This window comes from Centropristis striata, chromosome 20 (assembly GCF_030273125.1).
Source record: "Centropristis striata isolate RG_2023a ecotype Rhode Island chromosome 20, C.striata_1.0, whole genome shotgun sequence".
In the NCBI taxonomy this organism is placed as follows: Eukaryota; Metazoa; Chordata; class Actinopteri; order Perciformes; family Serranidae; genus Centropristis; species Centropristis striata.
The window spans coordinates 27,332,281-27,476,459 of NC_081536.1; the positions used below are offsets into that span (position 1 = coordinate 27,332,281).

The window sequence follows — 144,179 nt, forward strand, 5'->3', positions numbered from 1 at the left end:
GAGAGGCAAGCAGACCAAGGAGCTGTGGCAGCGCATCTCCCTGGAGATGGCCACCTTCTCCCCCTGAGCAGCAGCTCACAGGGAGAGTGTTCTGGGTCTGGCCCTGGGAGGAGGAGTCCCATCCAGCGCCAGCTCAGCCTCCAGCATTGCTACTGCCACTGCACTGAGTGGGCTACATTCACGCTGTTTGGTTCTGTTAGGGACCTTGCTCTCTGCTAGGTGGACTCAAACAAACACAGCACACAGGCAGTACAATCAGCTCCCGTGCCCTCGACCCACAGACTTCCTTTTTTTTGTGTGTGTTCATCCAGCCAGAGGTCAGAGGAGGAGCCAGGTCTCCGCCATGCTCTCCTCTGTTCTTGACTGACTCCTCACTCCCGTTTCTTATGGTTCATGTTTGTGTAACTGTGGAATTAAAATGTACTCCTTCCTTTCTTCATCTTACTCGTCTCTTCCATTTCCCTAATCCCGAGGACATTTACGGAGATCTGTCAGCCTCCATCCTCGAGTATTTTGTAGTTTTGTTTTGTTTTGAACCACTCAGCGTGGGTTATTTCCATGCTGCAACATTCCTGTCCACAGTGGTAGGTGCTGTGAGGCATCATTCACCAAATGCTTGTCACTATGGATCTGAATCTTTGCAGTGTGGGAGAAGAGGAAGATTTGCAAGGAAAAAAAGGTTTAATATGAGAAATTATATTGTGAGTACAGGTGAGGATTTTTCAGTATTTTGTTCAATCTTTTTTGATACTTTGTATAGAATATAACATGTATGCAGAGAGGAATGGGAAGAGAATGAGAGAATGTTAAAGGTGCTGTTGTTGTTGTTGTGTGGGATCCATATTTACATTTCAGCCTGCCTGAGGAGTGACATGAAAACAGCTTCAGACCAAAACCAGAGGCACCTAACCACTGCTGGGCCCAGCTGTTAGAACATCTGGATCAGTCTGTTGTTAGGACTTATCAGTAGGGCTGGGTATCATCTTACTTTTATTGACTTTCTGGTTATTTAGACTTCCTTAAGGCCAGATTACTAATATTTTTTCAAATTTTATTTTTTTTCTAAACTCAAATCTGTTTTGTTTTTTAACAATTTATTATTTGATTATCATTAAAAAAAATTAAGAAAGGAGCATTAGAATATACACCAAGTGATCAAAGAGTTTCCATGAGAAGAAACAAAGCATCTGGTGTCACAAGATTTGATACTCAAATCAGTGTGTACTCAAAAAATATTGAGATTTCATACCCAGCCCCTCTCCTCAGCATCCAAATGACTGACCAGTTCAAATACAGTCCCAGATGCTTCCCATTGAACGGTAAAGGGAATCAGCTGTGCACTGATCTTTATTGAGGTTGTGCAGATCTGCAGTTGACAAACTAATCAGTTCATCCTCATCTTTCCAAGTTTTAATTCTTGTGAAACCCCCATTCACCAGAACCCCCATTCTGGTGAAACAAAGTTTAGCAAAGCCCCCACTACAGCTACGATTGGTCGTTTTGTCCCTCAACAGTCACAGGAGACAGTAAGACCATTCCAAAACAAGTCACACAAAGACGAGATGTATCCTAATTCCTAAGTGTTTCCAAATTGTCTTGTTTGGTTTACTTGAGGGAAAAGCGGCGTGAGATCTTAGTAGCTGGTTTGTACCTTGTACCTTTTCACTGGGAAGCCCCTGGTACTGCCACACACAGTGGATCAGTCGGTTCCATACAGGGCTAAAACAGGCTGTGTCTCATTTTTTTTGGCCACCTTTCTCAATTTCTGATTTTAAAACTGAATCTGCTAGTGAATTCAGTGCAGCTAAGAATTGCATCTGCTTAAATTGTAGAGACGATGGAGGTCTCAAGTATCCCAAGATTCACTTTGTGCCACTCACTCGTCTCTGTGATGTCACTACAATGTCTCCTGAACAGACTGTCTCACTCAGGGACAGGACAACTACAGCTCACTAGTCAATCCTTCAGAGGCTGTGACTTTAACACAGTGGCCTCTGAAATGAGACACAACAATGGTTAGCTGAGGTGTGTGAGTCCAAACGCTCACCCAGACCCGGTAGAGATCAGACACAACAGTGGTCCCTTTTTTTCAGTGTGGTAAGCTCATAGACATGGTGCTGTTACTTTTAGACATGTTGACGTTCCATCTCTGGCCAGGCAGCTGCTGTGTTTCTGAACCCGCCTCTCTGATTGGCTCTGGACCTCACATCTGAAGGTGACTTAGTAGAAAATGTACTGTGATATTTTTGTATTCCTCAAAAAGTGTAGCTTGATTGAAAAGTTCTATATGTGCTGATTGCAAAAGGTTCTAATTTAGAGTGAAAATAATAATAAAAAAAGATAAAAGCAATACTAAAAGTGTAGAGTTTACTAAATAAAGATAATTCAAAACACTAACTTGCTGTGACTGATGTATGGGATTCACTGGAAGTTCTCATTCATTTTGTCTACAGAGGTCAACAGGTCCTGAGGCTGCCTGCTCGCTGCCAGCAGACCACAAGAGGGAGCAGTAGAATCATTTATCACTACATCAGCGCTTTCCCAGCAGTACACACTTACTTACTTACTCTATGACTGTTCTACTCTATCAATCAATCAGACTTTATTTGTATAGCACTTTTCATACAAGAGAGCTGCAACACAAAGTGCTTTACATAAAAAAGGAGAAAGTAATAATAATAATAAAAAATAACGAAACAGAAATAACCAAACACCCTCCGCCCATCCCCAACCCTCCACCACACCCACCTTCATCCCACCCATCCTATTAAAAACTAAGCAGCACTAAGTGAAGAAACACTGGAGGCTGCTTAGAAATTAATTCGATAAAAAATAAAGTAAGGTAAGATAAAATAAGATTTTAAAAAAGTAAATACTAAACAATAGAAAGTTAAAAAAAAAAATCTTGATAAAAAAGATAAAAACAAATAATTAAGAAATAGAGCATGATAATATATGTACATGTATATATATATATGTGTGTGTATGTATGTATATATGTGTATACGTATATGTATGTATGTATATATATATATGTATATATATATATATATAGACTAATAAATAGCAAATAAAGAAATAAAAGAAGATGTTATAACACTAAGATGCATGAGCAGAAAAATCTCTAAAAATGGTTCAGGTAAAAGCCAAATTAAAGAGATAAGTCTTAAGTTCTTAAACAACTGCTAACAAAGCTGGCGATAAGAGAGACAATGAAAGTGCAAACCGTGCAAAAAATGTGCTTAACTGTGTTAAGCTAGCGTTTCTTTATTCCAACCTAGCTAGCAAGCTAATACAAATGAAACGTCTTCACAAAAAACGGCATTTAAAAAAAGATTGGGACTTCTTCTCCTCTTCCTTTTCTTCTCTTTCGATACTGCGCATCGGAGAGCTTTGACGGCCGTTTCATCTTGCAAGTTATATCAAAACATAACCTGTCACTTGACGTGACCTCTGTGACAGCGGTCTGACCGTCTAAGGGGGGGCAAGGCAATAACTACACGTCACGTTACTCAGCTCCACAAAATGTCATTGTTTATCTGTTTCTTTATTTTGTTAATATTTATTATTTTCAAGACAGAACACGAAAGGAGGGCGACAATGGGCATCAAAAAAAAAAAAAAATTCTCCCTCGAGGGTGACTGGCGGCACCCCTCCAGCAGATGGCGCTCTAGGCGATTGCCTATGTTGCCTATGCCTAGAGCCGGCCCTGCATATGCATCTGTGTGGTGGCTGCGGCTCAGTTGGTAGAGTGGTCGTCCAAATGGAATCGGAATGTCAGAGGTTCGATCCCTGTTATAAAAATGTGTATTAACCTGGGGTTTTTGTTGAGCGTCGCAACTTCATCCGCGTTGAACTCGGGAATGAATTAACGGAGGCAATAATGCTCTTCAGCCCCTTTTGGCATATTTATTGAGAGCACTCTTCTTCAGTCATGAAGGAAAAAAATATACAGTGAACAACTCTGAGTACAACTCTGAACCCGCTGGGCATAGCCCACAGACCTGTGCCTCCTTGTGGCACCTCAACAAAACAGCAACACCATCAAAAACACATCATTACTGAGTACACTCAATTAAAGAATGTCTTTTAACAGTTCTCCAACATTTTAATCATGTTAAGCAAATGTGTCTCTGCCAACTGCATGTTGAGATACAGACTTTGGTTGCATCAGACCACTGTTTCTGCTAAGGCTGGCAGGCTTAGCAGAAACTTTATGTATAGATAAGGGGAAGTACACATGACGAGTTGGAGACGGGCCAGACGTTTTTCTGCTGACCATGCCATAGATTGGGGAACTGGGAAAGACAGCATCTGTATCAGTCAGGTCATAGACATTGGAAACCGCCCACTGTAGGATGCATATAAGCCAACTGTCTTGACTGTCAAATTGAGCCTTTTCCTCTGTAACCTTACTGTTGCTGTGGTTAAAACGCTCCTCTTGTACAAGATTTAGTTGAATTCAACTTAAACTTTGATACTCTGAACCCAATTGTCTTTAACCCATTGAGGCCTAAAACGCCTGTAAAACCTCTGGGCGATTTTAAAATAAGCCCCTAAAACCTGAAGTTTTTCTGGAAATTCAACAGAAGTGTCAACGCTTCTACCAAATAATAGATTTTTCAGCCTCTGTAGCAGATAGAAATGAAATTCAAAAAGTATTTGAGAGCTTATACAAATACTACAAAAAGATGTTTCCGCTTTCCAGGCTTCGATGGGTTAATGAAGGGTCACTCTAAAAAGTCTTATAACACCCTGACCATGGCAGCCTACATGTTGAAGTATCATTGGATAAGATACTGAACCCCAAGTTGCTCCAGATGCTGCGTTCATCAGTGTGTTAATAAATTCCTATTGGTGGCAGGTGGCACCAGTGTGCCCTGGTAGCCTCTGCCACCAGTATGAATGTGTGTGTGAATGAGGGCAGTCTGTAGTGTGAAGAGCTTTGAGTGGTGACTAGATAAGTGCTATATAAGTGCAGGTCCATTTCTTTATGACTTGCCAAGCAGTTACAGAGATTACTGTGATTCCTGTAGAAATTGAATCTGCCACTGGAATATTGATTCTGACAATCCAACATAGAGCAACCAAACATTTTGAAACTCTTAATAGTTTAATTCATTGTTAAATAATGATTTCTTACCAGCCTGGATGTGTGCCCATGCATGTTTTTTATTATATGAAATATAAAAGGTTATGTATGCTTGAATTGATTTAGAAATGGTGTCCTCATCATATAGCTTTTCCAGCAGAGTACTGGAAAAATAAAACCACTCACCTACAGATGGCTGAAACGTGACAGTCAACAGGTAGGAATGTGTAGGAAGATTAGAGACGGTGATGTATTGACAGTGTGACACCTTGTATGTATAATGTTTAATAATCTCAAATAATCCTTGATAATAGTATTTCTTCAAGAAAGCAGCCTTCGCCGTACCTTTCATAATAATTAGATGAAGATGACTTTATCAATCCCACAACGGGGAAATTCAACCACCTTTAACCCATCCTGTTGACACACCATGCTGAGGAGCAGTGGGCAGCACATCTCAGCACCTGGGGAGATGTGAAGGGGGGTGAGGTGCCTTGCTCAAGGAGACCTCAATCCTTGACCTGTCAGTACTGGGAATGAAACTGGCAACCCTCCGTCACAAGCCCAATTCCCAACCTCTAGACCACGGACTGCCCAACCTTATCCACAAAGCAAATATCTATTTTTAATTCCAGCTAATCTATTGGCTGGCACATATCAGTGTGTGTGTGTGTGTGTGTGTGTTTGTTTGTCAGTGTATGTATGTGTGTGTGTCTCTGTCTGTCTGTGTTAGTGTGTTTCTGTCTCTCTCTGTGTGTGTGTGTGTGTGTGTGTGTGTGTGTGTGTGTTTGTCTTTTTCACATCTGTCAGGCTTAAACCACTCGCTTTGTTTCAGGGGTAGTAGTACATATATATATATATATATATATATATATATATACATATATTGCACCTTTAAAAACAGCGTTCACAAAGTGCTTTGACAGAACAAGCATGAATAAAACTGCAAAAATAAGAAACCAACAATGAAGAAATGAAGAAAGAAAAAGAAAGAAAAAAAAAATATATATATTTTAAAAATATATAATAATAATAATAGTATAATAAGTTAATTTTTTCCCCAAAAAAGTTTTGCTTCTGGATATGGTTTTGAATTGAAGGAAACAGGACTGAACTACTTTATTGATATGTTTTTCGTAGTTGAGGTTTGAGTCAAAAATGACTCCTAGATTACAGGCGGCGGCTACCCTGGTGGTTACCCTGTTGGCATAGGCACCAAGTGATGTTAGGATGGAGCTGGTGTGGATGGGAGGATTAAGCAATAGGACTTTAGATTTTAAGTTATTTAGTTTCAGGAGATTTTGTGCCATCCAGCAGTTCACATTGCTAAAACAGTCTAAAACAGCAGCTAGGCTTCTTGGATTAGCAGCTCAGGGGGAGGTATATCTGTGTGTCATCTGCATAACAATGGAAGGAAACACTGTGCGTTCGATGATCTGGCCAAGAGGGAGCATATAAATAGAGAATAAAATTGGACCTAAAATAGAACCCTGGCAGAGAAGGTTCTTTCTAAAAGATAAAAGTAAAACCAACCAGGTGCAGAGTCCTTGATGCCCACCCAGGTTTTGAGGTGGTTAATTAAAATAGAGTGATCTATCGTATGAAAAGCTGCACTGAGATCTAAAAGAATTAAAATTGCACTCTCGCCCCATCAGCTGCTAAAAGGAGATTGTTTGTGACTTTGAGGAGGGCATGTTTCAGTGCTATGGAGAGCTTTAAAACCTGATTGAAATTTCTCAAAGATGTTGTTGTGACTCATAAAAAATAAAAGTTGTGAGGAAACAACTTTCTCTAAAACCTTTGATAAAAATAGAAGTTTAGAAATTGGCCTAAATTGCTAAAAAAAATGGAAGTATCAACGTTGGTTTTCTTTAAAAGTGGCTGGACCACAGCATGTATATATCGTCACACTGTTAAAATAATCGGCTAAGTCATTTTTTGTCAAAATTGTTTTTTTGCCTAAATCATCTCCTCATGACGCCGGCCACCTATGGTAAAATCACCTACATCCTCAGTTGATCAGATCATGTGATTTTATCCCTTTAAGATCATCACTTCTTTGACAATTTGCCACATTCATAGGCATCAGATAAGAACCCAGTAAAGAAGAGCTAGAGGGAAATTGTTTAGTTATCAATTTAGTTTATCAGTGTTTTATTGATGACATTAATATTGGTAACACTTTACTCTAAGGTGTCTACATAAGAGTGACATGAGCGTGTCATAAACATGACATGGGATGTGTCATGAACATTAATGACACTTTGAAGTAACATTAATGCTCATGATACGTGTCATGTCATGTTTCTGACAGGCTTGTGTGACTCTTATGTAGACACCTTCAAAATAAAGTGTCACCATATCTTGCTTAACTCACAAAGGCATGTTCGAAAATTGCATTGCATTGCAAGTCATTTATTTCTCTTAAGTTACATAATTTACACACAGTGTTATTACTATGTCAATCCTTTGTTACATCCTTTTTGAGTGAAATGATCAATAAATGTCATATGTTACACTTTTGGTGAAGTTTTTTGTGTTTCCTGCAAAACTTGAAAAAGTGAGTTAGGCGATTATTTGAACAGGGTGACGATATAATAGTATTATGACCCTGGAAGAAACGTCTCATAACATAACCCCTGGCATTCCTTAAATCTTTCCAAGGTAGCAAGGAATACCCTGAGTCTAGTCTTTGGATTCAACCTTTCCATAAATACTGCGGGCTCAGGTTTTGAACCTCCCCCGCTGTGTTAGTTTTGGTTGAGTCCGGGTTCCAGCGGATCCAAGATGGCGGGCTGAGCAGCGCCGTGCTGAAGTTGACTCTAAACTCTCTGCTGAAGCTCGTTATGAAGCTTGTTCTGCTCCGTTTCTCGGCTCGGAGTGTTATCTGCGGAGTCCTGGTGAGTCTTAAATCACTGACATGTCTCATATTTGTGCCACTGTTTGAAAATGAAAGCCAGTTTAGTGAGCGGAGTCCAGTGAGTAGTTAGCTGTAGTTAGCTGTTAGCCTCAGTAGCTAGCTGGTCCCAGTTCTCCCAGTGCTTAGAGGACTGGGGTCTGGACTGGGAATCTCTCTTATCATACGTGTCTGGGCTAGAACAGGACGTGTAAAGCTGCAGACAGGAGTGTTACCCTGAGCCAGTGGAAGCTGCTGTTAGCTAACATCAGCCACAGTCTGGGGACACTGTTGCTTTACGGAGCTAGCTGTTAGCATGATGAGCTGCTGGCTGCAGAAATAATAAAGTTTGACCATCTGCTCAGTCTGATAATCTTCTTCATGTATTGACACTTTGATATGATGACACCTTGATGCAACCTCCGTGCAATAATTGATAATGACTGTGGTCCATTTTTTGTTCAGCACATCTTTTCATCCAGAATGTGAGCTAACGGCAGTGTTTTGATGTGTGACGTTCACAGAGCTGCAGGATGCTCCGATAGGGCTGGGCGACATATTCACATAAAAAATATATTTATCGATATATTAGGGCTGGCAAATATATCCATATAAAAATATATTTATCGATATATAAGGGCTGGGCGATATATCCATATAAAAAATATATTTATCGATATATTAGGGCTGGGCGATATATCCATATAAAGAATATATTTATCGATATATTAGGGCTGGGCGACATATCCATATAAAAAATATATATATCGATATATTAGGGCTGAGAAATATATCCATATAAAAAATATATATCGATATAGTAGGGCTGGGCGATACATCCATATAAAAATATATATGTTAGGGCTGGGAAATATATCCATATAATATGATATATATTTTCAAATGTGATATGGAATTGGACCATATCACATATATCCATATAGTTCAATTTTTTTTCATTCTTTATACATTTACATTGCATGTAGTCATTTAGGAGACGCTTTTATCCAAAGCGAATTACAGGAGAGAAAAAAAAGGGAAACTATCAAGGTACAGTGCAATAAGAGCCATTAGTGCAGCAATAAGGTCCAGTGAGGATTCGTTAAGGAGTAGAATTGTCGTGAAGTGCTAGGAAAGAAGATGCTCTCTGAAGAGCTGGGTCTTTAGGAGGTTTTTAAATCTAGAGAGGGACGCCCCTGCTCTGGTAGGAACTGGTAGTGGTTCCACCAACGGGGAACAAGAATTGCAAAGGGTCTGGATTGCCTTGGACGAACTGGGGGCAGAGCCACACATATTTGGCTTTCACTTTGACTGAACATTTGCTCTCACTTTGCCATAAAAATATTGGAATATTTATCGTATGTCAATATTCAGCCTAAAAATATCTGGATATGACTTTTGGTCCATATTGCCCAGCCCTAGTTCGAAGGCTTTCCACTGTAAGCTTTGCTATATTCTTACTCTGCCTGTTGGTCTGGCTACAGCCAGCGATTGATGCTGCGTGTGTGCTTGATCATAGTGTATTATATAGTATAGTGTATTATATAGTATAGTGTGTTGTATAGAATAGTGTATTGTATATTATAGTGTGGTGTATAGTGTATTTTTTAGTATTGTGTGGTGTATAGTGAGTTGAATGAGGCTTGGAGAAGCGGTGTGAAATCGATCAGACTAGTAAGGCAGATGATGACTGAAGTAAGATGCAGCTACATTACTGTTTCAAGAAAAACATCACTCTTTTCTGCAATAGTGAATATCCAGATAATGGTGTCGTAGGGTTTTGGTTGTGGATCCCACCGTGTACATTTCGTCCCTGCATGAGAATTGAGAAGGTCAAACTCTAAAAGTTGACACTGTGTGTGATTGGCCAGATCCTGTCATGTTTACCTAATCTTGAACTTTGAAGTGTTACGTGATTATGATGTTCCTTTTGTTTTATCCTGTATTCTAGTAAACAGCCTAAGGTAGGATAAGTCAGGTTCACACTATTGTTGTTTATTATCCTTGCCAAACAAACTGTTGATTCTGTTAGTGCTGCAGTACAAACTTGTTGTCTTTATTCTTCACAACCTGGACTGACTGCAGGTCAGTAGCTCCTGCCGTCACTATCGTAGATGGAAACCTAATATAGTGATATTGGCCCTCATTTTCGAAAAGATAGGACGGCAGAAAACAGTCATTCACACAGTCATTCCCGTTCAGGTCAGAGACAGTCCTGCCACCTACAGAGGTGTTTGATGACTTGGCAATAGTTGAATGTATCAGCAAGGGTGAGGAGAGTGAATACAGGGCTGCGGTGGACAACTCTGTCACTTTGTGTGAGCTGAACCATCTGCAGCTCAATGTGGATCTGAAGAGGAACAAAACCCCTGTGACTAGAGTTGTTCTGATACCAGTATCAGAAATGCCTCTGATACTCGTCGGTAAAACAGAGGAGTAATGTTCCGTTAGTTATACTATTTACATTGCAACACACATAGAAAGTCAGGCGGCTAATGGTGCGTTCAAGGTCTACACGACTGTCAGAATTTTCAACGTTGTTCCAAGCTCCAAGTTTCGACTTTCGACTTTCAAGTTCAAAATAAGATGCTTTAAATAAAACATAGAATAACTTGTTCTCCTTTACAATAATTATCTAAAATATGCAATGATTAAGATGGAATAGTGGCATTAGAATGTGCGAGAGGCACCAAATTTAGGCTTTTAGGGCAAAAATGTTCTCCAGGGGAGGATGCCCCCGGACCGCCAGATTTATTTTTTTAAGGTGCTGTTGCACTACTGTTTTGTATACTGTTTTATTTAAAAATAAATGTAAAAATAAATGGCTTGAATCTGCTCTATTTATTCATGTTTTACAAGGGGTTAAACCTGAGCCAGGTCTTACCACAATGATAATCATGTCATGCAGGTGTAGGCTGATATTATTTTTTCTAACATACTGGTTTCGGATCGGTACGCGGTATCGGCCGATACCCACAGCCCGAGTATCGGAATCGGTATTGTGAAGAAAAAAATGGTATCGGAACATCTCTACCTGTGACCCCTGTTTCCATCCGGGGGGTCTCAGTGGACATGGTGGAGGAGTATACTTGGGGGTGTACTTCTACCATAAACTGGACTGGAGCAGAAACACTGAGGCCATCTACTAGAAAGGCTGAAACTGTTTCGTTTCTTCTGAGAGACTGAGGTCTTTCAACATCCACCGGGTGATGCTGAGGATGTTTTGAGTCTGTTGTGGCCAGTGTGATCTTCTTTGCTGTCATGCTGGGGCAGCAGGCTGAGGGTCGCTGACTCTAACCATAGTCTAGTGTTTCCCCAACCATTATATTAGGGGGGTGCCCCGCTATAGAGCGCCAAATCACAACAGAAGTCATTTAAGGTTACATTTCCTATAGAACAGGTCTTTACCTTGTCCTTTTATTAAACAAACTAAATAGCCTTATTTATTCTGTGTGCGTGTGTGTACACGCAAGAAAGAGCGAGCGGGTAATTTGGGTGACAGTAAATGCAGCGAAGGTTCTCCATGTCCAGCTGTGGTGTTTGTTCCCTGCTGAGAAAATTGTGTGTGAAGGTTATGTTTTAAATGCACTATGCTTATTGGAAATGCTTCCATTTCAGGTGTAACCAGTGGTGGAAGAGACACTGACGCACCCCCGGTGGCCGAGCTGGATAACGGTAATATTTAATATTCATTTTGTTTGTATATATAATTATTAATTTCATTTTGTCACTATTTAAAAAAAGTTTTATGCGCTCCTGGCATGGTCTTCGAATGCCGATACAATAGTCTAATAACAGTTCTCCTACTCAGACGTGTGGACTTCACACTGACGAGCTGAGAGCAGACTGAGATCTGATCCTGACCTCCGGTCACGTCCAAATTGATAAATGCCGAGCCTTGTAGAAATGATCATACATCCACTTTTCTGTCGGACATTAATTTAATAAATGAGGCCCATTGCGTCTCAATACCATTTAATCTGTATTCTATAAACGGAACAAGTTGGCAGCAACAATCAAGTTTTATTGCCACATCAGGTCTATTCCACTTCAAAACTCATGACATATAAGTTTACCCCCACTACTGTCCTAGGTTGGGCTGCTGCTATGTAAGAAGCTACAAATTTATTTGACAACCCAAATAAAATCTCCTGCAACCCTGTGTGCTTCCTGACCTGTCCTCTGACAGCAAGTGCAGCATGCATCAAAAGCTTTTTTAGAACATTTTTTTACGACCTCTTAATCATAAACGGGTTACTCCTAACATGAACATAGTTATTCTAAAATTTACATGGCAATCTCAATACAATAGACATGATTTTAATCACAGTGGAAGCCTGTAAGAGTTGATATAAACCACTTTGCTCATTGATTTGTTACCCGGATTGTATTTCATCATCTCACTGCTACATGAAACATCCACACACCATATAATGTGCTTTGTTCCACCTTTTCAGAGCTCTGGGTTTCAATCAGCAAAGTAAAATATCCTGTCACAGGAAAGAAAGCAGAAACTATTTAAACTCTGATGTGCTCAGTGAATTCTATGACTGCGTCCATTAATTTGAATAGACCAATACGTTTGTCTTGGGGAAAATATAACTTGTGAGCTCCAGGATTTCCAAAATCATTGGGAATCATCCACTTGGATTGACTACATTAAGACATTTTGTGACTGTCAGGCCAATAGTTGTTGAGATAACACTGAGAGATGACAGTGATAGAGCTCCACCTTGAGCAGGGAGAAAAACCTTTTGAAATGAGCTAGTATTGTTGCAGGATGATCGTCTGCTGTGATTCCATGTTTAGGAAACATGATCATGACCACTTATCAGAATCTTGTGCCTAAGACATAACTAACTTACAGTAACATAACAATGAACACTTATTCATTCATCACCAGTCATTCTGTTTAATGTAAAAGCAGCCTAACTGTGTTATCAATGACATTTTTTTCACAATAATAATTGGTATCCTGGTAGGATTTAAATAAGTGAAACACTGACAATGAGGTTACTAAAAGCTCATTTTGCCTTTGTGTCAGTCCCCCTCTGACAGCTGACTTGTTCCTTTTTAAGATGAAACCCAATTAGTGCTGAGCTGAACTTCTATCCTGAGAGCGTATTACTGATGTCTGAGAGAACACTTGATAATGAAGAGAAAGGACCCTGGGGTGGTTTTCACAAAGACATGGTGTTTGTGATCACAAGCACTTCCCTGTGGTAACTGAGCACTTCCATTTCTCTGATAACACTATTACATTTTATGGATCTTAATCTCATACACATGGGGACTGAAACCTGCCACCCACAACAAGACTATGTCAAAACCTAGTATATGGCAGACCATGTTTGGTCAATGAAAGTTTGTGGGCAATGTGTTACATGAATAGTTCATGGTAGTGTCTATGATGTGAATTTTGGATATTATTGAATATTATTGTTATGCTTTTGTCCCAATAGAAACAAGCATTTTTTTATGTCTGTCTCTCGTCCGTCTCATGGATCAAATATGATTCCATTCAGTTAAATGTGTCAATTCTCACTGAGGGTGTGAGACTTTTGTCTCACGAAGACACCCCGCATGTTTATACACGTCATGTCTATTTTTGATATGTTTAGTGTTTGATGTGTTTAAGTGTTTTATGCATAGACAGTTGTTTGAATCCCACAAATATCTCCTGTATATGTTTTTTGAACTTAATAACCACATCCACATTGACTGATCGACGCTTTAGCAGGGCTGCACAATTAATCGAATTTTAACCACGATCACGATTTTGCCTTCTCACGATCAAATTCATGTGATCGAGTATAAAAGCTTTTTTCTTTTTCCTTTTTCCTTTTTTTTCAAAACAAATCTAGCGCTCTGTAATTTCTGTCTGATCACTCTGTCTTGGATGCAAGCAGTCACAGATGACAGAGTAACGTGGGGAAAATTTCAACTTTTCTCGTGGTAGGGCATGCCCCCGGACCCCCTACATGGTCATTTTTATTATTTGCTAATACTCAGGAGTCGAGAGTATTATTTTTAGTTTTATTTACTTGACCTTCAAGGTAATCCATATGTGCTGCAAAATTGCAAGTTGCGCAAAACGTAGTCTTCGAAAGTTCTCCAAGGCTCACAGTCCGTTATACAATACATTTTACAGATAGCATCTGTTGAATCCCATGATTAAAATTTTTTCAAAGAATTTTGATAATCTAAAATATGCTCAAGTTATAGAGGAACAACTTTCTCTAGGTTGCAGTGAAAACAGGAAGTGCTGCTGATTAACACAAAACTTGGCTCAGTATTTTCCAACACTTCACTTAGGCTCTGTGCAGAATGTGACATTCTTTTTTGTGTTTGTTTACTTCCTCCGGCTCGAGGCATGTCCTGTTGCATTTACACGCACACACACTGAAACCCCTCTTTGTTAGGGCTCTTATAGCAGAGACAGAGAGAGATTTATTGGCTGATTACTGAGCTTTGGCAAGTTTGGTTGGTGGCACTTCCACCACTGAAGTGGATCAGTATCCGTTAGTGTTATTTAGCGATATGCAACATGACGACCCTTTAGCGATATGCAACGGAACTGCATCTGTAATAGCTTTCCACCAGACCCCTTTGTTGTTATATGGAATACAATGCAAAAATGTTGAATTCCACTAATGTTGGCTGCTTTTTAGCGGGTGTTTGTGGGCTGCCGATGTCTTCTGCATCTTGCATCTAGTGAAAAACATTTCTCTCAATCGACTGCATGGCTCTGTTTGAGATGCTGAAATAAATTGGTTGTGCTGCTGCCTCTAACTTCAAGAGCCTTTAAACAAACTTTGCAGCAGACCCCAGTTTGTTTGAGGTCTGACGTTGAAAAACCGAATCAGTTGTATGCGTCTCTGTGGGAACTAAATGCAGGGGGGAGGGGGGGCTGAGCCCACTATGAACTACTGGAGCCCAAGGCGAGCGGCGGTTGTGGAAGTCAAAGAAAAATACTGATTTACATTAAAAAAACATTATTCTAAACCTAGGGGGTCTGGGGGCATGCCCCCCTGGGAGAAAAATGTGTACATTTTTAAGTAAAATGCAATAGTCTTGAATCTGTATTGTTATCCTACTGTGACATTTTTAATCGCTGTTAACATGCTTTCCACTCTGACATGGAGTAGCCAGCCAAGGGGGAAAAATAGCTGGTTAGGCGGGTCCATGGGCATGCCGTAAAAACGCCCAAATTTGGTAGCCTCTCACACATTCTAATGTCACTATTCCATCATATACACTGATCTTAATCATTGCCTATTTTAATGAATTATTGTAAAGGTGAATAAGGGTTCTTTTATGTTTTATGTGAGGCATCATATTTAGACAGTCTTCTGTGCTCTTATTTTGAAAGCCACTTGTGTTTAGCGACAAGAAGTTATTCAGACGGTTAGTAATGAATACTTACAGTGTACAGAGGTTAGCTTTTTGGAATTAACACAACTTTAATTGTTAGCTAATGTTAGCTTGCAGCTTGCGAATGGCGTATACAACAGTGTGTTTGGATCACCTCTTACACACACACACACACACACACACACACACACACACACACACACAGATGATATGGGGGCAGGACTGATGCAGACAGACGGGCATGTTTCTCTATCATGCCGACATTGTTTTGAAGCAGAGAAGTGAGATGTAAAATGTACACACTTGTAATCTTGAGTGAACTTATGGAAATGCATTGAGGAAATCTTTAAAATTAAATTGTCTGACTCCAACACAAAATCCACACCTATTTCTCTCTCTCACCTCTGGGTTCATTTACACTTCCCTGATTACACAAAAAGGCTGATGAGTTCATGAAGTCTGGACCCGTCTACTTTCCCTTGAACCCTTTTTTATATCCTGACAAAGTTTTACTAAGAATGTAGGTAGATCTCCTCCTGAAGGTGCCTCCCTCTCGATCTGTTGATTTGTCAGTTTAATCAATACGTGGACACGTCATGTCACCAAGCAGAGAAGACGGTTATCTTTCTGCTCAGCACACCATGTACCTGACCTGACCTGGAAAAAACTTTCAAAACACAAACTCCTGCTTTGGTATGATTTGAGAGATATTAGAGACACAGATTTTGCAATGTCCATATAAAATATAAAAAATAGAATCTTACTCTAGATAGGACAGAAAAAGTTTAAGCAGATGGAATACATGTATTTAGTTTGGATGTATTTAGAGTAATCACAGTTTTAAAACAATGTTAGCACATGATCATTGTATCAAAGCATCTCACATGATTAATCTATTAATGCACAGAGAGAGGTAACATACACAGTTAGTGAATTACGCATGCATAGATAGTGACCTGCGACAATCAGATAGTGACTCCCATTCACAGAGACAGACCGTTTGGTGTAACTTTAGATGCAGCTTGGTACATTCAGTGTATCTAAGAGTCTACTGATTGGTCCAACACAGTCTCTAATCGTTTCTTTTTTTAATGTAAGAATTGTTTTTTGGCCTTATGGCATAATTTTCCTTTGTGATTAACTGCTCTCTGTCAAATCACTTTGTAAGCTGCATCACTGAAATCTCATCCTACAATAGTATAATGTAATAATATAAGTGCAGCCAATCTCTATATGCAATTGTGCAGAAATACTTGGTTTAAACTAATTAATTATTAGACATATTACTGACATTGATACTTCATTTAAGAAATATTGGGAACGTTAAGGTTATACAAATGGACTGGAGTGAATGTGAACACTGTGTAGTTTGACAGTATATGGCTGTTAGTTAGTGTGTTTCTACAGAAACAGTTGTTCTTAGGGCATTATTGGGGGTTTCAGTGGAAAGCGTACCTGGAGGCAGAAGTGCGAGGGTGTGTTAGAACAAGCTGAGACTTGACAGGTAAGCTGTAATGAATAGTTTGTTCAGGAAGCTTCCCCATGATCACTGCCTTACAGGGACGTGCTTTGGGAAGGCGTTACACAGGTATACCTCAGTTTATGTTTGGAAGAATGTTTTCATTGCTGTCATGGAACTGATGCTGGAAGTTGTGATATGTTTGGTGCTAAAGCTGCAGTGATGTTGATTTGTTTTCATTGTAGTGGTTCCATAGGACCTGCTTGTGGAGATTCGATTGGGTCCCTGAGAATTCAATGGGTACCCAATGAAATGTTTATTTCTTGAGAAATTGTATTGTTTGACTCCTTTGATGTTGGTATGGTACAGTAATGGAGTAGACATCTTTTGCTGGGGCTATGTGTGTTTTCCTCCACTTTTATGTTTAAAGTACTGGACATGAAAGTTATTTTTCACTAGTCTGTTATCTAAGTTGAATGTCCTGATGAAGTTGGTGCTGAAAAAATGCCGAAAGCCATGGCCAAAAAGTATCATCCCACTCAACTGCTGCTAGCAACATGTGTGACAATTCAAACGCCCCTTCTCTGGTCGGAACTCGTAGTGTGTTCCACCAGCGGGGAACAAGAAAAGAGTCTGAATTGCCTTGGACCAACGGGGAGCAGAGCCAAGCTCCGTTCATTGGAAGAGCGCAATGGTCGTGAGGTAGCATATGCCTGAATCAGGGCAGTCAGGTGGGTAGGTGCTGTACTGGAGACAACTTTGTAGGCCAGCATTAGAGATTTGAATTTGATGCGGGCTGCAACAGGTAGCCAGTGGAGCTGGATGAGCAGCGGTGTGACATGTGACCTTTTTGGCTGGTTGGAGACCAGGCGCACCGCCACGTTCTGGATCATCTGAAGCTGTTTTACTGTGCAGGCTGGCAGGCCCGTCAGGAGGGCGTTACAATAGTCAAGTTTTGAGATGACGACAGCTTGTGTCAAGAGTTGAGTGGCATGTTGAGTTAGGTAAGGTCTGATTTTTCTGATGTTGTAAAGTGCAAAGGGGCATGACCAGGTTACTGAGGCGACATGACTGGAAAAGGTGAGTTGGTCATCAATCATCACACCTAAGTTTCTCACCACCCTGGTGGGGGCAAGACACAGGGAGTCAGTTTTGATGTTGATGTAGTGGTGTATTGTAGGTTTAGCAGGGAGGACCAGCAGTTCAGTTTTTAAAGGTTCAGCTGGAGGTGATGTGCCTTCATCCAAGTGGTTATGTCAGAGAGGCAGTCAGAGACCCGTGCAGAGACTGATGTGTCCTCAGGAGGAAATGACAGATAGAGTTGAGTGTCATTTGCATAGCAGTGATGGGAAAAGCCATGTGAGCGAATAACCTGACCCAGAGAGGTGGTGTAGATAGCGAATAGCAGGGGTTTTGGATCAAGAAGATTGTTCTGTAGGAGGAATTCTGAAAGTTGCTTAGCGACCGTCCGTTCAATAGTTTTGGATAAGAATGGAAGAAGAGAGACAGGACAATAGTTCCCGACTTCAGCAGGGTTGAGAGAGGGTTGGTTGAGAGAGGGTTTCTTGAGTAGAGGTGTTACCCTAGCTGCTTTGAATACAGTGGGAAAAGTGCCGGAGGACAGTGACACATTAATCACATGTGTGATAGCTGGCGTGATGGTTGGGCTAATGGACTGAAGAAGGTTTGTTGTTATAGGGTCCAACATGTAGTAGGACGGCTACATGTCAACAGTTTGGATACCTCACTCTCAGAGAGGGGTGTAAAGCCAGAAAAGGAGGTACTAGCAACTGATTCAGTGCTGCCCAGCTTAGATACAGAAAGACATGTAGTAGGACTTCTACTTGTCACAGTATTAGGAGTTGGGTGGGGAGTCAGCTGGTCAGAGAATTGGCTGCTGATTGCTGCAACTTTGCCTGTAATGAATGATGCACATGTGTCTACGATGAGGCAGGTAGGAGGTGGAGGAGGCGGAGGGTTGAGTAGTGATTTGTAGGTGGAAAAGAGTTTCCGGGTGTCAGTGACACTGTTGATACTGTTTTCTGTGGGGTGTGGTGAGGAACTACCTGGCTTCTGGTTTCTGGTGTAGTATATGCTTTAAATTTGCTTTTCTGCTTGCTGTGGTATTGCTGTATTTGTATTAGATTCTATTTAGTGGTTTTCACCTGACAGGCCTGAGTCACTTAAGCTGAAATTTGCCTGTTAAAAGGCTTTGTTTTTTTAGTTTCTGGGGGTGTGGTCTAGTGCCTTTATAACTATATTTTAAGCTGACAATCTCTCGTGCATTTTTAATTTTTGAGGAACTACCTGGCTTCTGGTTTCTGGTGTAGTATGCTTTAAATTTGCTTTTCTGCTGGGGCTGCTGGTGGCTTTGCTCTTGGTACCATCTTTCTACCTCTTCTCTTGACCATGAGGACTTACTCAATCCTGGTTAGAGTTTCAACTCGTAGATTCTTCAGTCCTCGCTCAGCCTATCGTACTTATTGCAACCTTGTGCAGCACGCTCGCTCAAAACACACTCAGCACCTCGTCAAGGGTGGACTCTGGAACTGCCAGTCTGCATGCCGTAAGACTGAGTTCATCTCTGGCTTTGCCGCTCAGCAGTCACTGGACTTCCTTGCCCTCACTGAGACGTGGATAACACCAACCAACTCTTCCACTCCTGCAGCTCTTTCTGCTGCCTTCTCCTTCACTCACACCCCTAGACCCACAGGTAGGGGTGGAGGAACAGGTCTTCTCATCAACCGCGATTGGAAGTTCTCCCTCCATCCACTGCCACAGTTTTCCCCACGGTTCTTTGAATACCATGCTGTCACCATAACTTCTCCCTCACCAGTAACCATTGTTGTTCTTTACCGCCCACCTGGTCCCTTTGGAGAATTTCACGAGGAGCTTGACATCCTACTTTCAAATTTCCCTGAAGGTGGTCCACCACTTGTCCTTCTCGGCGACTTCAACATCCAGCTCGAGAAGTCAGCAGACTTACCGCTTCTTCTCTCCTCCTTTGCTCTTCTGCTCACTCCCTCACCACCTACTCACAAATCTGGCAACCACCTTGATCTCATCTTCACCAGGAGTTGCTCTAGTACCAATCTCTCCGTAACCCCACTTCATGTCTCTGATCACTACTTCATCAATTTCTCCCTCCCACTCTCCCGATCGGACTGAAGACCTACCTCTTAACACGTAAAGATACCAAAAGGAGGCGCTGCTGTGTGGCTGTGATGCGCTGAGATCGCTGAGACGAGATTTGGATTAGACATGGCGGCGCCCTGCTGCTAGATCAGACTACAACTTTTTTCCTGCCTTCTCAACCTAAAATAACAAAAAACATACAAAAAACCCCCCAAAAAACTCACGATCATCAAGAAATAACATACAGGAAACTGCCACAGCGTGTTGGATAGCTACTATGTGGCCAGTTTAATAAAGTGCATGTCTGGTGGCATGTCGCCTATCAAGACTTTATAAAATGAAGAGGAACCAGTGCAGGTCTCGTCTGACCGATAAAGGTGCCCATCCCACCTTGTTGTAGGATGCAATAATGGGTGGAGTAACTGTCACTAGTGATGAATCAGAGTGCAGAGTGATAAACAGAGTCCACTGAGGTGAGAGTGGAGGCAGAAGCATGTCTATAGATAACATCAGCATAATTAAGAACTGATAAAAAGACAGCCTGAATGATCTGTTTCCTACAGAACAGGGGGAAGTTTTTTTGTTTTAATTTACTTAAGCAAAGTAAGTATGTCAATATGAAATTTGAATGTGAATGTTTTTGATCTAACCAGATGCCCAAATATTTGTATTGTGAAACCCTTTCAGTGCTGTGACCTGTTAAAGTGGTGATATGTAGACCATCTTCAGCAATATGTCTGTCTCTTGAGAATATAATGTATTTGGTTTTGAGAACTAATGTTAGATTGAGGAGAGAATGTTGTAGTTTGTCGAAGGCTTGCTGGAGAGATTCAATGGCTGAATGTGCAGTGTTTGAGATGCAATACAGAACTGTATCATCGGTGTAGAGATGGGCGTTACAGTTTGTTATAGTGGCTGTAATGTTGTTAATGAAAATGGTAAACAGGACAGGACCCAGTATTGAACCTTGTGGGACCCCCTTTGATAATGATAAAAATTCAGAGCGGTTGGATGCGAGGGTCACTTATTGCTGTCTGTGGGATAGGTAGTTTTGGAACCATTTACATGTACTAGAGTCAAAGTCAATCTTACTGAGTTTTTGTAGTAGCAGAGCATGGTCAACAGTATCAAATGCTTTTGATAAATTTACATAGAGGGTGGCACAATCATTTCCTTTGTCTATGGCACATATAATATTGTTTGTAACAGATGTAATAGCAGTAACTGTACTATGTTTTGATCTTAAACCAGATTGAAGGGGACTCAGCACATCATTTAGTGAGAGGAATGTTTTGAGCTGATTGTTGAGAGATTCAAGAACTTTAGCGAGACAGGGCTGTTTTGAAATTGGTTGATAATTGTTGAGGTTTGATTTATCACCACTCTTGCGTAGTGGGAAAACATGTGCTGATTTCCATATCTGAGGGATAACACCAGAAGAAATGGACAGATTAAACAGGTATGTAATTTGGTCTGCTATATAAGGAACACCAAGCTTTAAAAAATAAGGGTCTATTTTATCCTCACCTGTTGATTTTCTTGCAGTCTAAACCCTGAAGTGCTTTGATAACAGCATAAGACATAAAAGGTTGCGTGTAAACAGGGAGGTGTGGTTTGAACAGTGGCGGTTTGGAGACACATGAGGCAGCAGCTGACCAGTGAGACCAGGATATACTATATCAAATTGGTTTCCAGCAGTAACAAAATGTGCATTGAAAGCATCACAAATGTCAGATGGTTTATCTATTATACAGTCAGTGATGTGATAGGAGGAATAGATGTACATGATTTGTTTTTCTTTATATTACCTGCTTTCCAAAATTTTGATGGGTTTGTAAACGAGCTGGAGATTAAGTCAATGTGATAATTTGCTTTAGCTTTTCTTAAGGCGGAAGTGCATTTGTTCCTTAGTTTTTTAAATGTAAGCCAGTGAGCTGCCTCATCGGTGCGCCTTGCTGTGGTCCACTCTTTGTCTCTTTCTTTGAACATAAGTGCAAGTTCAGTGCTGAACCAGGGTCTTGTTCTATTTTTAACTCAATGTTTCGTATTTGGTGCGTGTTTATTGATAAGTGACAGAAAGTAATTTGTAAAATAATACAGAGCTGAGTATATATTTGGTATTTTATGCGTGTGATGAATATTGCTTGCAGAAAGGTATAAATGCTCTACAGAATGAATGGGCACAAATTCCCACAGAAACACTGAAATATTGTGGAAAGCCTTCCAAGAAGAATAGAAGCTGTTATAGGTGCAAAAGGGTATTTGACTACCATGTCATTGCAGTCCCTGTTGGTACAACGATCAGCGATCAACGATCCGAATACTTTTGTACAAATAGTATATATCTGGTGCAATATATGCAAACACTGAACACTATGCCAGCAGGAATTTAATACAGAACTACACACACACACACACACACACACACACACACACACACACACACACACACACACACACACACAGGGGTCTTTCACATTTGGATCAGGAGGTTTTTAGATCTTCAGTGTTTTCCAGGTGAGACTTGTGTTTTCTAACCTGCAGGTCATTTGATCTGAATCATTGGTATTTTTTCTTTTCACACAGAGAAAAACCTAAGTGAAACAAATTCCATCACTACAAACCACATGAATATGTTCACTCTGCTTATTAGTCAAATGCCAACAGAAAACTATATATAAGAACTGAATGCTGATTGAAAACTCTTGTCCTTATGTACTCCTTCACCTTGCCCTGCTCCCCTCTTCCTGCCTCTAATTATTTCTATCCTCATCTTCTAGGTGTCTTTTTTATGGGATGTCCGGGCTAGGTGGCCTGAGGGGGCTCAGCCCCAAATCACAGACCACCAGCACAGACAGTTCCACTGCTGAGAGACTACACAAGCTTCTACACATGGACACACCTGCACAACTGCTTGAAAGAGAGAACTGACCAAGAAGCAGAAGAAGGACCTGATATATTCAGGACCCAACTGGTTCTCATACCCATGCTGGTGTTTGATTTTATTCAGCCTCAATTTTAACAGCTCCCTCTTTAATCACCTGATATTTGACATTCCATCCATCAAATAATCATCCGTCCTTCTCTCTCTCTGTCTCAATTTGTCATCTGAGAGTGTATTTTTGTGCTGTAGAGCTAGAAGAGAGCAGGTAATGGATGATGCTGGCCATGGTGACCTAGTGTAAATGGCTATTCCTCAGCACAGCTCAGTGCCAGTATCAACTGCTCAATCTTCCTCCTTCACTCCCCCCTCCTCTCACCCTTACTCCACCTCTCTGCTGTCTTTCCCTGTTCACCACTGCTGCTTGCTGCCCAGCCCTGCCTCTCTCCTCCAACACCATGTTAGGTGCAGGCTTGGGTGTGTGGAAGCTAATGCGAGGTGTCCGCCAGCTGGAGCTTCACCGCCTCATTCTGGCACTTATCATCTTCTGCTTACTGTCCATGGCCTTCCTAGCTTACTACGTCTCCAACAGCCCCAAAATCAAAGAGGCCCCCCCATTACCCTTCAGTGACTGTGGTGGAGGAGGGGGTATGTCACCGGGAGCCAGTACTGGGGATGCAGGAGGAGTGCCAGGTGTTCAGAGGGCACCCCTTTTTCTTCCCCAGCGTCAGGGCCGACTACGACAAGTAAAGGCAGTAGACAATTCCAGGACAGAGCCTGTAGTCCTGGTGTTTGTAGAGAGCATCTACTCCCAGCTGGGCCAGGAGATTGTGGCCATATTGGAGTCTAGCCGCTTCCACTACCGGACAGAAATTGCTCCTGGTAAAGGAGACATGCCCACATTAACAGAGCATAACCGTGGACGCTATACACTGATTATCTATGAAAACGTTTTGAAATATGTCAATCTGGATGCGTGGAACCGTGACTTGCTGGACAAGTACTGTGCTGAGTATGGAGTAGGTGTCATTGGCTTTTTCAAAGCTAATGAAAACTCTCTTCTCAGTGCACAGCTCAAAGGTTTTCCCCTCTTCTTACACTCACACCTGGGACTCAGGGACTACCGCATCAACCCCAATGCTCCTCTACTCTACATCACCAAGCCCAACCAGATGGAGCAGGGCCCTTTACCAGGAGATGACTGGACCATTTTCCAGTCTAACCACTCTACCTATGAACCAGTGCTTTTGGCCAGCACCAAGTCCTCTGAGGCACTGGCACATTTTGGACCCAGCCCATTACGGGCCCTCCACGCCACAGTGGTCCAGGACTTGGGGCTCCATGATGGCATTCAAAGAGTTCTTTTTGGGAACAATCTCAACTATTGGCTTCACAAGCTGGTGTTTGTAGACTCCATTGCCTATCTGACAGGGAAGAGACTGTGTTTGTCCTTGGACCGCCACATCCTGGTTGATGTGGATGATATATTCGTTGGCAAGGAGGGAACCCGTATGAAGGTGTCAGACGTGGAGGTGGGTGAGCCATAGTCACAGAAGAGACCTCAAATGATCCGACATTAACTTTAGTTGCCTCTCACTTGGCGTAATGGCTGATCATGAGATTGTATGCTAAAAAAGATTCTTGCACACTGAAAGAGTAATTAAATGATCTCCTCTGTTTTTAGGAGTGCCAATGCACAATGACTATTGTTGAGCAATCAATTGGAATTAAGAAGGATAGCTGAGATACATAAAACAGCTGTAATCAGTATGTTTATAACAAAAAAACATGGGATTGTTGAGAAAAATTCAGATAATAATTTTTTGAGCTGGAATGAAGCAAGACCTTTTCTATGTGGATTATGCACCAATATTGCACTGAAATGTCAATGCAAAAAAAAATCATCCAAAGGCCAGAGGACAACCAGGTCAGATGATGGTAAACTTTACCACAGGTGTAATTATAAATGACAATGTGACCTGCCTGGCACTCATTGCATGCACATTTCGGTCTTGAATTTTTAATTAAACCATGGTTTGGCCATGTCTGTTAAAGGAGATCCTCCTGAAATGCAACACAGAAAGATATTAACAACTCATGGTTTGTTATGTTTCATGTGCGGGTTGATTTGTACAAAAACATTTTTTATGCTTATATGGTTTTACCACAGTTTTTAAAACTTCCCCTTTAAAATATTAACACTAGAATCATTCGTTTAAAACGCATTCCTCTGCAAAATAAATTGTAGATATCGGCACAAAAATATCTTCATCAAAAGTATCTGTATAAAGTTCCAATGTACTGTGATTTTATTTATTTTTTTCATCTAGCACTATAGAATGTATCACACGTCAGTTATTAATACACTGCCCGGCCAAAAGAAAGGTCACACTTGAATGTTTTGTTGGACCACCTAGAGCTTTGATTATTGCACACATTTGCTGTGGCATTGTTTTGATAAGCTTAGGCGATGTCAGAGCATTTATTTCTGTGTAGAGTTGCATTAGAATTAAGTTCTTGTATTAATGATGGGAAAGTCTGACTTCTGCGTATTGCCTCCAGCACATCAATAGGGTTTAGGTCTGGACTCTGTGGTGGTCAAAAAAAAATCCATTGATGGAAAAACCTTGTCATTCAGTATATTAAGGTAGTCAGCTGACCAGATATTGTTGCTGAACCGAACCTGATCAACTGAAGCAACCCCAGATCATAACACTGCTCCCACAGGTATCTTCCCTGAGTCCGATCTTTATGCTTCCTAGCAAATTGAAGGCTTTTTTTTTTGGATTAGCCTCACTGATAAGTGGTTTTCATAAGGCTACACAGCTGTTTAGTCCTAATTCCTTGAGTCATCTTGGTATTGTGCGTGTTGAAGTGCTCTTACTTTAACTATTAAACCTAGCCATTCTAATGTAGATTTTTTACAATTTTGTTTTACCAAACGTTTTCTTCAATCACAGTCATTCAAGACTTTTTCCGACCACATTTATTCCTCGCAGATGATGGTTCACCACTATTCTTCCAGGTTTTCGTTCCTTGATGCAGGCCATTACTTGAACCTTCGGAGGTACAGAGTAACATCTTTTCCATGACAACAGGATAAGTCTTCTGGCCTGGTTGTGTAAGAAAAAAAAAAAGCTACTGACTGCATCAGTAAGGGTTAAATAACGTGTTGCCAGCTGAAACACATTAATCACTGCAGTAGTTATCTAATGGAAGGCTCTTACCTATTCGCTTAGTTAAATACAGGTGGTGACTTTTTTTTTTTTTGGCCAGGCAGTGTATATGTGTCTTTAAGCTTGTTAGAGCATTGAGGTTAAGTAACAATGATGAATCATTTTCTACTAGTTTAATAACTCTTAAATGAAATAATGTTGACACTGAGTAAGAGTGAGTTGTATCTTCATTCTCTCACAGGCACTGCTCAACACTCAAAACAAGCTGAGAGCGCTGGTCCCTAATTTCACCTTCAATTTGGGATTTTCTGGAAAGTTTTATCACACAGGTATGGAACATATGACATTATTATATCAACATACTTGCCTTTATAGTACAGCTTTGCATCTTTGTCTTTGTATGTGTAAAGGGAAAAGTTAAAGTGTCTTGAATGAGGGCCATCGTCTCTGCCTTTAGTACAACAATCTGCAATGTTGTTAAAGTAAAAATTATTCAGTGTAGTAAAAATTAGATTTTTTTTTCTTTGCCTTTATTTCTCCAGGGATGTTTTCTCTGTATTCCATGCACCTGTAGGCCACCACTGCCCCAAAGCCAATTGTTGCATTGAGAGAATTTACTGAAGACAAATATTAATCATACTAAATAATTTAATTCAAAATAACCATTGCAAACCAATATTTGAATTAAAGGGTATAGTGGGATGCAGGCTCTTTCTTAAAAAAAAAAAAAAACCCAAACAAAAAAAAACCCAATCTATATATTGACTTATACAAAAGTAATGCCTTTCAGTCATCACTTCTGACCCAATAGAAGTGTATGGCTATGTCTGTATCTGCAGAGAACCTGCTGTCTGCCTGTATATTCCATTTATTTTATTTTCAGTTTGCTGTGTTCAGGATGTTTTTGCCACTGTGTCACTCTTTGGGCAGGATGATATGAAAAAAGTGGACACAGCACATAAAAAAACACCAATCTAACAAGCTGAAATGCCAAACAGACAAAGCTAGCTGGGATTAATAAAAAATAAAAAAATGAGCCGAGAAGAGTGGCCAAGTTTGAATGTTGTGTTTAATAACGGTATGAGAATTGCCTTTAGGTTTGAAAACTAAATTGTTGATAGGCACATTGTTAATTGCTAAATGGCTCTTTCTCACAAATCTTCACTGCGTGACAGGGCCTAAAGGTCCCTAAAGAACATTCAGATTCCTTATGATTACACTATAAAACTCTTCAGAAACTGTTTTACTCGAGGTGGAACTAATAACAAATGAAGGTCGTCTTGCGACTGTGAGCAGTCCCAATTTGTATCCATTATCTCAGGTTATCTGAAGGTAGGAGTAGAAATGAGTGCTATGACCTCCATAAATTTACATTTTTAACCCTCACTGTGTGCAGCTCATCGTAATGATTTTATTAAACATATAAGTGGATAAATAAACAAATGAAATGTGAAATTGTTTGCCAATGTTGTTAATTTCTCCCCTCTTTCAAATCATAATTCTGCTGACACTTGTTAGATTCGAAGATTATTTAGTTTTTGGTTTTAAAGCTTTCATGGGTGATTTTTCACTGCAGAAAGTGTCACTTTACTCAGTTACAGTCAATCCCTCAGCAGAGTGAGAGCACACATGTAGAAGACCCATAAACACTGACCAATCAGAGAAGACTGGGCTATAATAGACAGAGGGTGAAAAGAGGTGCAGGAGCTTTTAACAGTAGGAAAAAAAACATCTAAACAAGTACACATCTGAAAATGAGCACAATAGGTCCCCTTTAAACTGACCCTGATGTAGAAAGGATGTGTAATTTGAGTATGCCACTTTAAATATGCTCATTGTATGTGTGCATGCGTCATGTTGTTAGGTACAGACGAGGAGGATCGGGGAGATGACATGCTGCTGCAGCACAGGATGGACTTCTGGTGGTTTCCTCACATGTGGAGCCACATGCAGCCGCACCTCTTTCACAACGTCAGTGTTTTGGCTGAACAGATGAGACTCAACAAGATCTTTGCTCAGGTTAGCAGCACTGATGCACTGCAGACATGGCCAGTGTTGCAGGGTTTGGCATCATGACTTTTGAACGGTGGCATGGAGAGTGGAAGGATTATCACTTATATCAGCTTTAAAGAGTCTTCAGATGTAATAGAACTGCACTCTCCTGACTTTCCTTTTCTCTTCTTGCCTGTCCCCTCCACCTCCTGATCCTGCCACATCTTGTCCTCCCTCCACACCAGGAGCATGGCATCCCAACAGATATGGGATATGCTGTGGCTCCGCACCACTCTGGGGTTTACCCAGTCCACAGCCAGCTCTATGAGGCCTGGAAGTCTGTGTGGGGCATCAAGGTGACCAGCACTGAGGAATACCCTCATCTGAGGCCAGCTCGATACCGCCGTGGCTTCATTCACAATGGCATCCAGGTTGGTCTACTGGCCTTGCATTAATGTTCCCATTGTTAAGCCTAGCTCTACACTGACACACCTTATAGTCAAAAATGAAGATAGAAGTGCTTTTATTCTACTAAACTAGTTGTTGCTTCGCAATGAGTACTCATACTCCTGAGTTTCCTGTTAAAACACTGTTACCTCTCAGGCTTTTATTTTACTAAACTACTGAGATATAGTTACTTTCTTGGGCTTTTATTATACTTAACCATTAGATGTATTTGCTTTGTGTGGCTTTTATTCTAAAAAAACAGCCTTGTCCTGAGTTTCCTGTTTAGCCACAGTGATCTTTAGGCATTTTTTTCTACTAAACGATTAGATATAGTTACTTTTTGGGGCTTTTATTTTAAAAAAAAAGCCTTGTCCTGGGTTTCCTGTTAAGCCACAGTTACATCTCAGGCTTTTATTCTACTAAACTATAAGCTATAGTTACTTTGTGGGTCTTTTACTTTGAAGGCCTGGCACATCTTATCCTGGCTCACTCAGCTAGTTGCCCTGGTGATGGGTGCAGCAATAGAGGGTGGGGAGTGGAGGAGCACACTCCATCTTTTGATATCTAACAGCTGAGAAAGGCTATTCAATGGAGATCGTACCTCTCAAACTACTTTTTTCAAAAACCCTGAGTCCTAACAACACAATATTGGTATCTTTAGAAAGATAATGCTCTGCTGAACAGTTGATGTAGGTTTAATTGCTGTAGTAAAAAAGCAGCAGGAACCAGCAGGTTTTTCAAAAGAATTCTGAAACTTTCCCAACCACTACAAGCTCTGAGCATTCCTTCCAATACACACCCATTATAAAGTCTGAATAGCTCACAAAAATCACAAGACTTAAACTGCAATATCATGAAAATCATGCTAATGATCAAAATGCCCATTTTGCCCAATATAGTCCGAAGTGTTTTGACCCAATTAAACTTCAAATCATTTTTGACCATTTTTAAGTGAGGTGTTTCTGAGCTATTGTTCCCGTCGATCTCCCATTCATTTCAAAGGGCCTTTTTAGCACTGTTTTTGGCTAGAAAATGAGTGAAAAACTGAAAACTGAAAAAAATAGCACACCATTCTCGATCATTCCGCATCCGTATGATCCATGGTGAACTACTTATTCATGAAAATCGTCTGGAAGATGAATAATGATAATTATAATAATCAGTGCCTATGGTGCTAATGGCACACCAAACTAACTGATGAAAAGCAAAGAGGGACTAAGTCAGATAGCTGACTAGCTAACCTCAGTATTTTAAGACACAGAGGACATTATAAAAATGATCAGAAATGCTTGTTTTATGTATATTAAACGGTAAATGCTATATGTATAAAGCTAAAATGAAATGTGAAGTAACTAGCTTAAGGAAAAACAGCACTGTAATGTGATCACTGGGGAATTACTTTTTAACATGGTAACAATAAATTAAATGATCATTTAAAAACATTTGCATTCACTCAGATTATTAATTGTCTTATTTTGTGTTTATTTGAAGATCTGAAAAAGTTAAGAATAACAAATATGAAATCAGGAAGGCCACAGCGCTGTAGCTGGACCCATTGATGAAAACTGCCCAGATTTCTACTGTCTTAACTCTGAGTAATTACTGAGCTAAAATAATCCCAGTTTGTAAAAGTGTCTATTAAATCATCATGCAAATAAACACCATTTGTGTTTTAGGTGTTGCCCAGGCAGACCTGTGGTCTGTTCACCCATACAATCTTCTACAACGAATACCCAGGAGGCTCAAAGGAGCTGGACAAGAGCATCAGAGGAGGAGAACTCTTCCTCACTGTCCTCCTCAACCCTGTACGGAAACTACCACCAATGCACACACCACAGCTGTACACTGGAGACTTGGACTGAGAGACACGACTTACTTAGAGACATGACTAGAATACCTGAAGACTTGACTTGAGAATTGAAGGCTGGGTCCAGTGACCCAGAGATACTGCCAAAGGCAACCTTCTTTATCCTTTTCTGGCTCTGCCAAACTGCCTTGTATAACTAAATAATTAACACAACGCAACACAACAGACTACTCTAAATCCAGATGAGAGGAATGAGCTGTTCATTCTAACATGAACGAGTCTGACATGAGGATTAGCTCAGTAGTTTTTCTCCTCTCCAGCATATCACCTATTTAACTCCCTGCAGCCGTATAATGATTCTGATAAACAACTCATTTATTAATGTGCTAGCTCCTGCTCTTAGTTATCAAATGAGCTTGTTTTGTTTTGCAAAATATTTTATATTATTAATATTTTGTCATCTGGCTATTATATTGATTATTAGACATAACCTGTTATTTATGCCTCCAGTCCCATTTTTAATCAGTGATGGGGTTAACAGGTGCCTCATACCTGAGCACAACTTATGTGGGTCTCACAGTTCAAAAGTGTGTTTACATGGCTATCTGAATTATTAATAATTAAAACATATTAAAAGATATGACTTGATTTGCTCTAAGTCACCTCTAAATTGGTTGCCACTGTTTATAATAATAAACTGTTAATTAACTTAATAATTATAACCAAATTACCATATTAATATTTAGTAAAGGTTGAAGGAATTTGGAGTTGTTTTCATTGCAGAGGTTGGCATCTCATGTCTTTCTGAACAATTATATTATCACACATCCTGTTAGCAATAAATGCAAGGCATCATGGCTGCGTCTCCTTTGTTGAGAGAACAAACAGATTCAGCTTTCCTTTCTAAGAGGCTGACTAATGAATCATGCAGTTGCCTTTTCACTAAAATCAGTCCGAAGTGCACAAATGAACGAATTCCATCTGTTGTAGTTCTGTGGTCCCAACAAAGGGATGTTGGAGGGGCAGCCTACTACACAAGGAATTTGTGATCTTAATATTACTGATGTTCAATGCTGAAGACAGCCGCTACCTATGCCCAGTGCCTAAACACAACCAGGATGTGCAATTTAGATATTAAAGCTGAAGCTGAGCCCTGTTAGTGTGGTAGAATACACCACAGCACATCTGTGTCTAGACAAACCAATTTGCCTTTCAGGATCAATACATGTTTATAATATTCAAACATATTCAAAACAAATGAAAGTCTCACGTTTCTTTGTGTCTTCTATAAATCTCTATTCTTTTGACATTTAAAATGAGCACTCAGCACAGCTGTCATCACAAAAAATATGAAAATATAAATACCTCAGCCTTAAATGCCAAACTGGTACTCAGTAGTTTATAATATGTGCTCATTAGTTATAATGTAAAAACATAGAGAAAACTGAAGTACAAAAAACAAACTTCAATTTCTGCTAGTAAACTAAAGTTACTTAACTTACTTAATAATTACTGAGGCAGCCTCATTATTAACTAAAACTTTTGCTGAAAAGCTACAGTAAAGCTAGACTGCGTAGTGAGATTCAGGATCAGCTGCTTTTAATGTCTCCTAGCAGAGATGTGTTCTTATCAGACCCAGGAGCAGTGAGGTACAGAAACACTTCAATGTTCAACATGGGACTTGCACAGATGTACCTTTTTGTTTTGAGGAGCCCATACATATCCTTTGATTTATTACTTGAAACACCTAAAAAATAACTATTGTATGTATTGTGCAGTGATTTGGGCCATTGTGCTGTTTTAATTTTCATACTGGCATTGATGCAACATGCTTTTTGACTGGCAGATCACATCTCAAAGACGTGGACCTGGACTTCAGACTTTGTTCATTGTTTGTTAATTGTAAAATGATATCATGCTGTATTGTTCTGCATGTTTAGATGTGAGGTTTTATATTTTAATGTGAATTAAATTGTAACCGTTATGCTGTCTAACAGATGTTGATCATGTGGCTCTCTGTTAGTCATTATCTAGCTAATTTTGACTCTGCCTACACTCCTGCTGCTCTGAGCTCAGGACTTGTTGCTGAGACAATAGTTCCAGGTAAATGTTAAACTCACTTGTACATTGTTCCCTCTCAATGCAGATCAGTATATTCATGACACACCTGTCCAATTATGGTAACGATCGGCTGGGACTGTACACATTTGAGTCTTTGGTGAAGTTTGTCCAGTGTTGGACCAATCTGAGACTGCAGACGTTGCCCCCCGTCCGGCTTGCTGAGAAATACTTCCAGATTTTCCCTGAGGAGAGAGACCCACTCTGGCAGGTTGGAATATTGATTTTGTTTTGAAAGCTCACATTTTTGCAGAAAGGTTTTTGAGATTAATCCTAAAGTTTGTTTGTAAAGAGAGTCGGTAAAATACATTTTATTATTTAGAAATGTTATTTTTATAGAGGAATAGTTCTAATGGTGTGCTTGTCTAAATTTGATCACAAATAATTAAAAAGTGGACATGTGACAATACCTGGAATTCAGATAGTGAGGTGTGAACCAAACTAAATAAAAAATGTAGCAGGAGCACTGCAAGCTTAGTGTTAAATGTTTGAGTATTGATGTGAACTATCTTTCAGAACCCTTGTCATGACAAAAGACACAAAGATATCTGGTCTAAAGAAAAGACATGTGACCGACTCCCCAAGTTTCTTGTCATTGGACCACAGAAAACAGGTACTACACTATCTAAATCAAAATGTCCTTCCTTATTTTTATCTATATACATATATATATATATATATATATATATATATATATATATATATATATATATATATATATATATATATATATATATATACACAGTATATATTGTAATTGTTATAAATGTCTTGTCTTTACTCAAGGCACTACAGCTCTTCATTCATTTCTGAGTCTGCACCCAGCAGTCACCAGCTCCTTCCCAAGCCCCACCACATTTGAGGAGATCCAGTTCTTCAGTGGAGCAAACTATGACAACGGGATTGACTGGTAAGAGCAGGACTACCACATGCTGTACACTTCCATCAGAAAGTCTTCAGTATGCGTCACAGCCTAACATGGCTTCAATTTGAATACATTTTTCTGTGTTGTTTCCTTTGTTTTTCCTTACATTTAGTTTGTCTTAGCTTTAAGGATAAAGTCTATCTTGATTTAATATTCACATGGCATACTCTGAAGTGGGTAACTGTGGGTAATTATTCCTCCACATACTGGCAGCAAAGTGGCCATTGTCTTGTTGGAAGCTGAACCTTTGGGATTTATTGCTCTGTGGCAATGAAACATAGCAGGAATGAATTAATAGCTTTTGATGTATGATATATGATCAAAGATGGCGCCGGGGTGACTGTGTCGCCGCTTGGGTCTCCTCAGTTTTATTTGTTTTATAATGATTTTGTTTGATTTTGACGTTCGCCACAAGGACCACCGACTCGCTGCTGGTGTATGAACATCAGGAGTTGGTCAAAAAATTGGGGAAACAGTGCAATTTTGTGCAATCTATCATGCAAACCAGTCGGATTCCTTTTACCTGGCCGGTCTGCCTGAGCACCTCCTTCGGGTGAATGCGCCACTGCCCAGGAAGAGTAAACGCAGAGGAGTTAAAAGTTAAAAGCCTGGCTGGCACTTTCTCCCGACGTGTTGTGGTCCTCCTCACTCCAATGGGACTACAGGGACTGCCTTCGGCGCTATTTCTCGGCGCACTCTCGCTCGAGTCGGCACTTGGCTGGTGTCCACTATCTGACAGCGAGGGGATGTCTATGCGCTGCGTCCTCACCACTCTTCTCACCTGGGCTTGGGTGGTGTGTCCCCAGGCAACCTCATGCTGCTGAGCCGGGCAGCTCGTGCGGCTCTGACGGTTTCTACGAGGTGCGCACTCGTCGGCGCAAGATCCGTGATGAATAAAATGAGATCATCAACAGCAGCTTGGCTTCTGGCATTGTGCCCTTCTTTCGTAAAAAAGCTGTTGTTGAGCTCTTGATTAAAAAACCTGGTCTTGATCTGACACTTCTGTCGAATTACCGGCCCTTTTCCAAATTACCCTTTGTGGCTAAACTTCTAGATAAGTGTAATATTCAGCGCAATTTCAGCCTTTTCTGGATGGTAATGGCACTTTAGACCCGGTTTCAGTCTGGGTATAAGGCATTTCACAGCACTGAGTCTGCACTTCTGAAGGTTTTTAATGATCTCTTTTTAATGCGAATTTTAGTGCTTTTAAAGCTGACGGCTGCCTATGACACGGTCAACCACAAAATTCTTTTAGACCACCTGAGGGACGGTGTGGGTGTCCTTGGAGTGGTTCAGGTCCTACCTGTCAGAGAGGTCTTTCTCTGTCAGGCTGGGGGAATCCACTTCGTCCTTTATCCCACTTAATTTTGGGGTCCCCCAGGGATCTATCCTGGGACCTATCCTGTTTGCATTATATCTCCTCCCACTTGGAGAGATTTTTTTGAGACATGGCATGTCCTATCATCTTTACACCGACGACTGCCAGATTTACGTGCCAACCTCTAAGAACAGCCACTGCCCCTGTCAACTGGACTACTGCAACATACTTTACTCAGGTGTTTCAGCCATGAAGCCTCTCTCGTCTGCAGTTAGTCCAGAACGCCGTGGCACAACTTTTAACAGGGACCAAAAAGTGGAAACGCATTACCCTGATCCTCACGTCTTTGCACTGACTCCCTGTTAATTTTCGAATTGATTTTAAAATGTTATTGTTTGTTTTTAAGGCTTTGAATGGCCTGGCCCCACAGTACATCAAGGACCTCATCCAAATCTAGACTCCAGTGTGCAAACTGAGGTCCCAGGGCCAGCTCCAGCTGGTGGTGCCTAGGGCCAGACTTAAAACCAGGGGGACAGGGCTTTCTCTGTGATCGGCCCCAGACTTTGGGACGCCCTCCCCCTCCACGTCCCAACAACCCCCACGGTGGAGTGTTTTAAGTCTGGTCTTAAGACCCATTTTTATTTCCTGGCTTTTTAACTTTGCGTGCGTTTTGTGGTCCTCTGTGTCTTTTATTTAATTTACTATGTTTAACTACGTCTTTTATGAATTTTACTATGTTATTTGTTTGATTTTATTGTTATTGTTATGCATCATTTTAGATTTATGCACTTATTTGATTATTTATTGCTTATTGTTATATGAAAATGTTTGTTTTATTATTTTTATGACTCTATGTACAGCACTTTGGAGATGTTTTTGTTGTTTAAGTGTGCTACACAAATAAAGTGGATTGGATTGGATGAGTACACTAGCTAACTCGTACTTGCTGTTTTATTTGTGATGCTCAGGTACATGGACTTCTTCCCATTCCCTTCCAACGTCAGCACAGATTTCATGTTTGAAAAGAGTGCCAACTACTTTGACACAGAGTTCGCTCCTAAGAGAGCTGCTGCGCTGCTTCCCAGAGCCAAGATCCTGGCTGTTCTCATTAACCCGTCTGACAGGGCTTACTCCTGGTACCAGGTGAGATCCATCACTCACTCTGAGAAACTTAACGCACGAGTGCTCTGTCCCTGTTACAGACTTGTAAAGATTGTGGGTTTGTGTTTGTGTGTGTGTTAATGACCACAGCACCAGAGGGCCCACCAGGACCCTGCAGCCCTTAACAACACTTTCCATACAGTGGTGACAGCAGGCCCCTCTTCCCCAAAGGATCTACTGGCTCTTCAGAGACGCTGCCTTAGTCCTGGGACCTATGCTGCTCACCTGGAGCACTGGCTGCAACACTACCAGCCCAGCCAGGTAACATACACTGCAAATTTATGTTGATGCTCACACTATTCTACTTTTATCAAAGGAAAAGCTGGAATGCAGGACTTTTACTTGTAAAGTAAATCCACAGTGGTACTGCTAGGTCTAACTCTAATACAGTAAGAAATCAGAGTACTTCTTCCACCACTGCAGCTGGCTGATCACTGCCATCCCTGGTGTCATGCACAGTATTTATAATGAGCACTTCAGCATTTGAGTGAGATTATTGAAGAGCCCGCTCCTTCAGCCACAACCTGCTCAGCTCTTTCTAAAGGTATACTTCATGTTTACCCTGGAGGGTCCCTGTTGTTTGTCTGTGTTGGTAATGACAGTGGAAATCTACCCGGTGCTGTACTTCCAGCAACAGAGTGTGATACACTTTGTACTTTTGGGGAATCTTGGAGTGTCCTCTGCCTTCAGAGGAACAAATTACTTCTTAGATGTAGACAGCAAAAAAAAATGTACTCATTTATTCATTCATTATCTGTAAGAGCGTATCTGAACTTGGTTCGCGAGGGGGCTGGAGCTTAATCCCAGCTGACATTTGCAAGAGCTGGGGTACACCATGGACAGATCACCATACTATCACAGGGCTGACACAAAGAGAGACAACCACACATAAAGTACGTTTTGGTGATAATGACTACTTTTTTGTAGGGTCAGGACTTCATAAAGTTCAGTTTATGTGGGTAAGGTGTACACATAGGTGTACATCTGGTCCAGTATTGGCACTGTCTAAAGTAACCAAGGCAACCAAGTAACTTAATTCCTAACCGAAGCAGCCACTAAATATCAGCCAATGTTCTGTTCTGCCTGCAAGTAACTTGAGTAGTGGGCCTGCAGCTTGGGCTCAGTGGTACATGGGATAGATGGATGATCTTTTTATACAATGGTTTCTTAGACATACACCACTGAAAGTCTCTCCGACCATTAGGGTTGGGTGATGTCTACCAAATTGGGATATGGCGATGTCCACAGAGAAACATCGTGAAGGGATGATATGTCATCTGATTTATCCTTTAACCAGAAATGAGTGAAATACATAGACTGTAAACATATGTGTTCTTCAAAGTTTGAATTGGGCCGTTAGAGCCGTTGATCTGCACTTTCAGTTGCACTTGTGAAATCAACTTTGATGCATTCGTCACTTACTCATAAATACGATCATGTTTTTTAATGATGCTTTGTTGTTTTTGTGTAGTATGTTTGATGATGTATTGTCCTTTCATGTTTTTTATGTTTATGTCTGCATGTTTCTAATGCTCTTGGAGCAAGACAAAGTCCCAATAAAGGTTTCATTCATTCAGCCAGTGCACCATTAAAGTAATGTGATGGCATGTGGCACCGTTTAGGGTAGCCTCTGCCACCAGGATGAAAGTGTGTGTGAAAGGGTGAATGAGAGCAGTCTGTAGTGCAAAGGGCTTTGAGTGGTCGCAAAGCGACTGGAAAAGCGCTATATAAGTGCAGGTCCATTTACCATTTACCATTTTAATCTCTTAATAAATGCTGCTGCAAACACATGCCACAACTAACTCATACATTTTGTTATGTTTATTCAAGGTGTGCCAGTTTGAGATTTAGATACCACAGAAACCACCACCGGTGGTTGAGAGCATTAGTTCAGATGACCCGAAATTGTCGTGCTCTGACCTGTAGAAGTCCAGGGATGGATGGTTGTCAGAGCTGTGAAGGTAGCATCATCATATTACCAGCTACTGCTGAGACAACCATGTTATGGCAGCTTGATAGCGTTGTCTTCACCTCTATCTCAAACAGTTGAATCCACCTTTCTATTACTCATTAAAGCAACTTCCAGTAGCGCAGCGCAGTAGACAGAACGGTGTTAAACTAAAATAATAGGTATGGAGATATATGCTGCTGCTTTTGTGGTATGTTTATATGTGGTTGAGCTGAAGGTCCACCTCTAACAGTCATGGTTTGCCGCTGGGTTTTAGTATATTATAGTGACGTCCATGGCACTCCAGTGAGTCAGAGCTGGCTGTGAACTTGAAAGTTGTAACAGAGAATAATTTGTTTGTTAGCCATTTAATGTCTTTGTATGGTGCAGCCACAGGAATCATTGTTGAATATTGCATGTCTTGCCTTCTGTTACTATACATTATTCTTCACATGGATGGACAGATGCATGCAGTCAAGCGATTATTTGTTTGTTCTTTGTCTGAAGAAGACTTAGTTTGGTTGAAACAGTCCAAGAAGTAGAACTGAGATAAGAGAATGCCTTCAGATTTTGAGGTTGCATTGAAGCAGCTGTAGTTCCTCAGTTTATCAAAATATCATTTGCAACTGTCAACACCAGTCATGATGATCATGCCCCTGTGTGTTGCAGTTGCACATCGTGGATGGTGCCCTGCTGCGCTCCAACCCAGCACTGGTGATGGAGGGAATCCAGAGATTCCTCGGTGTCACTCCTATCTTCAACTACACCCAGGCTTTAATGTTTGTCACACACACACACACACACACACACACACACACACACACACAACTGCACATATACACCATAGTGAATATGTATCCTTGAAGGAATTCCCTAACGGAGAGATTAAACCAGCTATGTTACCATCATGTGTGAAAGGTGTTCTGTTTGACTGCAGGTACGATGACAGCAAAGGTTTCTGGTGCCAGCGAGTGGAAGGAGGTCGAGCCAAATGTCTGGGGAAGAGTAAAGGCAGAAAGTACCCAGAGATGAGTCCTGAGGTACATCTACATTTCACACAGTCATCACCTGCTACACTTTCTGACTCCACATGCAGTAAAGTGCAGTGCAGTAAAATGTAAAATGATTATTTTGGTTAGCTAAAGCTCTTGTTGTTATGCAATTCAATTTAACTTTTGATTTAAACATTTTTTTCACTACTGAATCCAGTGACATTGTCAGACTATGGAGTCATTGATTTTATGCCATGACTGTCATTTACACTTTCCAACTATTAAAAAAAGAAAAAAGAAGAAGAAAACACCATATTTTCGGAATCTACCACACAAATGCCATATCCTGCTTTTGATTTCAATAATTGAAATTGTATATAAATACTCTATATTTTTGTTACTGTTCCGACTTAAACACGCTCAGTGGCCCTCATTTATCAAATGAGCGTACGATAGAAAGTGAGCGTAAAGTGGGCGCACAAATAATTTCTTCAAGGTTCGGCATTTATCAGTCTGGACATGAGAGGAGGATCAGATCTCAGTCTGCTCTCAGCTCATGGTCGCAAGTTTGAGTCGATGTGAAGTCCACACGACTGAGAATTGATCTTAGACTATTGTATCGATGTATGGAGCTGATAAAACTCTGGTTTGTCACCATTAAAAACCACGACAAAGCTTTTAGTTTAGGCTACATCATTTATCACTAAAACCTCATTAAAAATAAGTTAATTTTTTAAACAGAATACTAGCAGAGGCTATTAAATGTTGTTGTCTTCTGCTGTTAACCGTTATCATTATTATTATTATTATTATTATTATTCTGCTGGACACCGGAGCGTCAGCGTCTACTTCACCAGCGGTTCTGACCCAATAGAAACATTTCCAATAAACACACGCTCCTCTGACTGGGACAGAATTTGACTAAATGGTAAATGGACCTGCACTTATATAGCGCCTTTTTAGTCGCTTTGCGACCACTCAAATCGCTTTACACTACAGACTGCGCTCATTCACCCTTTCACACACACATTCATACTGGTGGCAGAGGCTACCCTAAACGGTGGCACCTGCCACCATTGGGAATTCATTCACACATTCTCACATTCAGAAATTTGGGGTTCAGTATCTTGCTCAAGGATACTTCGACATGTAGGCTGTGACGGTCAGGGATCGAACCACCAACCCTTCGGTTATGGGCCAACCAACTCTACCAACTGAGCCGCAGATGCGCTTTAAATGTAAAGAATATAGACTATAATAATATAGACTATTAGGCTTGTATATCACAATGTATAAAGTAAATATTCCTCTTCTTTTGGAATTGAAACTTACTTTAAAACATTGTTTACCTCATTCAACCAAAAAGCTGTGAAAACGAAAATAAAATATGAAAATATTGACTGAACTTGAACTTTTATTTCATAAACCTACGTCTCTGTGTATTTCTGTAAAAAATCCTCTTTTTGACCGTATTGCGTGCTTTGGTGTCGTAAACTCTCAAGGCGAGGCCTCTGAATCAGGTATATATTAGGGCATGGTATTTAAATGACGATTGTTTCCAGCCGCCACATTTATCAACATATGAATGTTTTATAAATCACACGTGAACCCTGTGTTAAGATGAAACATACGCTCAGATCTGCGCTGGTTTCTACGCTTGTTTGATAAATGAGGGTCACTAACAAGTATCGTATCAAAACTTTACTGGTATTGCCCAACATCACAAATTTGCCTCAAGGGGCGTTGCAATCTGTCCAGCAAATAACAAGCTGGGACCCCAGCCCAACCATACAGGTACATCTAAAAACATTAGAATATCATGAAAGTGAAAGAAATTTCAAGCCTGTTTTTCTTGTAATTTTGATGATTCTGGCTTAGAGATAATGAAAACACAAAACTCAGTGTCTCAGGAAATGAGAATGTTAGTCAGTTGAATATGATGGTCCTGGGTCAGTGGTGGTTTGGGTCCATGTCCTCTGCTGGTGTTGGTCCACTGTGTTTTCTGAAGTCCACAGTCAACATAGCAGCCATCTAGCAGGACATTTAGAGCTCTTCATGCTTCCACAAGCTCTTTGGAGATGCTGCTTTCATTTCACAGCAGGACTTGGCACCTGCCCACACTGGCAAAGGTACCAAAAGCTGGTTCAATGACCATGGTGTTACTGGGCTGGACTGGCCAGCAAACTGGGCTGACCTCAACCCCATAGGAGTCTATGGGCTGTTGTCAAGAGGAAAGTGAGAGACACCAGATGACCTGAAGGACGATATCCAAGTACTGATGTATAGAAATTAAGATACTTTTCAGAAGCATGACATTTTTGTTTAAAATGTCCTTTTTTTATTGATCTTATGTAATATTCTAATTTTCTGAGACATTGAGTTTTGGGTTTTCATTATCTGTAAGCCAGAATCATCAAAAAATACAAGAAAAACAGGCTTGAAATATTTAACTTTGTGTAAAGAATCTATATAATGTACACGTTTCACTTTCTGAAATAATTGACAAAAAATATTGAACTATTTCACGATATTCTAAAATTTTAAGATGTACCTGTATATGAAAAAACTGTATGGAAGAGGATGCCTCCAGGTGTCAGCAAACCACTGCAGAGAGCCTGAGCTAAATGACCTCCTGTCCACATGGAACCTAGAGAGAGGACAGGCTACACAGATAGAAGATGCAAAACTAAAGCACACCATTCACACAGGTAGCAGAATGAAAAATGAATGTGATGCATCAACTAACTATACTTAAAGCCCAACTCTATTCTCAATCATTAAAAAAGCTATGGTCCTGTGTAGATTGTTTTAGATTAGATTATCAATTTAATAAAAGGAATAGTTAATAAATAAAATAATAAATGTATCTATGCTAATTAGTTAACTTATTGTACAATGAGCTTACATTTTAGCTGCATGGCATAAATGGTTGAAAGGCATTGAAATGGAACATGTGAGCCCGCTGTGTGTCCCCATTGCAATAAAAAAGAAAATGAGTATCAAACTGCTGAAAATAGGCCAACAGATGCATGTGAAGTCCCCCTCCAGACAGGTTTGAAAAGAAAAAATGTTTTAACAAGGTTTTCTGCGTAATAAGTTAAAAAAAAAAAAAGAGTGTCTGGAAGCAAATCTAATCTTTGTCCCTCACTGAGACATTCTGGACAGTTTGTTTGCGCTCTCTGTATTGGCAAGTCTGCTCTCCATTGAAGGTTCCTGATTTGTACCTTATCTAGCTTGATTACGCTCGAATCTCAGATTGTAGTGAAGGGAGCGGACATCCCCCCCTTCAGTAGACGAATGTGAAAACATCCCTCTAGTGACAAACTTCAAACTGATACTAAGTCACTAAAGTTGAGATCAGACATTTTAGGGGACATGAACAGGAAGCTGAAAATGCACTGCTGCCATAGTATATGGGGAAAAAAGCACCTAATCCTAAAAAAAATCTAACAAAACGTTTCTCAGCTGTTTTTTAGGGTTACTATTAGAGGTCCTTAATAACATACTAAAAGTTGACCAAAATCTGACCACTAGAAAGGTTTCATTTTCTAGATGGCAGGAATCCTCCAACACTAGAAGTGTCTGTGGTGCAAGGTGCTCATGTAGGAAGACTCACTGGAACTGATCACATCTTTGTGGTTGTAAATGTAATACATAATACGAGTGAAGCTCATAAAGTTCAATTAAATTTATGCATGTTATTCATTTTTCAGAATATATGTACCGTATATGGCCTATATTAATGAGTTGGAAATTACGTAAATACATGGTGAAAATGAACACATCTATTAGATCAAATAATCATCTAGTGATATTCTCAATAACTTTAAATGATTCCTTGACCCCAAAATGTACATTTTGACACCAAGATTGACCCTCTGATTGGCTTGGAAGATACATTGGTTCTCATAGATTTTATATGCCTGCCATCTCCGATCCGCAATCTTGATGAAATGGAGCTTTTGTCCAACGTGTCCCCTTTTTTTAGCTCCGCCTCCTGGCTAGAAGGAGTAATGGTCATTTTAAAGACAGTCCAAAAATTGGTAAACTTTTAGTTTTTAAGTGTCTGATACTACTGTAAACCACAGAGAAATCTTTTGTTGAAATGTTTTTAGGGTTAAACCATATTTGCACCTGACTATATTGTGATTACTGTTTTGACTGAAGTAAACTTCTGAGTACTTCTTCCACCTCTGCATCAGCCTAAAATTACATGTGGACACCCTCTACTTAAAGTGGATTTCCCACCTAAAGGGCCAGAGCTATGGCTCCCTAGGCAATATCTTTTTTATTGTAGTCTGTATATTGACGGGTGCAGTGTTTCTAACAGGATTTTTTGAGACTATGACAGGGGGGACCCAAACCATCTGGGGGGGGTCCTGGGGCATTTTAATTAATTATTGTAAAGGAGAATACGGGTTCTTATATGTTTTATGTTAGGTATCATATTTAGACAGTCTTCTTGTAAATTCTGTGGTGGATTCTGTTAACACATGTGCTCTTATTTTGAAAGCAACTTGTGTTTAGCGACAGGAAGTTATTCAGACGGTTAGTAATGAATACTTACATACAGTGTACAGAGCAAGGTTATAATAGGTTTGGATTTTTCATTAGTTTTATTTTTAATTTCGTTGTGATTTTTTTTGTTTTCAAATTCAGTTAGTTTTAATTTGTTTTAGAGTGAGTTTGCTAGTTTTAATTAGTTTTTATTTTTTGGAAATGCTTAGTTTTAGTTTAGTTTTTATTAGTTTTAATGTTAGTTGTAGTTTTTTTTAATGGGGTATTTGTTGGGTGCCAGATTAAAAAAGTCACAATAAATGTTTCCTTTATTTCCTTTGTCTGATCCATCTCAGCCCCAATAAGTTTATTAAGTCATAAAACCAGATAGATGAAATAGATTTCATATCAACCAAAAAGGTTTACGTATGAAAAAAGTTGACAAAGACAAAAACTAAGGACATTTTCACTATAATTTTAGTTAGTTTTAGTTATTTTTGTAACCACAAAATAAAGTTTCAGTTAGTTATTTTTATTTCAATTAACGAAAATGTTTTTTTTAAATTCTAGTTTTCGTTATTTTGTTAGTTTTCGTTAACTATAATAACCTTGGCACAGAGCTTAGTTTTTTGGGATTAACACAACTTCAATAGTTAGCTAATGTTAGCTTGTGGCTAGCGAACGGGGCATGCAACAGTCTGTTTGGATCACTTATTACACACACACACACACACACACACACACACGGAGAGATGATGTGGGGGCAGGAGTGATGCAGACAGACAGGCATGTTTCTCTATCATGCCGACATGAAGCGGAGAAGTGAGATGTAAAATGTACACACTTGTTAATCAAATCTGTTGAATTTTTATCTTGAGTGAACAGCTCTGACTTTACTCCCCGAAAGCTTGGTGTTGATGTTTGGTATAACTTTAGATGCAGCTTGGAACATTCGGTGTATCTGAGAGTCTCTAATTGTTTCTTTCAAAAATATTGGAAAAACACCAGATCTATCCTTAAAAACCTCAGCAACCGGTGAGTCAACACTGGAGAGACCCCTCAGTTGAATGCTGCAAAGAAATTAAGATTAACATTAAGATTCCCTTATTAGTCCCACAATGGGGAAATGCAGCCTCTGCATTTATCCCATCCTTTTGACACACCAGTGAACAAACCATGCTTTGAAGCAGTGGAAGCACATTTCTGTGTGGGGAGATCCTCAAGACACTTCAGGTCCTGTCAGTCCTGGGATTGGATTGCACATTTATCATCTTTATGTTGAACCAAATTATTTCTGATCTCTAACTTTCCCAATTTGTGTGTGTTTGTTTCTATGTGCGTCGATGCAGTCGCGTGCCTTTCTGGCTGAGTACTACCGTGAGCTCAACATGGAGCTGCTGCGTCTGCTGAATCGGTTGGGCCAACCGCTGCCATCCTGGCTCCGCCAAGAACTCCAGAGCACGAGCTGGAGCTGAGGCCACAAGGTCACACACACACACACATGGACGAACACACAGAAAGCTGGGACTGGAGTCTGTGGAACGAGCCAACACTTGGCTCTGGATTAAACTGGACTAGCTGATCTGGAGTCAACAGCAGCAGCAGCAGCAGCACACACTAAAAGAGCTTCATGGTTTCAGCTGATGTTACTGGTGCTCCTGTTCCACAGATAAAGAAGACAGTTCAACATGAGATCTTTCTTAAAGTGTTGGTCATAACTCTGATTTGTTACCAAGCACATGGGGTTTGCTGTGGATCCAGAGGACTGGGTGACCGGCAGGTCTGAGGCATAAGGAACAGGTCAGACAGCCTTAATGTGAGGAGACGAACCATGCAGATGACTGGATACAGGACAAACAGACACTTGTGTCTCATCTCGCCACAGGAATGATTGTAAAGCATTTCAAAAGCAGTTGTATGTGTTTGGTTCGAGGGGCAAGTGGGAAACAAAACGGCCTTCAGCCTGAAGCAGACAGACAGTAGAGAGAGTCCACATTTATCTGTTACACACACACACACACACACACACACACACACACACACACACACACACACACACACACACACACACACACACACCTACCAACCTGCAGGTCAAGCCAACTGTCGGGGTGCTGCATTCCCTCTTCTACTCACAGGTTCCAGTCTGTTTACTGTGTTTACAGACCTTTTAAAATGAACTGAGCTAATATGATGACAGGTTAATGTAAATATCATGTGTCCAGCCTCTGCCCCGCACATCTGTCGATAAGTAGCTGTAATATTCACTATTCACAGGTAAAGAGAGCCTTGTTTCTGTACTTTCAAGTTTTTTTATTTAAGATCAGTTACATACCAGCTTTTAACCTACATAGCAAAGTTGTTTGGACTGATTTAGGGAGCCCCACAGCAAACTGAGCAAAGGATTTTTAATTTGAGCAATGTGACTTTGAATGAGTTTTTGTATTTCTGGACCAGAACATCATGGTTCAGGTTTCCCTTCAGCTCTTAAGAATGTAAGCTGATATAATTTGGTACTGAGTGGGGTGGATTTTATTGGCTATCCAGCTTTGAAACCGTGTTTTGTTCTTTGATTTCATGGCTCTCACTGGAGGCTTCACACACTGAGGCTCATGGGTAGTGTAGTACGAAGAGCTGAGGGGACAGCAGAGGTGAAATAAGGAATTTGCCAAGAGACTTGTGTCTTTTTAATGATGAGGAACATTATTATTAAATGTAAATGGTCCAGTGCAAATTTACAAATTCCATTTGTCATACAAACATAGGTTACTCTAAAGGGGTATTCCAGTGATTTTTTCATTATATATATTATATAAACTTGAGTCACAAGAGACAGATTTTCAAAAATGGTCAAAGTTTAAGCATTAGGGACAGAGAAAAATTCAAATAGTCCTCCAGTCTGCTAAATAACCCAATCTGTGAAACGGCACATCTCAGTTCTGGCTGGACAAATAAAAAGAAGACATTTTTCTAGTGTTTTCACTCATGCAGGACTCACCAGGACTTACACATAAAGGAAATCTAGTGAACTTAACCACATTGGACAGTGCCAACAGCAATATTTGGTCTAAAATGTTCTTTTATTTATTGAGTCATCCACCAAAAGTGTTTCCACCATTTTAATAGTGATAAAACGAGCTGCACAGTGATCCTGACATGATGTGATCACGAGGCACACTACAGACTCTTTCAGAAAGCAGGTTTAGCGAAAACTAGGAAATAGTTAACCCTGGATGAAGGAAACTCAGGTTTTTAGATCCAGAAAGGGAGAGAACCTCAGCTCTGGGTCAGTTGCTATGGTAACTCCGAACCCTTTCCTCTTATTAGTTGTAAGACTGTAAGCATGTTGAAGGTTTACTGTCTGTCAGAATTGGTTGGTTGGATTGGATGGTTGGATATTGTTTTTTTTACTCACAACTATCTGATCTTTCTTAGAACATTGAAACATTACACAGCATCAAGTCACCCTAAAATCAGAACAGAACTTCTTCTTTGGCCATTTTTCTGCTTTATTCATAGTGGAAACTAGAGTGAGAGGGGAAGACATGTTGTGTGCCACAGGTTCATCCCAAAAAACTTTTTAGTAACACTGTGGCTCTGTCACTATGTTACAGCAGCTAACAGCTAAAAGGTTCATTGCTCATATTGTGTAATCTCAGTGATATGAAGCTGGAAACACATAGGACCAGTGAATAATTCTCTCTTACGGTGTGATTGGTCACACTGATGGAACAGAATTCCTTTATTTTGGAAGATGTATGTTATTATTTCTGTGGTACAGCTGCAGATTATAGTGAGTTTTTAAAATATGCTGCTTATAGTCTGAACGTGTTCTAACAGTATTGCAGTGTGCTTAAATTAATTGCATTTTTTGAAGCAGCTGAAATAAAGCTTTTAACCTACAAATCAGCAAAGAAACGACTGGAGCAGATTGCAAGCTTACACACATACCTCTTTGGATCAATATATTTATTTTTTCATCTTCAGTCGTGGGTCCCTGTGATTTGTCCCTTCAGATTAAAGCTAAACAAATATATTGAAAATGCAATGTGGGCGACGGCCTACTACACCGTCAGATTCCAGCCATCATCATCCATCAAATGTTGTCCATTAAGTCTGGACAACAGTGAATAAAATGTTTTTGTGTACAGACGTCTTTACACTTTCCCCACGCTGACTCAGGTTCTGTTTGTTAAAAGATACATGTGCACATTACTCCTTTTACATGCATTAATAGCTCTCCATCCACTGGATTAAAATGGAGGCTCTGCTGTTTATTTACCTGTTGCCATGGTGACTCATATCAGCTGTTCTGGGACTGAAAAGTTCAGGGACAGACTCTGAAACAGGACCCTGGAGCAGACTGATTATAAAGCTTGTGTTGGACTGTGAGGGAGGGGGGATAAGCACCTTCGTCAGTCAGAGAAAGGAAACGGACCATCACATTTAAAATATTGTCTGAAAAAAACAGAATGATAAACACGCATCACCACACACATATACACTTGTCTCCATCTACGGTAACACATGAATGTCAGAGGACGAGACAACAGACTGGAGCTGGTATGGAGACAAATCAGAAGCTGCTGTCTTGATGTTTTCTGTTTGTTTTGTATAAATGTCAAAAGGCCAACACTGTATCATCGCTAATAAACACAGAGAGGTTGGACATGATGGCTGATGCCTTTTTCTTTGCATCACTTACCCTATGTATGTGCCAATTGAGCTATTCAGCTCTGGTCCCACAGTTTGTTGTTGGCTGACTCGTACTCCAGAGGCTGTAGTGGTCTCTGCCACTTTAGCAAATGCTAATGCCACACACAGTTTTTCTCCTTCTGTATGATTGTATTTGAATTCATGCATACTGGGATCCCTAAACAGTCTGGAATTGCATAAATTGGGTATGATTGGAAAGTTGAAACTCTTGTGGATTCCATGAGCCCAATTTAATGCATGTGTGATGATGTTTGTCTCTGTGGTCGCCATTTCATTGCAGTGAGAGCATTTCTTTTTCTTTTTTTTTTCTCAAAATATCATTGTCAATTTTCAAAGTAACAAATAACGTACATACACAAATAATAATAATGATAATAATAAAAAGTAAATAAATTAAAAACTTGACAAACTATATGTCAAAACAAAGAACACAATAATGTCGGAGTTGAATGTCCACTTACAATAGGTACTCTTCAAGAACACAATAATAATAGTAAAAATGTAAAGTCACATAAAAAAAGAAAGAAAGAAGAAACGAGACAAAAAATAAATAAATAAAAACTTGACACACACCATAACATACAAAAAACAAACTAGAAAATTTCTAAAGAAATTTTGATTGTGTGCTTGCCTCTGGACTGTCATTCTTGTGACTCAAATCAACAGTTAAAGAGGGACTCTGTCCTGAGTTCACAGACACCTCATCCAAGTCTGTAGGACAAACGGTTCACAAGTTAGTAAAAGGGGGCGAGGCTTCAATCAGCAGTTAATACTTGGTGGCATGGAGGAGATCAGCCTACAGCACCATGTTGCTCTGATATCGTCCTTCAGGTCATCTGGTGTCTCTCACTTTCCTCTTGACAACAGCCCATAGACTCCTATGGGGTGGAGGTCAGCCCAGTGTGCTGGCCAGTCCAGCCCAGTAACACCATGGTCATTGAAGCAGCTTTTGGTACCTTTGCCAGTGTGGGCAGGTGCCAAGTCCTGCTGGAAAATGAAAGCAGCATCTCCAAAGAGCTTGTAGAAGCATGAAGAGCTCTAAATGTCCTGCTAGATGGCTGCTATGTTGACTGTGGACAGAAAACACATTGGACCAACACCAGCAGAGGACATGGACCCAAACCACTACTGACCCAGGACCATCATATTCAACTTCTGATCAATATTCTAATTTTCTGAGACACTGAGTTTTGGGTTTTCATTATCTCTAAGCCAGAATCATCAAAATTACAAGAAAAACAGGCTTGAAATATTTCACTCTATGTGTAATGAATCTATATCATGTATGAGTTTCACTTTCTGAAATGACTGACAAAAATATTTAACTTTTTCATGATATTTTAATTTCTTTAGCTGTACCTGTACACAAACAACTTCAGCTGTGGTACTCATTGGCTGCTGGTTTAAACTACAGAAGACAACAACAAACGTCATTTCCACTGCTGCTGGTTCTGTCCTTCAGGTAAACATGACTGAACAGCTCCCCCTTGTGGACAGTCTGCAGCTAGCCACACATAAGCATGTGGTTGGTTTGTGAGATTCTGAGGGTCGCACCAGTCCCTTCCATGAGGTATTTCCCTCCTATAAATACAGTTGAAGCCAGAAGTTTACATACACTATATAAAAAGACACATATGCTTTTTTTCTCACTGTAGACATGAAATCAGACAATCACTTTTCCTGTTTTAGGTCCGTTAGGGTTACAAAAATGATTTCTATTTGCTAAATGCCAGAATAATGAGAGAAGACTATTTTTTATTACTTTCTTCAAAGTCAGAAGTTTACATACACTAACATTATTATGCTTCAAAACAATTTGGGAAAGCCCAGATGACGCTGTCATGTCTTTGGAAACTTCTGATAGGTATATAGAATAGCCATAGAATAGAATAGAATAGAATAGCCTTTATTTTCATTGTATATATACACAACGAAATTGGAGTGCAACTCCCATTGGTGCAAAATAAGAAACTCAAAATATATATACATACACGGAAAAAAAAAAAGAAGATAAAAATAGAATAAATAAATAAATAAAATAAAACAAAAAAATATATATTGACAACATTTGAGTTAATTGGAGACACACCTGTGGATGTATTTTAAGGCACACCTGAAACATGCTACTTCTTTGTGTAACATCATGGGAAAGTCAAAAGAAATTAACCAAGATATCAGGAAGAGAATTGTGGACTTGCACAAGTCTGGTTCATCCGTGGGTGCAATTTCCAGATGCCTGAAGGTGCCACATTCATCTGTTCAAATAATTATAGCCAAGTATAAACACCATGGGAATATCCAGCCATCATACTGCTGCAGGAAGGAGACGGACTCTGTGTCCCAGAGATGAACGTGCTTTGGTCCAAAATGTGCATATCAACCCAAGAACAAAAGCAAAAGACCTTGTGAAGATGCTGGCTGAAGCTGGTAAGAGTGTGTCATTATCCACAGTGAAACGAGTCCTGAGACATGGACTGAAAGGCTACTCTGCCAGGAAGAAGCCATTACTCCAAAAGAAACATAAAACAGCCAGATAACAGTTTTGTCAGACCACAGGAAATTTCTCCAAAAATTAAGGTCTTTGTCCCTGTGTGCATTTGCAAACTGTAATCTGGCTGTTTTATGTTTCTTTTGGATGATAATGACAGTGAGAAAAAAAGCATATGTGTCTTTTTATATATTGTATGTAAACTTCTGGTTTCAACTGTACATACATACAGAGACAGTGAACAGATATGAATGAAGAATTCCATGATCTTTGTTGGATGACACTGTGTTATAGTGTTGATGCATCATGTTGTACTGACTGGGACATTATGAAAGAAGCAATTTGTGGTTTAACACTCAAAACAACTACGCACATGCACTACAAACACACACACACACACACACACACACACACACACACACACACACACACACACACACACATATACTTTAATCCTTTGAACACACATGGATTGCAAACAAATAAAATTGTAAAGAAACACACAGCTCCCAGAAAATCTTAGCCTTAATCTGTGCACAGCTGTCTGTCCACAGCTGTGATGCAGAAACACATAATCTACAGCCTCTCTTCTAGTTTCATATAATGCCAGTATGTAGCTTAAACACTGAGTCTGCTGGGCACTCGCCTCCAAGTCAAAGGACACTATACTGCCCTACAAAGCCTAACTGCAGTAACTACAGTTTGGGTCAAAATTGAGTTATAACTAAAAATGAACTCCTTGACGTCTGTTTTATCTTGTGACAAAGTTTTAGATTTTAATTTTGGTTTATTTCAGAGAAATAAATATATAAAAATTGCAGTAACTACAAAATCCAACTCAAAACCAAAACAGTAATTGCACCTACCATGGTCTGGTTTGGATATATAGCCTAAATTAAACATGAAAATAATAGAAATTAAAGTAATTAAAGTTTATTTGAAAGGGGAATTATTATCTTAATAGTGATAAAGTAAAAAAGTGAAATAAAATTATATTAAGACTAAAATATAACATTACTTTATAATATTAAGTCTAAAATACGCACATCTTTGAATAGAGTTGTTAAACACTTTTAAATACACTTATAACAAAATACATTTGAAAATGTTTATTCACTGAAAACAAAATGCAAAAGCTGAAAGAAGACAACAACATTGTAGTTACTGCACTCTGTACTATGCTTTTGAATTACTATTAGAATATTTTACAGCAATGCAAAACCAGAGTGCAGTAACTACATTTTTGGGGTCAAAGGTTAAATAAATGATCATGATTTTTGAGCATAAAAATTACATCATCAATACATGTAGAAATAAGTGTCATATCACTGACCTACATATAACCAATTTGACTTGCCAGATAGAAAATGTTAGTTTTTCTCAGTTTTACCTTTTGCGTATACTGCAGTTAGACAGCACCATGAGGTACATAATTGTGAGGTTTTTGGATTCCAGTGTGAAACAGTCGGTGCTGTGGAAAGCATAGAAGCAATGCTATATCCCAAGGGTTCTCAAGGTGTTGATAGCTGAGTGCCAATTTAGGAAACCAACATTGAACTGAGAAAAAAAACAGTTTAATAATATTTTTAATAATCACTTTTATAATGACCAGGTTGCATCTCTACAGTTTACATTTATCAGTCTGCTCCCAGTAATGTGCATCAACACATTTTAATTAATAAATTTGGCCAAAACTTTATCAAAACATTTTTTAAACAACTGACTGCTGTGCAGTGTAGCCTCTTAGTTGTTCAAGCTTACTGGTGCGCTTCTTGCTGGTTGATTTGACGTAGATTTTATGATTGGTATCATAATGGTGTAGAGTTGAATACAATTATTATTGAAGATGACAAATGGGAAGATGTGTGTGAAGTTGGACATAAACTAACTAACAGCCCAACATGGAAAGAATTCAGCCGGAAATTCAGAACTCCTTTTATGAAATGAAAATATTATGAAGTAAAACCAACCTATGCTGGAGGAAATGTAATCAAATAGGAGACCAAAGTCATATTTTTTTGTTTTGTAGGTTTAATACCAGAAAGAATGGTGGACAAAAGAAAGCCGCACCTGCTACGTATTTTTCTATTGGTGGAAAATAAAATGAAAACTACTTCCTGGCTCAAACCACTACCTCCCACCCTCCATAAATGGTGAGAGAGGCTAAAGAAAGTGTACTTGATGGAGAAACTAACAGCAAAACTTCATGATGGATCCATTCCTGACACTATGGGCCTGTTACGGCTCACTTTAGATTGCCGATAAGATAAGTGACTGCTTTATTATGGTGAGTGAAAGCTTTTATTTTATTTATTCAGCTATTATCTTTAACTGATTTCTAATGAAAACGGGGTACATATATATTTACAGACAGATACATGTTCTTCAGGCTTTTCTCTTCACAAAAAATTATTCTTTTTTTTAGGTTTTACTAATTGTACAAGACAAAAAAGATACATGTTCTTAAAATAAGCACATAAAGCTATGGTCAGTAGGTAAATTATACTCAAAACAAGATAATTCAGATACTATTGCTAGATATAAGAAGAAAATACTTGGTCAGCTTCATGCTTTTTGCAGTGTGGGTCACATGTTCCATGCACCGTCCAATCATGTATGATGACTGCTCTGTCAACAGATAGTCCATATAACCATCTGGAGCTCATTCAGTCTGCCACCACCTCACACACTGATCCTCTAATAACATTTACATGTTCTTTAGAGGTTAATTCTTTGCTGAGATAAAGTGCACAATGCTGCATAGAACGGTCATCCTTGAAGTGAAAATCCCTATCTGACAGGACCGATATAGTCACAAAATATAAAGTGAAGGAACTGGACGTTGCTACAGATCAAATCACAAAGCCTCACCACCCACCTCTCCTCTACACTTTGATTATCAAATGTGTGTAGGAGGCAGGAGCAGAGAACTACTTCATTACTCTGGAAAGCTGCTCTTGTGTGGTGTAGCTCAGAGTGGTGCCTCCACACTTTTTTGACTGGGGTGGTGTAAATGGACACGGATGCAATAGCAGCATGCAGTACCCACACACACACACACACACACACAATTTCACCATCACAACTAAATGCTCGGCCCTAACCCTAACATAAACCTACTAGTAAACTTAACCCTCAAACAAAATCTGAAATCTCAAAAGAGCCTTTAAAGAAGTGAGGAAATGTCCTCACTTTGCAAAAAATGTCCTCACTCTGTTGGTTAAAAACGTGTTCCGGTCCTCACTATGTAGGAAGTACAAGAACACACACACGCACGCACGCACGCACGCACGCACGCACGCACGCATGCACGCACACACACACACACACACACACACACACACACACACACACACACAAACACACACACACACACACACACACACACAGAATAGCATTAATTTACAATTTCTGTATCCATTACTCATATCTAATATCTAACTTAATTTCTAACACAGTAACACAAGTGGCACCATAAATTGCAATATAAAGCTTCCATAAGAATCTCCCCTCCCTCTCTGCTGCTGGTAATATTTCACCAGAAGTCATTAAACAAACAACATTTCTTGAAAGAGAGATCAGATCCACCCTCTCTCAAACTGCTGGATGTAGAGATTTAACATTGAAAAAACATTTAAATGAATGGGAAGTGAATTTCAGTCTTAAAGCTCCAAAAGACAAGCTTGCTTTAGGATCGATTTGCATGACTGACAAGTGTAGCAGCCAATCACAGTCTATTTGATCCCAGCTCAGCTCCACCCAGCCTTCCTCCCTAAACAAAGATGTTCCTGCTCCGGCGAAGCAGCTGGTGGTAAACATAACGCGCCATCAACAACCTGTGAGTGACACCACAGAAACTACGTCCACGTCCTCTACGCTGTGTGCTTGTGTTAGATTTTTTGTTACCATGCCATCATGACGGTCATTTGTGTGCTCAATGTTTTCTGACACAAATGGGAACAAAAAGCAATGAGTTGATGTGACGCAAACATGAGCAGTACCCGACTGATTTGTTTTGGCTGTCTGTTGTCTCATTACTGACTGAAAAAAAATGTACAGGTCCATTGAGAATTGCAGTTTCCATAGCAACAGGGATAGTGATGGAGAATGGGTTGGTATTGGTGGGAGGGATGTTCAGCGAGAGAACACTAGCGAGTGTAGAAACTAAAGTGGTCAGACTGAAACTGACATGGATGAAGTGTATACATGGATGAAGATAAAAAGGAGTGGAGAACAGAGAAAAAGAAAGAGAAACAGGTGTTTGACTTTATTTACTCTCCTGTACTCTCACACATTCATTCATGCATCAGTCATGCTCCGGTCTTTCCAGGTGGAGGGACAATGACGCTGCCTGCCTGACAATCTCTTCTCATTATCATTTCCCCACCCCCTCCATCCGTCTCCCTCTACAGCTGGATAAGCCAACCACTAACCAGCTTGACTCTCTCTAACAGAAGAGGGATTTGAAGATTGCATCCTCACATTTGTAATCAGATGTAGGAGAGGATTATCTCGAGGTCTCCTCCATCTTGTTCGCAGCCAGGGTCTGCTGAGACAAAGGAGGAAGAAAAAAGAGGACTGTGGGGAGAGAACAGAGAGGGATCACATGCTGTCAGTGAATGGAGCGTAGTTAAAGATAGAGAGAGGGAGAGGTCACCTGTAGATGTGAGGAGGGGGAGGAGGAGGAGGATGAAGGCTTTCTAAAGAACTGCAGTCTTCACACATCCAAAAGGGAAAGGAAAGAGGCTCAGCAGCAAGTATTTCACTGTGAAAGGTAAGCTGAGGGATGAAAATGTTTAAATCCTTTTTCTCACCTGAAATATACTATTCGTGTGTGTGTGTGTGTGTGTGTGTGTGTGTGTGTGTGTGTGTGTGTGCAACTCTCATTGCATGTGTTTGTACAAGCATCCTATATGTCTGTTTTGTGTTAATGGGTTTTAATCTGATCACGATAATGGAATGCAGAAGGGTGTGATGTAGAAGTCTTTAGTGCTGGTTCAAGGGGCGTTCAGATGCTGCATGCTGTTTCATGAATGAGTCACTACCTGTAAATGTCCGATAAGTTATCTATGTGTGCCAGGATTTGGTAAATGTAGATCACTATAGCATAGTTTTAGCTTTTTACTTCTGTTGGCTGTGTTAACGCTTCAAAGAGCATAAAGTGGTGTTCATTTGTGAAGATTATCCTGCTGAACAAAACTGTAAGCACCAGAAGCGTGGGTTTGCCACAGAGCTTATTTTCTTCAACCTCAGCTGAAAGTCTTTGGACTGTGGGAGGAAGCTGGAGCACCCGGAGAGAACACACAAACTCCACACATAAGAGACGCAAGCCAGATTCAAACCTGCGAAAATGCTAGCCACTACACCACTTTGTCAGCCTGGCTAACGCCAGACTAAATCACAAATGAGATTTAGTCTGGAAACCAGCCATTCATTTCTCCGTAGAGGAGGCGTGGTTTACGATCCTCCAGAGCCGTTTATTGGGCGCTACGAATGTCTATCATAAGCGTCTGTACGTAGCTCTTAGCCAATCGTATCAGTTATACCAGATGACGTATGAAGAGACAGAAATTCGAGGAAGTATCGAGCATGAACATGACTGATGTTTACATAGCCAGACTAGCCCATCTCTACTTTGAGACTAAAATGCTAAAATTCTGCTTCTGCTTCCACGCCTTATCATTCAGCCACAGACATCCACTGATTTTATGGCCAATAGACGAGCTGCTGCAGGTCTCTGGGCGGCTCCGCTGTCCCACGGCTCGTAGCGAGATCACCGGCGTTACAGCAGTGAGCGGTAGCGGGGCTAGTTGGTAGATTAGGCTTTGGTCAAATCCTGTCAGAAGCAAGGCTAAAACATCCTTTTTGGTGGTGAAACAGGAGTTCAAAGTCAAACGTTGTTCTTCTTTTAAAATAAACTTTGGTTCTAAACTATCTAGAACACCGTCTACAGCTAGATCCAAAGAGAGTTTTGCGTCTGCTGCAGCCATGTTGGATCCGTAAGAAAACTACAAAACTACAAGCTTCCGTCTGTCCAATAGTAAGCGTCATCGTCTTGCCGTCCCTCCCCGTTCTGTGATTGGATCCCTAAAACAGGGCTAAGACACTGCCAAGTTTCCAGACTGTTTGCAGGTTCTAAATTAAATTGAGCGTGCAAGGCAGTATGGCTATACCCAGACTACCACTTTGTAGCCCTGTGATCTGATCCCAAGTACATACAAACACAATGTGCCTAACCTAATAGCACACAAACAATTATAATTGTTCATGTCTTCATTGAACACATTAAAAATTCCCAGTGCTGCTGGAAAAAGTAAGTGAGCCCTTTGGCTAATTACTCCATCCAAAGATAACTGAAGTCAGGAGTTAGCAAACCTGGACTCCAATCAATGGAATAAGATTTGAGTGATATGTACTTTGACTTATAAAGACTTAAAAACACTCACTTGCTATTCACAAGAAGCATTTTCATATGTGAACCATGCCTCGAAAGATCGATCTCTGAAGACCTACAATCAAGAATTGTTTATTTGCACAAGGATGACATAGTAGAAGAGATGACAAAGTAATCTTAAAGACTTTAGTTATACACCAGTCACAGTTAGACACTCCACAATGCAACTGGGAAAATGCTTTGTGTATTGCTGAAACTAAATTTAAATTGTTCGGGAAGAACACCCGCATACCACAATGAGAACATCACCCCAACAGTGAAGTATGATGGAGGAGCATCATGACTTTTGCTGCCTCAGGGCCTGGACTGCTTGCTATCATTGAGGGGAAAATTAATACCCAATTTATCAAGGAATCCTACAGGATAATGTTAGGTTGGCTGTCCCACAGCTTCATTTATCAAACGGACGTAGTAACGAGCGCAGATCTGAGCGTATGTTTTGTCTTACAACAGGGTCCATGTGTGATTCAGCAAACGTTCGTATCCTGCAAATCACAGTAAGAATGATTGGACGTTTATAAATGTGGCGGCTGAAAACAAGCATCATTTGAATGTCACACCCTAATGGGTCTAGAGGCCTCGCCCATAGAGATTACGAAACTGAAAGATGCAAAAGAGGATTTTTTTCCTTTTCTTTTAAGTCAGCTTTATTAGCAAAGTCCACCGTTACAAGTAACAGGAGGAAATAAACATATTACAGAAATACACAGAGATGGACGTTCATGAAACAAGTTCAATGAATATTTTACATTTAGAGCACAGACTTAAAGTTTTCACAGCTTTTTGGTTGCAGCCAAGAGATAAAAATGTTTTAAAGTAAGTTTTAATTCCAAAAGAAGAGGAATGTCTCAGAGTCAGAAAGTGAAACGCTGACGTCCATCAGCTGCAACACAACAAACTGGTTTTGTTTGGCAGCATAAAAAGTGAAGAGGAAGGAAATCAGTGGTGCTGTCAGCAGAGTAGCAGTGGACCATTAAACTCCTGGTGAGGCTGGAATATTTCGTTTATACATTGTGATATATAAAGCCTAATAGCCTATATAATATCCAAATATTATTATTATTATTATTATTATTATGGAGAGATAATATTCACTTCAATCGCTGCTTATAAATGTTTCTATTGGATCATAACCGCTGGCAAAGGAGACGCTCTAGAAATGATCGTACGCCCACTTTACGCTCACTTTCTGTCGTACGCTCATTTGATAAATGAGGGCCAATGACCCTAGAAAAAGAATTACAGAATCTACTACAGAATGGCTTCAAAAAAAGAAAATCTTACTTTTGGAGTGGCCCAGTCTAAGCCCAAACCTCAATTTAATAGAGATGCTGCGATATGACTTCAAGAGAGCCTTTCACACTAGACATCCTTAGAATGTGGCTGAACTGAAACAGTTCCGTAAGGAAAAATGGTCCAGAATTCCCCCTAAACACTGTGCAGGTCTGATCAGCAGCTGCTGAAAGTGCATTGTTGAGGTTATTGCTGCCAAAGGAGGTTGGACCATTTATGAAATCCAAGGGCTCACTTACTTTTTTTGAGTGTTTTATGATAATGTTAAATTTTCCTTTAGATGTATTTGAAAGCCAGCTGTTCTAGCCACTCCATTTCCTCCAGTGTGTGGACTGAAATGGATGAATGAGTTTAATCTATTTATTTTGTTTTGTTGTCCATGAAGTAGTGAGTCACAATCATCATTTTGATTGGGTTTTGGTTTGGTGCCTGAAATAAGGTTTGTGGTTAACACAAGGTTAAGAGATGTTTGCTTTTTGTTGTACGACATAAAACATGTAAGTAATTACCCCCACTTGTATATTTTTAAGTTTTTATGGGTCCTTAAAAAGGCGGCTAGAGGCTAGTCCTGTTTTTCAGTGCTCTTACAAAATCTTGTAGATTTTAAATTATGTTCATAAAAAATGTATTTGGCTACGGATTCACAAGTTTGTCCAAACTGCTGGATAGCTTATGACTGTCAAACATGCGGTAGTGATGTAGAAGTCATGCAACCATGGTGTAAGTCACTATAGCATAGCGTTAGCTTTTTACTTCTGTTAGCTGCGTTAGCGCTTCAAACATCATTAAAGTGGTGTTCATTTGTGAAGATTATCCTGCTGAACAAAACTGTAAGCACCAGAAACGTGGGTTTGCCACAGAGCTTATTTTCTTCAATGATCAAAAATCCAATGCAAAACTCCCATAGGCGAATTCTCAACAGACCCCATGGTAATGCTACTTCTGGGTTGGCCAACAAAAATATGTAATTTAAGGCGTATGATAAAAGGTCCAGTCGGAACCCGTTCCTCTTCAAAGTAAGAGTCTTAGGGTTTGAAATGTGTTGGCTATAGGGAAAGCAAGCTAATCTAAATAAATAAATAACTGGAATAATTAGCATAATGAATAATGAACATATTCATGTGAATCATAAGTGACAAAGGCTGACAGATCGTACACTGCTTCTTACACACAGCTGCTTCATCATCTGCGTCTTTTTTTTCTCAAAACTTTATTGAGAAGTTCCAATTACAGTCAGAACATTCATCTTTGGTAGAACAAAACAAAGTCTGGCATCACAGATTGAGAAAATAAATAAATATGAGAAAAAGTGAATGAAGAGCATAAGTCAGTACAGGTGTAAATTAAACAGAATAATAAAAATAATTTAAAAGGAAGGGGAAAAAAAGAAAAAGGCATGACATATTAAATTTCTCCAAATATTTCTTGAATTATGTTAACAGTATGTATTAATTTGTTATTATCAATTATTTTGATACATTCAAGGTAGTTGTTGAATTCAATTTCAAAAACAGGAAAGACAAGTCGACCTTTGGAAAATTTGGCTTTATGTATGTGGAATTTCACCATTAGAACAATCAAATTAATTAAGTGTTGAACTTTCCTGTCTTTATTACTATAATATAAAAGTATATTTATGGCTTTCAAATTAATTTGTAGGTTGGAATGTGAGGTGATGCAAAAAATATAAAAAAAAATATACACACACACACACACACACACACACACACACACACACACACACACACACACACACACATATCAATAACAACAATAATACTAATAATGATAATTACAGGAGAGTGGAGAAAAGTAAGACAAAAAAAAACCCCAACATGATCTCATTTTTATTTTTTCATGTCTCCCTTAATATAAGAAAATGGGAAATGAGACAAACAGAAAATGAAAAAATTGGCATTTTATCACATCCCCCCTTTTGAAATCTCAGATAATGCGCTATTTTCCCTCTAATTAAAAAATGGCAGAGATTTGAAAATGCTTTCATTTCGACCTCTTGCCAGTGTTCTAGTCCAACAAGTTTATTATAAGACATGTATGAGGTGTTTTGGTTGGAAGAGAGATTAACCAATGTAATGCAGACTCTGAAGAGGTTTTAAAAAGTGGCTTGAGTGTGGACAGCTGCTTGTTGCTATTATATAAAAGCTGTTATGTGGTTTGGAGAAGCACATTATAGTAGGAAACACATAGCAAGTGTAGGAAGCATCACTAAACTGCAAAGACACTTACAACCATAAAATGATTGAGGAATGAAATTGATTTTCACACTGTTTTATTTCCCCTTCCAGGTTTTCCATGGCAGAGGCCAGGTGTCCTGTGTCAGAGCGGTACCCACCAGGGGGAGCTGTTCCCTTGGAAACTACCCTTTCTAGTCAGACCCTCTTTGACACCTCCAACCGCTCAACACCGGCAATAACAGCCTCCAGACTGGCTGGAAGATCAGGTAACACCTCCCAGGAGGAGCCGAAGGAGGCCAGTGAGATCTGTAAAGAACATTTTGATACTTCTCCTCCCAGAGAAACTAACTGCAATAACCTGAGGGTCGGCGGAGAACCTGGCGGACAAGAACAAAGCAAATGTGAACACTGTGCTCCCCCCAAGGCTTCAAACAACCCCCACAGTCTGGCTGAGACGCATACACCCTCACATCACAAAGAGCCCGGTGTGAATGCAATCAGTGGTAGCTGTCAGGCTGACATGACAGTGCCGAGCATAAAGCCAGCCTCACTACCTGTTCACAGGAGTCACTCAGACGCTCTAGTTAAACAAGCAGTGGCCCCCCAGGCTCAAAGCAGCGAGACTTGTGGACTTGTTTACCTTGGCGGAGATAAGAGTGTTCAAGAGGCTGAGAGTTACTCCATGTTAGCCTGTAAGCAGCCCATGCAGCTGCAGCAGTGCAACATAATTACCACTATTTGCAGAGGGCCAGCCAGTGGGGAAGGTGGCGTCCAGCAGCCTCAGAGCAGGTGTGTCTGTGTCTTGTCCCCCAAGGTAACAGCCAAAATGGAGGGTGTTGAAGAAAAGGGCCACATCCTCCCTAAATGCGACAAGGCACTCTGCTATGGCTCTTACAACCATCATGTAAATTTCGAGGACACATTTGCTGCTTACTGCCATCCCCAACCTATCCCGGCCCCCTCCCAGCTGCTGCCAGGCGGAGAGCCAAACTGTGACCTCCAGCGTGCAGCAGCACCTCCTTCAGCGACGAGCCACCTCTCCCTGCCTCGCCTCATCTCCTCTGTCAGTGAGACGGGCCTGGATGCCAAACATCTGTTACGGTGCTGCAACCTGGGCTGCTCTTGGGTCAGCGTACTGCCGCCTGGCGCCGGGCCACAGTCCCAAAAACACTTTGGTGTAGAAGACTACTGCAGCAGTCCCATTGGCCATGTCAGAACCATAACCCGTGACATGGGGACTATGACAGCACACAGGGAACTGAGGGATGTTGGGGTGCAGACAGGACAGACTGTCACACCTCATGTCTTTCCCCAGGTCTGTCTGGCAGAGGACAGCAAGGGTGAGAGCTCCTGCAGCCACACAACAAACACTGACAATGATGGAGGTAAGAAGCAGGGAGGCGCTCCCAAGTCCCCAGTGAAGGAGGTGAAGTGGGATGCTGAGGGAATGACATGGGAGGTCTATGGGGCCTCTGTGGACCCCGAGGAGCTAGGCCTGGCCATCCAGAAACACCTGGAGCTGCAGATCAAGGAGACAGCGATCCATGCAGCCAAGCTGACGCGGCAGAACACCAACACCTCACGGAAGGGCAGCAACAACGACCGTCAGAGAAAGAGGAGCAGATTGATGGGATCCATCCCAACACCGGCCTGCTGCGCTCGCAGCACTGCCGTTGTCGACTAACTGACCAGCTGACTAATGGGCGGGTCAGAACCTGAACACTGTGTTCAGTAACTAGTGAGACTACTATGAACCTCAAATGTCACCCTTCTTATCAGAAGGTCAGTGGAAGTTAGAATAATCTGCATACCAAGATCAATGGAAAAGTTATATATGAAATTCAGACTTGCTATTGAAAAAGGGAAATCCAAAGAAAAAGTGCTGAAAGGGAAACTGATGATGAACTAACAACAGCTTTATATGCTATTATTCGCTTTCTATGGTTCAATATCTTAGCTATTGTAATCCTGACTCCTGCTGTGCACTACCAGTGTTATCATACAGGCGTGTCATCAGATACAACAGTCCTCTAATAAATACTACTCTTGTAAAGCTTACAATGAATGTGTTAAATGTTTGGACTGGAATATAATCTTTTACAATACAGAGACACCTTAACCCTTGACCAGCAGCTGGCCCTAACTCACACTGTCTCACCGTCACCCCCTGCTGCTACTCCTGTGACACACCAATAGAGAATATGTCAGTATTTAGATCAGTATCAGAACTGGTGTGTGTGGTGATATCTGCTAGAAGAACATGAGTGGCACATGTTGGTAGAACAGGATACCACTGGTCATTTTTCAATCCTTAGTCTTTCCTTTAGTGTCACCCTCAGGAAAACCTTTAACTCCACTTCTGGTGAGGCCAACACTATTATTATTGAAAATAATAATTCAGGTGGTGTAAAATAAGTAAATCAAACTGGATTGGTCATTAAGTGTATAAAACACCATATAGTGGTTTGCCTTTCAAATGTATGTGAAAACGTTTGTTTTCACCACTAATTTGAAAGTAAAGGTTTGTAAAACAATCTTGATTTGAGTGTCCAGCACTCAGATTAAAAATTGTTGTAACTGTTAAAACTTTTCAATGGATTATCCAATCAATCAATGACATAGACAGAGGATCATAGGCCTGGTGAACTAGTCAAGTCAAGTCAAATTTATTTATATAGCACATTTCATTCAGTAGGTGTAAACTCAATGTGCTTAAAGTGAAAATCATACATGACAGAAATATACAATTTACATACTCTAAACATTACATTAACATTATATATAGAACAGATACAATAAACCATAAAATAATGTGTCATACATAAAAAAAATATAAAAACATATAATACAGCATAAAAAATAATGGTAGAGTAGGGTAAGAGGTAGTGGTATTATCATTGTTAAAAGAAACAACAATAGTACTGCTTTTAAAAGAGCCTTTTACCCTTTACCCAACTAAAAGCTTGAGAAAAAAGATGTTTTTAGTCTGTTTTTAAAGGAAGACACTGTTGTAACAGACCTGAGTTCATGTGGTAAAGAATTCCAGAGAGTAGGACCATAATGACTGAAGGCACCATGAGCTTTACTGTTTATTTGATGATCTCAAGGATCTGTCTGGCGTGTATTCAGAGAGCATGTCAACAACATAAGAGGGAGCTAGGACATTCATAGCTTTAAAAACAAGAAAAAGTATTTTAAAATGTATTCTTTGCTTTACTGGTAGCCAGTGAAGAGTGATTAAAACAGGACAACTAAAAAAGACATTATTTGATAATCTTAACAACAACACTCAACAATACAGTGACATTTTTATTTATCTTTTAACTGTGCCACAATATGGTGGTGAGTAATTGCGTAGATATTTTCTTAAATAACTCCTTGCACCATAGTTTAATAAGAAAGTGGCTAAAAAATTGACCTATTCCATATATGTGTTGGACTTGGAAATTGCTCTGGTCCAGATTACTTCTCACATTTGCACTTGCACAGACGTCTGCACTTCCACTTTGGCATTGTGAACTTGCACTGAGAGAAGGTTGGCCTATTTGTACAAGTACTTGTACAAGTGCAGTTTACATCCAGTTGGAATACATAATTGGCAGTACATCTCCTCCATGCCCTCCAAACATCATCACTTGGGATGGTGCATACTGGAGACACAGATGTTGTCGTAATTCTTCTGAGTGATTTCCATTGTTCCAAGGCTCTGAATACAACCACAGGAATCTGGATCTCCTTCAAAGCTGAAAAGACAACCGGAATAATTTCTCTGAACACTACTTCCACAAACCTGTGCACAACAACCTGCAAAGCCATGGCTCTCTTTATGCATTTACTCGATCAGACAACACATCTTCCTTAAAGTTCAAGGGTAAGCAGTGCTGTGGCAAGTTGATGTACAAAGTGCCTCATGGAGGAATTTGCAACTATTGTCAACACGATGTTCTCACCATCGCCAAAGCTGAAAGAATGGCAACAAACTTTGTCTGTAGGCTGTACTCCGAAGAGCCAAACAAGGACAATGCTATTCTCGAAGAAGACAGGGGAAGTGGAGAGAATTCACCCAACAAGTGATGCTTTGGATCAACACTTCAAAAGAAGTGTCTTCCAAGCAAGTATCTGAACAACAGGTGGAAGGAAGAGAATGGCAAGCTGCTTCCGTTTTTGGACCAAGCTTCCCCTCACCAAGCATCTATTCAGCCATATAAGTAATTTGTAATTTAATTTATTTCAAGACAGGGACAGCGCACAATAAGACATAACCTTGTTAATGCCAGGTTCTAGCAGATTACTATTTTCCACCTGTAGTTCCTGGGCAGGTTGACACACACACACACACACACACACACACAGTGTGAGTACTTGTACTTGTGACATACGTATACAGATTAGGTTTTCCACTTTCTATCTTTTTTATTTTTATCACCCATCATCGTGATCCTAGGCGATACCTCGTCCTTGGGAGGATCACGTTATTCCCACCGGTTCCTCTCCCTCCCATCAGGCGCCCCGACCGACCAGAGGGAGGCTCTATAGCGACCAGGATCAATGCATGTTTTTGTTAGACATGGAGGTGGGGGCACGCCTCCAACACCCACAGCGTCCTGGTGGGAATCGAACCCAGGACCTTCTAGCTGTGAGGCGGGAGCGCTACCAACTACAAGTTATTGAATTATTAAATTAAATGTATTAAATTAAAGTTATACACAGTGGCACAGTTAAAAGATAAATAAAAATGTCACTGTATTTTTGGGAATGATTGTAGTTAGAGAATTAAAATTCAATTAAATAACTTATTATTTAGCTCACCAGACTTATGATCCTCTGTCTATTTTTGTGGATGGGCACCAATACCGGAAAAAAATATGGCTTCTATGGGAAATATGCTTGAAATACCAGAAAAAATAAATTATAATAGCCATACATACCATATTTTGCTAAGACCGCTGGGGGTCGGGAACCACTGACACCACCTAGAGGCAAATTTTTAATCTCAGTGCTTGACACAAACCAAAATTGTTCTGTAGACCCTTACCTTCAAATCAGTATTGAAAACTAAACATCACTTTGAAATTAAAACGACAAATGACCTGTACACGGCACCCCACTAACATTCCCACTGTGAAACACAAGCATACTGCCAGGTTTTGTTGTTCCTGGGTGAAAATGAATGATTCAGTAACTTTTATTTGAGAAAACATACAACCCCTCAATGAATTAAACAAGTTAAGTTATCAGTTTAAATATATTTATACAGTATATAAACTGTAAGGTATTATAATTTACAGTAATTTAAGACAGACTTCACGCCTTACACTGTAAAAAATGTCTGTACATTTTACGGTGAAAAGCTGCTAAACCATGTATTGTAAGCAGTATTTTTTTTAATACAGTTTTTTTTTTTGAAAAATACTCTACTGTAAAATTCACTGGCACCGTGTTTTAGCAAAAATATACTGTAATATATATATATATATACAAGCCATCATTGTTTGCATTTATTTTGTAAAATTATTTTTTCTAACTGTTAAATGTACTAAACACCATATCTCTAACAAAAATAGACTGTAATATTAGACAGTAATAGACAGTAATATTTAATGCTAAAATATTTAATTTATGCTTCATTTATAAAGTATTTTCTTGTCAATTTTATGACAAAACAGTGATGCTTTTGATGGAAAAACTTTTTATTTATACGGTAAAAATTGGAAAAAGAATTGCAATCTTAAACGTGAAATCAACAGTGCCAATATATTTTTACCATAATATTTAAAAAAGTCCCATATTTATGACGGTAAACTTCTGGCAACCACAACTGCCGGTTTTTAACCGTAAAAACAACAGGTTTTTTTTTTTACAGTGTAGCTCCACTATTCATATTTTCCTATATGGTTGCCTTACTGTTTTCCATGAACATATGACATTCTGAGATATCTCTTGACGTTTTGGGCAGTCTTTTACCATCTCCCCCCTGTGAGAAGACCAATATTAGTTGCATCTCTTTAAGTCCAGTACAGATACAGATTGGTGTAGGAAGTGTTCAGCCTAGCTTAGCATAAAAACACTGGAAACACAGTGTGAGCCTAATTCCATCAAAAGAGAAACAATATGCCTGAATGAGATGGCTATTGTGTCAAGTGATGTATAAATCCTGGTCAGTAGACTAGAGCTGCAACAATTATTCGATTAATCGAATAATAATTGATTATTAAATTAATCTTCAACTATTTTAATAATCAACAGTTTTTTTTAAAGACAACAAGTCTAAATTCTCTGATTCCAGCTTCTTCAATGTGAATATTTCTGGTTTCTTTGTTCCTTAATGACAATAAACTGAATATCTCTTTGGTTTGTGGACAAAACAAGAGATTTGAGGACGTCATCTTGTGGTTTGGGAAACACTGATTGATATTTTTCAACATTTTATTGACCAAACAACTGATCGATTAATCGTTTAAATAATCGACAGTTTAATCGATAATGAAAATAATAGTTAGTTGCAGCCCTACAGTAGACTGATTTATTGATTGATAGGAAACTCATATTTATCTCATCTTTCATTCATTCATTATCCTTAACCATATATCCGAACTCGGGTCACAGGGGGCTGGAGCTGATCCCAGCTGACATTGGACAAGGGGCGGGCTACATCCTGGACAGGTCTCAGACTATCACAGGGCTGACACTTACAATCTTACTGATATATACTATGTTCTATGTTGTGTTAAGTAAAATGTTTGTTACTTTTTAATGTTATGCTGTATTACATTGTGAGGAACTACACACTCGGTGAAATTAAGCAGCTCGGTGGCATAAAGCAAGATGGTCTCTTTCACCCTTTATTCTTTTTTCCTTCTCTGTTTTCTTTGTATCCTGCTTTACATACATAATCATCCCTCAGGATTCACACTGGAATTAATTTACAATGTCAGCTGAGTGTTTGTTAGTTGGCAGTCTTGTTAAAATGTTGTTTAAAGCGAGTGGATCCAAGAGGAATATGTTCCAATCTCGATGCCAGCAATAAAACGACTTAAACTCTGTTGTGACTGTGTCTTGGTGGATAAATGCAACAGGACTCAAACACTCAATTTACAAAAGATAACATGAAAAGGCCCAATTAGTGAAATCCAGCCATGAAATCATGTCGTGGACATGAACAGGTAAAAATGACAGCTGTGCCACTCACAGTATGAACAAGGTAAGTACACTGTGATGATACAGTATGAACACTGTAAATAGCCCCTAAGGCCATGTTGGATGTCAGCTTACTTTTGAAACAATATGAGAAAACAAAGCAAAAAAAGCACCAGGCTGCTAACACTGCAAAGAACTAGGACGGATCAGTTTCGCACAGCTGCACACTCCGAAGGCTGTCCCATTTGTGCGTTACACCAGTGAAAAGAAGGACTCTTGCCTCGCCTCCGGAGGACCCGACTCCGAAAGGAAGGATCCTACCAAGGAAGGATCCTTGACTTTGGGATACAGCTTCCGTCTGCTCCCCGTATCAGAAACAAGATGGCGACGAGTGTAACGCTGAACTCGATGCTTCCAACAGGCCACAAACCAATGGGTGACGTCACGGTGACTACGTACATTATTTATATACAGTCTATGAAAGAAACACAGACAGCAAAAATGGTCCAGTTGTCTAATTTGAATGAAACATATGAGGCACAAATTTGCTTTGCATTCACACCGAACACAACTTAATTCTATTACTGAAAGGCGTGCACTTAGGTTTAATTGTTGACTCTAAATTGCCCATATTTGTGAATGGTTGTCTGTCTCTATGTGTCAGCCCTGTGATAGTCTGGGTCCTGTCCAGGGTGTACCCCGCCTCTCGCCCAGTGTCAGTTGGGATCGGCTCCAGACCCCCGAGACCCCAGTGGTGGTGTTGGAGATGTTGGTGATGGTTGTAAGAGTTTGGTGTATGACCTGGTGAGTTGGAGTACTTGGTTCTGTAGTGGCTGCATTCATGCCAAATACATCAATCAGTGACAAAAAGTATACCTTTAATAAGCTTGAAACAAAGTAGTTTGTATGACATGTCAACGTTACAAATTTAATATCAAAAGTGTTTTTCACTTTTCTGCATGGTAAAAAAAAACGTTTGACTCCACACAGCTCGTCAACTACATCATGAAAGTATACATTATTGATGGTTTATTGGTTTTGGAAAATATAGGAGAAGGAAAATTGTAGACATTTAGAATTTATGTGAAATGCTACTTGCCATGACCCATTTCCCTTCTCTACAACTCATGACTCCTGCATCTTGTCTAGAGCAAGACAAGAACATTTCAGTGATGCAACACTGGGACAGTGTCAACATGTTAAATACAAGCTCTGTATGTCATTTAACACATTACTTATACAATACACTCTCTACTCTGCTGTGTGTAGCTGTGTTTTTACAAAACCTTCTACTACAACCCCAATTCCAAAGACGTTGGGACGCTGAGTTAAATGTAAATAAAAACAGAATGCAATGATTTGCAAATCTCATAAACCCATATTTTATTCCCAACTTTTTTGAGATGTGCTGCTGCCATCAAATTCAAAATGAGCTAATATCTATAGCTAATATCCATGAAATGGTAAAATGTCTCAGTTTCAACATCTGATATGTTGTTTATGTTGTTTTCGGAATAAAATGTGTGTATGAGATTTGCAAATCATTGCATTTTGTTTTTATTTAGATCTAATACAGCATCCCAATGTCTTTGGAATTGGCGTTGTATAAGAGTTCATTGGCTAAAAATGTAAAAGTTAAATGTTGAGACAAGCTGCTGTATGGTGGAACAGCTCATATGTTAACACAATGTGTACGCATAGGAACTTTGGAGGGTCTTTCTCTTGCATTCTTTATTCACATTATCTCTGCATGCACTCTGGTTATGCAACATCACACGCACACTATATCAAGCAGTTATTTGCTGGAACAAATCTGCAACGTAATATAAAATGGAAAGTTATGAAATATGTGTATGTTTCACATTAGTTGGATTGTTACAAATTTTGCAGCATCCAAATGGAAACCTATAGAAGAATAAATAATACAAACAGAATATAATCTCGTTAAATTATGTCACAGTGTAGATAATTTTACACATACTGTTTAGTTACCTCGATTTAATTTCATGAGAACGTCCTTTATACTTTTCATGTACACTGCAATCAATGTACAGTACTCATAAACACTCTTTGTCCATTACTTGCAGCAACAGCATCTCATACAGGAATCCTTTAATCACATCAGTTTTTTCTTCTTCATTTTCTCCTTTCTTCTTTTTCATAGTTTCTTTTCATGTCTTGAATCATCTCTTGGTCATTTTTTGGTGTCCTCCTCTTCCCCATGTGAAACAAACTGGACCTGATCTCAGGAGGAGATGACGGAGGGCAGAGTTAAAAAAAAGTGTTTCCAGAAAACAGTTACATATATAATAATAATAATAATAATAATAATTATTATTATTATTATTATTATTATTGTTGTTGTTGTTGTAATAGGCAATATACCATTTGGCACAAGGTGTACCTATCATCTATTGTTTTCAATATCATCAAGTTCCAAATTGAACAGCTTTCGCAGAAATAGAAGCAAATTAAGTGATGATTGTTTAATTTTTGTATGCTGATAAGTCTCCAAGGTTGTATCCGAGGCCTCATATAGACCTTTATCGTGTCACTGTTGAGAAAAGATCAAAGCAGTATCAACTACCTGTATGCCTATTCTAGCCAAGGTAAGTCCAGTTTGCTCTGGTGGCCCAAGGCAACCATGGAGTTCCTGTTTCTGCCAGCAGGTTCTTCTGATTCCAGATCAGACCTGTAGAGAACAAGAGACAGTAATTAATGTGGGCTACTAGGAACCTGGTCTCACAGGAATCCGTGAAATAGCCACGGATTCGCTTAACTCAAAATCCGTGAAATAGCCACGGAATAACCCACATTTCCGTGAAACTGACACGGATTTCGCTACAATGCAAGTTAATGACAGTCATATCCCGTGGCTATTCCATGGATATTTTTTCCTATTGGTTTGTTCCAAGTCACGTGACTTTCAAGGTTCCGGCGATCAGAACAAATAACATGGTGGACAGTTCTCTCATTTTTAGTGAAAAAAATCAATATTTTGACTTAGTTTATGCATAAAAATAGACTTTGATCACATTTCTAGCGAGAAATATGTTTTATTTTCTAAATATTCACTCAGTGAATGTACATAATCACTTTGTATGTTGGAATAGCCAAAAAATATCCATGGAATAGCCACGGGATATGACTGTCATTAACTTGCATTGTAGCGAAATCCGTGTCAGTTTCACGGAAATTTGAGTGATTCTGTGGCTTTTTTTTTGAGTTAAGCAAATCCATGGCTATTTCACGGATTCCTGTGAGACCAGGTTGGCTACTAGCATATAACAGTATTTCTGGTGGACATCAGGGACACCGCTTCAGTTTGCGTCACTTTAGCCTGTGTTATGACTGTGGTCATTATTTGCAAACTGCGTTAGTTATTTTGGCTTTAGTCCACCCCTAAGTCGAAGAATATACTGTATATGTATTCACAGAAGTTATTTTTGTAAATAAATATTACCTGTTCCTTAAACTAATCTTTGTTTGTTTCATGTTGTGTACTAGCCCCCCTAGACTGGGGCATAACACCTTGGAGTATAAGAAATCATATATTGTCCATTAATTCCCACAATGTCAGAAGCACTGCAGTGGGCCGGTGTGCCTGTCTCAGCAGGAGGGTGTGGTTCTTTTTACTGCAGCCTTAAATCCACAGGGTAATTCCCTGCCTCCTCCAGGAATACCTGAGGCCTGACTCTCCAACCCCCTCCTCTGTCCATCTGGATCTGTGCCAAGCCCCACTCAGGACAGAGGAAGAGGCTGAAGGGCCAACAGCCCTCCACCTCCCATCAGGTTTCTCCAAAAGAAAAGCCACAGTGGTCACACTTTCTTCTTGCTCAAAATTCGAAGAAGCTGTCCTAACTTTTTCACCCTAAAATGTATTTCTCTCCCCCTAGCTGACTTGTTAAATAACTTGCATTCCTTCCTTTTTTTCAGAATTAGAATAACCACATCTATCAGTGAGGTGTCTGCCTGGCCAATGACTCAAGGTTTGATATGGTCAAAGAATGACAGTTGAATTTGAGGGGTGAAGAATCCAAAACAGAGTGAACCAGAAGGAAAGAAGAGGTGTGGTGTTATCACTTTGTACTGTATCAAAGAGAGTGATGCAGGTAACGCAACCAAGGGGCGTTCAAGACTGTAGTATTGTCAACCCTGGAGCATTAGTTAAAATTTAGCTTATTTTGGGACTGAGAAAAGACAATCAATCCATGAGAAGTTGACTGCATAAGTTTATATTATATGTTTATGTTTGTTTGTCATTGCTCATGTTTTTGTCATTAATGTTTTGTGTTTGGTGTATCAGGATCAATCGAGGGAAGAATTTGAATTTTTTGTCTTGTTTTGCTTTTATTTGTTATTTTGGACCAATAAAGATAGATTGGAGCATCCTTTTTCCCCCAATGAATTGGAATGATTAATGGAAATATAGGAATTGTTAGTTTTGTGTGCTTGCTTGCAAAAGCACACTAACTACTATTCACCGGGACTATTTTTATTATTATTCTTCCGTTTCTTCCGTGTCATTTTTCGGTCGACTACTCCTCCCAGAGTTTTGGTCGCACATACACAAAAAAGGTATCAAATCGACCGGCTCGCCCATGACAAGTGTGCTATGACTTTTATAAGGGTTTCGACAAATGGTTTTCAAATTATTGGGCAAAAACACGTCAAAAAATCCCCCCAATGTAACCCTATGGAGAGTCTAGAGTGGAGAAGTCATCAAACAGAGTGTAGAGGGAGAGAAAGAATTGTCAAAAAATAAATTTGAAAACTGCGCTCCAGGCCGCAAATTTCACTCTACAGAAATAATTTATACATAGAAACGTAGGAAAATTTGTCCTCTCACTCACAATCCTCTGGTAAAGCTGTCAGAGTTATAGTTTGGGCGCAGGACGCACAGATGCTCAAACAAAATGCACCAACTGCCGCATCGGCTCCCATATTAAAAATGAAGGAAGATTTCTCAAAAAAAAAAAATTAACAGTTTTTTAAAATCGCTCTAACAAAGCTATTTTTTCATTTTTCTTAAAAAAAAACATATGTAGATGTTCAGGAAGAACTCAGGACGCTCAAAGTGAAGTCGGATCAATGATAGGTATTATGGTTTTGCCGAAAATGCTTTCTGTTCGAGGCCAGAATTTCAAGTTTGTCGACCTCTGTCTGCTCACTTTGATGGAACTGTCTCCATCGTCAGTTAATTTCAGTTGATTGCTCTGCTCTGATTGGTCGACTCCACCTGGCCACGTGGTTGCTTAGCTACCAAAGCCTCCCCCCTCCCCCCTCCCTCCTCCAACACAGACATTCTAACTGATAACTGTCAGTTTACTCTAAGTAAACAGACATGGCTTTCTTCATAAAACACGAGACCTTATAACTTGACCATACATTGTCCAATCTGCCTCAAACTTGTCATGCATGATGATGGTTCATCACTTTTCAGTTCTACATAACAATAATTCATAAATTCCCGCCCTTTTTATTAGCCACGCCCCCTTTTACTAACTAATGAACCGTTTGTCCTAGAAACTTGTATAAGATGTCAGATTACTCAGCATAGAGTCCGTTTAACTGGTGATTGATAACCCCGCCCCTTTTGATAAGCCACGCCCATTTTACTAACTAGTGAACCGTTTGTCCTAGAGACTTGTATGAGGTGTGAGTGTACTCAGCAGAAAGTCCCTGTTTAATCCGTGCCCCTTTTGATAAGCCACGAGAGTCACAGTCCAGAGGCAAGCACACAATCAAAATTTCTTTAGGAATTTTCTAGTTATAACTGTAATGGTCTTGCTGATTGTAAAAAACGAAAAATAATTTTTTCATGGCTCAAGGAAAAAAGACAAGATATTTTTTGCCTTCAGGAAACACATTCTACTGAGGAAGATGAAATAGCCTGGGAAAAGGAATGGGATGGCCCAATTTATTTTTCTCATGGCCAGAGAAACTCAAGAGGTGTTATGATTCTTTTTAAGAAAGAATTTAATTTTCAGTTTTGTTCAATATGCACAGATTTAGTTGGAAGATGGCTTAACTTAAATGTAATAATTCAAGGGGAAAAGCTGTGCATCTTGAACTTGTATGGACCTAATATAGATGATCCCACTTTTTTTGATGAAATATCTGATAAGTTGCAGGATATTGAAGGAGAAATTATCATGATGGGAGACTATAATATTGTTTTAGATAGATCGATGGATCGAAAAGGAAGCCCTCCAATTAATTCACATCCGCATGCCCAAAAGATGATTAACAATATTATGGATGCTTTGGATCTAGTTGATATCTGGAGATTTAAAAATCCAAATTCAATTAGATACACTTGGAGAAGACAAAACCAGGCGAGTAGAATCGATTTCTTTTTAATATCCTTTTCTCTTGTATCTAAAGTAATTGGTGTGTCAATAGAGGATAAACTACGATCTGATCATAATTCTATTGGACTGAAGATTTCAATGTCAGAAAACCTACATGGACCAGGATATTGGAAATTTAATCAAAGTCTTCTTGAGGATGAAGATTTTGTCTGTAAAACTAAGATATTCATAAGTGATTTTTTTGTACACAATATGGGTACAGCAAAACCTTCATCCGTATGGGAAGCATTTAAATGTAGTTTTAGAGGACACGCAATTGCTCACTCTTCTTGGAGGAAAAAACAAATGAAATTGAAAGAACAAACGTTAAAAACAGAAATTGAGCAGTTGACCTTAAATATTGATAACCTGGTTGATGCACCTAGAGACCAGTTGAATTATTTGAAAAATAAACAAGATGAATTATATGATTTATTAGAAAATCGCCTGTTAAGAAGCTATAACTATAAAAGAGCCGAGTGGATGGAGAAAGGGGAAAAATGTTCAAAACTTTTTTTGAGCCTTCAGCATAGAAATCTCTCTAAAAAGAATATTTCTAAGTTAATCTCGAGCAATGGAGATGAGGTGTGTACACAGACAGATATATTAAATGAAATAGAAAACTATTTTGCTAAGATTTTTTCATTTCAGTCACCACCTCCACTCAATTCCAAAAACTTTTTTCCCCAAATGTATGAAGGAAAACTAAGCAACATGCAGAAACAATCATGTGAGGGTCTAATTACAGAGGAGGAACTTTTCCAGGCAGTAATGTCATTTAAACCAGGGAAAACACCTGGTATGGATGGAATACCCATTGAGGTTTATCAGAATTTTTTTGATTTGGACCATTGCTCTCTTGTTTTAATTTCTCTTATAGCACCGGATATTTATCTGATTCTCAGAAAGAAGGGCTTATTTCCTTGTTACTCAAGCAAGAACATAATGGCCAATTTAAGGACCCTACAAATCTAAAGAATTGGAGACCAATAACACTCCAAGGTTATGATGTTAAGATACTTGCAAAATGTATAGCTCATAGATTGGAAAAAGTGTTAACAAGTATCATTCATCAAGACCAATCAGGATTTCTGCAGGGTCGCAATATTGGTAACAATATCAGACAGTTGTTGGAGATCATTGAAAATTATGAGTTGAATAATAAAAGTGGGTTAATTTTTATTGCTGACCTGGAAAAAGCCTTTGATAAGGTTAGTTTAGATTTTATCTTTAAAAGTTTAGAATTCTTTAATTTTGGAAACTCTTTAATCAATTGGGTTAGAGTATTGTATAATGATACCAACTGTAAGATTATTAATAATGGTTACATTTCAAAGTCTGTGCCCCTATCAAGGGGAGTTAAACAAGGATGCCCTTTGTCACCACATTTGTTTATAATTGCTATGGAAATATTAGCCATTAAAGTGAGGTCTAATGTGGACATAGAGGGGCTTAATATTGGGAATACACAAACAAAAATCTCAATGTACGCTGACGATACCAGTTTCCTGTTAAACCCAAAACCTTCTTGTCTGCAAACCCTTCTGGAACTTTTAGAGCTCTTTTCACAACACTCTGGTTTGAAGCCAAATTATGAAAAATGTAAAATTCTCAGGATAGGGGCACTAAAAGGTACAAATTTCAAAATAACAAGTAGACTGCCTATTGCCTGGACTGATGGGCCAGTCAATGATTTGGGGATTGTGATTCCAGAAAATTTGGACAACTTGTGTATGATGAATTATAATAATAGGTTGACAAAGATAGATAAGATTCTACAACCATGGAAGGGGAAAATATTAACACTTTTTGGGAAAATTTCCCTAATTAATAGCTTGGTTGCATCACAGTTTATTTATCTTTTTATGTCCCTCCCAATTCCATCACAATCTTTTTTCAGGTGTTATGAGCAGAAGATCTTTAGGTTCCTCTGGAGTAATAAACCAGAGAGGATCAAAAGAAAAGTCCTCTATAACAATTATGAATATGGTGGGTTAAAATTACTTAATTTAGAGGCACTTTGTCTCTCTCTAAAATCCTCCTTAGTTCAAAAACTATATTTGAATGAAGATTGGTTTTCATCCAAGATACTGGAAAACACCCATTTATTGTTCTATAAGAGATTATATCCCTTCCTACAGATTCAGTCAAATCATATAGAGTGTGTGATTAATCTGATTGGAAATGTATCCTTTTTTTTAAAGGAAGTCATTCAATGCTGGCTATGTTTTCAGTTCCATCCTCCAGAAAGCCGTGATGAAATTTTACAGCAAATAATATGGTTTAACTCAAATATATTAGTTGAAGGGAAACCAATATTTTGGAACAACGCCTTTGATCACAGTATATTGTTTATAAATGATATTGTGGATGAAGATGGGAAACTTATGAAATATAGCCAGTTCATTGAAATATATGATACAATCTGTTCCCCTTACTCGTATAATCAATTGATCTCTGCCATAGGAAGGGATTGGAAACAAAAGATCAATAGTGGGACGTCAAAGTTACTAGTTTGCCAGCCTTCTATAAGAAACAGAAGATGGTTAAAAGGAAATAAAATAAATGGAGTTGTGTATAAATTTCATCTAACCTTTAGATCGCTAGTGGTTACCCCGTATAATATATATAAAAAATGGGAGGATACTTTTGATTTTCCTATCCCATGGGAACAAGTATTTAAGTTAATATTCAGAACAACAGTAGACACATTTTTAAGATCCTTTCAGTTAAAGATTATTTACAATTTTTTATCTACTAGGAAAATGCTTAAAATTTGGGGTATTGTTGAGTCGGATGAGTGTCGTTTTAGTTCAATGGAACCTGAATCAACAATACATCTTTTTTGGTATTGTCATGTTGTCTCTGTCTTTTGGAGGGAGGTTCAGAGGATGTGTACTGCAATGAAGTTAAGTTTTGAATGTGATTTCTTTTCTGTTATACTAGGTGATGTTACAGAGACAAGCAGTTATATTATTAATTTAATTATCTTGTTGGGCAAAAGATTTATTTTTTAAAGCTGTCAATGCAGATCCTTTGAATATTAATCAATTTAGGATGCTTATTAAACGTTATTTTGTTTTGGAAGGTTATATTGCTAATAGGAATGGTGATGTTGGACGGTATTTGGAAAGGTGGAAAAGATTTATTGAAGGGGAAGGCTGGCATTTAATTTAACTTAACCCTTTTTTATTTATTTTTTCTTAGGTTATCAAGTTTACTGATATACTGTGTGTTTTATGTGGTAATTATGTTTGATGTATGTTTTTGTGTATTGTTTTAGTTTTGATGTGTTAAGGTTCTTGTTTATTATTGTGGTTTTATTTATTTATTTGGGTTGGTTTTGTGATTTTGTTGTTGTGTTTTTTGTTTTGTTCTTGTTTTTCTCTGTTTGTTCATTGGTGATTTGTGTTGTGTTTTGTCTAAATTAATAAAAAAAAAAAAGAGTGATGCAGCCGCTGGTGGCGTGCTCCCTCATCAGCAGCCAGCATGAAGGCCAGATTTGTAAAACTATAATAATAATATTAATGCTTCTCTAACAGATGGCAGAGGCAAACCCACTCCAGCTGATGACCCAGTCCATCATTCTGGTCTACAAGCAGGAGAAGGCAAGATGAAGCTTAGAGAGTCCTCTGACACGCTACACAGCAAAATCAGGAATGTTAATCCAACTCACAGTGTTAAATGTAACACTTTTTCTGAGTTGATATAGTTCTCACGGATTCTGAGTTAAAATAACACTTTGAAAAGTGTTAATATTTTAACTCTTTAATAGTGTTAAATATTTGACAGTCATGTTGTTTTACGACACAACATAAGTACACTTTTAACTCAAAATCGTGTTTTTCCTTTTCACTTTGAGTGTTCATTTTTAACATACATCGTGTTATTTTATGACACATTAAAGTGTATTTTCAACACTAAAATCGTGTTTTAATCCCCTTCACTGTGAGTGTTAATAGTTAACATACATTGTGTTACATTGACACATTAAAGTGTATTTTCAACACTAAAATCATGTTTTAATCCCCTTCACTGTGAGTGTTAATAGTTAACATACATCGTGTTATTTTATGACACATTAAAGTGTATTTTCAACACTAAAATCGTGTTGTAATCCCCTTCACTGTGAGTGTTAATTGTTAACATACATTGTGTTACATTGACACATTAAAGTGTATTTTTAATCCTAAAATCATGTTATTTCCTTTCACTAATTTGATAATTAACATTTATTGTTTTGTTTTACGATACATTAAAAGTGAATTCTGTCTTTAGCCGAACATACAAGTCACAAAATCTGAAAATCAACTCCAGCTGAAGTGAATTTAACTCAGGTATTAACATGTAACAACGCTGGCAGAGCTTTTTGATCACTACAATGTTAAAACAACTCCAAAATCATCAAATTATTAACACTGAAAAAACAACACTACAGATTTTGCTGTGTAGAGAGGTGTTTATCTACACAGGTTGGAAATGGCAGGTGCATATAGAGATAAAAAAATACTGTTCTACTATACTGATATATACATTTATGGTGTTCCATTGTTACTGAAACTGAATTAACCCATTTATCATTTTACGTCTTTTACTGTCATGGTTTAGCAGCTTTTCACCATAAAATCTACAGACATTTTTTACAGTGTACTCTACTGTTGTACTATGTACTATTGCATGTCTGTCTGCATCCTCAGAGGGGGATTTGTCCTCTGTTGCTCTTTGCTTCTTTCTTAGTGTCGCATTGATACTTCCTTTTATTGCATAACAGCAACAGCAAAATAAATACAACTCATCTTAAACAGTAAAAAATTGCTTTCTCTCTTACAATGCAGTTGAAAAATAGTTTGTCCTTCCGCTCTGTAGCCAAACACACCTGTTCACCTGTGCCCAGGCCACGCCTACATCACCCCCTGACATCATCATTACATCATTATCATTTAATCATTTCAGCAATATCACGACCACATGATCACAGCATTTCATTATGATCAGCATAATTTGATATATAGGTGTCGTACCCTGTACAGTCTGTAAAGCCCTTTTAGGCAAATCTGTGATTTGTGATTCTGGGCTATATAAATAAAATTGAATTGAATTGAATTGGATCTATACCCATTTTTTTTTAATCATCTTCATATGACCTGGCTTTGTGCCTTCCCTCGACAATTTGCACAAAGGTGGAAGAACACTGTTGTATGAAATATCCTTGGTGCTGCAGCATTAACATTTCCCTGCACTGGATGTAAGCGGTCTCGACTGATTTAGTATAATGGTCATATACAGGTTATAGAGAATATACAGCACCAAGCATAATGTGTAGTGTATTACTCACATGTAGAGTTGTGGGCAGGACATCTTCAGTGAGGTGGAGGTCAGTCCCAGCCTGCTTTGGTTTCTCCACTTAGTTTTCCTCACAAGGTCTTTGACTCTGTCCCATGTATAGTTTTCACTCAGCTGAACACAAAGACACACAAGAACGACAACTTAATACAAATGTAGCTGTAACTACAAGACCAAAGCTCACCCAACAGGCCTCGATGTTCATTCAAGTGTGGTCAGACTGAAATGAGGCAAATTTTTTGCCACAGATCATTGGACTGTTTTTGCATTCTGTGTTGTTTTGTCTAAGATTACCTGTAAACTAGTTTGCAATGCATGCACTAACAGGACATTTTTGCAAAGTGAGGACATTTCGGCCGGTCCTCACTTCTTTAAGGCTTTTTTGAGATTTCAGACTTTGTTTTAAGGGTTAAAGGTTACAATCAGGTTCATGTTAGTGTTAGGGTTGGGCATCTAGTGGTGATGGTGAAGGTTAGTTAAGGCTTAGGGTAAGGAGGAACAAGGTTATTATAGTTAACAATAACGAAACAAAATAACGAAAACTAGAATTAAAAAAACATTTTCGTTACCTGAAATAAAAATAAAAATGAGAGTTTAAAAAAAAGGATAATTAACTGAAACTGTATTGTGTAGTTACAAAACTAACTGAAATTATAGTGAAAATGTACTTTGTTTTTGTCTTTGTCAACTTTTTTCATACATAATGAAGATGGATAAGACAAAGGAAATAAAGGCAAAATTTTTACTGTGACCTCTTTTAATCTCCCACCCAACAAATACCCCATTACAAAAAACTAAAACTAACACTAAAACAAAAAAAACTAAACTAAAACTAGCAAACTCACAAACTCTCAAAACTAATTAAAACTAACTGAATTTGAAAACAAAAATTCACAACCCAATTAAAACTAAAACTGATGAAAAACTAAAACTATTATAACCTTGCAATGGAATTCACTATTCCAATGAGGGCCCTCCTCACAAAGATAGAAGTACTGTGTGTGTGTGTGTGTGTGTATGTGTGTGTGTGTGTGTGTGTGTGTGTGTGTGTTCTATGTGTCAGCTCAGCCTTTGACAAATCAGGAACCTGAATTAATTCAGGTTCAGTGTTTTCCCTGCAGTCTCTCTCCTTTGTTCTCTTGTCTCAAACTACAAGCTACAGCTTGTATGGATCAGTGGACATATCAATAAAGTTTTTCTCCTTTGTTCCAGTCAAGCAGTACTGTTGCTCCACACTTAAATGTAGTGTGGAATGTAATGTAAATTCCTCCATAATTATTTGGGCTCTAGCACTGGGCATGAACTTCTGAACTATTCACCTCTGCTAACACTGTACATGTGATGGAAGAGTGTTAGCCAAGCCAGGGAAGGTGCATGGTTTCAATCCAATAAAATGTCCAAAACAGCCATAAGATATAGTATTGCTTTCTTATGTTAAAGTTTTGACAGTTGACAGAGAATGTGGATGTACGTCGACCTTAAGTTCACACACACATTTCACGCAGGTCATCATTTTTAAGTATGGTTGCATCACAATCAATGCTTTAGAAAGACCATCATGTTTCATGAAATAATATAAAATATTTTAAAGGCCTCTATCTAATTCCATGACAAAAACCTGTGTATGTTACAGTATTAATAAATAGAAAGCAAATTAGACCAGTTTCCTGAGAAGTACTGTCTCATATATCTGTACATAACAGAACCCTTTGTTAAAAAATACCAAGACACTGCTGAATGTGATTCTTGCAGTAGACCTACACTGTAAAAAATGTTTGTAGGAATTACAGTAAATACTGTCAAATTATATCAGAAATAGGGCGTAAAATTTAAAAATGTACATCACCGTAGTAGACACTTTTAATTAGCGTAAATCAAAGAATAGCATAAAAACTTTTACTTTTACTGTCATAAACTGTAGGAAACACAGAGTTTTGCTGTAAAAATATAACATTTCCATGTAAAATTAATGGAGAAATACCATGATGTCACAATGGCACAATTATCCTAAAATGACGTATTCGGTCTAAATATCAGTTTTTGCTGAAATTTACATTTTAGTTTACAGTAGAAATTACAGTAAAAACTGTCACATTACAGAAATAGGGTGTAAAATTTAAAATTATGTATCACCATAGTCAGACACTTAATTACCGTGAATTAAAGAATAGCCCAAAACTTTTTTTCTGTCATGAACTGTTGAAAACACACAGTTTTGCTGTAGAAATATAACATTTTCATGTAAAGATAGTGGAGAAATACCATGATGTCAAAATGACACAATTACCCTAGAAATAACAAGACTATTCAGTCTAGATTACAGATATTTACATTTAAATTTACAGTAGAAAACCCACTTACTGTATTTCTTATGTTGAAGTTCTGGCAACCAGAGCTGCTGGTATTTTACCGTAAATTAAATTAAATTACACAGATGTATAATTTTTTACAGTGTACAGCATGTGCATATGACTCACTCTGCGCTGGGGGATGGAGAGTTTTTCTGTGCTGCCCCCGAGGAAGCTGACCTCCCCCTCAATGTTACTCCTTCGGTTCAAGCCTCTCTTCCACAGTGGGATGGGTATCACACCTTCACTGCTCAGGTCTGAAACACAAATCCCAGTGTATGAGTGGGAGAAGGTTTTAATAAACAAGCATGAAATCAGTATTAATACGGTCCAATCTAGGCCACGCCCCTTCCTTTTCCAGTTTGGTAGTGCTTTTAACCCATAAGAACCCAGACCTATTGATCCTTGAAAGACAATTATGGGGGATAAACCACAGACCAAGTGGACCACATAGAACACATTTATGATGTTTTTTTTTTAATACAACCCCTAAATATCAAAGATCTGTGATGTGACATATATGTCACATTAGGCGTTTATGGTATTTATTTTTATGATATTTCTTATTTTAATATAAATAAACTCAACACCTTTTCTGCTTACAGATTTGCAAATTTGCCTTTTTGTGCATCTCCACAACATTTATTAAAATTGTGACATTAATAGTGATTGAATTATTTTTCTGATTTGTTTTTAAGTAACAAAATAATAAGAAATCAATAAGAAATCTAACAAATAACAAACTCTAATAGGGTAAAATGCAATAAAAGACACCCTATAAATGGATTAGAATTGTTAAATGGGTTTAAACTTAGCCTAGTAACAAAAGATAAGCTTTTTGAAATTAGCTACTTTTTTCGATTTCTGTTTCCAGTCACACCCACATTTTGGAGAAGTCACTTCTTGTCAAAGTCACATGACCACCACACCAGGGTGTTGAGTATACGTCACTTAGGGATTTAATGAGTTAAGGTGAAGCATAAAGCTGAAAATGGGAGATTCTAGAAGATTTAAAGTGTTTGTTACACGGGTGTCACCATGGGTTCTTATGGATTAAGTGGCTTTATATCTTACAGTGCGTTTTGGTTGATTGTGTGATTGTTGTTGCTTTGGGATCACCTAATGATGACACTCAATGGGAAGTAGTTAGAACTCCATTTAAAAGACACTTAAGTGTCATATTTGATGCCACCCCTTGGGGTGCCAAAGTCAGAAACTTTAACTCTATGTGTAGAAAGACGAAGTTATTATTTATTTATTTTAATATCTTGTTTGGCCACCTGAGCTTGACAAAGCAAGTAGAAAAAAAATCAGACAAGCTATCATATTATTCCGAGTATTTGTAAAAATTTAATTTATATACTGCTGAAGGAGTTTGCATTATATTTGCCTCAGTGTACTTGCTGCCTTGGTTATGTTCACTGACAATGACACCAGAGATTTGAATTTGTGTCCAGTGGCCAGGTGTGGTTAGGCATAGGTAAGAGATATTTTCGGTTAAGATTAATATCAGACATTAAAGACATAAAAACCTTTGACAGTTTCCAACAATTTTCCCTATATAACCAACTGCCTTTAGTTTCGTAAACATAACCATAAACATGTTAATCAAGCTTTAGTTGACCTGAGTGGTAATCGTATGGTAAAAAATTAAAACAACAAAAGCACTCAGTATGAATATTTAAAAACTATGTATTAAAAAAAAAAAACGTATATTGTTGATTAAAAAATATCATCATCAAGGGAGGAGGATTGTTGAAGTTGTGTTTCTTGCTATAAGTCCCACACTGTAAAAAAAAAACAAAAAAACAACAATGTGTTTTTACGGTAAAACAATGGCAGCTGTGGTTGCCAGAACTTTACCGTAATAAATACATTGCAACTTTTTCTAATATTACGGTAAAATGATATTAGCACGGTTGATTTCCCGTTTAAGATTGCCATTTTATTCCATATTTTACCGTAAAAAATAAAAAGTTTTTCCATCAAAAGAAACGTTGTTCTGTCATATAATTGACAAGAAAATACTTTATAAATGCTGCATAAATTAAAGATTTTACCATAAATATTACAGTATATTTCTGTTAGAGATATGGTGTTTAGAACAGTTAGAAAAAGTATTTTTTACAAAAATAAATGCAAAAATGACGGCTTGAATATATATTACAGTATATTTTTGCTACAAACACGGCGCCAGTGTATTTTACAGTGGAATAATGTTTTAAATTTTTTTTTAAAAATACTGTTTTGGCTGATATATACATTTACGGTGTTTTGTTGTTAATGAAACTGAATTAACCCATTTTTCATTTTACGGTCTTTTACTGTCACGGTTTAGCAGTTTTTCAGCATAAAATCTACCGACATTACAGTGCAGTAAGTTACAAACTTAGCTCTCTCTGGTCTTTACTTACTGTGTCTTTACCTGCTAAATGCTACCATATGCTCACCCGCTGCTCTCTAACTGTGTGTCTGCTGTTTGCTGCTGAGCAGGTGGTGTGAAAGAGCTTTACCAGAGGTTTTCGCTGAAAGCAGCTGCTGGTGATGAGGCATTCATTTTTGAACTAGGTCCCAAAAGGCTCTTTTCACTCTGTAAGTATCATTAATAAGCCAGTCACTTTGGTATGTCCAAGAGTATTTTCCTCATTTCACTCTAAGCTGTCTGTTGCACGGTTTGGTTAGTACACGGTCTCCCATAAAGTTGGAATCATATTGTAACATATTTAATTGTAAGTTTCATTTTCATTGTGATATGTTTGGAAGAGATTTATTAATAACATTTTGAGAAGGTTTACACTTTATCTGTCAATAATAAATCACATTGTCATAATCATTTCATTCAAAGAGGTAAAAAATATTTGATACCAACTTTGTGGGTGACTGTTTAATTTGAGGGGTTTGTTACACGTTGGGAGCCTTTACGTGCAATTTGACAAATAGTGATGGAAAACAGCACAGTCCTGTTTTTTGTCCTGTTTTTTTCTATTCCCCACTTGCTCATGTAAACACATTGAGGGGAAGTGTGTTTCTGCCAACAGCTCCCTGCTCAATAAGAAAGACCCCAAACCAGGTCAGCCAGGGACAGACATGTACACCTGGAATTATTATGTGTGAATTTTTAAATGGCCTTTTCCCCTTTTGTCAGTGAATGTTACAACTCCAAATCCAACAGCAATATAACCCATAACTTAATTCTAAAGGTCCGGGAAAGGTCCCCGGTTCCAGACCGGCCAGTAAAACCACTTCCACAGGAAAAAGGAACATCACAATAATGCTAGTAAGCTCAGTCCTAAATAAAAATATAGTGATGTCATATATTTAGATTTTTGGGAGCGCTGTTTCTTAGTAAAGAGAACAGTAAGGAGACCCAGGTAAAATGTATAAATAAGTAATAAATAAATAAGTAATACATAATCAACGATTAATGTATGATTAACTAAATGAAAGTTGATAGAGCTGATAAATATAATTATTAAATTAAACAAATTATAATTAAATAGGACATAAATGTATATCATGAATTCATTTCTAAATGTTCCTTTCTTTTATTCTTCCTTATATCTATTTTACTGTAAAATAGTCAACTTTTCATGTCAGAAAAACAGAAACCCTTTTTCAGCTTTGTGAGGGGCATTTTGTGGCGTCTTCTCCTCTTCTTTTTGTTTGTTTTTGTTTGTTTTTCACAAACCACTGCACACACTAGAGCAGCTGGAGCCAAAAGCTGCTTCTCCTACATTTGTAAGTTTTTATTAAGAGCATGATGGGAAAAAAATGGTAAAATGTGTCTTTAGATGTGAGCAGGTGTGAGCTGATAGTTTTCCAGGAGTCTTTTCCAAATCTTTTCAAAGTCTTCTGATGTATAATTAGCATCAGTTGGAGCCTTGTCACGTGTCGGTTATTATGGAAATATACATCCTGCTTCATTGATATGAATGGCAGTTGGTATAGGATTTAATCTTGGAATCGTCAGAGTTATCCACTTCACTTACTGAACCTTATCCTGGCCCCCAATATTTCCTGACTTCTCAACCTTGCCTTTAGATGCTATTTCCTGCCCATCAGGGAAGAAACAAGGCATTCCAGAGTCCATGAGCAGGATACCAGGAATTCTGCCCTAGTCCCACTTGACCCATAATTTCCTCTTCCTGCCGGGACCACAGAGCTGTCAGCCACCACGGCCTCCTAGGGCAATGACGGCCACTCCGAAACCAATAGAATGTAACTTAAGTAACACTAAAGCTTTTTAATAACATACCTTAGAGATCCATTTCAGGAACATGTCGGACAAACACTGAAGTCAAAACATTAATACGTAGTGGTGTGCATGTTTTTGTTGACACATCCTACTGTGGCAGGTTATTAAGTGTTGATCCTACCAATCATTAAATGCTAGGGGTTAAATAGGGCTGGTGTTAGTAACCCCCAGGGTCCCACAGAAAACTATCGCTGTATGTCTACTAAGGAAGAAAAATCTTAGCATTATTGCAGATAGGACTTTTTCCCCCAAAGTTGTTTTCTGTTCATTTTAGGCAGTTCACCATGCTGATATATTTGCAATTAATTTTTCTGAAAATCACTGTTGTACAGTGAGAAGAAGTGTACATGTGTCGTCCATCATTAGGTTTTGATTCATCGCAGCACTTCCTACTGCTGCTTGTTGATTTCATCATTTTTAAATTAAAACATTTACTGACCAAAGCAATTTCTTGGCAACATCACTACATCACACAAAGAAACCACCAGCAGAAAACACAAGTCGCCTGCTATATTAATGTGTGTTGTTGGCAGACGCTGAACCTGAGAGTAGTTTAGTAGCATAAACACAACATAACTGTTTAGTTCTTAGCCAACCAGCCATTGAACGCGTTGTTAACAACCTGCTGTACCTACTAGAAGGCAGAGCAGGTGTGATAACACCCATTCTACCAAAGTTATGTTATCTTATGTTTTGCTATGATGTTATGCTTTGCTAGAATATTTAGGTTTGCTTCTGACCTGCCAAGGGACTACAGATGTAAATTAGCTTCAAGCTAACTGTGGTACACTGTAAAAAAAAAGGTGTATCTAAAAACAAGATAAAAACACTAAATCTGAAGGAAATGATCTTGCTGCATGGACAGATAATTTCACTTGACAAGATTTCTTAAATTAAGATTGTTAAATCTAGAAATAAGCATGTTGAACACTTAAAATTAGAAATTAACTCTTAAAACAAGATAAATTATCTAACACCTCTAAATCTAAATTTTTTTTTTTATCTTGGTAAGAAACAAATAATTGTCAGTGCACTCTGCTCGGGCCAGTTCATCGCTTCTTGCAGCTTTAATTTATCTTGTTTTAAGAGTAAATTTTTTATTTTAAGTGTTCATCTTATTTCTAGATTTAACAATCTTAATTTAAGAAATCTTGTCAAGTGAAATTATCTGTTATCTTATTTCCCTCAGATGTAGTGTTTTTATCTTGTTTTTAGACACACCTTTTTTGCAGTGTACAACGCATCAAATTGAATATTTATGTTTAAATATGGTCCTTTTATACAAAAAATAAATGAATGAGTGTGATGACGTTTGAAACAGGTAGATTGAGTTTATTCAATAGCACCTTACAGAACAATGCTATTTGATATTTTTTTTAATGTTATTTATTTCCTGTATACTTGCTTTCATTTTCAGCAGATAAAGTACAATATGCAATAACATTACCTGTCCTGGTTGATATGAGTGGATGTCGGGCGACCTCGTGGATGGTGGACAGGTCAGAAAGTGTTCCACTGGGTGACAAAACCTCATCTCTGGAGTGTCTTTGTTGAATCTCCTGGAAACCCAGGCTAGCTGTACCACAGCTGCAGTGCTGCCGGAAAAAATCCTGTTCAGAAAGATGCCGGGAAGAGGACACAAACAGCGTTATATTACTATTATTTCATTTAGCATTTTATATCATCAATTTCTACTGATTTGCAGTAGAAGCTATTTGCCTTTTTATTCTGTTGAATATGAATTTTGGCACAATAATCCTCATAATTGTGCATACTTGTTAGCCTGTAGTTTATTGCCTTGCATATTTGGTATCAAGGCAGCTTTATTATGTGAAAGATAGCATAACTGACCTGTGTTGTGCTAGCTGTGCATAATATTCTTAATTTCCTCTTATGCATTAAAAAAAAACTTTGGAAAACAATTTCCTGTCATAAAAAAAATCTTTAATAGGTTCAATTCAGACAGACCCTGCATAATAAATCTAAAGTAATTTTACTGTCTCATTCTAAACTAGACTGAAAAGACACAGCACCATTACAACGTATCAAGCTACACTGAGAAATATAAGCCACAACAGTTTCTGCTGTTGTAGTAAGTTGCATTAATTGCTTATTTGTGGATTAAAAATCAAAGTAATATGAATGCTAGTTACATACATGTGTGGCACAGAGAATATTGATACTTTGGTTCTGTTTGGTCCCATCCTGTGACTCTTGTACAAAAAAAAGAACACAACAACTGAGTCATTCCAGAGCATCCGTCTAATTCAGGTTTACATCCTTCCATGTGAACTTAGTGAGGACTACAGTAGAACATCACCTCAGGTAAAATCCCATAATAGTCCAAACTATGTGAATGCAGCTAACTACAGCAGCATTAACCCTTTATCGGGCAAAGAAGTATATTCGGTAACTTCAGTTCAAATGGGTCCCCATGTCTCTCTGTGAGGTCGTAGAACCACATGGATTTCTTCCAGTTATCAGCAAATATCAGGCTACATCACAGACAGTGACACCATGACATCTGACCAATCAGTATAATAATAATATAATAATATTAACTTTATTGACCTTGACCTCCAATGTAAAAATGAAAAATTTTGAAAAAAAATCTGCATGAAACAGTCGTGTTATTCTTCAATTACTTGTATGAGGAGAACTTGACTATGACGCCATATAAGGGCCAAGTATGAATACAAATACAAATACAAACACGAGGGTGGCAAATTTACTAGATTAAAGTGGCAAATCTATGCGAAAATTTAAGAGAAAAAGTGGGAAAAAGGCAACTTTTTTCTTGCAGATTCACCACTTTAAATCTCATAAATCTGTTTTTTTTTCTCGTAGATTTGCCACTTTAATCTCTGAAACTTTTTTCTCAAAATATTACCCCCCTCCCCTGGGTCCGTATGTTTTTTTTTTACACATTCCACAGTCAGACACATTCTGTTAGTATGTAATATCCTCCAATATTCTCTAGGTTTGAAATTTGGAATTTGCAAGTATTTCAATGAGAGCCCTATTAAGGGTTAACTGGTTCTTTTCCGTTCTATTGTATGGACTGATTTATGGTATATAGTAAATTTTACAATGTTAAAGGTGAACAGACATTCTCACACACATCATGTGATTTTAGCCACATGATCTCTTTCTGTGCTCTGAAGTTACCTTTCGCCGACTGAGGGGGAAAGGTTCAAATGTCCCTTTAGAACAACATACTCAAGTGCAGATCCGTCTACACACACACACCTTTCCCTGCTGGTATCAAAACAAAGCGCCCCTCTCTCAGCTGCATTACATAACAACTAGATATGCCCCAAGTGGGAGTTAACATCTCAATCATAAACTATAGCTGCAGAGTGATACAATCTGGTTTTAATGTATGTTCAATAAACTATTAAACAATAGAAATTAACCTCCTTATTGTTCAAGTAAAATATTAATATTTTTCTTCAATCATTTTTTAACCATGCTCTGAGGTGGCAGTCTTCGATCCACCACTGACACTCACTATAAAACAGACTTTCACATTAAACATTTTCATGTTGTCATTTGGTACATTGTTGTTTTTTAAACTAATGATTATAGTTGCTTTAAAGTTTGAGAAAAAATAAGGATAAGCAAAGCTTGCAAAAAAAACCAAACTTTTCAGTAATGCACTGCAAAAAAGGTGTGTCTAAAAACAAGATAAAGAGTAAAGCAAAGCAAAGTAAAGCAAAGCAAGTAAGTAAGTAAGTAAGTAAGTAAAGCAAAGCAAAGCAAAGTAAGTAAAGTAAAGTAAAGTAAAGTAAGTAAAGTAAAGCAAAGCAAAGCAAAGTAAGTAAAGTAAGTAAAGTAAGTAAAGTAAGTAAAGTAAGTAAAGTAAGTAAAGTAAAGTAAAGTAAAGTAAAGTAAAGCAAAGCAAAGCAAAGTAAGTAAGTAAGTAAGTAAGTAAGTAAGTAAGGTAAAGTAAAGTAAAGTAAAGTAAAGTAAGTAAGGTAAAGTAAAGTAAAGTAAAGTAAAGTAAAGTTAAGCAAAGCAAAGCAAAGCAAAGCAAAGTAAAGTAAAGTAAGTAAAGTAAAGCAAAGCAGAGCAAAGTAAGTAAGTAAAGTAAAGCAAAGCAAAGCAAAGTAAGTAAAGTAAAGTAAAGTAAAGTAAAGTAAAGCAAAGTAAAGTAAAGCAAAGCAAACCAAAGTAAGTAAGTAAGTAAGTAAGTAAGTAAGTAAGTAAGGTAAAGTAAAGTAAAGTAAAGTAAGTAAGGTAAAGTAAAGTAAAGTAAAGTAAAGTAAAGTAAAGTAAAGTAAAGTAAAGTAAAGCAAAGTAAAGCAAAGTAAAGTAAAGTAAAGTAAAGTAAAGTAAAGTAAAGTAAAGACACACACCACTCTGGTCTTGGTCACCCTGCCGTCCTTCTGCAGGCTGCAGATCTGCCTTTGCAGCTGAAGGTTGGTCTCCTGGAGCTGGCTGATCTTCTCCATGAGTTGGCAGATGTGCTCCAGGTAGCCCAGGCCTGAACCCCGGGGGCTGGAACTGGTGTGCTGTAGCTGCAAGAGAAGCTGTGCAGGTTAGTCAGTGTACCAGGAATAAGGAAGGAATTACAGATTCACAGGACTTTTAAATGTGATCGTATGACATCAGGATTGATTCTGTACAAATACAAAGGCATTTGGGGATTTTAAATGGCCTGCAAAATAATGCTGATTTTATACGCAAACACTGAGGTTATTATCAAAAATCAACCATGATCTGTTTCTGTAATTATCACAATTAAATATGTTTTATCATGGACAGTAGCCTGTACTTGTAATGTACATGGTGGAATATGAATAGAATAATGTACATTAGGAAAATAAAAAATAAAATATTATAACTGTTATCAGACCAGTGGAGCCAGAACGAGTCCAGGATGACTCCCAAATTCAGACACTAGGGAGTCATCCTGGACTCGACACTCTCATTCAGGAAACACATCAAAAAAGTGTCTAACTCTGTCAAATACAATCTGGCAAATTTCAGACAGATCAGGAATTCATTAACAGCCAGTGCAGCTTTTATGTCTTACACTGTATGGTCTTCTCACACATAGACTACTGTTAAACCAGCTGGTCACTGGCATGTACGACAGCGCTCAAACCCATAGAATCTCTCTGTAAAAAAAAGCCCTAAAGACTCTGGATAAAAAAACCCTTCTCCTTCAATATCTGCAAGACCCTTAAAAAACATAATTTTTTAAGTTTCCATAATTTTAAAACTTTTAGATTTGCCTGTTTTGTATACAAGAGTCTCAATGGTCAATGCTCCACTGCCGCTGAATGAATTTATAAAGAAAAGGACTGTGGGAGGTGTGAGCACCAGGGCCTGTGTTAGAGGAGACTGTGAGATTCCCCACAGGCGCACTACGTATGAGAGGAATGTGTTATCTGTGTGTGTGGGGGGGAGTCTTCCCTCCACAATAAGGGAATGTCCCACTTACTCTTCTTTTAAAGGAAATCTAAAACAATGGCTCAAATCACATCAAAAGTGTGACCTCTAACTGGACTTGAGACGACTTGAACATTACTTTTTATTGCAAAGTTATATCCTGTCTGGGTCTGGTATGTGTTGTGTTGTGTTGTGTTGTGTTATGTGTGTGTGTGTGTGTGTGTGCGTGTGTGTGTGTGTGTGTGAGTGTGTGTTGTCTCTATTTGTATCTTACCTATGTACTTGCTGTCTTTTATATTTGTATTTATTTTTAATTTTTTAGGGACTACGGATGCAAACGAGCAGCCTTGCTACAATCCGGCATATTTACAAAGATATTTTTTGATGTTCATTAATGTGCACTGTGCCTATCCAAAAAAAAAGTATTAAAGTATTAAAGTAACATATGACATTCACTGTATCTGTAGAACTGAACTGCTGGAAGTTGTTCATTCAAGATTTACAAATCAATCCTGATTTGCTTTTAACAACCAAAATGAACTGGATGAGAATAAGAAGAATTATTTTAAACCAATATAATTTTTTTAGTCTGATTCACATCGTGGGTGTTGTTTTGACTTATTGTCAGATGTCTTATTTTCAACATTCCCATGGTATAAATGGATGACGTTGGATTTATTCCAGCTCCATCAAGAGGAATCTCACATCCCTCTGAAAGGGTTGAAAACCTGTCTTGTTTATGTGTCTGCTCGGCCAGAAGGTACACTTCTTAAGCAATGAGGTCGGTGTCTTGACCTACTCTTTCCCATGCCACTAATACTGAAACTCCAGTCAGACAACTGGGAACAATGATGGAAACTCTGGCCGAACAGCAGCGAGGCTGGAGGCCTGACATCACTTGTTTCCTTTGCTTCCTTTCCTTTGTCCTTTTGGACAAACCCTCTGTGGCACTTTGCCTTGAGTGTCTTTCACACTTTCATTGGGTCACAGTGCATAATAAAAGATTCATCATATTTTGAGCTGGAACATATATATTCTATCAATTATATGCAATAATACTTCGAAATCTCTAGACATTTGAGCCTAAATCATTATTTCAAAGATGAACTATAATCAATATTTTTAAATGAACAAAGGGTCAAATTAAAGTGTATAACTTATAAATTAGTCACAAGGATCAATTTGTTACACGACTCAGTCCTCCTCAGCGCTAAGGAGTGTTTTATTCATTCATTCTCCTTATCTGCACTCGGGTCACAGGGGACTGGAGACGTTGGGCGAGAGGCGGTTACACCCTGGACAGATCATCAGACTATCACAGGGCTGACACATAGACACGCTCTCATTCACTCCTACAGGCAATTTACAGTCACCAATTAACTTAGGTGCATGTTTTTGGACTGTGGGAGGAAGACCAGTGACCCTCTTGCTGTGAGGCAACAGTGCTAACCACTACACCACCATTGTTTGGATTTGCCACCTACAACTTTTCTGTTTGGGTTCACTCTCACTGTAGAAAAAAAGCATGAATCCTGTTCAAAGGGTTGAAGTTGCATTTCCTCTAATTAAGATAAGAAAGGGTATTCCTTCCAGGAGATGATGACGAGATGATGACCCACTTCCTCAGGGCTAGTTGTTGATCTGTAACCAGATGCTGTTTTGGCTGGGACAGGCACATTATCAGGGCTGGGACCTTATCCACAGCTCCATAGAGACCACTGAGTGATCCACAGCCTGGAAGTGGGTGGGCAAAAAGCCCCCTTTTGCATGCACGGATCGGCAAGCACATGCACGCAAACAAACACACACACCCTGCTGCACTTCCTCTGAGTTTCCGCTGTTGAGGGCAAACAATATCTCACACAAAGAAATGACTGAGGCAACAAGAATGTTAAAAACTACAGGTCTTGACACCAGAAATACAGTAAGTTATTGGATATTGCTAGAGACACACAATAAATGAACGCTGTTATGCAACACTGGATCCAGTACTATCAGAGGTGAAGACTAGTGGCTGACTTCAGACCAGGAATCCCATTTACCCTACCAGTTTTAGGAGAAATATAAAGGATGCCTTTTGAGTGGCAGAGAATCTGTTCTGTATTTTTATATATGGGTCATGTATATGCTGCAGATTTGGGATGCCTAAAGCCTAAATATCATAATCATACCATTGTACTACCAACTTTAAGAGTCAGTGGCCATGCTTGCAACCCAGTTAAACAATGCTGTGGCACAACTGAATGTTAAGATGCTCACTATGACAATGCTAGCATGCTAATGTTTATCAGTCATGTCAAGTCTTGGTTACAGCAGGCTAAGCAAGAGAGCCAAGACATCATTTTCCCTAGCCATGTCCTCCATCTTGTCCTGGGGCATCAAAGGCTACACACAGGACAGATGGGCTATATAATCTGTCCAGTCATTTCAGGGTCATTTCATTAGTCTCTTTTGAATTTTGAATTTTTTTTTTTACTTCAATTTTAGCCGAAAGTACTGGACTTAATGAAATTTTGACCCCTGTCGGTAAATATAAATGCAGGGGATCACCAAACTCAACAAAATTCCTCCCTAACGCCAGACTAATCACAAATGAGATTAGTCTGGAAACCAGCCATTAATTTCTCCGTAGAGGAGGTGTGGTTTACGATCCTCCAGAGCTGTTTATTGGGTGCTAAGAATGTCTATCAAAGCGTCTGTACATAGCTCTTAGCCAATCGTATCAGTTATACCAGATGACGTATGTAGAGCGACAGACATTAATGTTTACATAGCCAGACTAGCCCATCTCTACTTTGAGACTAAAATGCTCAATTCTGCTTCTGCAACGTTTTTTCCTGTCGGAAGCAAGGCTCAAACATCCTTTTTGGTGGTTAAACAGGAGTTCAAAGTCAAACGTTGTTCTTATTTTAAAATAAACTTTCGCTCTAAACTATTTAAAACGCTGTCTATAGCTAAAGAGAGCTTCGTGTCTGCTGCAGCCGTGTTGGATCCGTAAGAAAACTACAAAACTACAAGCTTCCATCTGTCAAGTAGTACGCGTCATCGTCTTGTCGTCCCTCCCCGTTCTGTGATTGGATCCCGGATGGAGGTTCGAAATGAAATTTGAGCGCGCAAGGCAGTAAGGGTATACCCAGGCTACCCTTTGTTAGTTACCATATACAGTATATCTATAGCAAATGTTCTACAAGATATTTATTCAGATGCCAGATTTCTAATGTGGATTAAACTCTTAATGGGCTACACGGTGGTGTAGTGGTGTGAGTTTGCATGTTCTCCCTGTGTCAGCGTGGGTTCTCTCTGGATCCTCCAGCTTCCTCCCACAGTCCAAAAACATGCACTTAGGTTTAATAGGTGACTCTAAATTGCCCGTAGGAGTGAATGACAGTGTAGTTGTCTGTCTGTATGTGTCAGGCCTGTGATAGTCTGGAAACCTGTCCAGGGTGTACCGAGTGTGGATAAGCAGTTAAGGATAATGAATGAATGAAACCCCTTGATGTCCTCTATAGAACCACATTAAAAGGGTTCCTCATCAGATATTTCCAAGAAATATACTTCTAAGACCTAGTCAGTGAAGTTATTCATACAGCCTGTATTAACACAATCATAAGCCATGGAACGAAAGAGCTGTGTTGGAAATTGTTTTTTCCAGATGTTGAGTCTTTTAGAGACATTGGCTAAAAACATTGTATTGACTATGGTGGTTGCTAGGACGCACATTTTTGTGTTAGGCAATAGTCAATATCTAGTTTAAAGATGAAATTTTTCCTTTTTTCACATATAAAGTAAGAGCATGATAAGACAGCAACATGCAAGATTGCCATGGTAACCTTCTCTGACCCTCACTTGAAGATGTTCCCATTATCTTTGCTGCATCCAAAATATTTTCCTTAACATGACAGTGTTGGAAAGGAATGAAGCAGCAGATGTGTGGAGCATCCAGGGAGGAAGGTAGGAGCAGAGCACGTACGCTGCTCCTCCCAGCCAGACCCTGCACACACACACATAGTAGCCCCTTTCAGACTGCCACTGCAAGCCGTGATATTTACGTCTCTGTGGCTCTTCACCTTCACAAACACGCCTCTCATTTGAGTCCCACAGTAATCCAATCCGAACAAGTTTGCTGGAGTCTGTAGAATCTCTACACTGTAATAAATTATTCTGTAGTGATTTCATTTTACTTAATATATTTGATAATTAAATATAAATGTGTCCTTGATTTTGAGGCAGTTGTTTAAGTAACTTTAATATGAAAATGTTTGAGATAGATTCTACTTATTTTGATCACATTAAATATAATCTTTATGTGTTTGTAATTCTCAAGAGAATTTTGAATGAATCCAACAAAATAGAATTAGTCTGTTTTTAATTGACAGGCACTTCCTGATTAGTTATTAACTCAACTTGTAGCGTAGTTAGATTTAATTAATAATATTGCGTGCAATCTGTTGCCTCATTTTTATTGAGTAGCTATTGTTTATCTTTTTTTACAGTGTACAGCAAAGAGAAACAGCACAACATGCCGTTCTTCCGCCATCATTGTTTTGAATTCACCAGCTGCTGCTGTGGCTTATTGAACAAGCACTGCTGCTGCTCTGTTACATGGCATTACCACCTCCTCCCACTTTTAGCAATGCCTCATTGCAATGTGAATACACAATAAACTGTATGGCTTTAACTGTTGCCATCTTTGATGTGCACTGTAACCATGGTTTCAGTTGTTGTTATTGTCTATTAAAAGATAGTAGGAATGTCTAGTGGTAACAAGTGCATGGTAGTTCAACAGCATCTATCAAATGTAACATCAGACTATTAACATAATGTTGCATTATGGGAAAATTTGAGGGCTCAGTATAGTGGATTGATTTCAAACTGACAACTTGAAAACTAAATTCAAGTGGTGGAAATTAAATATAGTGCACTTTTGGCTGTACACAGATTTCTCATAGCCAAAATCCAAGAGCATTGAATACATATTTTATTTGACCCTTTATAACCTATACAATCTAAAGTCACTGTTTAATATGAATTTATAATCTATTTGAAAATTTTTTATGTATTTTCTGACATTTTTAGAGACACTGTGAGCAACAAAATTCTGTAACACATTTTTAAATAGAAATTAAAAAAACAACGAAGGTTATTTGTTATTTTATTAAAATAAACACATATTTTAATTTAAATAATTCTATAATTACCGTAACATTTAACCATTTTTTTCTCATCAATTTTCATTCAGATTTTGTTCTTTATACATTGTTAAAAAACATTATATTTGATTATATTCTGTTAAATTACACATCAAACAAATCTATATTTATTTTTATAAAGTTTATTAAATATTTATTGTATATAAGTGTGGGGGAAAGCATGAAATGTTTATCTGGACGCATTACGGTAATTAATTTGTGAATCAAAAATATGTTCAAAAATATAGAAAATATTATTTTAGCACAAAACAATGAATTGTGCCTCATTATGGCTATGTTGTTCATTAATATAAAAGTGAAATATATTTAGTTTAATAAAATATGTCCTTATAATCTTCAGTGACATAACTTAGACTGGTTTTGTTGTTGCTCACTCTCAACAAAGAACAATAAAACTCTGATTAATAATAACACAGACTCTACTCAGGACACAATTACTCCGCTATCTCTTGACAAAGGATGGTTGTTTACTGCTATTCATGTTGTGTACAGCCCCTTAAAAGTAAACAAGGACTGACAGAGCTTTGGATGGATGGCAGATCATTCCTACTAATAACCTACAAATCTATGAACACGAAAGATAATGAACTGAAAATAATTCAAACATCAGAATGAATGTAATAATGCAAAGTTAACATTATGCTGTGTGTGTTTATTGGCCCATGTTTTCATGGCATGTCTGTATTCATGCCTAACTTGGATTGGATTGTTGATGAAGCTGTTACTTCTTCCATCATAGCACAGGTCATGTCATCTGTCATTTATTGTATTTAGTTTTTATTCATTGAGAAAAAGGTAACACACTTAGAGGTGAAATAACCTGATAAACACTGTTCTTACAGGGACTTGAAATCCTTTGAAATCCAATGACTGAAAATCACACTTCAAAGGATGTGCTGAACTCACTAATATTGTGCAGCTGAGGAATTCAAGTAAACCAGAGGCATCCGGGCTTCATTAAAATGGCTCACACTTCTAACTGATGAGGTCAATATGCTTAAAATGGATATCAAGTGTGAGATCAGACATGCAGATAAACAGATCCATATGATCATTGTTGATGTTGAAAGTATGACAGTTATGCACTCAATGATTTCTCCAACATTTGAACCATAAGACTTGCAGAGATTATAGCAAACATTCTTGCTCTATTTAACCCATTTAAGGCGGGAAAGCATTACCACATTTCTACCATTAAAACCGGGAGCGCTGTTGGGTTATTCTACCATTAAAGCCGGGAAAGCGGATAAGCGGATTCCACCTATTTTCGGTCTCTTGGCCAATGAAATGCATCAGAATACATGTGGGAGTGTCGCAATGCAACATGGGACTTTTCCAGAACTTTGAAATTATGGCGGAAGACGACTATAGCGGAGGAAGCTCAGATATAACAGCTATAAGCTCAAACACTTTTGGAATTTCATTTCTATCTGCTACAGAGGCTGAGAAATCGATTATTTAGTAGGAAGCGTTGAATTTCCAGAAAAACTTGAGGTTTTAAGGGGTTATTTTAAAGGTTTTACAGGCATATTTTACAGGCGTTTTAGGCCTAAATGGGTTTAAAAAAGACACAAAATTACAAAAAAAGAGACACAGAATTACCAAAAAAGACATAAAATTACTTTAAAAAAAATGCATTTTTTCCCAGGGGTTTTAGGCCTAAATGGGTTAATGACAGAGGCATGTGGGTAGACACAGACCAAGTGCTTAATGTTCAAATATTGGAGACTAGAAAAATTCAATATACCCCTGCCGTGCTCAACAGGGTCCCATTTAGCAAGGAAAGGAGTTGCAATATTAGCCATGGTGACAAGTGATAAGGATGGCCATGGGGGGCCCACCACCTTAATGCCTGTCAACAATCCACCCCTAGAGTCTGTCATGCTGGGCCCCTGAAAGCCATTACCACACACTATTACCTCACAGGGGCTCCCGGGACCTATCAAAGAGCCATTATCTGGGTAAATATGTGAGTAATTTGAGATATTTGACACATATTTGATGCAGTCAGGTAGGCTGCTAAGCTTGAGGAAAACAGGGGTGGGGGGTTAGATCAGACAGGGGCAGGTGGTCAGTGACAGTATCACTACAAAAATCTCCAGTCCCTCTGCACAGATGAACAGGTGCTGCATGACATGCAGATCCATGAGAAAGCTGCCATGTACTGTAACCACCTTACAGCCTCTGCCTCAGTGGCAGCACACTCTTGTGTTTTGGTTTGGATGGAATAATAAAAGCCTTTTCTTTAGAAAAGCCTGTGGGCTTGACATTGGTTTGAAAGATCTTTGAGGAAGACACAGGGAGGATGTGATGTGGTGGACAACTACTGGATGCAATTTGACATTCATGATCCCCCAAGGGTGATCTCTTGAATTTTACCAATATTAATATGCCAAATACTTTAGTTTTTGACTAAATACATGCAAAATGAATGGCATTTCCAACAATGGGACCAGTAACAAACAGCACACCAGCATTACCACTGTGAGAATATTAGCCTGCTGATGCTAGCTAGCATTTCCACTAAGACACGTAACACAAAAAATAGAGTCTAAGTTATAAATTGGCATAGTTCATAGTATGCATAATTTTAAAAAGCTAATAATGGTATCTACCCCAAAAGTCTAGTATCTCACTGTTCACTGTAAAAAATGTCTGTAGATTTTACGGTGAAAAACTGCTAAACCATGACAGTAAAAGACCATAAAACGATAAATGGGTTCATTCAGTTTCAGTAACAATGAAACGCCGTAAATGTATATATCAGCCAAAACTGTTTTTTACATTTTAAAAAAATGCATTACTCTATTGTAAAATACTCTGGCACCTTGTTTGTAACAAAAATATACTGTAATACAAATACAAGCCATGACTTTAATTTTTGCATTTATTTTTGGAAAAATGCTTTTTCTAACTGTTAAATGTACTAAACACCATATTTCTAACAAAAATATACTATAATATTTAATGGTAAAATCTTTAATTTATGTAGCATTTATAAAGTTTTTATAAAGTATTTCTTGTCAATTATATGGCAAAACAACGTTTCTTTTGATGGGAGAATATTTTATTTTTTACGGTTAAATATGGAATAAAAATGGCAATCTTAAATGTGAAATCATTCTAACGATGATGACAGTGCTAATATAATTTTACTGTAATATTAGAAAAAGTTATTATTTATTAAGGTAAAGTTCTGGCAACCACAGCTGCCGTTTTTTTACCGTAAAAACAACAGGTTTTTTTTTACAGTGTGGTTTAGTTAATGTAAATTAATAAAAACTAAAAATGTTAATCAATAATAACTAATTTACTCTTCATAACTATGTTGTCTTTATAGGAAGAAGGTTTGTTTTTACAATTGACTCAAAAAAAGCTATATCAGATTCTCACCCTAATAGCTTCCAGTAATGAAAGAACTGACTGTGATGTTTTCAGGAACATCAAAAAGATGATTAGAACTTTCCAGCTTCAACAGCTGTCAGGTGCTGCCTCTGAAGAGCCAACTTTGTTCTTTCATTTTGGATATGAACCAGATTTTTTTTTTCTTGTAACATGAATGAGTGCAGTTGTTTTTGTCCCTGCCAGAGGTTTAGAGCAACAAATAACCCACTTCAGTGCTCTTTATATTCTTTTGTTTAGCTTCTCAGTTAAAGAGATCCATGTCAGAGATCCTTCAGTGACGCAAATACCTCTTGAAATACAGTAAAACTTAAAATATCTTTGTTGCTGACCCAAAAGGGAATTGCCCTCATTCAACAGTTTTGGAGCACTAAACTCACTCACAGAGATGTGTTGTCCAACAGGGTTGCAAAACACAGAGCAGTTTTTTCAAATATAAAATATCCTGCTGACTACATATCTTGGCCATTGTTCATTAGTAACCATAATTGAGCAATCCTATTTTAAAGAATTTGTTCATGTTATGTTATGAATTTATGGAGAAAAAAAGAAAAGAATATCAGCTGATACATTGTTAGATATCCAAACTCTCAGAAGTGGATGCTGTCATGTCTCTTGGTCATATTGTACTCTGACATACATACACATACATGGCTGGTGCCTTTGTTGTTAGCTGGCTTCCGCTAATGTCTGTTGTCAACTAGTTTTTAATCATAAGTAATTGAATTATAGCAAATTGAGCTCATATTTTTTGACAGTGGTGTAACAATGAAATGCACTTTACAGACTGTAGAGATGCTTACACTGTAAAAAACAAAACAAAAAAAACACTGTTGTTTTTATGGTACAAAAAAAGGGCAGCTGTGGTTGCCAAAACTTTACCGTAACAAATACGATAGAACTTTTTTTAATATTATGGTAAAAAGATATTAGCACTGTTGATTTCACATTCAAGATTGCCATTTTACAACAAAAAAAACAACCTTTTTTCCATCAAAAGAAACACTGTTTTGCCATAAAATTGACAAGAAAATACTTAATAAATGCTGGATGAATTACATATTACAATATTACAGTATATTTTTGTTAGAGATATGGTGTTTAGTACATTTAACAGTGAGAAAAAGTATTTTTTACAAAAGATAAATGCAAAAATTACAGTGGTGCTAGTATATATATTACAGTATATTTTTGTTACAAACACGGTGCCAGTGTATTTTACAGTGAAGTAATGTATTTTTTTTTAAAAACAAACAAAATTCAGTTTTGGCTGATATATACGTGTACGATGTTTCATTGTTACTGAAACTGAATTAACCCATTTATCATTTTACGGTCTTTTACTGTCATGGTTTAGCAGTTTTTCACCGTAAAATCTACAGACATTTTTTACAGTGTAGTTGTAAAAAAAAACAACATAACATATGTTGCATTAAGGTGTACCAGCTAACTTTAATTTCAGTGACAAGCCGCTCCCCCAAGATGCATAGTTTAGTTTTCTGCTGTATCATACAATGACGTCCAGTTTGTGAAACAAAATGAACACAGATGAAACGGTTGATGAAATAGTTGTTTAGATGAATAGAAAAATCCATCAAAAAAAGTCCATAGATTGATTCATAGAAAAGTCATTGGAAGCAGCACTATTTGACATAAGGATTCTCTTACCTCACTAAGTCTGCAACATTGGTCCATGTACTCCTCCAGGCTGTCACTGGTGCCCCTCCTCCTTACAGGCTCTCTGCCCGTCATGTCATCACAGGTCCCTTGCCTCCCAGGCTCTAAGCAGGTCCTTTCAGTCACAGCACTATTCTCCTCGAGCTGTCCACACTTCTCCTCGTCTCCTTCAGGGCTGATCCCTGAAGCCCTACACTGCTCTCCATCCACGTCCTCACCTATGTGCAACAGCTGCACCGCTGGACTGAGTTCCTCTGAGTGTATGAACACATTATCCTGAGTATCCACTGCTCTACTCAGACTATTATCCATCGAGTCCGCTGCCTTTTTAATCTCAGAGCTCTGTGCATATCTGGCTAGTTTAACAGGCAGAGTGGTAGAGTCAGAGTTTAGGTTGCAGGAGTTGCAGGAAGATTCCCGACTGTGGACCATGAAGCTCTGCTCAGAGCTTGTAGGGGTGGACGGAGAGTTAGCTCCACTGGGCAGCTCCACTCCAGAGTCCTCTGACTCAAACTTGTACAACCTCTGCAGCTCAGAGTCTGGGAAAACGGCAGACAGGTAGTTAGAGTCACACTCCACCCGAGGCTGTCTCTTGTCATCAAGACTGGAAATCACCCGTTCTGAAACCGACACTGTGGAGGTGGTTGATGTAGAGTCGTCAGCCATCAGAAGCCTCTCATGGAAATTGCTGAAGAGCTTCATTTTGGTGAGGACAACCTCAGTGTTCACTACTGCATCTTTGTCTCCTTTCCCTGTTGAACAGACAAAGAAATATAGGTTCAGAATATAGAACACTCTTGTGTTTTGGTTTGCCCGATGGAATAATAAAAGCCTTTTCTTAAGAAAAGCCTGTGGGCTTGACATTGGTTTGAAAGATCTTTGAGGAAGACACAGGGAGGATGTGATGTGGTGGACAACTACTGGATGCAATTTGACATTCATGATCCCCCAAGGGTGATCTCTCGAATTTGACCAATATTAATATGCCAAATACTTTAGTTTTTGACTAAATACATGCAAAATGAATGGCATTTCCAACAATGGTACCAGTAACAAACAGCACACCAGCATTACCACTGTGAGAATATTAGCCTGCTGATGCTAGGTAGCATTTCCACTAAGACACGTAACACAAAAAATAGAGTTAAAAATTGGCATAGTTCATAGTATGCATAATTTTAAAAAGCTAATAATGGTATCTACCCCAAAAATCTAGTATTTTTCAACCTCAGTGTTCAGTACTGCATCTTTGTCTCCTTTCCCTGTTGAACAGACAAAGAAATATAGATTTGTTCTTATAGCCCCATCTCAACAAGTTCCTCAATAATATGTAATTCCTTTCTGATCTGATGCCTTTTTATTGCAGGATGACATTGCCTTAAAAATGCTATAAATCACTGCATGTAAAGTAAATCAGTTTTCTGATTTGACACAGCAATGGTTATGGTTTGGTTAGGTTAACGCACCAAAAAACATTGTAGCAAACTGCGAAAGTTTTTGGTTGTTGATCCTACGACTACTAGAGCTCTTTGTTCCCTGACTTATTGGGCCTTTGCTGAAACATCTGATGCTGTTGTTTTTCTTGGGAGAACAGTATCCCCCATCTGCATATGTAGGCTGCCTGTTTGAAATGTTTTCACACAGTCCTAGGTGTTTCTGATACGCCTCAAAGGAAACAAAAGACCTTGAAATACTTGAGGTTAAGCCAAGTGTAGTTTAGGGCTGCCAGAGAGTGGATTTGCTTGACCTCTGGTATTTCAACAATAGCCAAATTATATAATACCTGGCTGATAGTAGAACTGAAATTCATTTTAAGGGCAATTGAAGAATAAAATAAAAGAGTATAGAGGTGAAGGTATTTCAGCTATTCTGTCAACATCAGTGGTCTAATTGTGGACAGGTCCTTTGACCATGATTGGACCCTCTGCATGAAGTAGATCTACAGTGATATGACTGCATGCTTGAAGACTGGTCTTTATGTAATCCTGCATTCTTTGACACATGCTATGGGTCCTGTGGTATTTGAGTTAGTGCCCCCTACCTTTTAGTCTTTTATCTGAAGCAGGGAGCAGTCATATGTGTCCTCTCCTCTTTCTTACTGTGTGAAATTTGATATGGCTCTCTGTCAATCAAATGGGCATTTTTCCTACCTTCTACCCTTTGATTTTTTAAAGAAAAGATAAAAGAAATGCCCACATTCCCCAGGAAAAAATAGAGGCCATGTTTCTGTCTAAGGGCTGTTTTTTTGTCAACTGCTTGAAGTACCATTTATGAAAGAATATAATTCTAGAGTGCTACATTACACCTTAACAAGAATGGAAGTTGGGTGAGGCAAATATGAGGTTAAGAGTTCTTTGAAGGTAAATCTGTGGCTTTTATCCTCTCTGAGGATGAGCTCTGGGGGAGGGAGTTCTTGAAGGGGATTTTTTTCCAAAGCATGTTGTGAAAATCAGAATTGAAGTGAATGTCTTTGGCTTGTTGATGGAAGACAGAGCAAAGCAAAAGCACAGGTAGAAATGCAGCGTGCATGTGTGTACGTGAACAATGACTTCCTTCTGTGTGATTCATGATCAAGATGTTGTGAATCAGAAGGGTGGAGGTCTCCACTGAATGATTCACAAGTAGTTAGTTAAGCACTGAAAATCTCAAAAGTGGAATATTTTCAAACTTGATTAATACAAGATCCCTGTTTTCACACAGTGCTTATATATGGCCAGAAAACAGCAATTAAAGCAAACTCTTCAAACAACAAATGAACACAACAAATAATTAATTAATTAATTAATTAATTAATTAATGTATCACTCTCCTCCCAAGACAAAACAATACGGTTCTCTGTTCAAATTCATCATTAGGGCTGTTTCCACTACCAGGCAATACCCGGAATGAGGCGGGTCTCACTCGCCTCTTAGTCCCTGTGGAAGAGCAGGGTCTTTTTTCTCCCCTGAAAACCGCCTGGTTACTGATTAGATAGATCACTAAGCGGGATGTGACGTAGTACTTTACACGACAACAACACACGCCATTTGTAAAAGCCGGCGAAGCAGTGTTCCCAACTTAGCGACTTTGTTGCTAAATTTAGCAACTTTTCAGACCCCCTTAGCGACTATTTTTAAAGAAAGCGACTGGTGACAAATCCAGCGACTCCTTCTTACTCTTCTTAAGGAGCCGCTAACAAGCCGGAGGCCGGCTTGTTAAGAAGAGCCTCCCGTTAGCGGCAGTTAGCTACAGTTAGCTACAGTTAGGTCTCTAGCAGTACAGTGTATATGTGCTGCTGCTACAGGAGGTGTTCACTTAACGATCTCTGTTTTTTTACAACAAGCACCGGACACTCAGCACAGTTAGCAATGCTGTTAATTCACAATCACTATGTTTATGATCAGCAGAGACTCATGCATAATTAGTCATGCTGCTTTCAGCTGCTGACGTTGTGCACAATTAGCGATGGCAAAAACCATACGTCACCTCCGAAGTCTCTAAATCCCTCTGGGGGCTAACTTGTAGTGGAGACACGCAGAGTGAGCGGACTTTTGAGAGGGTGTGGCCTGAGACTTTCCTGGTGGACACTTTCCCCCTAGTTGAAACAAGGCTAATGAACTTATTTACCTGACAAGGACCATTAGTGGCCATGTGGAATGTGAACCAACTTTCAGGACAGAATGTCCAAAATTGATAATTTTAAACATTATCATGGTATCAAGGTTGTTTTTGTTTGACAACAAAGCATCCCTGCATTAATAACTAAAAAAAAATACAAATTATAATCTTTCCCTTTAACATTAACAAAGTAATTTTTGTGTCTGAACTATATATCCAAACTTAGAAAAGAGATTAAAACAATTTGGAAAGCACTGGCTGTCATATGATCATTGTTTACAGAGGCAAATAAAAATTATGTATATTAACTGCAATAATAAAAAGGCAACTATTGTTTTGATCATTTTCAATCATTGATGTGACAGTTTTTGGATAATGGCACACCTTTTGTTCCCTATACATGTTTTGCAGCACATACAAATAATGGTCACTACTCCATTTTAAGCTGCAATAAACAGGTCCAACTGACGTTTTATTCAATTTTCAAAAGAATTTAACATGGCCTTTTAGAGGAAATGAAATGTTCAGTGTTTCCTGACGCTGTAACTGTCTGACATGGATCTTCAGGGCAGTGATGATGCTCTCTGTATATAATTTTTGCCTACTATGAAGTTTCAAGGCGACTTCAAAACTTTACAGCCAAGGTTTATGTTTATTCTACCATTTCATTTTCTTTGTGGACAGAGTTGGAGTCTGAGCTGCCTTTGCTACATGCAGAGTTTCTTTTCAGATCGCTCAACTTGAACTGTTGACTCCCAAAACTATTTCTCTTCTGCAAAGACTAGAAAATGAATTTCCTGTTTTTGCTGAAAAACTGAAGAATACATACAGCATTTCTTTTGTGGCTGCAGCAGGTCATCACTGAGGCTTATTGCTTTTCCCAATGGCCTTACCTTAGCCCATTCAGTGTTTATGTCTATGGGAGGCTAAATAAGTGTTTACTGTGTCTTGAGCAATACCTCTGAAGCCACTCAAAGCCAGGGCATAATGTAAAATGATTTAGAGAGACCAGCACTGCAAACAATAGTCATCAAATTCACAATTCACAAATGGTCTAGAAACAAAAATGGCACACTGTGAAAGCTCCTATGATTGCACTTTCAACTGGCTTTCTCAGCTTGTCTACATATCATATATAAATAAAGTGATTACTGTAAATAAAACGTGTATTTTCAATAAATAGATGGACTCCAGAGGGTTAAAAACAACTATCTTGGCTTGAAAATTAATGCATGGTGTAATTTCAGGAGCCATATGTGGCTACCAGGTTTGTAAAAAAAAAAGAAAAAGAAAAAAGAAGAAGATAGAAACAAAGTAAAATCCAATGCTAAACTTAACGTTGGACATTCGCAATATTGGAGTCAGACAGACACAAGAGAAATGTGCTGCGCCCTCCCTCAACATGAGCAAAAGAGCAAATTTATTTTCATATGAATGCAGCATTACCCTTTGGTCAGTCAAGAACGAGGCCTCGGAGCAGTGATCCACCCCTGGGTGGAACACAGACAGCAGAAACAGCTGACATCAATAGATGTTCTGACTTTGAGGGATGAGCAAAAGTCAATGACACTATTGGTTTCCCATGTTGTGCCACAGATGCCTTTCTTTGTCACAGCTGTTAGAGTCAGTTGAGCATGTACCAACAAGCAGGTAAACTGTGCAATTACCCTGACAGAATATTTATGACTGCTTCATTCAGGTGTCTCGGCATCTGTTGATTCAGACATCTGACTGTTAAACTGCTCAACGCTGACCCAGGTTCGAGCCAGTAGAATGTATAAATGATTGTTATAGGGCAGTTTTTAGGATTAGAAGGTTTTGTACTCTCTAGCACTCCTGAAGTTTCAGTTAACAACCTGTGGACCTGACTCCCCTTTACCAAAAAAGATAAAACAGTTACTTACTAAGTGGCCTGGAATCTCAATAATGTACCTTTCCAGGAGTATATAAAGCTAAGGCATGTGTTGGAGCAAAATACTAGGGCCGGGACTTTAACACGTTAATTAAGATTAATTAATTACACAAAAATGAACGCGTTAAAAAAATTTAGGCATTTTAATCGCACTTATTTTTGCACTGCGGAACGTTTCTCACTGGATGAGTTTCAGGCGGACCGATTATACTGGAGCACCGACTAGCGTTCATGAGTTGAGACAACAACAAACCACAGTGAACATGAAGGAAGAAGCTGATGAGACGCTTTGGTTGGCCCCGTGGATGATGGGACATTTAGTTACTAAAATCCAACGGATGGAAGCGTCGATAAGAGCATGGTTGTGTTGCTATGCAACAAGGAATTCACATATCATCGCAGCACATCCAGACTCAAGTATCACCTCAATGCTAAACATATAGCAGCTAGCGGCTAGTGTGGGAGCTAGCGTGGATTGTGTTTTACTTAAAAAACCAAAGTATTATAGTTTACAGAAGGTCTACCTACCTATTATAGGCTACCTGGATTTCTGAAATGTACTATATTTCTAAATATGCTATTGCTACACTTAATGGCAAAAATTGCACTGGTCTGTTGGACTTGAACAAAAATAAACAATATTTTTGTTGCTTAAGCTTATGTATTCAGTCATTATTCAATGGTATACTAAAAATCCATGTGAAAAAAAAATACTTAAAAAAAAAGCCTCTAATTAATTAGATTAATTTTTTTACAAAAATACCAAATTGAAAATGTAGGTCAGCGGCTCAGCCAAATATGAAACTGATAGGATGTTTTTTTGTTTCCATTCAACCAGATTTTACCAACAATAAGTTCACTCAGGACTTCTCATCTGTCAATGGGAAAAGTATAGTCAGTAGTAGTTTGTTAAAAGCAACCACTGAGTCTATCTGTACTACAAGCAATCTATTAAAAGCCAGTGAGAATACCGATCGCATTTGCATTGCTCACTTTACCTACTTCATGCTACTACATCATCTGTTTTTACACTGTCTGACAGTAAAGAGTGATTAATAGACAATAAAGCTATAATTATCATAATATATAATAAATCACTACAGCTGACTCATCACACATGTAAGTCAAATCACCTGCACAGAAGACACCAGTTATATGCCAACAAACATTGCTACCGGACAAATCTGTAAAAGCCCTGTTTACTGGCAATGCCTACAGCTTTCTAAGCCAACGTGTTAATTTTGTTAAGACAAAGTCAACAAAGTAAATGGTAAGAGTCAGATTTCATGGCAATCCATTTAATATTTGTTGAAATATAACTGTCTGTAACCAACCGACCTGTCAGAGCACGTACACTGCAAAAAGCAGTGTTACAGTGTTAAAGCTAACCAAGTATTTTCTTTTTATCTCTAGCGATAGTATCTTAATTATATTGTTTTGGGAATAATATACTGACCGTAGTGTTATGTGCTTATTTCATTATTAGTATTATTAGTATTATGTGCTTATGTAATTATCTTATTGTTTAAAGACTTCTTTTTAGTATTGACATTGTGAGCTTTTCATGTTTTTCAAGCTATTCAACTGTTGAATATGGTGAGTTTTTACATTAAATATTGGCTCCAGTTGAGAGTTTTAGTTGCATGTAGGTTGAATGCTACTTGAAAAGCATTTTCTACCATCAAAACGTGCTTGTTTCAAGTATTGCTGGCTTATTTTAATGTTACTAACTACTACTACTACTACTAATGTAACTTTTCCTGCGCCTAGATATTTTTTTACTTATTTAAAAATTCTTACAAAGAAACATTTACTTACTGCACTCGCAGATATTTGTACTTGTTTCGAACATGTATTTGCTTAATTCTAGTTATTTATTTATTTATTATTTTTTGTCAGGTGGTTTTTGCAGTGTACTGTAGTCTCTTGCATGACAGAAGGACAGGCCCATTCACTACCTTAACCTCAATGCAATTACTCTACACTCTACTATATAAAGGACAAATTTTCCTACTTTGACAATGAATTGGACATAAATGGTGAGGTTCATAATGGTCGAGGTAAACATAATTCACGGAGATACTGGACTGTATGAGCTGCAGCTCCATAGAAGTCATCTGTTGTCTTTTCAGTGACTGAACAGCCCAACAATTTGTTGTCAGAAACCTGGAACGTGGCAATTAAAAAAAACAACTGATGAGAATGTTAAAGCTTTGAAAATAATTAAATAGCTTATTAGACATTCTGAAACAGATTGTGTCTCTGGAAGTCTAACACAAGATGCTGTTTATTACTCAAGTTGACGCCTCCATTCTTGCTTATTTGTTTTCTTACATAGTTTTAGTGCCTGTCTGTTCCTGTGTATTACCAGCAGACAATAACAAGGCCAGAATGACTTTAATTACACGCTGTCATCCAGCCAACTCAGCTGTGTAATCTGACGTCTTGCTATTGTGATACAATCCTGGTGCTTCCCTAGAATCCTCTCGACACAACCACCATCAGCTGGACAGGTGTCACCCTGAACCAGCTGTCCTCATCCCTCCCAGACAACACAGGCACATATTCTATCCTATAATTGTCCACACGGGCTGACTCAGTCTATTTCCAGTCTCTGTGCTTGACTAATATCGACAACATATGATTACGGACAGTGCACCTCCCCTTCCCCAAGCCCAGAATCATCTCAAAGACTCTTTTCTGTCTAAAAATGTCCTTCAGCCATTTCTAATCATACTCATTTCGCATTCCAGACATCGCTAGCATTGTCATTCCAGTAAGTCCCTTACAAAAGCAGAGTTTTATGGATTAAAGGTGCTAACAACAACAACAACAACAACAACAACAACACATTATACTGCACTGGTAAAATATATCCACAAAGAGAAATGTTAAAACAACCATTTGTTTTAGGGGGAGCACTTGAACTATATCTTTAAATTTGAGGGTTTGGGAATTGGATTATATCACAAATATCACAAAAGCTTTTACTGCCAAAAAAAATCTTACCGCTTGAAATGTGTTAAAGAGATTTCACCTCATGCAGCAGGTGTGCCTAAATGCAATAGATAGATTTAAGGGGGTTTACTGAAATTTTAGAAGGCTTTTTGAGGCTTCCCATGCAGGCACATGTAAACCCTCTGGCTAAACAGCTCAGTTGGCCCTGTCAGATCCTCAACTCAGGAGGTCATAAACAGGCTGAGGTGAGTTGTCTGCTCCCTGTTAGCACCATGGGTGGTCAATCCTACAGACTGGCCACTGGGGCTGCAGCAAAGTGGTTAGTTTAGAAGAGTTAACATGGTTGTTGTTGGGATTTCAGTTATTCAAACCTCTCTTATTTCTAATCTCAATGCTCAGTTCCCTTTGACATCTTAGTATTGAGGTAGCAAACTACATATATTTATATATATTCAGAGAGGCGGCATTTCAATTTAATGTATTCAAAATACATATTTTATTATTTTTCTGTCATTTGTATTGTGTTGGACATAACAATAAGATGTCATTTGTGACAAAATACTGTGCATATTTGTGCATCAGGAATACTTCGAATAAATTATTTAAAATGTCATAATATTGTCAAATAAAACATTTCTTTAATCCTAAATTTAAAATTTCCAAAAACCATCAAACTGGACAACATTTAGTCCAATCACAGTATTTGGCTAGTGAGTCACATCAAGTCCAACAACATGCTTATTGAAAACTACTGATTTCATTTGTTTTCAATGTGACCAGTTATTTGAAGAAAAATGGGACAGCTCCAGTCTATAGTCAAAACTACACAATGAATGAGTAGAATAAGTTTCCATTGTATTGTCAATGTGTGTTCTTCCACATTTTCCTGTACAGATAGAGTCCCTGCACATGGGCTTGCTTTGCTGTGCTCTACGGTATTGCATTAAATACTTCAGAGTGAAAGTTATCCATCCTGACCAAGGTTATAATAGTTTTGGATTTTTCATTAGTTTTAATTTTAATTTAGTTGTGATTTTTGTTAGTTTTGTTAGTTTTAATGAGTTTTCAGAGTGAGTTTGCTAGTTTTAATTAGTTTTTATTTTTTGGAATGTGCTTAGTTTTAGTTTAGTTTTTAGTTTTTTGGAAATGCTTAGTTTTAGTTTAGTTTTTATTAGTTTTAGTGTTAGTTTTAGTTTTTTTGTAATGGGGTATTTGTTGGGTGCCAGACTTAAAAAAGTCACAATAAATGTTACCTTAATTTCCTTTGTCTTATCCATCTTATCAAACTTATCAAGTTTACTAAGTCATGAAACCAGGTAGATGAAATAGATGTTTTGTTGTTAAATAGACAAAAATGTTTACGTATGAAAAAAGTTGACGAAGACAAAAACAAAGGACATTTTTACTATAATTTTAGTTAGTTTTAGTTACTTTTGTAACCACACAATACAGTTTCAGTTAGTTATCGTTTTTATAAAAAGTCTCATTTTTATTTTTATTTCAGTTAACGAAAATGTTTTTTCAATTCTAGTTTTCGTTATTTTGTTCCTCGATCCTGACTTCCTGTATTTTGACAGAAACTCTGGGTTAGCGTGGTAGCTTATACAGCCTAACCTGTCCTTATCGTATTTAACATTTAGTGTTTTAAGGGAGTATTTTGTTTCAGACCAAAAAAAAAACCCCACAATTCTTGACAAATTCTTCACAAATCTTGAGTTTAACAAGCGACATTAAGCAGACGTTTGATAAGGTGGGCCCCGAATGCCAGGAAGACCAGTACACCTTGGGACTCATCACTCAACACGTGGCCCTGCCTGCTCTGTTTCCCACCTCTGTCCTATTGTGGCGTCATCAACCTTAAGGATCATAGCCAGACTCCCTCTCTTTATAGAAGGTAACGGGGCAGCCCAACTCAGAAACCATTAAGATAAGGCAAGAATGTGCAGGAGCACTGTAACTTGAGTCAAATCTCCTTCAGCTAATTTCCTCTGACAGTTTGGAGTTTGACTTCTCATTCCTTTCAAAGTACAGGACATCAAGGTATAAGAAGCTAATTACCTCAAAGTGTTTTTCAATAGGACATTCACCAAGGCCTGCATGTACCCACTTTTAAGAGTCTTTCACAGAAAGCATATTTGGGAAACTCTGGAGCTCTCACTGGTTCAGTTTATTTCATTTGGTGTGAAAAAAGGAGTTAAAAATGCAAAGCTTTATGACACAAGAAGACAGATGTGAGCATACCCAGCAAGTTATACATTTTTAATAAGCCAAGAATAGGGAATATCTGATCAAGTCCTGCATTCAGTTATAAGTTATAAAGTTATTTAAAAAAAGTACAAATAGGTATGTTCATTTGTGAGCTCATCATGTGCTGAATGCAGAGTAATCAGTTTAGTAGTTTTATTGTAGTTAATCAGGATCCAAAGTCAAGATTGAGCCAAAGATATATCTTTCTCCCTTATCCATGCTATCCACTCATATTAATAAGTCTTCCATATCCATAGTGTGAGAGAGAGAGAGAAAGAGAGAGAGAGAGAGAGAGAGAGAGAGAGAGAGTGTTCATGTTTTAGATTGATTTTCTCCTCTAAGTATTTTATATATTTCAGGTTCTAGTCACCATATGATGATCAGAGAGGGCAGATTCATGGATGACCCTTTTTTTACATGCACACTAATAAACCGATTATTTCTGGAGTTACCAGATTAAGTGTTCATGTAAACAGAATAACCTGATATTCTTTATCGGATAAAAGCTGTTTTCAATCATGTCAAATCTGACAAACACAGCTAGCTTTTTGCCCAATATTCCTAGTTTTTTTTCAAGTTTTGACATGAAGTTTTGAAAAAAAAACAACTGTTTAATTTCACGTGCTTGGAAAGAAATCCAACTAATCTGACTGAAGCCATGTGAAGCCAGGTTTTTCAGATATCTCAATACTAAAGTGCATGTAGGCATGTCACAATAACACGTTTTTAGGACTATGTGATGTCCTAGAAAAGATTAAGATAAACAATATTATTGTTGATGTCATTTTAAGACCATTTATTTCTACTGATATAATGAGAATAGAGCATACTAATCCAAGTACATCATTTTCAATAATACACTTATCTGAAATCTGAAATATTCCCACATTGAAGCTGTGGAATTCAGCTTTTGAACCAATTCCATATATTCCATCAAACTTTCTGGAATTGTGAAGCTGTTGGGAAACTTCGAGTAACACACTTTCCATACTTCAGCTGGCTAGTATCCACACTGTGTGTATGAGCCCTGCCTACCACAGAGAGCAGGCTGGCTGACTTTAGAGGGGAAACAAGCAGCTAGTGTCGGGAAGTTCGAGTTTTTTTAAGAAATTAACTAAGGGATTAAACAAGTTAAATTAAAGCTGCAAGCAGCGATGAACTGTCCCGGGCAGAGTGCACTGACAATTATTTGTTTCTTACCAAGATAAAAAAAACCTTTAAATTTAGAAGTGTTACATAATTGATCTTGTTTTAAGAGTTAATTTCTTATTTTAAGCGTTCAACATGCTTACTTATAGATTTAACAATTAATTTAAGAAATCTTGTCAAGTAAAATTATCTGTCCATGCAGCAAGATCATTTCCCTCAGATTTAGTGTTTTTATCTTTTTATCTTGTTTTTAGACATACATTTTTTGCAGTATGGTTTCTCTTCACACATTTTTGCGGTCTCAAGAAACAAAGAACAAAAGATTTCAGCCAGTCATGTTATTTTACACTTTGAAGAAAGTCAGTGTTATTTCAAACAGCTTCAGCTCCCCAGAAACTCCCTCCTGAACCTAAACAACACTGTACACAATGTAATGTTATCTTGACAATGGCCCTCTTCTTTCTACTCTGAGTTACAAGGCAAACAATGTCACTTCTATCAAGCAGAGGGAAGGGGTTCCCTCACAGCCACAACAAGGAGCAGATTTATCATCCCTCTCACAAGAAAACGGGTGATTTTTTTGCCGGCAGGAGTGGAGGCTTGTACTGTAAATAAGCAGACAGTGATATCTGAACGAGGCTCACGCATGGAATGCAGAGCAACCTGAACGCCAAGATTAAAAAGGGAAGAGGGATGACAATGAGAACTCAGTGTGGTTGCTGTTAACTTTGTCTTGGAGAGTCATACAGAGAACTTTCACAAATTCAACACAGATTAAGACTTAATGCTTAATATTACACTGCTGAATATGTAACCCTTTGGACACATGTAATTTAGAATTTACACCCCTTAAAGCTCCACGTATCAATATGTTTATATTAGCAAAGGATCAAATGATTGTGTGCAATGTGAAACGGGGGACACGTAGCGAAGAAACTACCGAGAATCATTAACATTTCTGTGTTGATAGTTTATCAATGACCAATATTATAGAAATATATCTGCAGATTTACGAAATGTTTAGCCTCTTTTGGTTAGTGCTTTGGTATTCCTGTCAGTAAATGTACTGTTTATTTCACTCTGCTCCCATCAACCTATGAAAAACTCTGATAAAGTTTTTCTGGAGTTAGTAGAGACCAAAAACAGGGCTAAAAGAGAGTAAATATTGTGCTTCATCACTTGTTGAGCTTTTACCTTATTTCACTGTTCCAAAGTGGCAAAACAAAGCAGCAAACAGTACGTTTGTATTAAAAAGGATCAAACAATGTGTTTTTCCTGTGGTGAAAAACCCTGAGAGAATTACCGGCAAACCTGTTCGGGGTCAACACAGCAGTCATAATGGAGTCTAAAACTTTTTAAAATTATGTTTTTCTCTCTTAATCTCCCTTGATTACCTCATTGCACAGCATTAGTGTTAGAAATGCTCACATCAAGTGATTGATAGGCAGTCCAGGCACGCACAGACACATCAAATTTAGAAATGATAAAGAGGGCTAATGCTTCAGTGGTACAGTAAGGAGTAGGACAGTTTCGTCTTCCTGGAAACTCAGATGTGGGCTGCTTTACTCTCCAGACACTCGCTGGACACTCTACTATGTGTGCACCTATCACACAATAGGTTTGGCACATCATCAGACAGGCTTACTACTTAGCTTAACTTACTTAATAGGCAATGCAATGCCCTGGACTTGCTGTTGTTCAGTTATATACCCAGTTAACCACACATTCTAAAGTGGAGTGGAGTCTAAAGGAGAGTGAATATTTGACTGACATTTGTGAAAAGGACACACACTGCAAAAAGTCAGCTCTTAAAAACTAGGGGAAAAAGTACAAAAATTAGGTTTACTTTGCTTAAAAATAGTAAAATTATCTGCCAATGGCAAAATTTGGCTTGTCAAGACTTTCCAAAACAAGTAAAAATATCTAATCTCAATGAACCCACAAATACCTTAGAATTAGTGTAGTCTAACTAATAACAAGTGCATTTTTCTTGATTCTAATGAAATACACATGACCTATTTTCTCAATATGTTGAAAAATATTCTTGAATTAATAATAAGTAAATGCTAGAGCCATCATCTTGACATAATGATATGCATAGGCATTATATTTCTTGAAACCAGCAAGTCATAAAACCAGTGTACTTTTCTTGATACAGCTACAAATATTTTTATCTGTATGTAGGATATTTTTCTTAAAATTCTTGAAATAAGGCAAAAGCCGTGGAATCTTTATATCAAACAAGTTAAAACACTCTAAAATAAAAACTGCTTACTAAGAAGAACTATCTTATCAGACAAAAAAAAAGCATATATCCCCTTGATCTAAGATATTTCATCTTACTTAGACTTCAGTTTTTGCAGTGCAAACATAACTTCAGATTAGTTAATTTGTTTGTGGGTTGATACCTGCTGGATTTGTAAATAGATTTCATAACACATAAGCATAACAAATGATGTGTTCATGTAGCAAACGCTGAAAAGATAATGTACACAATTGAGGGCAATAATTATTACATTTACAGTTATGGCATTATGTTTTATTAGTTTTACAATATTTCTGCTTAACCTCTTACATCTCTGGCTATTTCTCAAGCAGACATACAAATTAGTACTGTAATTAACTAGCACAACATAAAGAGCCAAAAGGCATTGTTGTGTGATTTGTCCTTTAACCCTTTGATGCACAACATATAAACACCTTCTAATGCACAACATGGGTCAAAAATGACCTCCATTCATTTCCCATGTTATTTCATGCTGGCTGTGTGTTTGAATAACTTTATTTCTTATTACAACAGATCATTATACCAATTTTTCCTTTCATACTTTATGAAGAAAAATAGTTTTTGTATTATTACATCAAGTTTACACACATGGGTCAAAATGAACTTGTGCATTAGAAGCCTAGTGATACAAAAAGTGATTTAACTAAAAGAGTTGTTAGAACCACCAGATTACATTGAAAAATCACATATTTTAACATTTGAGACTTATTAGAGCCACCAAATAATAATTTCCATTGGAAAAACACCAATTCAACAAAATAGGATAGTTAATGTTTGTGTCTTCTTTTTTTTTTTTTAAAGTGGTGATTGGTGAATTGATGACAACATATGAACACCTTCTAATGCACAACATGGGTCAAAAATGACTTTGTGCATTAGAAGCATAGTGATGAAATAAGGTTTTTATTCAAAAAGAAATGAAAACAAATAATTAAGATGTATGATGATCAAAAAGAAGTTATTTGAGGAAAACCTGGAATACTGAATGATGAAGTTAATTTATTGTAAAGATATAGAACATAAAAACTTAGTCGAGTCACTTTAGACCCATGTTGTGCATCAAAGGGTTAAAGCTGCTATTCTATCTTGTTCACCTGTAACATTAGAGCCATGGAGGTCAACGTTTTTACAGGGCAGCCAAACCAGACAGTATACAGTTCTCAGTTTTTATTTTAAAAATGTAGTTTTATGATTTGAGAGATTGTTCCAGGGAAGATGAAAGGGGAGTTTCTCCTGAGTGTTTATTACCCTTAAGAAAAAAAAATGAATGTCTGGGTACAAATTAAACTCTTAACAAGCTGAGTCATATGATGCCGCTGCCTGTCTCACTTAACCAACTACAGATTTATTTCCCAACAAATTGCTCCAGTACACCCACTACAAAATGAGATCTGAGGGTTTTTGGGTTTTTTTTACACTTTTTCTGCTCAATTAACATGTCAGGACAGAGGCCTTAGACAATAGTCATCCCTGTCTACTGAGACAAATAGCCTGATCTGAAAGAGACATGAAAAAAACACAACATGTGCCTGAAATTACCACTGCAGCTCACTGGGACCACAGGAATGAGAAGCTGACAGGGAAGGTTTAAACACTAACACTGCCATGGAATGAGATAGGAGTAAATAAAAGGCAACTGTACCTTTCCTCCAAGGAGGCAGGATGGAAAACGACTTCTGCCAGCTGATGATCAGCCCGGTCTTTTTCCTCTTCACACTCATGTTTCTGTAACAATCCCTGAGTTTGAGGATGATTCAATTGTGGTAAGATTAAAAACAGAAGAAAAACTTCCTCAGAGATTCCTCGTCATGTTTTTGAAAAGGCTGCCTTAAAATTCAGCTGTGGAAGAGGTGTTTGTTGTCAGGGGATTGGTTTTGAGGTTGTCCTGGAGCAGGGTCATGATACCTGCATGTCCTCGCCGACGGCACAGCCTGAGCGCTTGTGTGTGAGTGTGTGAGAACTCCAGCTGAAAACAGTAAAGGGGGCCGGGCTCCATTCAGAGTAATGAGAGGAGGAGGAGGAGTTGCAGCAGGCCAGAGGGAGAGAGGCAGAGGAGGGAAGAGGCAAGAGGAGGACTTAGATTCACTGCAAAAAAGCCAACTTGTATTTTTTGGCCTAAAACTTGGGATTTAAGTTGGTAAAACTTGGAAATATAAATTACTGACATTTAGGGCAATAATGTAAGTTAGCACAACAAAGGAAGCCAGTTGTCTGCTCAAAAACAAGTTGGTCAGTTGTTGTTACTTATATCTTTAAGTTGGGGTTCGCAACAAGGGACAATAGTTCTGCTAACTCTTATTTCTTTGTTGTGAAATGCGGGAAAGCGCTGAAATTCGGTCATTAGCAAAAGCTAGCGGCTAACTGATGCTAGCGGCGCTGCTTGTTACAGCTACAAGAGTAGCCATTAAGGTATCAATGCTAACTCAAAATTGTGGTCGCAACATTAGCTGACATTTCATAGCGGCGTTACAATCGTGCCAATTCAGCACATTGCAGAACTTAGCAGAAGTAAGGATTAAAAGTTATTACAATGTAAAATTATAAGTTAGTACAACTTACAGTTCAGTTGACAAAAATCTGAATTCAGAGTTGAGCAAACTCAAAAACAAAACTTAAAATATACAGAGAACTGGTACGATACATTTTGATCAACATGACATAAGCAACTGATATTGTAGGAGTATTTTTTTTTTTTAAGGTTCTGAACATAAGACAAGTCTTCATTAGTGGATGAAGGCTGTACATTTGCCAAGGCAAAATACTTTGAAGTGTAAAACAATTGTTTCTGAGGTAGAGAAGGAAGCGCCTACCCTTTAAGGAAACAAGGAAAGTCCTGAAAATGCAATGGAAGTCAGCTCTATGAGGCTCTAAGGCTAGGATTAGCTAAGATCAGCATGCTAGCATTCTAATGTACAGAAGGCTCATTTTGCTAACTGTCATACCGTAAGATGTGGTCAGACTAATATATGTTCACCAATCATATCCCTGCTGCCTACTTCTATGCTGCTGTCATTATCAGTATAGCAAATTCCTTTTTTTCTCCTTTTCATTTATAAAGTATTGATAGGCAACATGCCACCATACCTCAGCATTTTACTAAACTGGTCACATAGTAATTATCCAACACGCTCTAGGGATCGCTTAATGCTCAATGTTCCCCGGACTAATACTGAATTTGGCTGCATCTACCTGGAACATCTTACAACATTCACTCTAGTGGAGCGGCTAAGTGCTCATTTTTGCCAGAATCTTTCAGTTTATGATACAAGCGTGAAAATTGGCATGAACACTCTCCATGGGTCACTTAACAAGAAAATTGTCAGAGACATTTGAAATTTTAAGATGGCGGCCATTTTTCAAGATGGCCGACACCTAAGTGGAGCAGTTAAGTGATATAATGGTTTATTTGGTGATACAAGCATAAAAATTGGCATGAGCAGTCTCTGTTGGTCACTTGATAATGACCCACCACACTTTACCCTGGTAAATCAAAGTTAATGAAGGTTAAATTGGAGTCCTGGGTCAGTGTCCAAGGATCACCTTTCTCACATCGACCTTTGGGTCAGGCTGTATATTTATCTCTTCTTACTGTAACATTGTTTCGTTTATCTTTGTGTCCCTTAGATGGGTAAGTTTAAATAAGCCTTTCTAGTGATAAAGAAGCAACACTTTTTAATAAAGCTACACCATTTTAAAGTTGTGTGCCATAATATGAACTGAGATTATGCAGAATTATATCAACTAAATATCAACAGTATTTTAGGAGTTAAAAATGTGGGAAAGCTGAGATAGGTGTCTTTGCCTGAAATGCAGAAATACACTGTGTGACCTAAACATATAGCAGAGAGGTTTTTTTATTTCATATGAGGCACATGTTTCCAGAGTACCTGACATCAAGTGAACCTGATAACACATGAAGACACAAAACCCCTCTTGTTTTACTGGGTTTTTTTGTCAGAGCACAGATCATAGATCATAGATAATAAAGAGTGCAAAGAAAAACTGGAATGGGTTCAGCGCAGGGGAAAATTACACATGTGTAACTCAGAGTCAGTGAAAGACATGAGCAGAAAAATAATCCCAAATGATTGAAATGATGTGAAAGTGAGCATTCTCTGCAGGTATATTTGACCTATTATGTAACTATCTTGCAAATTTTCAAAGTTTGGAACAACATTAGGAGAGAAGTGTAAAATCCCAGATTTACACAGATAGTTGACCACCTCTGTGAGATATGTTTGTAGAGCCAGTTCAAACAAAGATACCCTGAACACAATGTGGTGAAGCTCAGTCTCGAGACAGTGTGTCGAGATCAATAAACCTCAATCTGGATTGAAATACTATACAAAGTCTTACTTCATCCTATCTGGTGTGGAATGTTTACATGTTTTGCCAAGGTGGTCACGTGTATCTCCACATCAGTCATCATATGTTAGGAATGCTAGTGGTTGTGCCTGAATGAGGCAATAGCGAATAATTCAAATTACAGGGAAGATGCATGCTGTCATTGTTTTCACAAGTCTTTTTCATTGCAGGCCTTTACATCATACAGATCAGGTTGTTTCAACTGCTGCAGATGGGAACCTGCCTCTCCTGTTACTTTTGGCTAAACTGTCCAATGTGATCTGCTCAGTTATGTAAAACTGAGGATACATTACCCATTTTGGGTATCGGGGAGACCATATGCATATATTTTAATTTCAATTTTAGTGAGTCAATTCAGCTTCAATCCAAACTAATTCTTATCTTTTCTTTGCGCTCTTTTGTGTTCTGCCCACCTCCGTCTGCTCAACTGTGTCTATCAGAAATTATGGCTGCCACACTGGAATTGCAGGGAAGTGGCCAGGGGGTAGTGGCCATGCTGAGTGCAGTGACTTCAGGGGTTAAAACAACAATATCTGTGGTTTGAATGACAAGTTCTGATCAATAAACCTTTATGTGCTGTGACTATGTTTCTCAGGAAGAGTTCCCTTTTTGCCATTCAATAATAGCATGAAATTGGATTTGTCAGCATTTAACAACTATTTAAGTTGTGTTAACTGGGACTACACAACACAAGGAAACTGCAGGAATTCTAGGGTTTGTACTACCAAAGGGGCTGAGCAGTGGCTTCATCATTGGCATACAAGTGTAAAGCTGCTTTTGATTACAAAACATTATTTATATGGAAAACTACAAAGGTCCCTGGGGCACACCTTTTGATACAGGAGGAGTAAAGAGGTCCACACTGAAAAAAAGATGTGTCTCTAAAAACAAGATAAAAACACTAAATCTGAGGGAAATTATCTTTCTGCATGGACAGATAATTCTACTTAACAAGATTTCTTAAATTAATTGTTAAATCTATAAGTAAGCATGTTGTACGCTTAAAATAAGAAATTAACTCTTAAAACAAGATAAATTAAAGCTGCAAGCAGCGATGAACTGGCCCGAGCAGAGTGCACTGCAAATTATTTGTTTCTTACCAAGATAAAAAAAAATTGGATTTAGAAGTGTTACATAATTTATCTTGTTTTACCTGCAGACATCTGCAGGACCATTTTGAATCATAGTCATAGCTGCTGGCAACAGGAAGTGACATGTTTTATAGTGTGACGTCCTGCTCCGTAGCGGTTGAACAGATCCACCTCAAATCAGGTCAGCAGAGACTTAACCCCTCCATGATGTCCCTCCATGATCGTGAAGCTTTTGTCTTTTTCTTGCATGCTGTTGCCGTGGTGACCATCCACGCCGTGAAACAGGAAGTTGTTGTAACTTCATCATACATTGTCCAATCTGCCCCAAATTTGTTATGATTCACAAGTGTCCATGCCTGAACACCGGCGAGCGTTGGGTGCGAGGGCCCATTCACTGCTGCTTGCAGCCCTAGTTTCATCTGAAATCTTGTCCTGAAAAGTAACTAAAGCTGGCAGTTAAATGTCGTGGAGTAAAAAGTACAATATTTGCCTCTAAAATGTAGTGGAGTAGAAATATAGAGCTGGATATACTCAAGTAAAGTACAAGTAAAGTACCTCAAAATTGTGCTTAAGTACAGAACTTGAGTAAATTTACTTAGTTACATTTCTCCATTGTGTGTAACAAGCGTATCTGGTCAGTGATGATCAGTGATCAGTGATCATGCAGTCAGAGGTTCCAAAATATTATCAGAGTTTATCATGTTCCTGAGAACGTGGACTTCAGAGAGATCACTAGAGTCTTGTTTAGAGACGACTCAGAGCCTGTGTGTTTTGGCCCATTTATAAAATTATTATAGTCGGGAAGAAGATTGAGGGATAAGCGAAACCATGTGTCTCTCCAAATACTCTATTTGGATGAATACCTCTGGAGCTGATAAAATAATGAAAGCACATCTGGCTATGGGTGGGAAGTGATTATTATTCCATTATACTGCATGGGCTCTATTCTTTTTCCACTGCAGGAGTCAGCATTATATCACTGTTTTTATTTTTTGGCCAGTGCATGCCATACATTCTGTATCACTGACTGGATAGTATGGATCTCTAAGTTAAATTTGATTTCAATTCAATTTTATTTATATAGTCCAGAATCACAAATCAAACATTTTCCTTGAACGGCATCACAGACTGTACAGGGATATGTTCACCCTGTGTCCTTTGATCCTTTGATGATTTGAAATAAAAAAAACTAACTAAAACACATTTAACGGGAAAAAAGAAAGAAAGAAAGTCAACATAGTGAATTACAATAGATAGGATAGGCTTGTTTCTACTGAGAAAGCAGCTGAGTGTTTCGGCTCCGCTCACTAGTAATAGTAGCACTAACCCTATATATAATGATCTTCGTGACAATAGTAGTTGTGGTGCTGGACATTAAATAAGAGTGGTAGTAACAGTAATAGTAGCTGTAACAAGAAGGAAAAGGCTAAAGGGCAATAGTCGTTGAAACTGTGAATGTATAAAGACAGCAGATGTGTCTGTAGCAGCAGCAATGATTATAAGAAATTTGACTAATACAGCATTGTTTTACAAGATCATGCCACATGTTCAACCAGATGCAGAAGAGGAACATTGACGCTTATAGAACCTGATAATGTAATAAATTCCTGATAATGTAATAACCCCGATAATGTAATAAAAATCTGCACTTGAGTCCATTGAAAATGTAATAAAACCTGATCATGTAATAACTTCCTGATAATGTAATAAAGTGCATTTCCCAATAATATAATACACTTTCTTTTTAAACCAATAATGTAATAAAGTATAACATTAATGGGAGGTTATTACATTATCAGGTTAGCCTTCATTTCGCAAGTCCTGATAATGTAATAATTCCCCAATATTGTAATAATTTAACAGCAGACCACCCATTACTTGGGTTCAAGTGGCGATACTGTGTAGGCAACTCTAGCTCAAGAGCTCTAGCGCCACCAACAGGTCAAAGTTGAATGTTTATTAACTTTTGACCCGTTCATCCGTTTTTCACTAATGAGGTATCCATGACACACGAATGCATTCAACAGCTTCTTGGAATCTAAAGGTGCTTGGTGTTATTCTTTATTACATTATTGGTAAAAAAAAAAAAGTGTATTACATTATTGGGAAATGCACTTTATTACATTATTGGGAAGTTATTACATTATCAGGTTTTATTACATTTTCAATGGACTCAAGTGCAGATTTTTATTACATTATCGGGATTATTACAATATCGGGAATTTATTACATTATCAGGTTCTACAACGCTGTCTACATCTCAGGAATCATCAGCGACAGCATGAAAATGAGCAGGTAAACAATTGATTATTATTGGCTTAGAAAATATTAAAGATTACCCAACACAGTACACAAAGACCAATTTTTATGTGTCCAACAGATTCGTTTATAACAATGCACAATAACAATTGTGGATTGTAACTTAAAAGTAAGTGCCTCATAATTGTACTTAAGTACAGTACTTAGAGATTGAGGCAGGAAGGCTGAACACCAGTGCATAGTAAACCTCATTGTATTAAAGCCACAATAAGGCACCATCTTATAGGAAAGGTGGATCTTTGGAGCATGTATAGAGTCATTTACGCAATCAGATAAAGGTCCCATATTTGAATCCATGTATTGTTTGTGTATAGATGTGTATAGATTGCCTGGTTGCAGCCATATTAAGCTTATAGGCTGCTGTCAGTAATACATTTAAAATCTATAAAATATTTCTTGGCCCTCCCACTCACTCCTTTAGATAGTGCCACTATGGGCCGTTGCGGGATATTGTGTTGGAAAACCTCTTTGACAGCATCAAATACCTTCAGAATATGCTTGGTTTAGGACATAGTAGAGATATATGGATGTGTGCTACTGAAGACCATTGTTTCCATTCACTTTTTTCAGATGAACAATGTTAAATATCACAGAAGCATATATTGTTTGAGTTGTACTTCGTACATTGTTCAAAAGTAATGATGGTAATGTGAGTTACACAGTTCCTAACATGAGCTTGTCCCTAGGCAAACATAAAAACAATTGAGCACTTCCTGTTTTGCGCCACAGGAAGTTGAGGCGATAAGAAAATGATGACATGACAATAGAAACGGGATTCAACCTTTTTCATCCAGTGTCAGTTCCTGAAATGCTGAATGTATGATGTTGTATGTATCTTGTTCCCCGTTGGTGGAAGACACTACCAGTTCCAACCAGAGCAGGGGCGTCCCTCTCTACCTTTAAAAAACTCCTAAACTAAAGAATTGCCACTAGCACTTATTGATGCACTAATAGCTCTTATTGCACTATACCTTGATTGTTCCCCTTTTTTCCTGTAAGTCGCTTTGGATAAAAGCGTCTGCTAAATGACTAACTGTAAATGAAAGTGTAAGGCCCTGCCTGACACAGTTAAACATGCCACATCAGTAACCATTTTTAAAAACAGATTAAGAACCTATCTTTTTTCAACAGCATTCGGTTGAACTGTGTGCGTGCGTGGTTGCATTTGTGGTTGTGGGAGTGGGTGCGCATGTGTGAGTAAGTAAGTGTGTATGTGGTGAATATGGCATAGTGTGTCTACCTCCTCTTCAATTAATTCATAATTGATTTTTGTAATTTATGTTATTTAAAAAAAAAAAAAAAAAAAAAAAAAATATATATATATATATATATATATATATATATATATATATATAATTGTTTGTTTTTCTTTTGTTTTTTAACTGTAATTATGTATATCCACTGTGAAGCACATTGAGTCTGCCTTGTGCATGAAATGCGCTCTATAAATAAAGTTGAATTGAAGTGAATGTAAAATGTAAATGATGTGTAACTTTAACTATGTGCTCCTGGTCTGTAATATAGACACAGCATGAACTCAGAGTGTTTGGGCTGAAAAGTGTAATGTACATCTTGAAACAATGTAAGAGTGAAGGAAAGTTATAGATTGGGGACACAAAGGACACTACCTCTTGACCAGTAACAGAAACCAAATGCACAAAGGCCTGAGCATGGTCTGGAAGTGTGGACAGGTAAACAGTATGGTCATTGTGTGTGTATTTCATCAGTGTCCCTGACTGTGATTAGCCACAAACCTGGCTGTGTGACACAGCTATGTAATGGCAGGTGTTTTGGCCAGTGCCCAAGGAAGAAAAGTGTTGAATGTCAAATTGTTTGTGTGAGTGGTTCTCCAGAAAGCTGCATGCAGCAAAACTACAGGCCAAGCATTCAACCTGTTCTAAAACAGGCACTGCCCTAGTATTTTTATATTACCAATGCGTAAAACTGTCTAATGTGAATAATAAATCCACAGAAAACTATCACAAAATCTGTAGTTCCACTTGTTGCAGCTGTCTGCTGGATGTGTAACTGTAATCTGCCAACATTGTTTTCATTAACAATAACTTTATGAGTGGATATCAGGTCAGTGTTGTTTAGGGCCGGTGGTGCTGCCACAAAGTGATTTAAGTGATTTTAACAACAGTAATTTAATGCAGGTTTAAACACACTCAGTGAAAACGTGCTATAATGTATTCTGTGGCTCTGGATGAGTTTTGGCAAGTCTGATTAAATAATGCTGCAGATTTCATCAGATTAGGTTTGAGACTTGAGAAGATATGGTTATTTCTCTGGCAAGGAAGCCCCGATGTTGCATTCACATCATCCTCATACAGGATGGAGAGTAGAGATGGGAAAGTTTGCCTTCATTATGACGTGTGAACATTGATTTCAAAGGAAAGCTCATATTGTAAGTATGATTGCAGAACTTTTAATAAGGTTAAAAATACAGTACACTTTTAATAAACCAGGGGTTTACCTGGCCTCTCACCCAGTGTCGGCTACAATCTGCTCTGTATGAGAAGAAAAAAGGTGTGTGTTGCCCCGTTTCTTTCACTTGGACATAAAGATTCCGTTTCAGTATGGCAACTTTTTCTGGCCAGACTTTCCATCTGTTTTTGCCCAGATTGAAAACTAGTACAAGAAATTTAGGTTCACTGGGGAAGAAATAACAGTTATGCGACTTTTTATCTGGCTTTATCCATTTCCTTCAAAGCACCACCAACCTCTCTCAGCCACTGTCATGGCTGGTCACTGCAAGGCTTGTCTTCATGTATTCTCATCAACTTTACCAAAGTGAAAAAGAAAATAGGGTACGCCTTCAAAACCTAAAATGTTAATAATGCATATCATCTCCTAAAGTTTAATGAAGCTATGTAATGAAGCTATGTGAGGTCTGTGAAACAGAGGTTACAATGGGTGTAAACAGAGATATGTGAATAAGGTGAGTTTTTAATAGGTTTGATTTGTACATTTGTAACAGCAATGTGTTCAACAAAACCATACAGTTAGCCCCAAGTTGGCCAACTCAAAAGATAGTTTTCTTGGTATACATACATGAAATAATTCACAATCTACACTTTAAAGTACATGAAGATTACAGTACAATTTCCTAAACTGAGACGCAGTCTCAAATTAAGCCACTAGATTACATCTTGTGTTTTTCTGCCGAATGTCATTATAATACAGGCTTGTGTTCACCATGATGTGAACTGCATCTCCAATGTTTTTTCAACCAAAAGTTCATGCCATGAGTGGTTCAGGTCATCCACAGAAGAGTTTAAACAAAGAAAAAGTGCAGCCACAATATGGGCTCAGAGCTAACCCAGCCTCACAAGGCAAGAGGCCAGTTTGTACAGGGGAAGAGTACCACCCAGGGGAACTTCTCTTATTCTGTTGAGCATAAATGTAGAACATGTCACCTAGCACCCCTCTACTGTCACTGCTAACTGCAGCCTGAAGTTCTGATCGTTCCCTTTCACTAACTGCAACTGGCTGATATTAAACTCCGATGTTAAGGTTGATGTGACAACATTTAATAGAAAAAAGTGACACCACTTTTAGGGTCACAAATGTATTTTCCCACTTATCTCTATCATCACTATCCATGCCGATAGAGTACATCCATTTATTTCCCTAATTTAATTTGCTTTTGGGTGGAGAGAGAAGTCAGTCAGATGGAGATCTAAACATGGAGAAGAAAAACTAAATGTGCATGTCACTATAAAGGAAGTAGGAAACTGTCTTATTTGGATGAGCAAACACTCAAAATGCCATTTCATATAGTTAAGTGTTTTCAATGTTACATTATTTCTACGTTGCCTTTTAAGAACCATAAACATGTTTTTCTGTTTCCACTGATTAACAACAAATTTATAGGCTGTTAAATAGTAACAGCGGGAGTCCAGTGTGTGTTAAAGAAGAAAATATGCTTAAGATTAGCTAGGAAGCGGATCTTGAGAAATAGACATTTAATGAAAAAATATATATAAATCAAGGTCATTTTGCCAGAGCTTTCAACCATGTCTTGCAGTCTTCAAACTTACTGCTTTTCAAAGGCTTTTAACAACATCTCAAGATCCTCATTAGCAGGCGAGTTTGCTCCACTGTCATGTCGTGCAGATGAAGATGATGAGATGTGGTTGAATGTGTTGGAAGAGCTAGCAAGGAACTTTTGGCTGAAATTAATTTGTCAAACTATTTACCACTTGACAAAATAATATTTTACAAAATGTTGGGGTACGTGGTTGAAGCTTCAACCACGTTACTGTATGAGGACAAAGAAACTTTCTTTGTCCTCATACAGTAACAGAGTGTCATAAACACCAGCACTACAACTGTCTGCAGTAGAGGATTACAGGTGACACTTGAACTCAACACCTAAACACAGACTCCTTACTTCTTTTCCTTTCCTTTCCATGGTGATTCAAAGTGATCAGATCAAAGTGATCTGAGCAGACAGACCAACCATGCTCCCAGCAAAATATATTAATTACTTCTCATTTTTTTTGATGATTATGATTGCCAATGTTAGGAAGAAGCAAGTGTGACTGAAATTAATACTTATGGATTTAGCCTTCTTCCCCATGTAAAAATGACAAAAAGGATCACTGATTATCCCAAACATGCAACTTGCGGAGGTGTATTATTTAGGTTAGAATTATTAGAACTGAAATACAATCTCTTGGTAGATTTAGTTTCAGAAACGGGAAGTGCGTCAACAAGTTCAATTCAACTAATGCTGACCAAATTAAGCAAATATCTGAATTTCTGTTCAGCCATACCGATTTCTTGCAAACATAAGCATCTTAGAAAAGCATCTACAATAAAAAGCTATACAGTAATTTTAATGTAACCTTCAATAAATAGTATTAGCTGAAAGGGCCGACCACCTGCCAATACTCCGATTGGTTGGGGGGGTCGCAGAGAACAGTGGTGAAGTGTACAGGATACTGCTGACTCATCTCACAGACAGTCCTGGTGATGAGTTTTGGTAGGTGGGCAGTGACGTGGGGGATTGGGCAGAAAGTGTGATCAGTCAGACCTTGAAACCAAAAACAAAACTTAAAGACACACAGAGTCTCTTATTTCTTGCTGCGCAGCCTTTTGGACTGTCGTGGAAGGTCTGAGCTCTTTCTAGTGCGTTTCAGTGACGACCCTGCCTCGCTCTCTGGCTCTTCTCTGGATAGACACGCTGCGGCCATGCTGCCACTTGCCAACACGGTAGCAGATGTGCTGGCGACAGTGGAAGAGACTGCAGCGCTGCTGGATGTGGAAGGGACAGCTGTGCTGGGCCTGGGTCCTCCCATAGCAGCTGCACTACTGTCCATCAGTTCACGCAGCTTGTGTTCCAGGTCAGCGAGGCGGGCGTTCTGCTCCCCGATCACCTGGGTCTGTTCCAGCAGCTTCTGCTCCTGGTCCTGCAGCTGCTTCTGCTGCTCCAGCTGCTTCACACGGATTTCCTGCATCTCCCTTCGCAGCACTGTCATTGACGCCCCATTCACCTTCACTTGCTGCTGAACCTTGGACATCTCGGAGCGCGACGGCGTGTTCTTGGCCAGCAGGGACATGGTGGTGAGGGAGGTAGATGGACCTGCCACTGAGGGAACAGGACAGAGGTTCAGAGGTCTACACAGTATGGAACATAAGTGATTTTTTTTTTAATTGGTGAAATGACGTAACAAACAAGGTGACATGAGGGACATCACTACACCATGTGGACCACAAGTAGAGACAGCAGACATACAGCGCAGACAACGACAACAAAGAAAAACAACGATGTGCACAGAGGCATCACAGCTGTGTGTGCGTGTGTGTATGTGGATGAGAGGCAGAGGCTACAACACAGATTGACGAGTAATTAGACATTTGTAGCAGGACCAATAGGGTGTGTTCACGACTGTTGACTGTATTCCAGATATTACATTATTTAAGATTAAGATTAATTACTTTATTCATCCCACAATGGGGAAATTCAACCTTTACATTTAACCCATTCTTTTTTTTTTTTTTTTTTTTTTACACACCAGCAGCATTGGAGTGGGCAGCACATTATTGCACCTGGGGAGCTGCAGGGGGGTTAGGTGCCTTGCTCAAGGGCACTTCAGTCCTTGACCTGACAGTACTGGGATTCGAACCGGCTAACCTAACATTAATGTGCAAGCTTGGCAGACTAACATTAAATAGTCAAACGGAAGGTGGAACAGTATTGAGTAAAGATAGCGTCCATTGAGAAATGAGTGTCGATCTACGAATGTGCTCTCCAATAGGTTTTTGAAAACTATTAACAATAGAGAAAGAGATTCCTGGATTTATGGATACATGTACTGCAGGAGAAAGACATGTCCATTACCTGGTGTAGAGCCAATGAGGCGTCCAGATAGGTCGGCCCCTGGCAGCTTCTTCTTCAGGATTGGGACGATCTTCTCATCAAAGTACTCCATGGCCATGGAGGAGATATCCCTCAACTCCTGCAGGACTTCATGAGCTCGCTGGGGGGCTCGAGTGGAGTTGACGTATCGCAGCACACGGTAAATCTCATCTATCACCTAATAAAACACAAAGCCATGTGAATAGATAGTAGGGTTGTCAAAAGTAACGATACTCAAAAAGTATCGATACTAAAACGTTGTATTTGGATACGATACTCATTTTCAAAAGTATTGAGTTAATAAGTTTCCAGAAATGTTGGTGACTGAAAAGTATTTTCTCTCTTGAAGTCCCAGAATGAAGCAGAGAAAATTCAACCTGCAACCAAACACCAACACACACAGCGGAAAATATTGTTCTAATTGTTATTGTTTATTGAATTTATTTATTTTGTGCACTACCTCAGACCTGAAGCTTGTTAGCATAGTTGCAGTTCCTTTTTGCACAACTGCTTTTTATTATAAATATTTAACCTGTGGTTCTGTTCATTTTTACGTGTTGCATTTTTCTTGTTAATAAAACCATTTCTGTTAAATTTGGGGTCTTTGTTTTTATCCTTGTGGTATCGAAAATGGTATTGAGTATCGAATATTTTACTGAGTATCGGTATCGTGACAACCCTACTAGATAGTAAGACAAGAACCACACAACAGATATGGAACAAGACTTAAAAGACACTTGGCTGCCTGCTGGCTAGGTCTGAAAACTGCTTTTACTAAGAAATAAACTCTCAACACACACAGAAATAAAAATGTGTTAACTTAAAGGGCCCCTTTAGTTTAGCTAGCGTATAATCCGTGCCCACAGCAGAGGAACAACATGCATGTCAGAAGAGGTGATGTCAAAGGGCCCTGACTCATAATCTGTCACACAAACCCCGCTGTAGGACAGCACAACTTCCAATGTTTGACCCAAAGATGGGCATGGCTTTCTAGAATAACACGTTTCTGTAAAATGCTGGAGGCAGAAACTTTTGCAGAGACTACATTTTTCATAACTAAAAGGAGAAAAGCTAATCAACATTGTGTAGGTCAGCTCATTTGTCTAGACATGATTAAACAGGGTTGGGCTGATAGATGATGCCATCATCCATTACAATGGCTGACAGTCATCAACCACTGAGCCCAACACTGTGATTTAAAATTCAAATTATGAGAAGATCGGATGACTTGTGCTGACGATATCATCACCCATCATAATGTTTCACTGTTGACCTCGTCATATGGTGATTTTGTAGACATTGCCCAACCTTAGACATGGTACACTGGGAAACATTTCACAACCTGAACAGTTGAGAGCTTTCGTTGAGGACAAGCAGGCCACGAGACAGACATGGTGAAGGTGTAGGAAATGTTCATGGTGAGAGGATATAAACAGAATTATTAGTGTTTTTGTTATTGAAGAAATTTGAACAAGATTCAGATCATGGCTCCTTCACAGGATGGAGATAGAAATTAAGAATAGGTGTTTTAAAGAAAGCTGCCAACTTCAGTATCTATAAAGTTAATGATCAATTCATCGATTAATCGCTATTTTTAATACATACTCCAGTATGTATAAAACATGGGCAAAATAAATGATATATATACACAGTACTGTGCAAAAGTCTTAGGCCTGTTTTGATAGACGATTTTATTTTGAAAAGGACGTAAAGAGAGTTCCTGTCAATCATAAAACTAACTCACGTGAGTTTATACTGTAAAGATAACATCAAGGAGTTCAATGTTTTAGCCCCCGAAGAGGCATGAGGTTAGTTTTCACAGTAATCTTGCATATTTAAGTATTTCAGTGTTTAAATACATTTTTGATCAAATTAAACTCAGTAATTCATGCTAGAAAGGTTTGATACAGTAATTTAGTTTTACTCCAATTATGCTCTTGTATTTCTGTGTTTTATAATTGTTATTGCACCTTTCAGTTTGAAAACTGTAGCTTTATCCAACTTAATTCTCAGCTCATTGGTTTATTCATGTCTGGCCGTTAACGAGCAGAACGAAGCGCTCAGTCGTGTTTCGTTCAGAGAGTACTGGTACACAGTCAGAGCTCCGGTTAACTTTTTTTCTTGTAGATTTGCCACTTTAATCTAGTAAATTTGCAACTTTTTTCTCAAAATATTACCTGAAGTTACTAAATATAGTTCGTTGCCTGATAATGGGTTAAAGCCGGGAAAGCGGAAACATCGTTTTGTAGTATTTGTTGTTTTTTCCACCTATTTTCGGTCTCTTGGCCAATGAAACGCATCAGAATACATGTGGGAGTGTCGCAATGCAACATTGGACTTTTCTAGAACTGAAATCATGGCGGAAGACGACTATATCTAAGGGAGCTCAGATATAACAGGTATAAGCTCTCAAATACTTTATAATAATTTCATTTCTATCTGTTACAGAGGCTGAAGAATCTATTATTTAGTAGGTGTTGACACTTCTGTTGAATTTCCAGAAAAAGTTCAGGTTTTAGGGGGTTATTTTAAAATCGCCAGGTTCACAGGTTTTTTTCCCATTTTTTTTTTTTACAGGCGTTTTAGGCCTAAATGGGTTAAGTGCCAACATCAGATCGATAAAATTCCATTTGATCGACCAAAAAAAAAAAAAAAAACAGGCATTATCGATCATGGATTAATTATTCCCATCCCTTATAGATATGCATTATTGACTTCTACACAGGATCAAAAGTTTGGGCAGAATCTATGAGTGTAACTAAGACATCACATCATGGCATAAACTAATACTGTGGTGAATGTAAATGTCCTGAAAAGCCTTTTAATGAAGCACTGGGCCTCAGGAAAACCAGTGTTGCTGGTGCTATGTGGAACAGAGGCAATGAGCTAACCTTTCCAGGGATGAAGCAGCAGAGGTTGGAGTCGACATATTTCATGAAGGTCATGTTGAGCAGAGAGAGGCGTGTCTCCACAGCAGCCAGGATGTCAGCGTGACGGGCCAGTGAATGATTTCTCCTCTCCGACTCTCGCCTGCAGGAAAATTATGAGAAACACACTGGTGAAGACCTGGTTCCCAACAGAGAACTTTTACTAGAAGTGAATGTTTCCCATCATTTTTAACTCTGCAAAACAACTTCACTGAGCTTTAATTTTGAAAATCTGCATCTGCCTGAGCTTTACGCTGCAATGGGATGTGTGCCTGTTGTGAAGGAAATTTGGTGTTTCCTGCATGGTGGGACATGAAGTAGGCGGCGACCTACTTGATATTCAAAACGCTAGGCCTTGTTGGAACTCGAACTGTGAACTTAACTCTGATAACACCATGATTGAGGGGAACATGTAGATCAGGGGGCTCTGTCCTGATGTGATGTATTGGTCAAGGAGATAGGACCACATTGAGACTTGCTGAAGAATCAATGTTGGGAAATAAAACAGATCTAAGTCGAGCGGTGTATGGGACTTTGTTGTACTGTGAAAGAGTCATTCGGGATTGTGCGGTGTATGGAATACGAATGTGCTAATAAAACTTGCTGAACAGAGTATTGAGTGCTTTGTGTTTGGCCAGCTCACCCATTAACTTAGTGCAGTTGTCAAAATTGCCACGACAGTGTTCTACTAATAATCCTATCAAATCTAATTTGGCAGGAAAATTAATTTTAAGAACAGTGATTTTCTCTTTAATGATTCACACAACATGTGAGAATTAACAGGGTTCCCACTCTTCACGATTGTTTGGCTGGTTTAATTTACATTCAGCTGTGAAGGTTTTTGACCAATTGGGGTGCAACGGATCATGGAACTCAGTGTTTGGATTAGTGTCAAAGGTTTGATTGATGGATCAGATCATTTTTCAGATCAGCAAAAAAGAAAATAGAATAGATATTTGCTTCAATTGGTCAAATTAAATAAACAAAACTCAAAAAAACTCAAGATGTCCATCTAATGTTTAAAGTATGTAAATAGAAATAACAAAATAGCCAGTGCACATAATTTACAATATTTTAATGTACATAAAATATGGGGAAAAGAAATTAAAATAAGCAAAGCTGAATTTAGATTATAATTTTAATTAATTCTTCACAGTAACGCAGCATCTGGCCATCACGGTAATGCTACAGTAATTACAATTGTTGCTTTTCCACCAGTGCCTCCACACTGTAACACTTCATCTTCGTTATAGCTGACAGTTAAGCCAAAGTGCTCAGATACATGCAATTTAAATGATGTTCTTCTCCTCTCCATGACTGCAACTCTGCTCATTGGGATTCAACACGCAGCATTCACGTGTTCACACACAACCGGCTTATTTTCCAGACTGAAACAGCACACATCTCTTTTCTCTGGCAACGGGTCATGTTTTATCTGTGATATGCACGGACTACCCCCCCCCCCACAGTTTGGCACACATGTGAGCAAAGGATCAAATGCAAAAATTTAAATACAGTTTTACTGCCGGTGTTACTGTTAAGTGATTATTCTCTATGCAGAGTTGCAGTGAAAATACGAGAAATTCATTTTAGACACTAAATTAGTTCCTTTTCTAATCTAATAATGAGAAATGTTACTTCTAAAACCTTCCACTGACCCCCCTGCAATACCACCACTGACCAAAAGGAGCCCAAAGACCCACAGCTGTCCTATTCAATCCAGTCCAAAAATGTCCCTTCAGAAACATAACCGACATCATTATGTCTGTTATTCCAGTGTAGAGCTGCAACAATTATTCGATTAATCGAACAATAATCGAGTATTAAATTAATCGTCAACTATTTTGATAATGAAACAATTAGGGTTTTTAAAAGACAAAAATGTGAATATTTCAGTTTCTTTTTTCCTTTATGACAATAAACTGAATATCTCTTTGGTTTGTGGACAAAACAAGAGATTTGAGGACGTCATCTTGTGGTTAAGGAAACACTGATTGATATTTTTCAACATTTTGACCAAACAAGTAATCGATTAATCGTTTAAATAAATCGACAGATTAATCGATAATGACAATAATCGTTAGTTGCAGCCCTATTCCAGTGTGTGGCTGAACCTCAACAGCAGTGATGAGATTGTTCCCACAGAGCTTGTACTTGTGTGATACTGACCTGGGCAGCTGGGCCTTGACTTGCCTCTGGCACAGACTGTGGTACCGCTCCACCTTCAGGAAGCCCTGATTCAGGACCCGCTGGCATATCATATCCATGCGCTTACAAACCTGCAGAAGAAAGACAAGAGACAGCAGGTGGGCAACAGGAACTCGTTTTATTAGAAGCAAAGCAGTGTTGTAGTTCTGCCTCCAACAGCAAAGCTCCTGTGAAGTGGGTGAAGTTTAGCATCTTGTTTAAGGCCGCTTCAGCAGGAGGGTGATTCTCATGAACATGGTACAGCTCATAGCAAAAATCCAAGAGCATTGAATACATATGTTCTTTGACCCTTTATAACATAAACAATCTAAAGTCACTGTTTAATAGGAATTTATAATCTATTTAAATTTTTAAAATGTATTTTCTGACATTTTTAGACACCGAGCAAAAAAAAAAAAAATCATTACCGTAACACATTTTAAACAAAAAAAACAAAGTTTTTTTTCCATTCTTTTCTTTGGCAAGCACTTATATATGCTCAAAGGTAGCTTGTATAACCAAAATGTATTTTATTAAAATATACACATATTTTAATACAAACGATTCTATTACCGCAACATCTAACCATTTTTTTCTCATCAATTTTCATTCAAATTTTGTTCTTTATACATTGTTAAAAAACATTATATTTGATTTTATTCTGTTAAATTACACATTTTTAAACAAATATATATTTATTTTTATAAAGTTTATTTAATTTTTATCGTATATAAGAGTGGGGAAACCATGACATTTTATCTGGATGCATTACAGTTATGAATTTGTGAATCAAAAATATGTTCAAAAATATAGAAAATATTATGTTAGCACAAAACAATGAATTGTGCCTCATTATGGCTATATTGTTCATTCATATAAAAGTGAAATATATTTAGTTTAATAAAGTATGTCCTTATAATCTTCACAGACATAGCTTAGACTGGCTTCATGAGAATAAACCAGGAATACATTTGCCTAATACTGTACGGCTCAAGACCCAGTAGTTCAGATAGAAACAGTACCTTTAGCCTCTAGCTAAGCTGTTTTACATTTACAGGTTGCCCTTTTAACAAACCTTTCTGTGGTCTTAAAGACATGTTCACCATTCTCCTCTAACCTTCCCCTGGCAACAATCTCTGAAATGACTGAATTCACAGGACACAGTCAGACGTGTGGGTGTCCCAATCACTCTGATCCCTTAATAACCATTAATTAACCATGCTTTGAGTGGTCGCAGAGGGACTAGAAAAGCGCTATATAAGTGCAGGTCCATTTACCATTACCATCTTCTGAAACAGTCTTATATATTGATTTATTGTCATACTTGTATTCAGTTTCCCCCAAAACTGCTAAGTACTAAAGCAGCTGAATCATGTGCTGTGAAAACAGTGCTGTATGAAGAAAATAGTCTCACAGCTATCCTTTGTTTTGTTTTTTTATCATATCCCACAGATTGAGGAGTGTCTGTGTGGATCTACTGTGTTAGGACAGGACTTAAAATAACTAAAGATAACACATGGCACTTACTCATGTGTTTCATCATTTCATCATTTACAGATGCTTTGGATTAAAGTGTCTGTAAAATGACATTGTAGAATTGTAGCATGTCTTCATCCTCAGCAGGAACAAAATGGTTTCAACCAACAACAGACCTTAAGCATTGTAGTTAACCTGCAGACGACCAGGCATAAACAACATGGAGAACAATATGGTGAATGGGGTCTGTAACCTATGTGTGCACAGGTTCCCATTTGCTCTCAATCTGCTCATGCAACCAAGGGATTGCATGAAAGGTGGAGATTAAGGTGTAACATCTTGCATAACAAAAATTTGTAATAAGGAAGAAAACTGCTGCGCCACAGCCCATGCAACCTTATAGAAAGCCTTGTCAAAACCACTGAAACTTCAGCGTTTCAGGAAACATTAGCAGAGTCAGTTGAGGGGACTAAAAGCTTCAGTGAAAAGCATAGCCAGTATGCAGACTGACCAGTGAAGACTTCCAGCTAACCTCACTGATGTACATACCCAAAGAGGGCAGGCCATATCGGAGCGGCAGCAGTATATACAGGTACATCTCAAAAAATTTGAAAATTGTGAAAAGGCTCAATATTTTTTGTCAATTATTTCAGAAAGTGAAACTCAAACATTATATAGATTCACTACACAGTGAAATATTTCAAGCCTGTATTTCTTGTAATTTTGATGATTCTGGCTTAGAGATAATGAAAACCCAAAACTCAGTGTCTCAGAAAATTAGAATATTACATAAAATCAATTTTAAAAAAGGATAGTTTAAACACAAATGTCATGCTTCTGAAAAGTATGTTCATTTCTATACATCAGTACTTGGTAGGGCTCCTTTTGCATGAATTGCTGCATTAATACTTGGTGGCATGGAGGAGATCAGCCTACAGCACCATGTTGCTCTGATATCGTCCTTCAGGTCATCTGGTGTCTCTCACCTTCCTCTTGACAACAGCCCATAGACTCCTATGGGGTTGAGGTCAGCCCAGTGTGCTGGCCAGTCCAGCCCAGTAACACCATGGTCATTGAAGCAGCTTTTGGTACCTTTGCCAGTGTGGGCAGGTGCCAAGTCCTGCTGGGAAATGAAAGCAGCATCTCCAAAGAGCTTGTGGAAGCATGAAGAGCTCTAAATGTCCTGATAGATGGCTGCTATGTTGACTGTGGACTTCAGAAAACACAGTGGACCAACAGCAGCAGAGGACATGGACCCAAACCACCACTGACCCAGGACCATCATATTCAACTGACTCACAATATTCTCATTTTCTGAGACACTGAGTTTTGTGTTTTCATTATCTCTAAGCCAGAATCATCAAAATTACAAGAAAAACAGGCTTGAAATATTTCACTCTACACGTAATGAATCTATATCATGTATGAGTTTCACTTTCTGAAATGACTGACAAAAAATATTGAACTTCCCATGACATCCTAATGTTCTGAGCTGTACCTGTATGCAGGAGTCACTGAGCCTTTCTCTGGTTAACATTCATGTGTTGGTGTTTGTTGCATCGTGTCCTCAGCGGCTGGTAGCTAGCTGCTGAGCTAACAGGGCCATGGCTGCACACACATTACACCCTGGCTGGAAACACCACCAGGATCATTTCTACCAACATTTGTTTATCTTTTTCACAGAACTGCTCTTCATATATAAGAGGTGCATGTGGCTAGCATTAGCTTTGTTCACCTTCTGCTGGGTTGTTTTTGTTCTTACCGAGCGCAGCAGGCTGATTTCATCGTAAGACATGAAATTGAGAATAGCCTCAATGGCCACAATGGGCAGTCCTAGCAGCGGGTTGTTCTGGTGCGGCTGGTCCGGGCCAGGGCTCGACTGTCTCGGTGACACCGAGTCCGAGTCCAAGGACCCAACACATCCATCAACTCTCTCTACGACGGCCGCCATCTTGCTTTGCTAAGGAGGAGACGGAAGTGACGCATCAAAGAGAAGTTAGCGATATAAATATGTTTAGAGAACAAGAAAGGAGATAAAAAGACTAAATGAAGGCACACATCAGTTTGTGGTGGAGGGAACACTTTTAAAAGTGACAGGAGCTGGGGGAGGCAAAGCAATAACAACAAACAAATATTACAAACACTTTACAGGTACATCTAAAAAAAATTAGAATATCATGAAAAAGTTAATTATCTTTTTCAATCATTTCAGGAAGTGAAACTCATACATTATATTCATTTCACATAGAGTGAAATATTTCAAGCCTTTTTTGATGATTCTGGCTTAGAGATAATGAAAACACAAAACTCAGTGTCCCAGAAAATTAGAATATTACATAAGATCAATAAAAAAATATATATTTTAAACACAAATGTCAGGCTTCTGAAAAGTATGTTCATTTCTATACACTCAATACTTGGTTGGGCTCCCTTTGCATTAAATCAAAAATTAAAATCAAATCAAAATTACTTTATTTATCCCCGGGGGGAAATTCAGTTAGTCTGTTAGCTCTTCAAGAATGAGACAGCCTGATGGCTGTAGGAGAGAAGGATCATTTGAATCCCTCCGTCCTGCAACAGAGAGAGAGGAGCCGTCCACTGCTGTTATCGGGGGATTGTTGTGTAGCGGATGATCTGGGTATTTCAGGATGGCCTGGAACATGTTGACAGGTCATCTCTCCACCACCTCCTCCAGTGTGTCCAACCTGGCTCCAACCACAGAACCAGCTCTTTAGACCAGTCTGTCCAATCGCCTTCATCTCTGTGTGTGATGCTGCCTCCCCAGCAGACTGCAGCATAAAACAACACGCTACCACCACAGACTGTTAAAACATCTGCAGCATCTTACAACATATGTCCAGAGATCTGAGCTTCAAGAAGAAAAAGAGGAGGCTCTGCCCCTTTTTGTAGAGAGCTTCAGTGTTTAGGGACCAGTCCAACTTATTATCCAGGTATACACCTAGATAGTTAGAACTTGGCACCACCTCCATGTCCACCCCACAGGTATTCACCAGCAGAAGGGGGGCTTGAACCTGCAGAAACCTCTGATCATTTCCTTAGTCTTTGAGGTGTTCAGTAGGAGATAGTTCTTGTGACTCCAGTCACTGAAGGCTTTTATCAGATCCCTATATTCGGTTTCCTGTCCATTCCTGATACACGCCACAATAACAGTGTCGTCCGAGTACTTCTGGATGTGGCAGGACTCAGAGTATTTGAAATCCGCTGTGTACAGTGTGAACAGGAATGGAGCCAGGACAGTGCCTTGTGGAGTCCCTGTGCTGCTTATAAATGTCCCAGAAACACAGTTCCCCAACCTGACATACTGTGGTCTTCCTGTCAGGTAATCTGTGATCCAGGAGATGAAGGAAAGATCCACTCCATCTCTGTGAGCTTGTTTTTGAGTATGTTGGGTTGGATAGTGTCAAATTACTGCATTAATACTTGGTGGCATGGAGGAGATCAGCCTACGGCACCATGTTGCTCTGATATCATCCTTCAGGTCATCTGGTGTCTCTCACCTTCCTCTTGACAACAGCCCATAGACTCCTATGGGGTTCAGCTCAGCCCAGTGTGCTGGCTAGTCCAGCCCAGTAACACCATGGTCATTGAACCAGCTTTTGGTACCTTTGCCAGTGTGGGCAGGTGCCAAGTCCTGCTGGGAAATGAAAGCAGCATCTCCAAAGAGCTTGTAGAAGCATGAAGAGCTCTAAATGTCCTGATAGATGGCTGCTATGTTGACTGTGGACTTCAGAAAACACAGTGGACCAACAGCAGCAGAGGACATGGACCCAAACCACCACTGACCCAGGACCATCAATATTATAATTTTCTGAGACACTGAGTTTTGTGTTTTCATTATCTCTAAACCAGAATAATCAGAATTACAAGAAAAACAGGCTTGAAATATTTCACTCTATGTGTAATGAATATATATCATGTAAAACATTAATAAAGCCATGCACAACGTACAACTCAACTAATAAATTATGAGTTATTATAGATGCCCAGCAGAACATAAAGTAAAATGAGCTTCACCATAAATTAATGCATCGCTATAAGCTAATGTCACCCACATTATTAAGAAATTAGCCGTTCACATGAGTACTTACGTTTACTAGTATACTTATTATTAGCACTAATGCATTTGAAACCCTTATACTTTTGTAATTCTACTTAAATACAGTTTTAAAGACTTTCACTTGTAACAGAGTTCCTTTACACTATAGTACTGCTACTTTACTCAAGTAAATATTTCTTCCACCACTGCCTGTCACTAAATTAGGTTTCTTAAAGATTGAATGGACTAAGTGACGTAAAATCCCTGAAAGACTCATGTTTTTATCAATAAATCAAAATCTATCAGCCAGTGGACATGGAGCACCCTAGCCACAGATCACACAAAAATAGAATACCAGACCTATAACATTAATTACTAAAGTCTCACTTATGGTGTGTCCTATGAATCTACATCTACACGGTCCATAGTTTTCTATGACACAAGGGCTTGAAAAGGTTCTCACCCTCAAGCTTTAATGGTTCATGCTGTGGAATGTGTTTCTACTTGAGATGTATGCCTGTTACTGAGCATTAAATGCATTACTGTGGTAAATTAATTTGTCTTATTTTTGCTGTTTGATTTCGTCACCTGTCTTTATGAAATAAAGGCTGTTCTCACCTGCTCAACCCCTTTATGGTAAATGGACTTCACTTATATCTCTTTTATCCAAAGCACTTTACACTACATCACACTACTCATCCACCCGTTCACACACACATTCATACTGGTGGCCGAGGCTACCCTAAACGGTGCCACCTGCCACCATTGGGGATTCATTCACACACTGATGAACGCAGCATCTGGAGCCATTTGGGGTTCAGTATCTTGCTCAAGGATACTTCGACATGTAGGCTGCCCTGGTCAGGGTTTGAACCACCAACCTTCTGATCAATGGGCGACCGCTCTACCAAATGAGCCACAGTCATCCTTTATTCACTCGTGTATTGTAATTTGTTATTTTGTTACATGTGCCAATAAAAACATGCTGCCATGTCTGTGTTGTGTACTTCAAGCTGACTTCCATACTCAAGACTTTGTAGTTGGTATGACCTCTGAGTCAGAACCTCTTCACTCTTTTTTTTGGCCATAATGATGCATCCATAATCTCCAGTGCAGTGCTGGCAATGCTTGTCTTGCTCTGCTAACCCCACTCCTCAATACTAACCTATTGTGTTATATAATTTGATTTAAATTATGGCTAAGGCCCTTAATGTACAGAGTGGGTCATTTTACTGTTGAAAATTCTTCTTGTCACCAAGGTGATATTATAGTTTTAATTTTGTTGAGATTTTTTGTTTTCAAATTCAGTTAGTTTTAATTAGTTGTTAGAGTGAGTTTGCTAGTTGTAATTAGAAAATGCTTAGTTTTAGTGTTTGTTTTAGTTGTTTTGTAATGGGCTATGTGTTGGGTGTGAGATTCAAAGAGGTCATGATAAATTTTGCCTTTATTTCCTTTGGTTTATCCATCTCAGGCCCAATAAGGTTATTAACTCTTACAGACATCCCAGTCTCAGTAAACCGATTAACCAATGTGTTCCTGCTAGTTAGTTTTGTAACCACAAAATACAGTTTCCGTTAGTTATCGTTTTCTGAAAAACTTCTTAAATTTCAGTTAATAAAAATGTTATTTGAATTCTAGTTTTCGTTATTTCGTTTTTTTCTCTATAATAACCTTGCTTGTCACACTGATTTATCTGTGATAAACTCATGTCGGCCCAGCTGATATCTTATTGGGTTTTAGTACAGTAAGTATAATATACTGTTTGCAGATATGTTCATATACATGTGCTGTTGTAAATAACAAATGGAATATTAGGTTATAGTGCTGTATGAGTGGTGCTTTAATATACAAACATGGTGAGAATGTTGGCAGCAGACAGCTGTGTGCTGAGATCACACAGAGAGAATAATCAGCTCCAAATTAACTTCAAGAAGAGTCTTTATTGATTTTACAGATTGTCCGGTAATATCTGGTAGCATTGTGTTTTTATGAGCAGCTATTCATACAAAAACCTGTACAGTATATGAGGACATGTGGATTTTATTGGTGATGCTTTTATTAGATTCAATAGGTTTAATTCAAGGAGGGTGAAACATGTGCAGAGTAACTGGAGCTGTGAGACCAGGCAGCACAAGAAATAAAGGGGAAGGTTTCCAATCAGGTTCTCTTTGGGCACACTCCGTCAGATTGAACTGAGGTGTTCTGTGATCGTGAACCACCTTTTGAGCCTTTCGGGAGGTGCAGAGAAGATTTTTCCGAGCATGTGTTGTTCACCAATGACTAGACGCCATCCAACCGCGTGGAATCTCTTCTTTTATCCATCAGTGTAGGTTTTTATCAATGCAACAAGTTTCAACAGATCCACTGAGAGTAAACTATCAACAATACCAGTCAGACACAGTGTGGTGGTTGTGAGCATGTTCAGTCATTACTTCACTCCATGTTAGTAGAGTTCATTTCATTGAGAAACCTCTGACACTTGGCCATGAGGACTTTTATGGCCTCGGTGACAAGAACATCTGGGGGTAGGATGCCAGTGGACTCCACAGTAACTGTAAAAGAGGAAGAGATCCATCAACTGACACCAGTATACCTACAACAATTCAAACCAAGGTTATTACAGTTAACGAAAACTAACAAAATAACAAAAACTAGAATTGAAAAAACATTTTCGTTAACTGAAATAAAAATAAAAAAGAGTTTAAAAAAAAAAGATAACCAACTGAAACTGTATTTTGTGGTTACAAAACTAAATAAAACCAACTAAAATTATAGTGAAAATGTCCTTCGTTTTTGTCTTTGTCAACTTTTTCATACATAAACCTTTTTGGTTGATCTTTTTGGTTTTATGACTTAATAAACTTATTGTGGCTGAGATGGATCAGACAAAGGAAATAAAGGCAACATTTATTGTGACCTTATTGAATCTGGCACCAACAAATACCCCATTACAATACAATAAAACTAATATAGTGTATATATGAACTTACAGATGAAATGGTCTCGTATTCTTCCAAGCTTCACCACATTCTTCAGGTTATCGTGTCGGAGGACTTCCCTGCTGCATGTATCCAAACGACTGTTGAGTACTTTGGCAACCTTCTTCCCTGTGGACAGATGACTACATTTAGAGAATTTAGGGACTGACACCTCCTGGTTGGCTGTTATAGTCCAGGGATGGGCAACTTAAATGCTGCAGGGAGCCACAACTTTTCATTGACACTACCACAGAGCCACATCTCGCACTTAACCAGATATGATGAAACTGCAATTTTAAATATGTTAACATTGCAGTAACTTAATAGCCTGGGTATACCCAGACTGCCTTGCGCGCTCAAATTTAATTTCGACCCTCCAGGCAGGCTGGCAACCGGGAAGGTTGCTTAGCCCTGTTTTAGGGATCCAATCACAGAGCGAGGAGGGACGGCTCGGCACTTGGAAGCTTGTAGTTTTCCGGATCCAACATGGCTGCTGCAGACGCGAAACTCTCTTTAGCTGTAGATGGTGTTTTAAATAGTTTAGAGCGAAAGTTGAAAGGCGAAAGGTCTCTCGGCGGCTCCGCTGTCCCCCGGCTTGTAGCGAGATCACCGGTAGTGGTCTCGCCGGTGATTAGCGCCGAGCCGGCGAGACCGCCGGTCACCGCTACAAGCCGGGGGACAGCGGAGCTGCCGAGAGACCCGCAGCAGCTTGTTTATTGCCCATAAAAACAGTGGATGTGTGTGGCTGAATGACATGAGGGGGAAAAAGCATGAAA

General features: G+C 38.5%; 6 protein-coding genes across 8 annotated transcripts in view; 3 read left to right on the forward strand and 3 right to left on the reverse strand.

Annotated features, from left to right (window-relative positions):
* Positions 1 to 1,747, forward strand: part of zswim8 (zinc finger, SWIM-type containing 8) — a 55,311-nt gene extending 53,564 nt beyond the window's left edge. For both annotated transcript variants that reach the window (XM_059359124.1, XM_059359123.1), the window contains exon 26: positions 1 to 1,747. This exon is cut by the window's left edge and continues 137 nt beyond it. In XM_059359124.1, the coding sequence (XP_059215107.1) occupies positions 1 to 67 (67 nt within the window). In that variant the 3' untranslated portion in view covers positions 68 to 1,747.
* Positions 1,748 to 7,760: 6,013 nt separating this feature from the next.
* Positions 7,761 to 47,136, forward strand: ndst2a (N-deacetylase/N-sulfotransferase (heparan glucosaminyl) 2a). The gene is made up of 15 exons (XM_059358969.1): positions 7,761 to 7,992; positions 11,607 to 11,663; positions 22,737 to 24,369; positions 26,255 to 26,342; positions 27,878 to 28,032; positions 28,251 to 28,436; positions 30,129 to 30,257; positions 32,406 to 32,588; positions 32,894 to 32,990; positions 33,164 to 33,287; positions 35,589 to 35,763; positions 35,872 to 36,042; positions 38,399 to 38,508; positions 38,667 to 38,769; positions 44,568 to 47,136. Exons 3-15 carry the CDS (start codon positions 23,296 to 23,298, stop codon positions 44,691 to 44,693), a joined length of 2,721 nt encoding a protein of 906 aa, XP_059214952.1. The 5' UTR covers positions 7,761 to 7,992; positions 11,607 to 11,663; positions 22,737 to 23,295; the 3' UTR covers positions 44,694 to 47,136.
* A 7,541-nt stretch (positions 47,137 to 54,677) lies between these two features.
* si:dkey-191g9.7 (uncharacterized) lies at positions 54,678 to 65,933 on the forward strand. 2 transcript variants are annotated; one of them, XM_059358827.1, is made up of 2 exons: positions 54,678 to 55,196; positions 60,476 to 65,933. In XM_059358827.1, exon 2 carries the CDS (start codon positions 60,483 to 60,485, stop codon positions 62,046 to 62,048), a length of 1,566 nt encoding a protein of 521 aa, XP_059214810.1. In that variant the 5' UTR covers positions 54,678 to 55,196; positions 60,476 to 60,482; the 3' UTR covers positions 62,049 to 65,933. The 2 variants fall into 2 exon arrangements, with proteins under 2 accessions (XP_059214810.1, XP_059214809.1); XM_059358826.1 differs by lacking the exon at positions 54,678 to 55,196 and adding an exon at positions 58,759 to 58,889.
* Positions 65,934 to 69,206: 3,273 nt separating this feature from the next.
* si:ch211-250c4.3 (uncharacterized protein LOC100535981 homolog) lies at positions 69,207 to 117,582 on the reverse strand. The gene is made up of 8 exons (XM_059358805.1): positions 117,279 to 117,582; positions 101,478 to 102,238; positions 90,159 to 90,320; positions 87,248 to 87,410; positions 81,675 to 81,802; positions 79,190 to 79,311; positions 70,089 to 70,193; positions 69,207 to 69,740 (listed from the first exon to the last, which is right to left on the reverse strand). The coding sequence occupies exons 1-7, from the start codon at positions 117,355 to 117,357 to the stop codon at positions 70,097 to 70,099; spliced, it is 1,512 nt and encodes a 503-aa protein (XP_059214788.1). The 5' UTR covers positions 117,358 to 117,582; the 3' UTR covers positions 69,207 to 69,740; positions 70,089 to 70,096.
* An 8,758-nt stretch (positions 117,583 to 126,340) lies between these two features.
* Positions 126,341 to 138,334, reverse strand: fbxo28 (F-box protein 28). Its single transcript, XM_059359530.1, has 5 exons — positions 138,131 to 138,334; positions 134,875 to 134,984; positions 132,670 to 132,808; positions 129,761 to 129,956; positions 126,341 to 129,007 (listed from the first exon to the last, which is right to left on the reverse strand). The coding sequence occupies exons 1-5, from the start codon at positions 138,317 to 138,319 to the stop codon at positions 128,493 to 128,495; spliced, it is 1,149 nt and encodes a 382-aa protein (XP_059215513.1). The 5' UTR covers positions 138,320 to 138,334; the 3' UTR covers positions 126,341 to 128,492.
* Positions 138,335 to 142,345: 4,011 nt separating this feature from the next.
* Positions 142,346 to 144,179, reverse strand: part of polr1c (RNA polymerase I and III subunit C) — a 7,330-nt gene continuing 5,496 nt past the window's right edge. The window contains exons 6-7 of the mRNA XM_059358804.1: positions 143,416 to 143,532; positions 142,346 to 142,977 (exon numbers count right to left, since the gene is read on the reverse strand). Of these exons, the coding sequence (XP_059214787.1) occupies positions 142,859 to 142,977; positions 143,416 to 143,532 (236 nt within the window). The 3' untranslated portion in view covers positions 142,346 to 142,858. The remainder of the gene's footprint in view (positions 142,978 to 143,415; positions 143,533 to 144,179) is intronic.

Coding starts and splice junctions, on each gene's coding strand:
- ndst2a (XM_059358969.1), top strand. CDS start 23,296: ATGTTAGGTGCAGGCTTGGGTGTGTGGAAGCTAATGCGAGGTGTCCGC. Junction 32,589..32,893: donor AGAGAGACCCACTCTGGCAG/GTTGGAATATTG, acceptor ACTATCTTTCAG/AACCCTTGTCATGACAAAAG. Junction 35,764..35,871: donor GGGCTTACTCCTGGTACCAG/GTGAGATCCATC, acceptor TAATGACCACAG/CACCAGAGGGCCCACCAGGA.
- si:ch211-250c4.3 (XM_059358805.1), bottom strand. CDS start 117,357: ATGAGTGTGAAGAGGAAAAAGACCGGGCTGATCATCAGCTGGCAGAAG. Junction 81,803..87,247: donor ACTCATATCAACCAGGACAG/GTAATGTTATTG, acceptor TTTGTGTTTCAG/ACCTGAGCAGTGAAGGTGTG. Junction 79,312..81,674: donor TCTCCATCCCCCAGCGCAGA/GTGAGTCATATG, acceptor CTTTGTGTTCAG/CTGAGTGAAAACTATACATG.
- fbxo28 (XM_059359530.1), bottom strand. CDS start 138,319: ATGGCGGCCGTCGTAGAGAGAGTTGATGGATGTGTTGGGTCCTTGGAC. Junction 134,985..138,130: donor AAATCAGCCTGCTGCGCTCG/GTAAGAACAAAA, acceptor TTTCTTCTGCAG/GTTTGTAAGCGCATGGATAT. Junction 132,809..134,874: donor GTCAAGGCCCAGCTGCCCAG/GTCAGTATCACA, acceptor ATTTTCCTGCAG/GCGAGAGTCGGAGAGGAGAA.